The following is a 108,380-nucleotide window of genomic DNA, read 5'->3' as shown; positions in this document are numbered from 1 at the left end:
AAAGCTAGAGTCAGCATCTGCCCAGAGGAGCCCCCAAGACAAACCCAGAGACATTCCTTCAGCGGTTGTGCATTCATTCAACACTTATTAGCATCTACTGTATACTAGAGCTAAGTCTGGGCATCGGGTGGAGGAGGGCTTGTAGAAGGAGAGGACATCTAAGCGAGGGGATAAACTAGAATAGGTGATCCTTTTACTGAACATTTATTCAATGACGCCTACTCTAGACTAACAGTAGCGCTGGACATCATGGGGGATGGGGAAGAAGTCAGAGCGGTACGTGTCTCCACAGGGAAGGGAACAAACTGAGGCTGTGTGTCTGGTGGTGTTTTAATACTTTCCATAGCATGAATTCATTTAATCCACAACGAACATATGAGGTCAATATTATAATCCTCATTTTACCAAGGAGGAAACAAGCTCAGAAAGGTAGTGAGATGGACATTTCTGAAACACCATGTCAGGAGCAGAGTTTAGGACTTTGTGCTGTGAGTGCAGGGACACCTCTCTGTGGGAGGATTCAGATGGGAGATCTGTAACACCCAGAGTTTGTCAGGGTGCTCACTTCTCTGGGTTGATTTTCCCTCGTGTAAAATGGGTCAATTGATGGGTTGGGGTGAAGACAAAGTCGATGACTATTTGGTTATCTTGGGAGGAATGAGCCAAAGCTAGGGGTTCTGGTTACTACTATAACGTATAAGAGAGGTATGTGTTTACAAGAAAGTGGACATTTGGCTGTATGTGTGCATTACGAGGTACATATCTCTGTGTATGTGTGATATGCAGACCTATCAGTCTGTGCAAGAATTGAGGATGTATTGACTGTTTGTGGAGTGCATGTAAAATAGCAACCGTGTGCACCATAACAATGTGTGAGTTATACGGGGTTATGTGTGCACACGCATATGCACATTAAGGTGGTATGGATATGTACGTGTGAGTTATAAACATGGGTACAGTATTGATTATGAACATATGTCAGGGGCGTGTGTTTCAGAGTCGTTACTCACCAATGCACAACAAAGAAGAGCATTCTTGGTGCCCCTTCTGTATGCTCATTCCTGCCGGAGAAGGTGAAGACAGTGCAGAGGAACCTGACCTCTGCTTCCCGGGAGTTGAGACATTCCTGGAGGAGGGGGAAGGATCTTCATTCTTCTGTAAAATCATCTACAAAAAAAATTAATTTCTGGAAATTGAGCCACCTGGAGAAAGAGAATGACCCTGGGGGCCATGAGTCCTAGAAACCTGGGAATGGGGCCCCTGGGGAGAGGCAGTCTGGAGACAGATTCCTAAAGAGCCCGACTTCTCACTCCCAGAGGAACCAAAATGGTCTGTAGACCTGCAGCTGCTTCTGTCCCCCAGAGAGGGCACCATGGGTCCAGCACAGCTTGTTTGCTTCAGTTACTGAGCAAAAAAACTGGGGAGCACATACTTAAAAATGTTGGAAAATACCCAATTTGTGGGGAGTTCCCCATCTGGGGAGCACTGGGATGTGAAATGCCAGAGAGGGGGAAGGAATGACAAAGCAAAGGCCTGCAGATAGAACTGAAGCTTGCTGGAATGGAGGAGGGAGCAGAGATGGTGGACTGTGGGAGTCTAAGTGAAGAGGGGACTTCCCGGAGACCTTGGCCAAAGATGATCCTTGAGAGAGGGACTGGACATTCCTGGCAGAAGTCACAGCACTCCCTCACCCCCACCCCCTTGGTGTTGGGTCAGGTGATCATTTTTACAGACGAGGAAGCCAAGTTTCAGAGGTGTTGAATCACTTTCCCAAAAGTATAGTGGAAGCCCAGTTTGAACCCAGGTATTCTGACTTCAGATCTCACACCATCATGACCTTGTTTTAACAAGCCAAGTATTTAATGAATGAAGGATGTACAAATGAGTAAGTGAATGATTCAGTTGAAAATCCTGCAGGCAGAAGAGTCTCCAAATCTGCCTACTTCTTGCCATATCTTCTTCCACCTCATTTAGTCCACCATCATCACTCACTATGGTCCACAAAGCCCTGCTCCATCTAGTCCCTGATGACCTTCCTGACCCCATCTCCTGCCACAATCCCCCTCACTCATTTTGTTCCAGCCACACTGACACCTCTTTCTGGCACGTTCTTTAAAGAAAAAATATGGATCATAAAGTGAACATGACCCTTTGGGAATGAATTGGAGTTCTTGGATTCCCTCATTTGTAAAATGGAAATCATATTACCCAACGCATAGTATTGTTGTAGGGGTTGGGTACAATCAATCAACAAATGGTTATTTTTAAATGGATTGGTGTTTTCACTGTTGTCAGGATTTAATAGAAGCTTCCACAGCCCACCTCTGTCCAGACCATAAGGATCATTAGCTCATGTGGCAAGCATCATTTGACACCTACTGTTTGCATACCCTAGGATGTATCCTGCCTCTGTCTGTGGAAAGTTGTTTGGTGCAGGGGAAGATAGCTATGAGCACTCACCGTACCAGGTGGTTATCATGGTTTTTGACTGTGTCCAGATGATGGGGGAGTATAGACCTAGTGTGTATGTATAGGGGTGGGATGGGGAGATGAACACGTATCAGAGCTAGAGCTTCAGAGAATGTGTCTGTGTGGAGATCTAGGTTTGTCCATGATTGTAGGTGTGTTTTGCCTGGATGTGCATGCTCATGTCAGTTTTCCTGGGTCTCCGTGTGTGGGTGTGGTGCCTGTGTGCGTGTGTAGGTGTATGCATGTACGTGCATACATGCCTGCCCATGAGTGTTACCCTGGGCTTGTGTGTGTATAGATACCTAGATAGGTGTGTTCTCTGTACATGCCTCCATATATTTCCTTACTTTAGTGTGTGTCTATATGTATCTACGCGTCTGTGTTATTCCTGTGTGCCTCCAGGCCCCCGCCACCCAGGGTAAGGGTGTGTATCCCTCCCAAGTGTCCACCTCCGCCTGTCTGATGCTGTCTACGCCACCCCCGCACCCGCCTCTCTGCCTGGTTGAGAGTGTATGAACGTGGGAAACCGATCCCCTCGCAGAGTACTGCGTGTGACCCCCCACCCCTTGCCGTGAAGAAGTTATTTCTCTACTTTTGAGTCTCTGATTGTGCCTCCATTCCCACCCCCCAAATGCGTCCTGTGTTGAATATCAACACCGGAAACGGAATATCTGCAGAGGGTCCTAAGTGTGGGTGCAAGTGCGTGTGAAGACCAGGATGAGGCGGGGTGGGGGGCTTGCCTGACGCACCCACCCCGCCTCCACTCCCCAAATTGCGCATCCACAATCGGAGGCGGGGGGAGGGGAAACAGGATGCGGCGTGGCGCGTGCGCACTGACGCCTTCAGCACCGCGGACAGCGCCTTCGCCCCCGCCTGCCGGCGCGCGCCACCGCCGCCCCAGCGCTGAGGGCGCGCTGACGTCACTCGCCGCTCCTCCGCAAACTCCCCTTCCCGGTCGCCTTTGGTCGCGTCCGCGCCGCCGCCGGCCCAGCCGGACTGCACCACGCTGGGTGCGAGATAGGGGGGCACGGGAGCGACCATCCGCGCTGCGGCGGCGGCGACTCAGCGCTACCTCAGTCTGCGGCGGGCAGCAGAAGAGTCGCGTCGTGCCTGAGAGCGCAGCTGTGCTCCTGGGCCCCGCGCGGTCCGCCCCCGCGGCTCCTGACCAGACTGCTCCTAGGACCCCCTGCCCCGCGCCGCAGCCATGAACTACCTGCGGCGCCGCCTGTCGGACAGCAATTTCATGGCCAATCTGCCAAATGGGTACATGACAGACCTGCAGCGCCCGCAGCCGCCCCCGCCGCCGCCTGCTGCCCCCAGTCCCGGAGCCACGCCCGGCCCCGCGACCGCCACTGCTGAGAGGGCCTCTTCGGCCGCCCCCGTGGCCTCTCCGGCTGCCCCAAGCCCGGGGTCCTCGGGGGGTGGTGGCTTCTTCTCTTCGCTGTCCAACGCGGTCAAGCAGACCACTGCGGCCGCGGCCGCCACCTTCAGCGAGCAGGTGGGCGGCGGCTCTGGGGGCGCAGGCCGTGGGGGCGCCGCCGCCAGGGTTCTGCTGGTAATCGACGAGCCCCACACCGACTGGTAAGCCACTGCCACGGACGTCTCCCCGCGGTCCTGGGTCCCCAGATCCTTCCATGATGAGCAATTATCAAGCGCCGCTTGTGTGCCCTGTGCCTGGCCCCCTCGTCCAAACCCCTTTCCCTAAAATTATGCGGAGCGCTTCCTGTGTCCCCCGCCTTCGCTTCCCCCTGATCCCCACCCCCACCTCAGGACTTCTCGATCAATACTGGGAGCAGTTATCTGGCGCCTGCTGTGTGCCTCCTTCCCCAAAGCTTTAACTGCAATATATCCTGTGAGCATTCAAGAGCGTGTGCCCTGCGCTCCCCCAACCTGCGCCCCAAAGGTCTTGTCCTCTAACGGACTTTGTGAGCATTTATCAAGTACCTGTGGTGTGCCTCAGTGGGGAGCCCTTCCTTCCCCAAGGCCTTTGGCTTCCTTGAATTTTGTGAACATTCTTTGAGAGCTTGCTGTGTCTTGTCCCCCTGAATCCTTGCCCTTAGGATCTTGTGAGCATATATCCAGAATGTGCGATGTGCTGCACCCCAGCCCTCATCTCAAAAACCTTTTAAACTATTCAGTGAACATTGATTGAATGCCTGCTGTGTATCCCATACCAGCTTCTCCCCAAAAGCGTTGCCTTTAATGGATCCTATGAGCCTTTATTGCCCCAACTCCATCCTCCTCGCCAAGGTCCTATTTCTCCAAAGGATGTAGGAAGCATTTATTAAGTGCCTGATGTATGCCCCGTGCCCAAGCCCCTTTCTTAAACATATCATTTTCCTCGAATGAGGTCCATGAGCATTTTAGAACCTTCTGTGCGTGTGACTCATCTTTAGATTCGCTGCTACAAATCCTTTTCCTACACTAGATCTAGAAAGAATTTATTGAGTACCTCCCTTATCCTCTATTCTCGAGCTACTTCTTCAAAGACCTTTCCTTTGGTAGACCCGCCTAGCATTTAGCAACTGCCTGATCTGAAGGTGTGAGCCTTCTCTAAAGGCTCTTTCCTCCAATGTATTCAGCAAGCACTTATTGAGTACTAGCTGTTTACCCCACCCCAGACCCTTTACCCAATGCCTTTTCCTATAGTGGCTTCAGTCTCTATTGAGCATCTTCTGCATGACCCTTAGACCCTTAGACCCTCTCCATAAAGGCCTTTGCCTCCAATTAATACAGTGATCAGATATCTGCACTTGCTGTATGCACCATTTCAATCCCTCTTTCCAAAGACCTTTTTAAAAATCACTCCTGGAGCATTTGTGGAGCACCTGCCGTGTGCCTGATTCTGTGCCTTCTCCACAAAAGCCTTTCCTCCCAAGGACAGAGAATCAAACTTACATAAATCCTGTATCCCCATTCCCCTTCCCCCAAAGACTTTTCCTCCAGTGGATCCACCTCCTCCTTCCCCAAAGACCTTTTCTTTTAATGGATCCAGTGAGCATTTATTCATTGTCTGCCAGATGCTCGATTCTAATCACCTTTCCCCAGAGGCCTTTCCCACCAATGGCTCCTGTAAGCCTTTATGGAATGCCTTCTGTGTGCTCTATATTCGTACCTCCTCCCAAGGGTGCTTCTCTTCCAGTGGGTCCAGTAAGCCTGTAAGCAGTTTAAGAGCCTATTGTGTGTAGGGGGTAGATTCCCCTTTACCTCTAGGAGAACCTGTGCCGATCATAAGGCCTCTCTCCAGGGTTCTTTCCTTCAGTAGGTCTAGAACCCAATTTAGAAGGGTTACCCCTTTCCTACTCCCTTCAGTATCCCTAGGATTCCCTGTCCGAATCTTAAGTCTGTACCCCAGAGGGCCTTTCTTCTATTTAAGCTAGTAAACACTTATTGAGCACCTACTACGTAAGAGCCATTCTCAACTGACCCCCTCTCCAAGCTTGGAAGTACCTGCCCTTGTCTCAAGAGCGCTCTCTCCAGGGGTCTCCTTCAGCCTAAATTTACTGAGTACCAGCTCTTTACTGGTTAATTACCCCGCCCCTCAGGAGCCCTTACCCAGCAGCCTTTCTCTCTATGCAGAACCATTTATTTGTTCTACAGATAGGTATTGCATACTTTCCATGTGTAAGAGTGTAGGAGGCATTTATTAAGCACTACTATATACTCAGAAGAACCCTCCTTCAGTTCCTTTTCCTTTTAATCCTAACCACTAGCTGGATTCTCCATACCTTCTCCTCCATTCAACCCCAACAGTCTTTTGATGAGCACTTATTGTACACTACTATGAACCCCATATTCAATGCCTCTTCTCCCCCTCCTATAGCCCTAATTCTCCCTTCTACAGTCACCATCCTGCCTTTCACACTACACAATCCTACAAGCTTATAACGGGCGTCTGCTGTATTCTGACTCAGTCACACACACACACACACACACCCCCATTGAGTAGCCATCTTCCCAACTGCCCTTTTCCCACAATTAATCCAAAAAGCGTTTATCACTCTCTTACTGTGTTCTGTTCAAATGACCACATTCCCATCCCCGCAGCAGGCTCCTCCACTCTCTTCTCCCTCAATCCATAAAGCATTTATTGGACACATGTTATAATTGCTTCGCCAACACCCACTCACACAGATGCCATCTTCCTGGCTAAATTTGCTCTATTGAAGTCAACAAAGCTTAATGAGGCCCCTGCTGTATCTTGGTAACTACCGTTCTTTAGACTTCCCTTCTCCACTCCGACCTTCCAGGCAGGTTCTTTGCTGCCTTTTCCTTCGTTCCATCAAGCATTTATTAATTATCTACTGAATACTGAGAAGACCCTTCCCCTTTCCATAATCACAACTCCAGTGTTTTCCAGTTTTTCTTCTGATTTGTATAGCAAGCATTTTTTGAGCACCTGCTGAATTCTGTGAACGATTCTTCCCTTCCACCCTGGGCACCCCCAAAGCCCTCCTTTATCCCAGCAGCTGCTCCAGTCTTTTCTTCCAGTCAATCGAGCAAATATTTATTTAGTGTCTACTAGGGGTGGGGTGGGATGGACAAAGGGAGAGAGCCTGGGTACATCACGTTCAGTGTGGGAAACAGAGACCTCGGCATCACCAACTTGCAGACATTCAGAACCACGCAAGCTTTGGGGATTTCAGCTTGGACGAAAGGAGGAGTTGTGCAATTTCTGCAATGGATCGTAGACCTAAGTACAGTCTGACACCTCTCCCATCAAACCTCACCACTCCCGTTCCTTCCTGGGTCTTGAGTCCTCTGTGGTGTAAAACTGCAAACTCAGAGTTGAGATCTATCATCCCTTTTTACAGATGATTTAGTCCAGTATTTTTCAAGCCATGGGTTACCTATCGGCTTGTCACCAGCATTTCATTTTCCTCATGAAATGAAAATAGAAATATGATCAATAATAATGACAGTAAATGAAAATAGAAAATAACAGAACATATTGCACATAGTGGAATTTTTTTAGCGAAATGGTTACTCCAATAAGAAATGTAATCAATAATGTGTACCATATATTATATATAACATATACTATCTAATACATTTGTTATGTAATGGGTTTGTAGTATATAATACATATATATGTGTATATTTTTCTTCATGAAATGTAATAGAATAGGAAATATCAGGCTCCACTGCACATACAAAGATAATTATTTACTGAAACTTTCATTCCAATATATGTAATATTTATATACATTCTAGATACATCACATAATATGTGGTATATGTTATATAAGACATCATATATTATAGTTTTTGTATAGCATATTTATGTGTCTTATATAATGCATATTACATATATAGGGTGGGTTGTTATGTAAATACGCATTTAGAGGGTTATATAAACTGTGTGTTTTATTGTGGCTTCTTTCCTTAGGCTTCCCTGGAAGCAGACCCTAAGACTTTTGAGATTTGCGTGCAGATTTATCGGCTAGGGCTCTTGGGAGCAGTACCTGTTGCAAGGGAGTAGTAAGGGAAGCAGGTTTGGTGGAGGGCAAGGTTGAGCTGTGATGCAGCCACCACGACAGCCTCAGCCAGTCATCCGGGGAGCTCTAGAGCTGGGATGACCCTCCAGACTTATCCTAATTGAGTTGGAGTGGCCAGGCTTCTGTACCCCTGTATCAGTCAGTCATCGGCCACAGGCTGCCTGCTGGGAAGAGGTATAATCTTGGGGCAGGTCAGTGCCTGCTTCAGAGGGCAATTCCCAGTGAGGGACAGTCCTGTGAGCTTTCAGCAGCAGGTGTTCCCAGAAGCTAGGGGACGGATGTGACAAGAAGGAAGGGCGTGAGGATCTGGGTGGAGCACACAGTCTGCTTAGATTCACTTGCTTTTTGCATTCGAATTGGTCTTGTTTTCTGGGGGAAACTTGAAAGGGCACATTGAGTGGGACAGACTACAGCTTCCACTGCCACAGTTGATGAATGCGTCATAAATAAACGCTATGCATCATCTCCTTCCTCTGCTTTGCGGTCTAGGTTCCCCTCACCCTCAGCTGGCACCTTTCTTGGTCTCAGTGGCTTCCCTGGTGAGTGACCTACTCCCTCATCCTTGAGGGAACCCTGAGCTCTTGGTCCCCATGCTCTCCTCAGGCCGTGGTTGTTCTACTTGTCCATTTGCCATCAAAGTTGAGCAAGGAGTACCAAAAGATGCCCAAGAAGGTCACTTGGATGCCAGACATATTCCTCCCTGCCCCCATTGTCTAACAGCAGCCCTGTCTCCTCCTGATGATCAAGGTCACATGCCCTGCCAAGACATGACCCCTCTTCATGTCCGTTGGCACGCAAAACCTGAAGTGTCCAGGTAGCAGTCCAAGCTTAGAATGCAATGGGATTCTTGCTGTGTCCCCGGGTAGCAGTGTTTCCCCCTTGGAGAACCAGGACCTCTAACCTTGCAGAGCCCTGCGGGAACAAGAAGCACACATTCCAAAGTGGATCACTGGGATTGATGGTAAGCTGGGCCATTCCTCCTTTCACCTCTGAGTTCCCAGACCCATGTATTCCACCTATTAGGAACACAGCACAAACGACGGCTGTTGATTTAGGGTGGACACTGTGTTTTGGAGGACGGTGCCCCATTCTTGCACGGGTATCACCTCCACACTGGGGGCTTAGCTGTGACTATACCAAGTTGTTCCATCACTTTGTCTGGCCGGCAGCTTCCGGGTGATGTGGTATATAATGTCATCAGTTGATTCCATGGTCATGGGCTTCCTTCTGCACCTCTTTTTTGTTTGTTTGTTTCTTTCTTTGGTGGGAGGTGATTAGATTTATTTATTTATTATTATTTTTTAATGGCGGAACTGGGGCTTGAATCCAGGACCTTGTGCACGCTAAGCAGGCACTCTACCACTGAGCTATATCCCTCCACACTTTTGCACCTCTTTTGCTGTAGATTGTGTCCTTCAGTCTGATGCGATGTTAGGTGGGATCCCATACCAGTGGATCAGATATTGTGTAAGCCCTTGGACAGTGATGCCAGCTAAGGTGCTGCAGTCAGGAAAGGCAAACACATATATAGAATATCCCAGTCAAAATGAATCATTACTCTTTCCAGAGTGGAAGGGGCCTAGCGTAGTCAGCTTGCCCCAAAGGGTCTGCCTGGTCTTCTTGAGGGTTGGTGCTGGGTCAGGAATTCAACATTAGCCTCTGTTGCTGGCAGGTCGGTCATTCAGCAATGATGCTGTAGGCTCTATCTCTGTTATTCTTGCCACTTCATATGTGTGCCCATCTGCCAGCGCTGGGGTGGCTGATTCTGGAGGCTGGCTGACATCATCTGGCTGAGTCATCCTGTCTACCTGGTTGCTTAATGCCACTAACATGGTGGATGCTCTCTGGTGGGTGTTAACAGACAGTACAAAGATCTTCACTCTATTTCATCTGCATTCCCATGTGTCCACCCACATTTCTGTGTCCCAGACCTGCTTTCCCTGATCTTCCAGTAGTTTTCCTTCAAGGCCTCTGACTAATCAGCCCAGCCATTTACCGCTGCCCATCAGTGAATGTTTCTCATCTCGGGCCACTTCTCTTTCCCCACAAAACAAATGACCGGGTGCACAGCCCAGAGCTCTGCTCATGGGGAGCTCTGCCACTGCCTTTCAAGGCCACTCCAAGTGAGACTATGGCTTAGCCATTATCTGTTTTTGGCTCCCACCTGCATACCAAGCCAACCTATTTTTGGACCAAGCTTAGGCTTTTTCTTCCTTCATCCTCTGGTTATAAGGAGTCCCCTTAGTGAGCTGAGGGAGGCACAAGCACAACAGTGTGGATGACATGGGCATCTGGGCTACTTGCCCAGGCAGCTTGCTTGGTCCTGCCTGGGTTCGATCCTGGCTGCTGGGTCAGGCAGGACCCAACGCATAACGGGCACTAGGATCCATGGTCCCTTGGTGCCCTCTGGTCAAGCATTCTCTCTCTCCCTCCTTCCCTCTCTCTCTCTCTCTCTCTCTCTCTCTCTCGGCCCCATACCACACCAGGATTTGTTTCTCAAAAGCCGTGTAATTCTCTGCTGCAGATGGCATGGCCTTGCTCCAGAACCCCAGGGGCCTCCCACTCAGTTTTTCCATAAACTCCACACTGCATTTTTTTCTCCACTACTGCCACCTCTAGTGTCGCAGGCTCTGCCAGATCATATGCCCTGAATGGCAGGACTGCTTGCACTACAGTCTGGACCTGCTCAGGGCTGGCAGCCTTATGTGTCACCTGAAATATGGATCAGATCAGTAGTTCCAAGTGTGGAATATGCTCCCTCCAGAACCTGAAGAGGCCTTCTAGCTGTTGTGCTTTTATTCCTCATGGTGGGAGGTGCAAGATGCAAAGCTTTGCCCTATTATTTGGAGGGGCTGTCCTGGCATGCCTCGAACCACTGTGAATCCCTAAAAAGTGTATGAGTATGGCAGGACCCTGAGTTTTCATAGGCTTTATTTCCCACCCACTGGAGGGCATGTGTCTTATCAAGGCAAAGTGCTAACCATCTCTTGCTTATCTTGCCCAATCAATATGATGTAATTGATGTAGTAGTCCAATGTGATGTTCTCTGGATGTCCAGATGGTCCATGTCCCCTTGGGCTATCTGATGACATAGGGTGAGAAAGATAACATAGCCCTATTGCAAGACCATCAACGTATATTGTCAGTCGCATGTGAGTGTGAAATGTTTCTGATCCTCTTGTTTGATTGGAAGAGAACAGAATGCATTCACTAAATCAGTGGCCATCTGCCATACTTGAGATCTTTTCGTCTGCTCTGGCAATGACAGCATGTCCAGTACAGCAGCTTTAATCACTTGAAGCTTGGTTGAGCTTGAAGTAGTCTACAAACATTCTCCAGGATCCATCCAGCTTCTTCAGGGCCCAAACTGGTTAATTCAGTGGAGATATGGTGAGCCTAACAGTCCTGCATCTTTAGATCATTCTGAAAGGCACTAATCTCCACCATCACCCCCAGGATAGACACCACATTGTCTTTGATTTACAGTTTTGATCTGGGGAAGGGGTATAGTTTCAGAGTATCCATTTGGGTTGCCCCACTTCAATAGCCCTTATCCCACAGGCCAAAGAAATTAGTTAGAGGTTCTGAAAACCACAGATCTGTCCATTCCAATTATGTATTTGTGAGCTGAGGAAGTGGCCACTAGATGGACCTATGGATCCAGCAGCCCCACCGTGAGCAGGACCTAAGCCAGGACTTCATTTGTTATCTTACCTCAACCGTGCTTCGCAACATGACTCCTGGCCCTCTCACCGGCATACTCCTCGTGGATTTTGTAAGTTGGGTATATCCTCTGGGCTCTCCCATAGAATATGGTCAGCTGATGGGTTTTCCAGACTTAAGTAGCATGTCTACTCTCACACGTTTGCTTCTCTGAGTCCTTGGATCCTTTCCTTTTCTCCACGGTCTGCCATGGAAGTCTGGCATTTCTGCTTCACTTGGTGCGAGCATTGTTTTCCCCAAGCTTCCACAAGCCATCCAACCATGTATCAGCAACATTCCCTAGAGTCCTGGCCATGGTTTTAAGTTCTGTGTTCTGGGAGTGGGCTCCAACTTCATGCTTTGCTCCCTAAACCCGTGGTCCTTGGGATCCAGTCCCACACATGCTTTCCCAGCCCCTGCTGATATGTATTAGCCAGATTCTTCAGCTTCTGTGGTGTGTATCATCCCTTCCATTCCTTTGCAAGCTTAAAACATCTCCAGTCAGGTTGTGATAAGATTTGACCCTGGTTATTGATCTGGTTGCCTAGAGGGGGAGGAGGGTTGATTCTGAAAGGGGTACAAATTGTCTTCTAAGACACGTGCATCATTCGAGGCCTCTGCATTATCCTCAAGCAGAGGGAAGGTCTATATTCTAACAAGGAAGAGGGAGCTACTTCTGCGGATCCAGTGGGTTCAGGTGAATCTTTAAGTTCAAGGTGTTCTATGTATCTTCCCAGGTATCCCCAGCCCAAGTCTCAGGGCCCTACTCCCGTCCTATTAGGACCCTGAGCATGGCATAGGAAATGTGCCAGGCCTGAGAATTCAACCTTCTCTGAAGTTCTGCTATACTTCCAATGAAGTCCTAAGCCCGGTCTTCTCCTCTGTCCGCTCTCTGGTTGCAGGAGACTGGGGTTTCCTTAAATGCAGCCAAGGAGGACCTCTGCCTTTTACATTTTGCTTTGTATTGGTGATTACTCACCCTGAGCATGTCATATCTTTCTGTAGCTAATCAATGGTGTTTAGCGAATAGTCCCCCAGGTCTGGTCACCATTTCCCCTGTACCTCTCAAGCACCAGGGATATTGCACGAGCTGGTACATGCCCTTCCACCAGGATCTCTTTCCAGCCCACCATCAGGAGAAGTTTCTGCTGCTTCAGAACCCTCTGGGCCTGCACCATACTACTCCCACTCAGGAGAATCAACCCCACACTGCATCTTTTCCCACTGCAGACACCTCCAGTATCATCGGATTTGACAGGTCCTGTGGGGTTCAAGTGGCATCCTGCGTGCACCACAGTCCAGACAGGCTGCAGGGTGCTTAGTCTTGCTACCGCATGTCGGGGACTATCTGGGCTCCACCTTCACAAATGATGGCTCCTTATTGCCTGCTGACTGCTGAGCGGGCCAGCTCCCAGGAAGGCAGTAGAGTCTTCTTGTAGTTTGACTTCTCTGGCCCACTGTTTTAGGTTGGGTTCTCTGAAAACCGATTTTTGAGGCAGAGATTTGCCTGCACAGTCTTACTGGGGAGTGCCTTGGGGATCAGCACCTGTAAGGCAGGCAGGGTGGGGCAGAGGGAGAAGTTGATCCACAACATGGTGTGACCTTGGCCAAGGCAGTTCCCTGTGACGGAAGACAATTTCCAATGGGACACAGCTGTGATTGGTCAATGGCTGATATTTAGGGTGCATTGGCCGTGAAGAGGAGATCTGAGCAGAGCACCCCAGTATCCACTACATTTATGGTCAAATAAGCTTTAAAAAATAGTGATATAGTCTACACTCATCATCATTTTCTAAATGAAAAATGTACAAGTCTTAGAGATTCTCTTCCAGCACCTATGAGGGGACAGTGTCAGTCATGGAGTGGGAGGTGAGAGGGAAGGGAGAGAGGAGAAAATAGCTGTGCTCAGGGTCTTTGGGGTATGGCAGTGAAATCACTAGGGCCTGTTTGTGCTGTGTGTATATCAGAGACCCTGATTGTGTGCATGGAGGTGACTCAGGAGTGGCTCCTCCCCTCAGCCCCCTTTTATGAGAAACCCGATTAGGGATTAGCTTCTGTCTGTGGAGAAGTCCATCAGCTAGGAATCTTGGGCCTGGGAGAGGAGCCCAGCTGGGGACAGGCCCAAGGACAGTGACATAACAGTTCATGATGCTCCTGCCACTGTTCCTACCCTCTTCCCTCCTATGGCTTCCCCTCATCCTCAACTGCATTGCTCCCCACCCCCATCATCGCTGGCTCTGGCTTCTTCAGAACCCCCGCCAGCCTGCACCCCTCCATCTGCTCCTCTTTTTCTGATGCAGCTGCCCACTCATGGCTGCTGGGTCCCTCTCAGCACACAGCCACACATGGTGAATGTGGTCCTCCTTGGGAAAGGGCTGGAGAGCAGAGAGATGCTTCAGGCCACACAAGCAGACATAGGCACTGAGACATACCTGGGCGCACTTCATATCTACGTGTCCCCTAAGGTGCTTTGCCACTTACAAACCTCCATGCAATTTCAGACTATGTTCCAGTTTACGAAGCACTCTTCATTTTGCGCAGCTTTTCGAAAACATTTACAATAGCATTGTGACGAGCAGACCATACTTTGGGAAATGCCCTTTCTCTGTGTTTTAAGGACTTGTTTTATAGTTTGCAATGTCCTGTGGACCTTTACACACCTCCACAAGGATTACAACAGACTTCATTGTTCACAAAGAACTGTTGGGTTTTTCAACGGATTTAAATAACTATAAATCACTTTGTAGTTTCTCTAGTGGCACCAAAGGGGCAAAGGGGTCACAGGACTGGCCTGGGTTTTGTCTTCCTGAGATGTGAGCATTGATGGATGTGCTCTGCTTTTCCTCTCCAGGGCAAAATATTTCAAAGGGAAAAAGATCCATGGAGAGATTGACATTAAAGTAGAACAGGTAAGTTGGGGCAGGTGGACCTGGGGGTCAGCTGCCCAGACTGCGAGCTGAGTGGCCGTTTTTGTGTTATGTGAGTGAATCCCTGATTTTTTTTTTCCTTCCCAGGCTGAATTCTCTGATCTCAACCTCGTGGCTCACGCCAATGGTGGATTCTCTGTGGACATGGAAGTTCTTCGGAATGGGGTGAAGGTTGTGCGGTGAGTATAATGTTACCTTGGTGTTATGGGTGAGGCAAAAGGGCTCCCTTAGAGTTGAGGGAGAGTCCTCCCCTCCCCTTCCATCCTTCTGTGAGCAAGAACTTAAACACATTACAATAGCCAAGATATGGAAACAACCTAAGTATCTATCAATGGATGAATGGATAAAGAAGAAGCCACACACACACACACACACACACACACACACACTGGAATATTATTCAGCCACAAGAAAGAAGGAAATCCTGCCATTTGTGACAACATGGATGGATCTTGAGGACATTATGCTAAGTGAGATAAAACAGACAGAGAAAGAGAAATACTATATGATCTCACTTATATATTGAATCTAAAAGAGCCAAACTAATAGAAACAGAATAGAAAGGTGATTGTCAGTGGCTAGAGGGTGGAAGAATAGGGGAGATGTTTAGGATCACAGACTTGCAACTGGTAGATAAATAAGTCGTAGAGATCTAGTCCACAGTATGGTGCATATAGACAACAATATTATATCATAGTCAGCAAACCTGCTAAAAGACTGGATCTTAATTATTCCTACCATGAAAAAGAAATGATAATTATGTGACGTGATAGAGGTGCTAACTAACGCTACAGTGGCAGTCATATTATAATATATAAATGTATCAAATCAACATGTTATATACACCTTAAACAATGTTCTATGTCAATTATATTCCAATTTTTTAAAAAGGAACTTAGGCACAGGCTGCAAGGAGATAGCTTCTCTTCTGAAGAAGAGCCAAGGATCCCAGCAGAGCACAAGCCAAACTTTTCAGTTATTAATTTGACCAACATTTCTTGAGCATCTACTGCATGCCAGGTGCTGCTCTCAGCATTTTACGTTCAACAGTTATTTACTGAGCACCTATTGTGTGCCAGGAGTGTGCTGCATGCTGAGGACCCAGCAGTGAACAAAACAGACCCCCAAAAAGACCCCCCTAAAAAACCCCTCTGCTCTCATGAAGCTGACGTTCTCCTGTCGGATACACACAATAAACAAATAAAGGAGAAAATGTAAAAGTGCTCAGGAAAAAAATAGCAGCAAAGGGATGTAGGGATTGTTGGATGGTGAAGGGGCTGTGGTTTGGTTGGGGTAGACCAGTAGTGTGAGGGGCATTTGAAGAAAGACCTGAAGGAGTTGGAGGGGTGATGCATGCAGAAATCGAGGGAGGAAATGTTTCCAGCTGAGGCTGGAATTTATTCTGGGCAGCGTCCTCTGAGGACAGTAGTAGTCCGAGAGAGTGTGACCAGGAATGCTGTCAGAGCTGAATGGGTCAGCTGCAAGCTGACCTTGGTGAGGAGAGAAGCAAGTGGGAGAGGCTTAAGGGGGGTCACCAGATGAGGAAAGGGTAGAAAGGGTGCATGTGGTAGAGGGAAGAGCTTGTGCATGTGGTTGAGATGAGGAACCACTGTGCCATCTCTAGGAGCTGTGGAGATTTAGAAACTTGATCTTTATTCTAAAGGTGGTGGGGAGCTTCTGGGGGAACCCTCAACACTCCCACCCTTGCCATCCCAGGTCTCTGAAGCCAGACTTCGTGCTGATCCGCCAGCATGCCTTCAGCATGGCACGGAATGGAGACTACCGCAGTTTGGTCATTGGGCTGCAGTACGCAGGAATCCCCAGCGTTAACTCTTTGCATTCTGTCTACAATTTCTGTGACAAGCCTTGGGTGGTAAGTGACAGGAAGAATGCTAGCGGCAGAGGGAATAGCTCATGCATGCACGTGGGAGCTCGAAATCACTGTGATTTTTTGGGGAAGTGAGGAAGTTTGGAAGCTTGGAGTCCTGGCCTGGAGACTCCCTCCAGGTGAAGGACTTGCTGACCCATCTCTCCTGGCTCTCACAGTTTGCCCAGATGGTTCGACTGCACAAGAAACTGGGGACAGAGGAATTTCCTCTAATTGACCAGACCTTCTACCCCAATCACAAAGAGATGGTGAGTCTGGGGAAAGTAGAGTGGGCAGGAGGGAAAAGCATCTTGCCTACTGCAATAGTATTACCATTGGGTGTGTTACCAGTGATACTCTATCAGAGTGCAGCCAGCATGTGCATGTCAAGGGTGATGTTGCTTTGTAGTAGGGTTTATTAATACTATGAATTTACTTACGCAGTTAGAAGCATGATTTAAATCATATCATGTGGCTTTTGTCTTTTATTCTATGAATATAGTGTATTACATTAATTGATTTTCATGCAAATTGAGCCACAACTTACATTCCTGGGCCAGATCCCACTCGGTCTGACATGTAATCCTTTTTATATGCTGTGGGTTTCAGTTTGCTAATATTTTGTTGAGAATTGTGGTATCAATAATCATAAGGGATATTGGTCTGTAATTTTCTTATGATGTCTTTGTCTGGTTTTGGTATCATGGTAACAGTAGCCTCATAGAATGAGATGGGCAGTGTTCTCTCCTCTTCTATTTTTGGGAAAGAGTTAATAAAAGACTCATGTTAATTTTATTTTCAATGTTTGTAGAATTCACCTGTGAAGGCATCTGGTCCTGGATATTTCTTTGTAGAAAGTTTTTTTTTTTTCATTACTAATTCAATCTCTTCATGTATTACAGGTCTATTTAGATTTTCCGTTTCTTCCTGAGTCAATTTTGGGAGGCTTTTGAGGAATTTGTCCATCTCAACTAGGTTTTCTAATTTGTTGGCATAGAATTATTCATAATATTCTCTTATAATCCTTTTTATTTCTGTAAGGTTAGTAATTATGTCTCTTCTTTCATTCCTGATTTTAGTAATTAGTTTTGTCTTTTTAAAAATCTTAGTCTAAAGGTTTGTCAATTTTGTTGATCTTTTCAAAGAACCAACTTTTGGTTTCATTGATTTTCTCTACTGTTTTTCTATTCTCAACTTCATTTATTTCCATTCGAATCCTTATTACCTCTTTCCTTATGCTTGCTCTCGTGTTTGTTTGTTTTTGGGTTTTGTCTAATTTCTTAAGATGATTAGGTTATTGATTTGGTATCTTCTTTGTAAATATAGAGATTTACAACTATGAATTTCCCTATCAGAAGTTTTGGTATGTTGTGTCTTCATTTTCATTCATCTCAAAGTATCTTCTAATTTCCCTGGTGATTTCATGCTTGACCCATTGGTTATTTAGAAGTATATTGTTTACTTTCCACATATTTGTGAATTTCCCAAATTTCCTTCTGTTATTGGTTTCTAATTTCATTTAATTCTGGTCAGAGAACATACTTTGTATGTTTCTGTCCTTTTACGTTTATTGAGATTTGTTTTGTGGCTTAACATATAGTCTGTCTTAGAGAATATTCTGTGTACACTTGAGAAGAATGTGTTTTAGGATGGAGTGTTCTATAGATATCTGTTAGATCTAGTTGGTTTATAGTGTTGTTCAAATCTTCTCTTTCCTTGTTTATCCTCTGTCTAGTTGCTTTATCCATTATTTAAAATGAAGTATTAAAATCTCCAACTGTTATTGTTGAATTGTCTATTTATTCCCTTCTGCCTGTTTTTTGTTTCATGTATTTGGGGCTCTATTGTTAAGGTGCATATTTGTTTATTGTTGTTACATCTTTTTGATGGATTAACCCTTTTATCAGTGTAAAATGTCCTTTTTTATCTTTTGTAACAATTTTTGTTTTAAAGTCTTTTATCTGATGCTGGTATAGCCATTCCAGCTCTCTTCTGGTTAATGTTTGCATGTTAAATCTTTTTCCATTCATTTACTTTCAACTTATTTGTGTCTTTGAATCTACAGTGTGTCTCCTGTGTGCAATATATAATTTGGTGATGGTTTTCATCTGTTCTGCCTATCTGCCTTTTAATTGGTGTATTTAATTCATTTACATTTTATGTAATTACTGATAAAGTAGAATTTATTTTTGTAATTTTGCTATTTGTTTTCTCTATTTCTTACACATTTTTGTTCCTGTGTTCCTCCATTAATGCATACTTTTGTGTTAAATAGATATTTTCTAGTGTACAATTTAATTCTCTTGATGTTTCTTTTTCAATGTTTTTTTTTTTAAAACTATTTTCTTAGTAGTTTCCCTGGGGATTACAATTAACATTTTAATTTATACCACTCTCATTTGAATTAATACCAATTTAATTTCAATAGTACTAAAAAAAGTTGCCTCTTTATAGCTTTATTCCCTCACCCCTCCTTTGTGCTATTATTGTCACACAAATTACATCTTTACACATCATATGCCCATGAATATAGACATAATTATTGCTTGATGCAATTGTCTTTTAAATCAGATAGTAGGAAAAAAGTGTTACAGACAAAAATGCACTCATACTGTCTTTTATATTTATCTATGTAGCTACCTTTACAGGTGTTCTTTATTTCTTCATGTAGATTCGAGTTCCTATTTAGTATCATTTCATTTCAGCCTGAAGGACTCTCCTAGTATTTCTTGTAGGAGAAGTATGCTAGTGACAAATTATCTTAGTTTTTGTTTATCTGTGAATGTCTTAACTTCTCCATTTTTGAAATATAGTTTTGAAGGATATAGAATTCTTAGTTAACAGTCTTTTTCTTTCAGCTTTGAATATGTTGTCCCACTGCCTTCTAGCCTCCAAGGTTTCTGATGAGAAATCAGCTGTTCATCTTACTGAGGATCCTTTGTGTGTGATGAGTCACTTCCCTCTTACTACTTTCAAGATTCTCTCTTTGTCTTTGACTTTTATAAGTTTGTTTATGATGCATCTAGATTTAGATCTGTATGAGTTTATCCTACTTGAAGTTCAGTGAGCTTCTTGGATGTATAGATTAATCTTTTTCATCAAATTTGGGAGGTTTTAAGCCATTATTCTTTCAAATATTCTTTATTGCACCTTTCTCTTTCCTCTCTCCTTTTGGGACTCCCAATATGTGTGTGTTGATATGCTGGACAGTATTTCACAGGCCTCCAAGGCTCTACTCATTTTGTTTATTTTTTTTCTTTCTGTTCCTCATATTGGATAATCTCAGTTGATGTATCTTCAGATTCACTGATTCTTTCCTCTGCCAGTTCAGATGTACTATTGAGCCCCTCTAGTGATTTTTTTATTTCAGTTATTGTGTTTTCCAATTCCAGAATTTCTATTATTTTATAATTTCTCTTTATTGATCATTTCTATTTGTTAGAACACCATTATCATGCTCTCATTTAGTTGCTTAAACATGGTTTCCTTTAGTTCTTTGAAAATATTCTAACTAGCTGATTTATAGTCTGTCTATTAATTCCAGTATCTGGACTTCCTCAGAGGCAGTGTCTATTATTTTTCTGTGTTTGGGTCATACTCTGTTGTTTCTTTGCATGTCTTATAAGTTTTTGTTGAAAACTGAACATCATAAATGATACAATGTGGCAACTATGGAAATAAAATTCCCCCTCCTTCCCAGGGTTTGCTTTTGTTGTTCATTTTTTAAGGGACTTTCCTGAACTAATTGTGTAAAGTCTGTATTCTTTGTCACATATGGTCATTGAAGTCTCTGCTCTATTAGCTTCTTGGTCAGCTGATGATTAGGTATTTCTTTAAACACCTGGATCTAGTAAGTCTCTCAGCCTTTGCTGATGGTCTCTGAGGGTGTGTTAGGGCATGCCTTCAATGTTCAGGCAGACTGTTTACAACTTTGCCTTAGCCTTCACTTCCTACTTGTGCAGAGCTTTGAGGTCAGCCAGAGATCCTAGGCATGCACCCAGCCTTCTGCATATTTATGGCTTCTAGATTATTGGGAATATGACAAAATGCTTCAAAGCTTCCTATGGATATCTTATTACCCAGATTTTTCTGTTAAGTTTTTTTGTAAGCTTATTGTTTGTCTTACCTGTAATCACTGCCTCAAGTAGCTGCTGTGTTAAACAATTGCTACTGATTATTTTTGAAAAGTACCCCCAAGAGAAACTGTTCACACCAGGTGAACTCTGAGTCAGGCCAAATAGACAAGTCCTGTGAATGGAGTTTTCTAGGGAAGTGCCAAGAAGGTCAAATAAAGATAATTCTCTAGGAATAGGGGCTTTGGAGGAACTCTAACATTAATCTGCTTCCTCCATTGGCTGCTAGGCTGCTAGTTTTCATCAAGATTGCAAGGCTGCTGATTTTCAAGTCTGTTGTGGAGATGGATAGAAGAGGGTGGGAACAGGAAAAGTTCGAATGCCACAAAACGTACTGGTCTTACTGAAATTCAGCCTTTTTCTTATATAAATGCTTCCTGAAGTATTGTAAACCTTTGATCAATTTCCAGAGTTCTGACAAAGTTGATTGTGACTATTTTTGCCAAAATTCTCACTGCTTTAGTGGAGGATAGGATTTTTATAGGCCCCTACTCTGGCATTTCCTCTGATGTCACCTCAAGACATATCTTGTTCTTTTCCAATCTCAGTCCCGGGATAATGGTATTTCAAAGCCAGGATCTGGGAGGTAGATGTACCAATTGCTACTGGACTGTCCTTGCTTCTAGGTCTTCTCATTGTGCAGAGCTAGGAAATTTCATTATATATATATGAAATATATTCATATGAAAGTTTATACATCCATATATATGAAATTATATGTAATGTGTTCATATTGATACTTTCAATTCTAATTCAATACAACATAGGGTTCCTCCTAGGATTCCCCCATTCTATATTTATTTTTTTCTTCTTTAACATTGAGAACCCTAGCCTCTAGCATCAATCCTACAATACACATAAAGTATTTTTAGAATTTCAATACCCTTATCACTGTGAAAAACAAACCTAGTAAGGTATAGCTTGAGATTTGTTTGCCCTCTTTATGTCTTTAAATGATGATATACAGTCAAAGTACTATATTCAAAAGTTACTTAGTTTAGTTCATTTTGTCATTCAACATGGTTATGTTATTCATTTTATTTCATATATAATTTGTTTCCCTTTATATTAAATTTTATTTTTTTCTATCTATACAACTTAATTTTATATATTTAAATGTAATATGTTAGCATGCTTCCAAAAGTAAAAATATAAAAAGGCATACACAGATAAATTTATGAACCTACAAAAAACACACAATTTTCTAGGGAAACATAGTTTACCAAAATTGACCTCATTTGAGCTTAACAGACCAATTTCCATAAAAGAAAATAATTAAGGAAATACCCCATAAAAACTCATCAGGCCCAGATGGTTTCACAGGGGAATTCTACCAAGCTGTTAGAGACCAGTTAATCCCAATGCCACGTAAATTCTTCCAAAGAACAGAAAATGAAGAGAAACTTCTATATTATTTTTCTAAAGCAACTAGAACATTTATTACACAAAAAAGAATAGCATAGGCCATTTTAAATCATGAGTATCAATGCAAAAACTAAATGGAATATTAGCAAACAAATCCAAAACTACATTAAGAAAATAACACAGCATAACCAAGTAAGTTTCCTTCTGGAAATGCAAGGATGGTTTGTTATAGATAATGTATTAATATAATACAACTTATTAATAGATCTGAGGAGAAAGTCATATGATCATTTCAATAGATATTTTTAAAGCCTTTAACAAAATTCAGCACCTATTCTGATAAAATCATTCAAAAGTAGAAATCAACTGATGCCTTCTTAACATGATCAAATTTGTATACCTCAGTCCTAAAGTTATTGTCAACTTAATGGAATAACATTGAAAGCATTTCCACTAAGGTCAGGAACAAGGCACGGTGTCCACTCCTTTTCAACACTGTGTGTAGAGATATTAGACCAAAGCAATTAGACTAGGCAAAACAATTATAGATGTAAGAATGGGTAAAGAGGTTGTAAAAATATCTCTATCTAATTTAAAAATGATATGATATTATACTTGGAAATCCCCCAGAGAACCAATAACAAAGCTAATTCAAACAATAAAATAATTTAATAACATAGCAGAATATAAAATCAACATACAGAAATCAGTAGTTTTCATAAATACAAATAACCAGGTAGAAGAGAAAACCCTTTTTAAGGTAACTACAAAAAAGATGAAATACTTCAGGATGAATTTAACAAAGGGTGGGCAAACTTATATGAGGAAAAGTTTAAAACACTCTTGAAAGACTCAAAGTTAGACTTACACAAAAGGAAAGACTTTCCTTATTTGTGGATAGGATGAATTAACATCATAAAGATGTCAATTTCCCTTCTCAGGTCTTTACTTTCAATTTATAAATGTAGTGTGGTCTCCCAAAATATACCTATAAGCTGTTATCTAGAGCTGGACAAGTTGATAGTAAAGTTCATGTGGAAAAGCAAACATTCAAGATAAAGTCAGGCAAACCCTGAAAAGAAGAGCTATGAGGGGACTAGCCCTACCAGCCTACAAGGAATTTAATGTCTTTGCCAGCAAACACCTTAAGAAGCTTTTCTAATTTAAACAATATGATGCTGACACATGAATAGATAGCCTAACAGACTAAAGGAAGAAAAAGTCCAAATATAGATCCATGTACATAAGGAAATTTAGTATATGATAAAAGTGGCAAGTGTTTTTGACATTTAAATTCTTCATCAGTCTGAAATTGATCTTCTTTTTTTTTTTAGTACTCTTACAAACGTCTTTATTACATGTGTTCCTTAACACTTCTCAACACGTGTTACAGAATGGCTGTCGTCTTATCCATTTACTTACATAACACTGTTTTCAACATAGCAATCAAGTAGCACTCTTTCAAATGTCCTTGAAATTAGTATGTTCCTTGAAATTGATTTTCATGTATGATGTGAGATAGGTATGGATCTAGTTTCATCTTTTCCCTTATAGAGAGCCCTTTTTTCCCATCAATCTGTCATATAATAAAACTCCATGGATGTGTAGAGCAGGTTCAGGACTCTCTGTTCCAGTCCATCGGTCACTTTCTCTATGCCTTTTCCAATGCAGTACTATCTTAATAACTATATTTTCTCATTAGTTCCTGATATCTAGTAGAGCAGACGCACCTCCTGGCTGTTCTGTAGCTGTGCAGAGGCTATTTTCGTCAGGGACAGAAAGACCAGGACTTCAGAGGACAGGAAGAAGACAGAGATAGTGGTGGATAATGGTGGCAGGTAGTGACAGAAGCATTAGACTTCCCACAGGCCAGCTTACCTCCCCTATTTCCTCTTTTGTCCCTAGCCTCACAGTGCAGCATAGGGGTGGGCAGAAGCTAGGCCTGGATTTGCGGGGGCAGTCTTGCCCCACCCCATACCTTGAAGCTGGGATGGCAGAAACGTATCAGGACTCTGGCCCCACTACCCCATCTACTTCTATCCAGGTCGCTGACCACCAAGAATCCTCAGAGATGCTCAGTTTAGTGTGTCTAAAGAGTCACCAGTCAGGGGCACGTGGGAAGACTTTGTGAAGCACAGTTTGACCTCCCGTCACCCTAGCTTACGTAGCCTGGTAATCTACTGACATCACTGTGATTGTACATACCAAAAGGGTGGGGTGCTGTGGGAAGAGGGACTTCCCTTCCCTTGATACCTGCACTCCAGGTGGTTGGTGGCTCAGCAAATATTTGCAGAGGGTTGACAATGTGACAAACAGGTGGAGTCCAGCCCCAAGGCCTCTCTGATCCAGTCCCTTCTCTGGGCGCAGGATTCATGGTCCCTGTGCTAGGAGGAAAGAGAGGGTGCTTCAGGGTGAGAATCAGCAGGATAGGGATGCAGGAATCATGTGAAAGAAAGAGCGAGCAGGAGTGAGGGAGCAATTGAAGGAAGGAGCAAGGGAGATATGTCAATAGGGTGCATTTTTTCTTTTCTTTCTCCCTTTCTTTTTTTAAAAGTATTATTTTTATTGAAGTAGAATTGATTTACACTATTATATTAGTTTAAGTCGTATAACATAGTGATTCACAATTTTTATAGATTATATTCCATTTATAGTTACTGTGAAATATTGGCTATATTCCCTGTGCTGTACAATATATCCTTGTAGCTTTTGGAGAGGTTTCTTTTGAGGGGCCGATTTCACTGAGGTATAACAAGTTCAGAAGAGGGGATGTATCATAAGTGTATAGCTCACTGAATTTTCACAAAGTAGACACACGCCTGTCACCTGCCCCTAGATCAAGAAACAGAACACGAATGAGATGGGTCCCCACAGTTAGAAGTTGGTGGTCTTTGGGAGACTTGAGGGGGCTGTGAGGAGGAGGCTGATGGGCTGAGATCGATTTGTGAAGCTGAAGGAGGTGGAGCGTCCCCAGCTCACTGAGGCTGAGTAGAAGTCTGGGTTCAAGGCCAGAGGCTATTGGATGTGAAGATTGAATAGCGGATATCAGGTCACCAGGGAAAACAACCAAGTTCATGGCTTTATGTTTTCCTTCCTTTTTCTTTCTTTCTTTTCTTTTCTTTTCTTTCCTCTTTCTTTTTGGTTAATGGAGGTAGTGGGGATTGAACCTAGGACCTCATGCACGCTAAGCACATGCCCTACCACTGAGCTAGACGCCCCACCCTTTGTGTGCTTCTTGCCAGTGCTCAGGCAAACAGGAGTTCCTCCGGGGACAATGAGCAAGGTTGGAATTCAGGTATGCAGCTTTGCGGGGGTGGCAGGGAATCACCTGGAGGTGGCTGGGCAGAGCACTGCTCCACCCACTTCTCCTCATCACTTCTGCTCCCGGAAGAGAAGTGCCTCAAGGACTAAGGATGGGTGGAGGGGGTGGGCAGGGAACAGTGAAAGGGAATAGCCAAAGGTGAGGAAACAAGGGGGACTGAAGAGCAGGGAAGAAAGAAGAGAGTGAGGAGAAGGAGCAGGAGCAGGGAGAGGGCTAAGAGCCCATGGAGAAGGAGCAGGGGCAGGGAATCAAGAGAGAAAGTAGCGACCAGCAAATAGGAGCAGGGAGCAGAAAGAACAGGGAAGATCTGGAGCCATGGCATCCTTACCTATAGATATTCAGGACGCCTTCTTGAGATGTTCTTCCCTGAGCCCTTCCAAGGCTACTCCACTCACTGCAGGTTCCCCATCCCTCAAAGAGCCCAGAGGGGACAGATGCCATGCCCTGATGGTCAGTGAAGTGAGACTGAATGTTCCTTGGCTGGGACAGATGTTGATCCCCAAGTGGTCAGTCCCAAAGATGCAGGACACTGTGGGTTGGGGACAGAATTTGCTGTGGTTGGCTAAAATCTTCCAGGGCTGGGACAGAAGAAGGCCTGAGGATAAAGAGTCCATGCAAGATGGAGACAGGCTGGCTGACCTGCAATGAGGATTTTTTAGAAAAAGCTTCTCCCCAGGGATGTCACCACAACTGTTCTTAGTAGCTGTGTAGAGGGTATAACCATATTGCTCTTTATATGTGAGTACTTCCATGAACCAGACTTTCAGGACCCCTTTCAAAACCTTGATTGTCTGTGAAGGGGAAAGGGGAGAGGGACACTGTAGCATTTATGGAGTGAGGGGCTGAGGTCTTAGTATCGTGTCAGTAGCTTTTGGGTCTCAAAGACTCACCACATTCCCTCAGCCAGAGCAAGATTGAGTCTTGTATTTTGGTGGCGAGACGGGTTTGGAGAAGAGGTGAGCAGAGTGTCTTGGTGATTTGAGCTCATGATGCATCATAGTCTTAGTGAGGATCAGCCCCAGGAATTCAGCCACAAGGACTAGGGAAGGGAGAAATGTGTCAGGAGATCCCTTGGGATTCAGACAGTCAAGATTTTCCCCATCCAAGACTCCTGGAAAAAAAAAAGTTTGCAGAGCAGCTCCTATCCAGGTTCTGCCACCTCAAGGGGCTCTATTCACCGTTCTGGAACCTCACTGGGAGCCCCTGTATTGGAGGCCTCTCTGAGGTCTGCCCACACTTACCCGTGTCTGAGCTACAATAAACAGTGTGGAGGTGTGGTTGGTAGTAGCCGAGGGCTGGCCCAAGGGTGGTCACAGACAGAGCCACAAGCAAAGCAGGGGCCAGCAGGCTTCACGGCAAGGGCCTGAGGGACACAGTGACAGATGGGGGAATGGAAGCATGACCTTTCCCCAACCCAGCTCACCCCCAATTGGGAGAGGATTCAGGGAACATTTAATTAACACTCCTGTTTTCCAGGGGCTTGTGATCCAGGGAGGCCCCTGGGGTTTGATGCAGGGAAAAGACACTGAGTCTGAGATCTCTGGTACCAATGACCCCCACCTCCATCCGTCAGAGCTGTAGCTCTCCACGAAGGTTCAGCAGGAGACAAGCTCAGTGACGGATAAGCAGTCAACAACAGGGAGGTGCAGCCTAGGCATTCCTGCCCACGTGAACCCTCTATTTTACTCTTTCAAGAGATTATACCTTCAGCCTCCTATTGGAGTGGGGATTGGTAGTTGGGGAGTGTCTGGGGTCCTAACAGCTTCTTATGCAGACTTTCAACTAGTCTTTTTTAAGCTCCATCCTCAACCCCATACCCAGAGCTCTGTGTCCTAATCATTTCCTTTGATGGGAGCTCTACAGTATAACTGGGGTTGGTCCTCAGATTTCACCATCACTAGCATAGAAGGTATCCAGGGCAGAGTGGGATGTAGGTATCAGTCAGTGTTGATTAAAGAAAAAAAAAGAAAGGGCTCTTCTTATAGAAATCTACTTCTTCATCTGTCATTGGGGGTTGTGGAGAGATATTTCAACATATAGAGTAATACACTGGGAGCTGTTCCAATAGGCAGATTTTCCGAGTAGAGATATTTAAGGATAAGGAAATGTGTTAATGGGAGGTGGGGGGGGGAGTCAATCAATAAGGGCTATATGGATGGGTGGGGTTTTATGAATGGAAAGATTTTTAAATGGGCTTGTCAGTGAGGCAGCTATCTATGGTGGGTATTTCAGAATGGGAAGATTTGACACTGGGAGCATTCTGATGGGCATGTCTGAATAGGGGATGTGCCAGTGGGATGTATGAATGGAAAGATTTGTCAGTAGAGGTTGTCAATGAGAATTATGTCATAGAAAGATATTGATGAATAGAGAGATTTGTTAACTGAGTGGTCATAGGAGATATGCCAATGGATTGAGTAATTATGAAGAAAGAGATTTGTCACTGGGGTCCATCAGTGGGTGACAGATTGCTGCTGGGTATTTGTAAAGGGTAGATTTGTCATTGGAGGTCATCCATCAATGGAGCTATGTCAGTGGGATGTTTATGAATAAGGAGGTAGTTCAACAGAGGTATTTGTTAATGGGGTATTTGTGAAAGAGGGAATTTGTACCATGAAGAGAGGGGACTTTTCAAAGGAAGGATTTCCCAAGGGCTTAGAGATTTGTTGCCTGTAGTCTTGGCGGCGACAGCAGAGATTTATAAATGTGGTGATTTGTCTGGAGTGAAGACTTCTCAGAGAAGAACATTGTCACTGCAGAGATAGGTTGTCCTCAGAAGTCTTTGAAAATGTTGGGATTTTTAAGTGGGGTGATTTGCACACTGGGAAGCAGTTACAAGTTTCATAATAATAAGAAAAAATGACAAATGAGCAGATTAAATACCTGTAACATCTTTGGGGGAGATTATCAAGATCAAGAGTTAAACTCAGGTTTCCAGGGTACATCAAATGCTTGCTACTGATATTATATATTATTTTCACTGTTGTAAATTATCCTTCCTGACATTAAATATTTCCAGTATTGTAAGTAATCATGATTGATAAGCATGATCACTACTAAAGTTATACATTGAATTACATTGATCATACTACTACTAGTAAGAACTCATATTTGTAAGTACTGTGTGCCTAGCACTGTTCCAGACACGTTACATGTACGACTTCATTTAATGTTCACGTTGTCCCTATGAGCTGTGCATTCATTTTAATACCAATTTTACAGATGTGGAAACTGAGGCATAAACCTGTAATGTGGTTTCCTGCAGGACACAGAGCTAGTACATGGAAGGGGCAGGATTTGAATGCAGATGACCTGGTTCTATCTAGTCTTTATGCTCTTAACCACTAAACTACACTGCCAGTCTAGAAATGAACTCAGTTAGGAATATTACACAGGAAGTTATTATTATGAAATTTTCATGTGTTGTGACCCCCTAAAATACCCAAGGGGTGAAAATACCCATGAATCATCCTCCAACCCTAGCGCAGAGCTCAGAAGGATTCTGGGTAGGGACTGTGAGGCCCGCTTCTTAGGGAGAAGTACTGAGACCCAGGTGAGGGAAGGGCCAGCACCCAGACTACCCATTGAGCTGGACCCCACACTGCACACCCCACAGGGCCACCCCCCCCAACACATGTGCTTCCTCTCAGCCATCAGAGAATGTCTTCCAAGCAGAGAATCACATGCAGACACATGGAATGCTGGGGGAGGGGTGGGTAACTCTTACTCACCTTAACGGATTTTTTGAAGAGTCATGGGGGATGTAGTGACCCCAGGACTACAGATACCCCAGGTTGTGGCCTCATATGCTGTTCTAGACTCTGTGGAAAAGGCTGCAGCAGGGCCTGGTGATCAGCCCTGTCCATGAGGCATTGATGTCCTGATCCGGGGAACCATCTGCAGGTGGGCAGGTCTGCAGGAGAATGGCCTCCACACTGTGCTCCATCCCTCTACCACCATTTTCTTTTTCTTTTTCTTTTTTTTAATTGAGGTATAGTCAATTTACAATGTTGTGTTGATTTCTGGTATATAGCATAGTGATTCATTTATATATACACATATAGATATTTCTTTTCATATTCTTTTTCATTATAGGCCATTACAAGATATTGACCATAGTTCCCTGTGCTCTACAGTAGGACCTTGTTGCTTATACCATTTTCTACTTCACCTTCCTCCCCAGGGTTAGAAGAGCTGAGACTCCAGGAAACAGGCCCTGGGGTCAGGGAACAGTATAAAAGGGTAGGGAGCTGGTACTCGGGTGAACTTTCAGGAGCTGCCAAACTCTTACAGGCAGCTGAGCCAATAGCAGCACGGCCACCAGGGCCCAGGTCCTTCCCTTACACTTGTCCCCGTCGGCAGAGGCTGCTATTTGCCCCTTTTGGTAGACAGGGTTCAGATCGTCTCAGGGCATAACCAAGGTGTCAGTGTTGACATGGAAATCGTTGGCAGATGAGCATTGGCTACTCAAAATCCACTCATCCCCAGGACATACCTTGGGCCCTGGGGGAACCTCCCAGGAGTGTAAAAGGAAAGGGGCCTCAGAGTATCCAGGGGGCCACATTTGGTGACCCAGAATGCCCTGGAGGAGACCTGGGTTCTTATTGGTGGCACCAGTGGGTAATCTGATGGGAGGGAACTTGGGGTCCTTTCCTTCAACAAAGAAGAGTCGGGGGAAGATATAGCTCAGTGGTGGAGCACATGTCTAGCATGCATGAGGTCCTGGGTTCAATCCCCAGTACTTCCATTAAATCAATCAATCAACCTAATTACCCTCCCCCCAAAAAACCAAATAAGATATACATATAAATATATAAAGCCTTTTCTCAAGAAGATTCAGGTCAACAGGACACTTGAGTGTTCCACTGAACATTGGCACCAATCTGAAATTCCAGTTCCCAGGGGCCCCACCTGAGTCAAGACCTTTGGAGTACAAGGGGCAGGAGCCAGGGACTGGGAGGGGCCCTGGGGGGCCTGGGCCCAGCTATGGGAGCAGGAAGGCCTGAGGAAGGGAGTGTTTGGAGGGTCTCTCACTCAGGTTTTATGGGGGAACTTGAACCAGAAAAGTGGGGCTTGGGTCTAGAGGCCTCAGTTTTGGTGAACGGACAGTGTAGGAGGAGGTGTGGGGGACTCGCGGTGTGGGCTGACATACCTGGTTGGCTCGGATTTGGAACCCTATCCACACTTCACTGCTGTCAGCCTCCTTCCAAGTTGGTCAAAGGAACGAGGCAAGGAGAGGTACGGAAGGGGAGAGAAGGGCAGAGCTTGGGGATTTCCAGGTCACCCCTTCTCCCCATCCCTCCTTTCCCCCGAACAACCACTTCCAAGGAATCTCCTGCAGACCATGGATGGGGGACCAAGGCTACCCCTTCTTCCAGAGTCCCTGGCTGGGTTACGTGGTGGGGGTGCTCTGGGCCTCCAGGGGTCTCCCCTTTCACTCAAGTCAGACTCACAATACAAAACCTAAGAGTGGGGAGTGTAACACCCACAAGTTTGGATGGGGCAAGACATCCCCACTGGATGACATCTGGACAGCGCCCCAGGTGAGGAGAGCTATTTACTGATCAATAGGGCATTTGTCAGTGAGCATGTCAACTGGACGAATTGTAAACAGGAGAGCTTGCCAACGAGGTAGTGATTTGTCAGCAGTGGGGTAACTTATGAACTAGAGCGCGCCCGATGCAAACAGGAATTGCAAATTCGTCTAGTAAAACGTTTTCAAGTACTGAGTAGCGAGATGATCCAGTAAGTCGTGGTTGATAACGCAGGTTCAATTACCATTACCAATGTCGCAGGTCACTAGTGCCTATGCCAATGGAGAGAAATTATTACCGACGCCTCAAGTTTTATGTAAAATATCAAAAGCATTTTTTACCCCTCCCTTCCAGCATTGGCCCCAGGGTGCTCCCACAGGGTCACAAGGGACATGGTTTTTTTCCCAGACATCACACAGGGACACTGCCTGCTGGGTGGGAGTTCTTTATTTCATCATCTTGGAAAAAGAAAGGTGGGAGTGGGGAAGAGGGTGAACACTGTGCAGGCTTCCGCTTCCACTGGGGGCAGGATTCAGGCCATCCTGAGCCGCAAGGACTGCCAGGTGCACATCCCTGGCTCCTGTGGCAGGCAGGCAAGGTAGCGGCTCTGGAAGCCCTTGTCAGAGCCTGTGAGGAGCTGGTCGGTCCACAAGCAATGAGTGTCACTCTGCAGTTTGCAGGGGATGGATGAACAGGGAAACACCTGGAGGATGGGAGGGAGACACATCTCTGAGGACTTTGCCTCCTGCCCCGACCTCCCCTCCAGAGAACTTTCCACTCCTCAGCTTTTCACGTTGAGCTGCTGGGGAGACCTGGTGTCACCCCACCCAGGTACGGACTCAAGAACAGTCCCTACTATGGAGTGGGGGGGGGATAGTCATTGGGCTTGGCAAGGTGACAGTAATCCAGGGAAAGGATCAGTCTCCTTGAATGGTGGGGAGGGGACAGTTGGACAGGTCTCCTGGGGACCTGTCCCATAGGACAGGGAACTGCTGGCAGTAGCAGGGGACAGCTGGTAGGCAGGAAACTTAAGCATAAGAAGAAGCTGTGGGGTTCTGAGACAGTCACTGGCATCAGAGGACACTCAAGGCCATCAGGGAACAGTCTTGGAACAGTCAGAGTGGAAGAGCAGTCACAAGGGGGAGTTAGAGGGACAGGAAGCAGCCAGAAAGTCCAGGGAACAGCAAATGCCCAGGTATCAGACACAGGGCACAGGAAAAAGCAGAATGGGGGGGGGGGGCGAGTCTCGGATTTGGAAGAACAGTAAGAGAGATCAGGGACATCCCTAAGTTTGGGAAGCAGCCATAGGGACAGGGAATAGCCAGAGGGAACAAGAAACAAGCCATGATTTGGGGAAGAGCCCTAGGACTGCTCTCCGGGTGGCAGGTAGGGCCCAGGCACTCACTGTGCATTCCTCACAGCCAGCAGCGTAGGTCTTGGTGAAGCCCCTGCGCTGAGCAGAGCTCAGACTGTTCCAGGGAGCCACAAAGCTGCAGGTGGTGATGTGCAGGTGCCCGTTCCACAGTTGTCCTGGGGGAGGGGGGATTAACAGGCAGCTTCTGATTGGCTGAGCCAGGGGCAGGGTAGTGCTCAATTGGTGTCCCAGGAGCACAGATCCCACTGGACAAAGCCCCAGCCCTCTGATGGGCTGAACTTCGGAAGGTCCTCATTTCAACGGGGAGCCTCGCCTCCCTTTCAGTTGCCAGGCAGCATCTGAGGGTTGGCGTGGCACAGGGCAATGGGGCGGGGCCTCACCAGCTATGAGAAATTCCTCGCTGCGGTTCTGGGACCTGTGGAAGTATCCGCAGACGCTTTCCATGGCGGGGGTGTAGATAAACCGGATGTCGGGGGCATCCCCCAAGGCATTGAACCCTTTGAACATCTGTCAATGGATGAGGGGAAGAGCCTTTTACTGACATAATCCTCCTACTGACACATTCCTCCCTGGAGTCATATGGCATCCTGAGATTACAGCTAACTTCCTCGCCAAACCAGTGGCCAGAGGCTTTTATTTTGATGAGGAGGTAGATGTTAGGAATTGCTGGGGAAAGGGCCATAGGGGAATACCTTGGTCATCTTGATCTCATAACGCTGGTATAAGGCGGTCTGGTTGACTTCTGCAGTCCCCACGAACTTGGCCCTGATGACTGCAGGAGAGGAGGGGGAAAAACAACTCAAATGGACTGCCTGAGACAATAAAATAAAATAATCACAAGAATAATACTGGCAAAGCACACACTTAAATAGGGATCGCTGGAGGCCAGACAGCACATTAGCAATTTATACATTTGTTAATTGCCTCATCTGGATATTGAGAGCCTCCTTTTTGCCAGGCACTGCTTCAGGCCTTTTTCGTCTATTCACCATGTGTTCGTTCACTCAACTATCTTGGAGCACCTGCTCTGTGCCAGGCACTGTTCTGGATGTTAGGGACCCAACAGTGAACAAAACACAGAAACCCCTTCCCTTGTGGAACTCCCATTCTAGCTAGGAGGGGACAGACTTAACACAGGCAAAATAAGTATATGGGAGGTTAGAAGGTATTAAGTGTGATGGGGAACTTCAGAGCTGGGTAAGGGGGATCAGGAGACCAGGGGACAGGGGTTCAAGTTTTGAACAGGGTGGTCAGGAAAGGCCACCCTGAGAAGGTGACATTTAAGGCAGCCACCCATGTGGATACCTGGAGGTGGGGCGGAAGGTGTACCAGGCAGAGGAAGCAGTCAGTACAAAGGCCCTGTGGTAGGAGTAATCAAGACAGCATGAGGATGCCAGAGTGGCTGCCGCAGAGTCAGCATGAGTGGAATTGTTCTAGCGGCAGGCACCATCGTGAACCCCAATGGACTGAGAGGGAGACAAAAGCACGGAATGTGTGGGCAGGGTGGGGACACTCACCGAGGTCAGAGCTGCAGAAGGCTGTCTGCGGGTGGGGTGGCACACAGGTACAGGCCCTGCTGGGGGCTGTCAGACACAGCAGCAACAGGATGCCGGAGGCCAGGGGCACAAAGGGGGCCATGGTGGATTCTGTGGGGGTGGGGAAAAGGGTTCAGAGGCAGGCCTCCCACCCTATTTCTACCCCCTTCCCCCAGCTGCTTACGGATTTTAAGGGGGTTGGGAATTTGAGAACCCAGGGGGAGTTTAGGGGGTTAGGGGGTCGGAAGAGTTTAGGAGTTGTGGAGTTCCAGCGATTTAAGGGACTAGGGGAGTGGGGGAGTTATGGAGTTGTAGTGTTTGGGGAATAAGGGAGCTGGCGGAGTTCAGGATTTAAGGGCGTTGAAGAAATTGGGAGGTCGAGGAGTTGGGGGTGAGGAATTTGGGGTTGGGAGGAGGTTGAGAGTTTGCGAGTTGTGCATATTGAGGGCTAGAGGAGGGGGGAGTTGAGGGATGTTGAGGAATTTGGAGGAGATTAGGGGTTTAGGGAGTTTGGGTGCTTAAGGGAATGGGGTGCCTGAGGGATCTGGGCACAGAGGAAGCTTTGAGGTTTAGGGAGTTAGGGATTGGGGGAGTTTCAGAAGCTTTTGGGGTTCCGGGTGGGGGACTAGCGGGGGACAATGAGGGAATTTAGGGGAGTTGGCAGCTTGGGAAGCATCTGTGACCTCAGGGGCTCATAGGTTTGGGGGGAGCTGGGGAGAGATGTCAGGGGTTCCGAGGAGTCTGGAGTATCGGGATTAGGGGAGCAGCTCCAGTCCCCCGCCCTCCTCCCCTGGACCAGCCCAGGGTCCTGGTACCCGCCGGCCAAGCTGAGCAGCCGGGTATCTGTCAGGAAAGCTCCAGCCCAGTTCCTGGCCCTGCGGGCTGCCCAAGCCCCTGCCTACCTCTGGTGTAGCCTCTCAGGGTGCTGGGTCTGCGGTGATGGCGGCGGGGCCCGAGCAGCGGAGGATAAATGTCCACGCGAGGGGCGGGGGTGGTAGCGGTGCGGAAACCACAGGCCTCCAGGCTTCCTGGATGCATTACTCATCCGCCCACCGTCGGTGGAGGCCAAGGGGCGGGCCGAGGGCTGCCGAAAAGGAGATGCGCCCTCCTCCCCCCCACCCCCCGGGCCTCGCCCTGACCACCCCCCTCCCCCTTCTCCACGTCAGGCACCAGTCCCTGCAGGCGGTCTCAATGGAGGGCTGACAGGCAGGATTCCGCCCAGTGCAAAGCCTTAAAGTCTCCAAACTCTCCAAAGTCTAGCCAATCACCCACATCCCCCAAACTCCCAATGGCTGAAGGCTGAATTCGTTCATTCCTTCAATAAACATTTCTTGTGCCCCTACTGCCCGGGAAGGCAGAGAGCAAACAAATCCAGTAGAAGCAGTGGAGAGAGAGAGGGCAGGTGAATGGAGGAGGGATACAAGATGGGGAAACTGAGGCACGGAGCGATTAAGTGATTCATCCAAGATCACAGTTAGTAAGTGGCAGAACTGGGATTTGAACTCAGGTGGCCTGGAACCAGAGCCTGGGTCTTAACCTCTCTCAAAAAAGAAAAGAAAAGAAGAAAAGAAAAGAAACCGCACAGGGGAAGAGTCAGCAGCATATACAGAGCACCAATCATGTCCCGGGCACTCGGCATCGTTTATCTCACTTAAAACTCACGATAAGCATCTGAGATGGGTACTAATATTATTACAACTTTACAGATAAGTAAATAGGAGACGTAGAGGAATTGAACTTTTCCAGGATGATAGGACATGGCTGGGATTTGAACCTAGGCTAACTGGCACCAGGATCTTAACCCAGGCGTGGCCCAGTCCTGGCAAGCGGGAAGCGGGGAAGGTGCCGGAGCATGGGGTGGGGGGAATTGAGTAGTGGTGAAAGAGGCCAATGAGTCAGTAGAAAATTGATCCCCTCCCATCCTGCCCTGCCCCTTCCCCACCAAGCCTCCCACGCCACTGGTGGGGGGTGGGGTGAGGCAATCCCTGCCCACCAGTTTCCAGCTGCTGCCTGAATCTTCCCTGGGGTCCTGGGAAAGGGCTCTGAGGGCCGATGAACATCCTTTGAGAGTTCAGGGAAGACAGACCAATAATGATAGTGATGGATTCCGTCTCCATTACCCCCTTGCTTTTGAAGCTTGATTAACTCAGGGAGGTTAGCCCAACCACCACCGTAACAGAAACCACCACCAGCACTATGGAGTGCTTACTGGGCAGCGAGCACTGCTTGAAAATCTTAGTACTTTATCTGCCAGTCAATCCTGATTACCCCCTTGTTAATACTAGCTAACCTAGGAATTTCAGACCAATAATACTAATAGTGCCCAACACTTTTAGAGGATGGAGGCTTCCTGCGTGCCAGATATTGTGCTAAGCATTTTTCCTGAAATAACTAACGTGATCCTTATCTGTGAGTTCGAGACTATTCATGGTCTCTATCTAGAGGACGAATCCGAGACACACAGTGACCTGTCCAGGAATGAGAGTGAAGAAATGCCCCTGTTGGGGGTGGGAGGGAACCAGATAAGGGGGGGTAGGAAGCCAGGATTTTGGAGAAGCTGATTGTGAAAGTAGGGGAGTGAGAGTGAACGAGAAGGGAGGGGGCTGAGTAAGTCGGTGGCAGGCAAAGGGAGAAGTGAGGGCAGGGAAAGTCCTGCTGCAGCCCCCCGCCGACCCTGCTTCTGACGCCAGCTCTGTGACTCTGAACCCTGAGTCAGCGTGGAGTTTTGCCGATTGTCTACACGTGAGGGGTTGTGTGGATCTGGGTTAGTATGCCGGTTTTGAAACTGGTGGGGGTTTTGTGGAGGGCTGTCCGGCTGTGTGGCCATCTGGGAGCTGAATGGATGTGGGGGGCATGGGGTCCAGCTGGGTGTGCTGAGCGGACACCCACCTGACAATCGCCACAGCACACTGAGGGCTTGGGCCTGAGTGTGCCCTTTGTACAGATCAGGAAACTGAGGTCCAGAGAGGGTTAAGTGACCTGCCTGGGGTAGAACATGGCCTTAGGAAGAGGAGAGGCCACGATTCAAACCCAGGTCTCTCCAGTGGATCCCAGAGCACAGAGCTCCCAGCATGCACACAGGTGCGGGCACACACATACACATGCATACAGGGTTGTGTTCAGGCTCAGGTCCAGAGGAGACAAGGAGGGTTTATGAAAAGGGCCTAAAAACCTCGGGGCAGGGGGGTGTTTCCGTCTGTATGGTTTGTGTCTGCCTGTGCCTGAGCGTTTTGGATAGCCTGGTGTGTTTTGCATTGCTTCTGGAGTTGTGTCTGCCCCTGTAAAGCAGGTCTGGGTTGCACATGTCAATTGAGGATGTGCAGGCACCTTTGTGCCCGTGTGTGTGCCTGTGTTACGTCATGGGCCGTTACTGTCTTGTTTCCCTGGACCTCTACCTAGAGGATCCCTATAAAAACTCTGCGCCTCTCCGTGCCTCATTGTGACGCCAAGTCATTTGGGAAATGAGGAAGGTGGTGAGGGGGGTGGGATGCCGAGGGAGGGTGAGGCCCACAGGTCAATCGGTCACCCTGACCCTGCGGGCTTCCTGTGCCTGTCGGGAACTGGGAACCACGGCCGCCCCAGCAGCCCCTCCGGGAAAGCCATCTCTCTGCCCTGTCGCCCCTGTTGGCACAGCCAAGGGAGGGCATAGCCCTGCATGTGCTTCTGTGCATGATGGGGCTGGGGTCGGCCAACCAGGTCCCCTCTACCCCGCCCAGGGTCAGGGGAGACTTGAAGTATCCCCATGCCTGAATGTGTGTGAGTGTGTGTGCACATATACAACCCAGGGTGTCATCTGTAGACTTAGGAAGGTGGTGGATGTCTCTGATTGTGTGTATGCCTCTCCATTTATACATATAGCAAGGCACATTGGGTGTGCGTGTCCCTGGATATACTTTGTGTGTGCCCAGGAATGTGGCGCGAGTCTCAGTGTTGTGGGTCTCAGTGGTTCTGTGAATACCTAGGAGCGTGTGTACCGCTGTATGTGTTGTGGGTCCTTCTGTTTGCTGTGCGCATGCCTAGGAGTGCTGCATGTGTGTCTGTGAGTGTTGAACACGTGCCCAGCCCAGCTCTGTTGTGTGTGCCTGTCAGAGTTGTGTGTGCCTCTAAATTTTGTGGCTGTGCCCCTGAGCGCTGTCTGTGTATTGCCTGGGTCACCCTTCATGTTGTGTGTCCCTCTGTTATGTGGATTTGGGTGAGAGGAGAAAGGGCTGGGTGTACGTCTGTGACCAAAAGTGTTGATTGCGTGTCTATGAGTGTTGAGTGTGTGCTGCCGGGCTGGCTGGCTGACTGGCTGCCTAAGTCTCTGTGCAGCCGGAGAGCGAGGCGCACTCCGGAGCCGGTGTTCGTGGTGGGTCTTTCCATCACCTGGGTCTCCACATGCGTGGGAACCTCTGGGTTTGGCTGCGTAGATCTGAGTTCTGAGGGTATGTGTGTCTCTGAGTTATGTATGTATGTGGAGGAGGCTTACACACAAGATCTGGCTGAGGGGGTCCAGTTGCTACATGCTCGCCACCACACCCCCACGCACACACATGCACACACTCACTTCTCTATCATCTACTCACTGTAAAAACAAACTTTCCCTTTTCCGGAAAAGTCCCCCACCCTTATCCCATGCCTCTGCCCAGGAAAGCAGAGGCGGGAAGTCTGGGGCTTGGGGGTGGTGGAGGGAGGGACAGGCAGGCAGGGCTCTGGGTGCGATGCTGGGCTCAGAGGTGCTGTGTGACCCCCAGCTGCTGACTGCCTGTCTCTGACCCACCTCCTCTGGGAAATGGCTCCCAGTGTGGCTCCGCTGGATGGGCTCCCCTCAGCCCCCCACCCCACCCCTGGTGGTTGGCCCTCCAGCCCTGACCATGCACTGCCTTTCTTCCCTACCAGCTCAGCAGCACAACTTACCCTGTGGTTGTGAAGATGGGGCACGCACACTCCGGGATGGGCAAGGTAAGTCCCCCGGTGGGGTTCGTATGTGTGTCTTTGTGAATGATGCGGGCTCCTGGCATCGTGCCTTTGTAAGTTACAGACACACCTTGTTTTATTGCACTTTGCTTTATTACTCTTCAGATACTGCATTTTTTACAGATTGAAGCTTTGTGACAACCCTGCGTTATCAGATGATGGTTAGCATCTTTTAGCAATAAAGTATCTGGTGGGGGGGATTAGGTTTATTTATTTATGTTAATATTATTTTTTTAATGGAGGCACTGGGGATGGAACCCAGGACCTTGTGCATGCTAAGCATGCGCTCTATCACTGAGCTCTACCCACCTGCCCCTCAGCAATAATGTATTTTTAAATTAAGGTGTGTACATTGGGGTTTTTTTAGACATTTAGACATATTGCACACTTAACAGACTATGGTATAAACATAACTTCTATATGCCTGGAGGGAAAAAATTCTTGTGACTCGGGTTATTGCAATCTTTGCTATATCACGGTGGTTTGGAACTGAACCTACAATATCTCCAAGGTCTGCCTGTAGATGTGTGTTGTGTATTCAACGCACACCGGTAATTCTGTATGATTGTGTGTCCTGGGGTATCTATTTGTCTTTTTCCTCACATTCTTAGATTTTGTTGGCCCAGTCTTATAGCCTGCATTCAGCCGGTTTTGTGTGTCTTGCTATTTTGTTAGTGTATCCAGCATTGTGTCTGTATATACACAGGCCTCTGTGTTGAACACACACTATGTCATCTTTTACATTCAAGGGCCTCGGGGTCTTGTATGCTGTCCACCCATCTGATTTTTGTCTGTGTGCCATAGAAAGCAGACTTGTAGTTTGTATGTTGGAGCGTGTCCACACTTCTGTACACCTATGTATTGTGTGTACAACTGCTTTTGGGTCTGGGTGCCCATATGCATATACTGTCTGTACACACAATTGTCCCATCGCTTTACTAAGATATAATTCACATACCATACAACTTACCCATTTAAAGTAAACAATCCTAAAAACTGTTTTTGGTGTGTTCAGAGTTGTACACACCCAATTTGGTGTCTGTGTGCACGTGTAAACACCAGGAGACCCAGAATGAACGCATGCTTGAGTGCCTCGGGGGTGTCTACCGAAGTTCTGTGTACCCAGCTCACCTGTGTCATTTGTCCCAAGGCACCCCCTCTGACCCACTGCTGCCCCCTCCTGAGCAGGCCCTGCTCCCCGGCCCCCTCCCACAGGTCAAGGTGGACAACCAGCACGACTTCCAGGACATCGCAAGTGTCGTGGCCCTGACCAAGACGTATGCCACGGCTGAGCCCTTCATTGACGCCAAATACGATGTGCGTGTCCAGAAGATTGGGCAGAACTACAAGGCCTACATGTGAGTGGAGAGATCACAGCCTGGCGAGGGGTCCCCTGCCCTGCCTTGTGCAGCCCAGGCCCCCAGAGCCTCTCTCCTCTCCCCGCTTGTTCCCCAGGAGGACGTCGGTGTCAGGAAATTGGAAGACCAACACTGGGTCTGCGATGCTCGAGCAGATCGCCATGTCTGACAGGTGGGCGGCCTGAGCCCGGAGGTGGGGAGCGGGGCTGACTGCCCAGACTGGGCACTGACAGGCTTCCTCGCCTCGTGTCTTGGCAGGTACAAGCTGTGGGTGGACACGTGCTCAGAGATTTTTGGGGGACTGGACATCTGCGCAGTGGAAGCCTTGCATGGCAAGGACGGCAGGGATCACATCATTGAGGTGGGAGCGCCCAGGAACTGGTGGGGGCACAGAAGGAAGAGTGGGTGCAGGGCAGCAACACCCTGTAAAGTGTGACGCACACCAGGGCCCAGACAGTCCTCGGCAAGTGGCAAAACGTTTAGTATACACTGTCAAGTGCCTTGTGAACCGGGACATCCTTGGCAAATGGCAAAATACTTAGTAAACTCTAAACTGTTCCGTGAACTTGGACGTCCTTAGTGAATAGCAAAACACTTGTTAAACTACAAGGTCCTTTGTGAACTGAGACATCTTGGTGAATGGCAAAGCACTTAGTAATCGTTAAACGGGTTCTGTGAACTGACAGGTCCCTGAACAACAGCTGAATACTTTGTAAACTATAAAGAACTTTACAAAGAGTGGTAGTTGATACTAAAGCATTTTGTAAAGTACCTTAGGAAGGTACTGCTTGGTGAACAGCAAAGTGCTTTATAAAATTATATATTAAAAAAGGAGCTCTGTAAACTGGGAAGTCCTTGTTATTAAAGCAAAGCCCTTTCAAAATTCTAAAGCTCTTTGTAACCAGCAGTGCCCCCGCTAAACAGTAAAGCAATTTGTAAACTGTAAAATATCTTGACAATTGGTAAACAGTAGTGCTTTATACAGGGTAGAGCATCTTGTAAACAGTGGTGCCCTTTGCAAAGCACTCTCTAAAATCTAAACACACCAGTCCTTTGTAAGGGGCAAGGAGCTTTGCAAACTGTAAAGTACCACGTTAACCACAATTTCTTTGTAAAGGACAAAGCACCTACCAAACTATAAAGCAGGGATTGGCAAATTTTTTCTGTCGAGGCGTGCGTATTTTAGGCTCTGTGGGCCAGTCTCTGTTGGAGCAACTGAATTCTGCAGAAGCAGCCACAGACAATATGTTAAAAAAGTAAATGTGGCTATGGTCCCATGAAACTTGGTTTATGGACAGTGACATTTAAATTTCATATAATTTTCATGTGTCACAGAGTCTTTTGATTTTCTGTCAACCATTAAAAAATGTAAAACTCATCCTTAGCTCGGGGGCCATATGGAAACAGGCGCTGGGCCGAATGTGGCTGCTGGGTGCGCGTTTGCCCACCCTGCTAGTACACCGGAAGCTGTAAGGTACTGTGTAACAGACAAGCCTTCCTCACGCTGCATCATCGGTGCCTCTCAAACTGAAGCTCCTTTCCCCGGGGCAGCTGCCAGTCATGCCTTTTCCCAGCTTAAAGCACTCGGTCATCACCCCGACCCCATGCACTTCCTGCTTCTCTCCTCACTGGATCCCTTCTCCTCCCCCAGGTGGTGGGCTCCTCCATGCCACTCATCGGTGACCACCAGGATGAAGACAAGCAGCTCATCGTAGAGCTCGTGGTCAACAAGATGGCCCAGGCCCTGCCCCGGCAGCGGCAGCGGGATGCCTCTCCCGGCCGGGGCGCCCACAGCCAGGTCAGGCCCCTGGCTCTGGGCCTTGGGGGCTAGTGGCAGGCAGGCCAGCCCTTGGTCATGCTGTATCACAGACAGAGCTGATAATCAGCAGGCTAAGGGCACTGCCGCAACACACACGGGTCACGGCAATTACCAACTATTTTTTAAATTGATAAATAGCTGCTACCCTGACTTCCCTGAGTGCCTCCAGAGCTCTCCCCTGGGAATGAGTCCCCCACCCCACAACCTGACACCCCCTCAGCTCAGCCACAAATGTGGCAACACCCAGCACACAGGGAACCCGTGTCATTCTGATTGGCTGATGCTCCACTGGCTGGTAACTATTTTTAACCTCTCCTGCTCCACTCCTCTGCCGCAGACTCCGTCCCCAGGGGCCCTGCCCTTGGGCCGCCAGACCTCCCAGCAGCCCACGGGGCCCCCAGCTCAGCAACGACCCCCACCGCAGGGTAAGTGAGGGGCTGGCTTCCTGGTGCTCTCCCCTCCCAGCAGCACCCCTCCCCCAGCCTCTCACTTGCTTGCTCTCACGTGTGCACTTTCTCTCTGTCCCTCAGGCGGCCCTCCACAGCCGGGCCCAGGCCCCCAACGCCAGGGACCCCCGTTGCAGCAGCGCCCGACCCCACAGGGCCAGCAGCACCTTTCGGGCCTTGGACCCCCAGCTGGCAGCCCCCTGCCCCAGCGCCTACCAAGTCCCACATCAGCGCCCCAGCAGCCTGCGTCCCAGGCTCCGCCACTGACCCAGGGTCAAGGCCGCCAATCCCGGCCAGTGGCAGGAGGACCCGGGGCACCTCCAGCAGCCCGCCCACCAGCCTCCCCATCTCCCCAGCGCCAGGCGGGCCCCCCACAGGCTACTCGTCAGACATCGGTCTCTGGTCAGGCTCCGCCAAAGGCCTCGGGGGCTCCACCGGGTGGTCAGCAGCGCCAGGGCCCACCCCAAAAACCTCCAGGCCCCGCTGGCCCCACACGCCAGGCCAGCCAGGCGGGTCCCGTGCCCCGCACTGGGCCACCCACCACACAGCAGCCGCGACCCAGTGGCCCGGGCCCCGCTGGACGTCCCACCAAGCCACAGCTGGCCCAGAAACCCAGCCAAGACGTGCCACCACCTGCCAGCGCCGCTGCCGGGGGACCCCCGCACCCCCAGCTCAAGTAAGGGGACCCCACAGCAGCCTGCATCTTGCTGCTCACAAAAATGGGCTCCTGCATCTGCACCAGGAGGGCAGCCCCAGCCCCCAGGTGCCTCAGACCCAGGTCCTATACCCGGGTCCTGAGAGCTCTCTCTCCAGTCTGGGCCGGACCCCTCCCCTAAACTATCACTCCTCTCAGTTCACAGAGGCTCCTGCCCTCCATCCCAGAGATTCAGGGCCAGAATCCCAGAGAAACCCTCATTTCAGTTCAGAGTTCTCCCAGTAGGGCCTGGGAAAGTCCCCTCCCCCAGCCCCTCGTGGCCCACCCCAGGCGCCCTGCTGACCCTCCCTCAGTACTTTCCTGCCAAACTCATCCTCCTCCTGCCCCACCTGACTCCCCCGACCGAACCCCCAAACTCCTCCCGGCCCAATCCATAGTCCTCCTGTGTTATTTCTCTTCCCAGTCATTCCCCAAACTCTAGTCAACTAGGCTCCCTTCTGGTCCATCCCCAAATCTTTCTGGTCCACCTTAGTCTCCTCCCAAATCACACCATCCTCTCTGACTCTTCTGCTCCATTCCAGACCTCCTCCCTTAGCTCAAAAGTCCTCCCTGCCCCACCCAACTGCTTGCCTTTAGATTGCCTTGGTCCAAGTCCTGCTCCCCATTTCTGGACTCCTCACCCTTAGACCGGAAATCTCCCTGCCCATCATCACCGTTATATCGAACTCCTCCCAGTCTAGCCTAGAATTTGAAGAGAGGATTCAGCCCAGGACTCTTCCCATCAATTGCAGGCTTCTTCACCTTGGATCCTCCCAGCCTGGCCTGGGGCTCCCTACTCCTGAGAATCTGTCAGGGTCCCGGCCCATGCTGGTGGGTGGGAGGGTCACAGGCACAGCCCTAGGACCAGAGGGGCAGGGCTGGGGCCGGGCCTGGGGTAACATTGTGTTTCTCTCCCCCTCCTCCCTTCCTCTCCCCCCTTCCTCCCATGCCTCCACCTTGTTTCTCTCTAGCAAATCCCAGTCTCTGACCAATGCCTTCAACCTTCCAGAGCCAGCCCCGCCCAGGCCCAGCCTTAGCCAGGACGAGGTGAAAGCTGAGACCATCCGCAGCCTGAGGAAGTCTTTCGCCAGCCTCTTCTCCGACTGACACCCCACCCTGAGAACCCCCAAATCCCTGGGCAACCCCTGTCTGGGCCTGACTCCATTTCTCACTTTTGGAATCTCATCCCTTGAGACGCTCTCTCCTGGATCGCCAAGATCCCTCTTCTCACTCCTCAGAATGCCCACATCCCTGGGGGAACATCACTCCTGGTCCTAAATCCAGTTCTCACATTTGGAATTCCTGAGTCCTTTTAAAAGCCCACTCCCGGTCACCTCAAGACCTACTTCTCCATTTTAGAACCTCCGAATTCCTGAAGACCTCCACTCCTGGTCCCCCCAGAGTGTGTTTTCCTTCCTGGGAGCTCCCAAACACCAGGCAACTCCTCCTGGGGCCCTGAAATCCCTGGAAAACCCCACTCCTCGTCCCAGATCTCTCAAGCACACCTTGTTCCCTATCCCTTAAGAAACTCCTACCTTTGAGACCCTTTCTATAGATCTCCCATCTCTGGAGATCCACCCCTTCCAATGCCACCACCCAGCCCCACAAGGATTTCCCTTCACCCCCCGACCACCCCCATTCAACACACTGGGAGCTCCTCCCGCTGCTAGGACCCCTCAGTTCCCCAGGGACCCCTGCCCCACTTTCCTGCCTCTGACAGCTGTCTTTAAATATGCAAACTCCACCCATCCTCCCAGAATCCTTTGCACACAGAAGGCCAGTGGTCCCCTACTTCCCCACCTTTGCCGTGATGTCTGTGTCTGTGACTGACGTGGCCTCCTCTCGTGCCGTGCTTGGCATATGTGGTCCTCGTTCATCGTGCCGCCTGTGGTGATGCGTGCAGTGGCGCTGTTTGTGTGGTCCGCACCTCCCCCTGACCTCCACTCTTTGCCTGGACTCACCCTCACCCTCAGCGGCTCTGAACCCCATGAGAAGAGTCGGGAAGCAAAATAAACAAGCAAAGGCCCAGCAGAATTCTGTGCTTCTTGGTGAAGAAAGAAGGGAGTCCTTGAACGGTGGGGGAAACACAGGGGACCCCCAAATCCACATGGGGTGCTGGGGACCCCAAAATCCAGTGGAAGGCACATCAGGCACAAATTTCCAGAGAGGTTATGAGTGGAATCCCTGCCACAAATCCCAGCCATTGGAGATGGCGGAGCTCCTGAATTTAGAAGTATCCCCAAAGCCAAGAGGAAACCAAACTATGGAGGAGGCAGGGGTCTCCAGCTTTGGGGGTCCCCCAATTCCAGAAGAACTGAAAAAGTACACAGGGAACCTCTCATCTCCCAGGGCAGGGATGGGGGATCCTGAGGCAGTATCAGGGCAGAGACAGAACATTGATTGGTTGGTGGGCAGGGCTCCTTGGCGTGGCAGGCTGAGATTGGCTCCCTGGTGGCTGGGGGTGGGGCCTAAGGCACAAGGCGGGCTGCGCTGAGTAGGCAGGCAGGCAACTCATCAGCCTGGGTACGGTGCAAGGAGGGTTCGGAGGCACTCCGCTCAATCTTGGGGAGTGACCGCTGCAGCAGCTCAATCGTGGCCAGGATCTGGGGGCAGGGGTGGGTGAGGAGGGGTGTCCAGAGCCGCGTGGGCACCCCAGCACCCCCAGACCTCAGCCTAACGAGGAATCGCATACACACGTCTTACACCTTGGAGCCTTGCACACACACGGTTCACGTTCGCTCCTCAGAGGCTCCCTCCCCAGGGTGTCCAGACCTCCTCCCCGGCCCACCTGGGGGAAGAGAGGCCGCTCCTCCCGTTGGAACTTGAGGCAATCAGACAGGAGGCGCCGCATGGCCTTGGGGCAGTTGCTGGAGATTTTGCTGAGGTCCGGGGACAGATAGCCACGGCCCACCATAAAGATAATCTGTTGGGGTGGGGAGGAATGGGGTGATTGGGGCAGTCCGGGCTGGGAAGCCCAGGGAATTAGGGGTCCTGAGGGACTAGGGGGGCTCCTTTTTGGGTTATTCTGGGTATTGGGGCCCAGAGGATTGTGGGTATCTTGTAGCTCTAAGGATTCTGGGTCTCTGAGGACTTGGAAGGATTCTCTGCTTACAGAACAGAGGGATTTCAGCTTAGGGGAAGTCAAGGGTTGTAAGTGTCCAGGGCCCAGAGGGTTATGGGTCCACAGGTTTCTAGGGGGCTTAGGGACCTAGAAAGCACTGGGTCTGGGGGAAACATGAAATTTTGGGTCTGAAGGGGGCTAAAGGATTCTAGCCCTCAGGACTTTATATTTCTGTGGGGGTCTGGAGCCTAAAGTACTAGGGGTTCCAGATACCGAAGCCTGCCGGATACTGAAGGCCCAAACGGTTGTGGGCATCTGTGAGGATCCCAGAAGCACAGATGGAATGTTTCTGGGCTGCGGGGATTTGGAGTACCCAGGCTAGAGGGCCGTGCGTGTCTAGGGGTCCAGAGGGCTTCTGGGCATCTCCGGGTATGGGGGATTCAGGAGATTCTGGACTTTGAGGACCCAGATGATTGCGGATGTAGGGGAAGGAGGGAATTCTGGGTACAGGAGACCCAGGGGATTCTGGGAGTTCTCAGCCCAGAATATTTGCAGTTTCTAGGGGAAGTGTGGCATTCTCAGTCTGTGCAAAGAAGGAGGTCTGGGGTTTGAAGGCTGATGGGATCCCTTGGCCTGGGAGACGGCGGGTAAGGTGTGGGGCTCACCTGGTCACGGCTGCCAATGTGGCTGTAAGGCAGTGAGCCGGTCATGAGCTCGTAGAGCACAACCCCATAGGCGTAGACATCCGACTGGAAGCTGTAGGGGTTTGGGTCCTGCATACGGATCACCTCAGCCGCCTTCAATAAGCCAGACCGAACAGGAGGAATATGGAGGTCAGCAAACGACTGGCCCACGGAAAACTGGCCCATAGTCCCAGATCCCATCAGCCACACTGGGTATAACTCAGAGCCAGCCACACGAGGTGAAGCATGAGCGGTCCAGACCCCCACACCTGGCACTGGCATCCCTGTTCCCACTCAGCCTCCCACATCATAGCCCAGCAGCTTATGTCCCTACCTGCCCCCAGTCCAGCCTGGCCCAACTCACCATCCACAGCACCGAGCCCGAGGGCTGCTCCAAGGGCTGGGCCCCGCTCCACCGCGTCTTCACTGTGGCCAAGCCAAAGTCCCCGATCTTCACCGTGAGCCCCTCATGTAGGAAGATGTCCGCCAGGGTCAAGGACCAAAAGCCATGCTTCTTGCCCTGACTGACGCCTCCACACGAGTCATGCCTCTAATCCTGACCAGAAGACCCTCAATGTCACACGAACTAACCACAACCTTGATATGGGTGGGGAGCTCCAATTAATGCCCCCTACACTCAGCCCCCCATGACACCTGACTAGGAAGCTCCTCTGATGGTATCCATACCCGCCATGCCTGTGATCCGGACCAGAAACGCCCCATAATGTCCTCCCAAACTGCCACTCCTCAGACACTAAACTGTGAGGTGCACTGAACAGTCCAACACAAAAGAACAGCACCTGAATCAGCCCCAACTCTGACTCCTGACCAAGAGACCCCCATTAAAGGCCCCTCACCAGCCACAGCTCTGGCACCTGGCAAAGGGAACTGCCCCATGTGCCCCTCCCTGTTCACCCCCAGAGAGCCCCCCACAAGAGCCATTCCTCTAAGCCCTCATCCTGTTAGGCACCCCCCACCCTACCCCAGCCCTCAGACAGGGACAGTGAGATACTGTTAGACTTGAGATCTCGGTGGATGATGTTCTTGGCATGGAGGTAGCTGTGGGGGTAGAAGAGGTGGCAAATTATCTGGGGGCTACTGCCTCTGCCCACCCCCAGGTCCCCCAGCCTCTCCCGAGTCCCCGGGCCAGGATGCTCACTCCATGCCCTGGGCCGTCTGCCGGGCCACATCAATGAGCTGGACCATGTCGAAGCGCGTGTCGGCCACATGCAGGTGGTGGTAGAGACTGGAGCCCTCGCACCACTGTGTGATGATGGCAAATCCCGGCCGGGTCATGAAGCCCATGAACAGCAAGATGTTGACGTGCCGGGTCTTCCTGCAGGCAGGGCGGGCGGTATCAGGGCAGGGAGGGCAGATAGCAACTTTCTGAGCATCGAGAATGGCACTGTTCACTGCTGCCTTCTGTCAGCATTGCTACCCTGTCTTCCAGGAGGCTCAGGGCCCGAGTATGGCCAGATTCAATGAATCTGTGAGATCTGTTTGCTGGGCTGTGATTCCATCCTGGGGGCTTATGTCCTGAGCTTCCTCATCCAGGTCTCCCAACAAAAGCAGGAGGGAGGGAGTACCACCCTCACCCACTACTGATTAGGGGTCACACCACTGACCCTGACCTGAGCCTGTGACCATTTCACGAGATGAGAAAGTGGAAAGCCAACCTTCTCCAGTGATATGTCAACATTATACTGATAAATGCTGGATAAAAATATCAGTGACGTGAGATTATATCCTGTTAATCATGAGAGGCTTAAAGGTAACAAGCCTGGGGGGTCTGGACGCAAATGAGATCTTATGTTCCAATCCAGGCTTCCCTGGGTACTCACGTGCCATCTCAGGGAAGACACATAACCTCTCTGTGCCTCATTTTCCTCAGCTGAAAAACTGTGGTAATTATATGAGCTACCGGACAGGGATGTTGGGAGAAGTATGTGAGTAAATAACCTGTGAGGTGCATTGAACAGCCCAACACAAGCAAGTGCCCTGAAAGTGTCACAGTCCTTGTTATTATCGCTATGGGGGACCTGGTCTACCTCACACAGAAACTCAGTCCTGCGTGAACAGAACCACCCTCATTCAGAAGAAAACCTTCATCCCCTACAGAAGTATTAACTACAGTTACAATGGTAACATAAATGCAAAAGTACATCCACGATGCTCTGCAATTTTGCTCATGTCCGAGTGGATGACAGAACGAGTGAGCGTTCTTCATAGCAGTCAAGTTCTGGTTTCAATATTAACACAATGCAAATTCACAGCCGGCTCAAGTCACTGCCATTTCCCAGAGAGGAGCAGAGACTAAGAGTTTTCTGACTGTGGCATCCATTGTAAGGATGAATATTAAAAATAGCACAAGGAATTCTGATAACATTAACTCTGTATCATAATTACGCCCACTTGTCGGGGGGAAAAGCCCACACCGGCAATCCCAGGAGTGGGAGTAACTAGGGTGGCAAAAAGGAAGCCCCAGGGCTTAGCGCAAATTAATGAATATAGTATTAATGATATGTTAAGTAGAGCAGGGTAGGGTGTAGCTCAGTGGTAGAGCACCTGCTTAGCATGCAGGAGGTCCTGAGTTCAATCCCCAGTACCTCCATTAAAAAATAAACTTAATGACCTCCCCACCCCTAAAAAAGAACAATACAGAAATGCTTACTGAAAGAATTAACCAGAGCAATTAACAAAATAAAGAAATAAGCAAACCAACTACAACCATTAATCAAATAATGATTAAATTATGGTTCTGATTATAGTTAATCTGGCTCTTTAAAGTATTGTATTATTATAATTAATAACAAGAAGGCAACATGATAAACATATACTAACAGTGCAGTACAAGCTGAGGAGAAGGCAGGATGCCTTCCTGGTGATGCAGTTAACTCACATTATGCCATTATCGTTAAGTACGTTCAATAACATTCGCATTACTCTGTTAACGTAAGTACACGGGATAACACACGTGGTGGCAACACACGTGATGGCCTGTGGCCATACCCATTTCACAGCAGGCCAATGAGAAGAGCCTCATTTTGGAGGCAGAGCCATTAATTAATATCAATATTTACCCAAACAGAACTGATAACATCAACAGAGGACCTCTAGACATATCCGTTTCCCAGGGGGAAACAGACAGACAACTGACGATTCCGGTTATAACACGACACAGATACAGGTACTGTGCAGGAGGCGCCCCAGCATGGCCTTTCCCCAGAGAGGCCCCCAGGCCGTGCCTGCCACCCCCCACCCCTGTCCACACCCGCGAGCCATCTCACCTGAGCACCTGCATCTCGTTCTTGAAGGCCTGGGCCTGCTCAGCTGTGGGTTGGGCCACCTTGAGCACCTTCACGGCCACATCACCATGCCACCGCCCGCGAAACACGGTGCCAAACGAGCCCGTCCCGATCCTCTTCAGCAGCTGCACCTCACTGGGTGGCACCTCCCAGTAATAGCCCGAGTCCCGGTACCCGAGATTCTTCTGTGGGCCACACGGGTGGCATCTCAGGGGCCTGTCCACATCCTTCATCGCTCAGCCTGTGGAGCCCCCACCAAAGGTGACCCGCCCCCACCCCGTCCCAGAGCTTACCACTTTCTTCTTGTCGTCGGCCAAGGGTTTCCGTTCCCGCTGCTCTGAAGGGGACTTGGAATGTGGGGACTTCCTCCCCGAGGACACGCTGGCCGGGCCAGGGCTCCCCCGGGGAGCTCCATCGCCACCACCTCTATTACCAGCAGCTGCAGTTGTGGGGGGGATGTGAGTGGAGCCGGGTGGGGTGGGGTGGGGGGCTCAGGGCAGAGGCAGTGGGGGGCTCACCATCGGTGTTGAAACTCTGGGCAGTGAGCTGGAAGAAGAGAAGAGGGATGGGAGTCGCAGAGAGGACGTGGACAACAGGAGGCACTCTCTCCTCTGCCTGGTGCTCCCATGTCACCCCCACCCCGCCTCAACACCAACCTGGATGAGGCTGGAGTCCATGGGGGCTGTGGTGCTGACCATATGGACGTTGGGGGTGGACGTGGAGCGGATGCGCTGGAGGGGAGCGTTGGCCGGGGCAGGGAAGGGGAAGTGCTCGGGGTCGCGGTGCTGGGAGCAGGAGCTGGCGGGGGAAAGGCTGTGAAACCACTGTTGGGTGAACGAGAGAACCAGTAAAGCCGCCCCCGCCCCTGTCCTATGTGTGTGTCTAGCTCACACAGAGTAAAAGTCCGCTGTTATTACTGTTATTCATCTGTTCAGCAGACATTTACTGAGTGCCTGCTGTGTGCCAGATACCATTCGAGACAGTGGAAATAAAACGGTGGCCAAACAGATAAAGGTTCTTGCCCTCATGGGGCTGGTGGCAGTAGGGAGAGAAATAAAAGACAAAGAATATTTACTATGTCCCATGGTGACAGGTGCAATAAAGCAACATAAGGAGACAGAAAGTGTCACTGGTGGTGTCAGGAAAGGCTTCCCTGAGCAGGTGACAACTGAGCAAAGACTTAAAGCAGGCAGAGCAAGCCATGCAGATAGCGGAAGAAGAGCAATATATAATATTGTATAACTATATGTACTATTCAAATATATTATGCATTATATAATGTACAGTATGGTATCTGTATTAAAATGGCAATGCTTTAAGTATATATAATAACATTATCTATGCTACACATGCACATATGTGTAATAGATGATACATATTATATATATGATGTCACAAAAATATTCCTTAATGTTTCCTTCACTATCCCAAAATGCAATTCATAGGTAATTAACTCACATACACCCATAATTAAAAATAACATAATGCCCTAACTTTACTATTTTATATATATACTGTTTTTATTTATATTACATAAAAATGTTTGATGTTTCACATTATATGAAAATAGTATAAACGTAACACATTATACAATAGCATACGTACATATAGACATTATAAAATACGTAGACACATAAAATGCATATTATATAAACTTATGACATATTAGAGCAATAATATACTTCAACATTGAAATGCTACAGTATAATCTTAACATAAAGGAGAAGTGAAAGGGAATTTATGACAAAATAATATGTATTTCAAAATGAAAAGGCTTGAGCATGGTTATACTGGAAGAATTAACAAGGTAGTTAGATACATATATAGGTAGGTAGATATTGTAATTAATAATAAGAACTTATTATCCTGTAGCAGATCTTGTCCTAAGCATTGGACATGTCTTAACTCATTTAATCCTCACCAGAACCCTATGTCGTAAAAGTATCATTATCCCCCCTTCACAGATGAGAAAACTAAGGCCCAGAGAGATTAGGCGGTTTGCCCAAGGTCCCACAGCTTCATGCCCTAAACTCACACTTGTAGGCGCTCAATAAATGTTTGTCAAGTAAACAAATGAAAAAAGTATGGCTTGTGGTCTACAGGGGCCTCCAGATTTTCTTCTCCTGACAGCAGCCCTTTAGCTAAGGCATCCCCTACCTGGGACCCTGAGGGGTTAGCGGCTCATTCAGGGGGCGGCTCGAGGGAGTCTCATGCTGTCTGGAGCCTCCGGACAAATCCTGGACACTGTGGTAGAACCTTGAAAGCATTAAGGGTATAAAGCAAGGGAAGGTGGGTCAGCTGTCTGCGAAAGCCTTGTGGCTGGGCCTCCATCCTCCCCATCCCCCCAGCCACCCCCCCAGGCCGGGCTCACTGTTGGCGGTTGGTACTCATGTCGACACAGACTGTGGGGACCTTGGAGGAACAATGCTGGTGGAACTTGTATCCACAGGTTTGGCAGCGGAAGCCATGGAACAGAAACTTACGGCAGAAGTCACAAAATGCCAGGCTGAAGAACGTCTTCCGTACCTGCTGCCACAGAGCAGAGAAGGGTGAGGCCTGGTCAGGGACCCCCCCGCCACACCCACGGTCTGCCCCCCGTCTCTACCCTGAACTCACAAAATTGTGCATGGTCAGCGGGACGTCTTCGAGGACCTCCACGATGAGCTCCTCGCCATCCAGGGGGGCAATGGCCGTGTCCCAGGCAGTGACTGTCTTTCGCCTGCAGAAGGCGTGGAAAGGAGTGAGTGGGAGGGTGGACAGGGGCCGTGGGGAGGAAGGAAACCCCCAAAAGTCCCATCAAGCCTGCCATTCATGGGAGTAACAGATGACGTGTTTCATTCTCGTCAGGGCAACTTGGGGGACTAGTGCTCTCCTTGCCCCCATTTTACGGATGGGGAAACTGAGGCTCAGAGGGATGAAGTGACTTGACCAAAGCCACGAGGGATGATGAGTGGCAGGACAGTGTGAAGAGTCCATGCTTTTAATCACGAGCCAAGGAGCAAATGAAACAGTGTAGAAACAACTAAATCTCAGAAGTACTGAGCAAGCCCCCGACAAAGCAGCTGGTGAGGCCCTGAAATAAATAAAAAGCACTGCGTGGATAAACAAGGTCCTATTGTATAACACAGGGAACTATATTCAATTCCTTGTAATGGCCTATAATGAAAAAGAATATGAAAAGGAGTATGTATATAACTGAATCACTACGCTGTACACCAGAAATTAACACAACATTGTAAATTGACTATACTTCAATTTTTAAAAAAGCCAAAAAAAAAAATAGCAATGTGTGAATGGAATACAAAAGTTTAAGAACCCGAGAACAGAGGAATAAATGGAAGGTTAGCAAGGCCCACACAGGAGACAGAGAATGAGGAAACCGAGGAAGGAGAGAGCTGACAAGTTGATAAAACAGTGAAAGGACAAACATGAATTCTGGGAGGAGGAGACAGAGCGCGGTGAAGACTTGGGGCCCAAGAAGTACGTAAGCTGCTGACCTTCCAGGCCAACAAATGAACTAACAAAGTAATGAGACAAAAGTGGGATGGACTCACAGATTCACTGAAATAAGGGAAGATTACGAGAGACTCTACAGTAGAGTGGAGTCGAATGACTCTAAGGAGGGGAGGGAAGGCTGGGCGCCCAGTTGGGGGCCGGGGTGCCACACTTACCCCTTGATGAGCCGGTAGACCACACAGCAATCCTGATTGAGACCCCGCACCTTGAGGGCCTTGTCTAGAGAGTCGTAAACACTCATGCCATCCCGGACAGTCACCTGTGTGTGTGTGTGTGTGCGCAGATGTGAGGAGTCAGTGCCTGATGAGGTCCCCAGCCGCTCCCCTCGGCCCTCTGCAAAGGCCCCCTTCCAGTCCTTGTCACCTTTCTGATCCAAGACTTATAACCGGATCCACGCCCACCCCTCACCAGTTGTGCTCCCATCACACTCACCACCGTGCGTTGCTTGTTGGGCAGGTACACTTTGACGGTGCCCACTGCCCGGGACGGCTCGGCCCCGTTGGCAGGGGGGCCCCGCGATGGCTCCATGGAGCCTAGGACTTTGTCAAGAAGGGCTAAGGTGGGGCTGGGCAGGTGCCATGGGGCTCCTAGAAGACAGAGGAGGAATTCAGAGGCCCAATGATGATAGTCTGGAAGCAAAATGGCAGAGGACAAAAAACTCAATCTCCGGTCTCCACGTCACCCCCTGTAGCCTAATTTCCACGCAGCCCAAGGGATCTACTTCCTCCTCTCCTCAGCCCCTCCTGTTGTTTGTCTCACACTTGAGTGACGAGGTCTCGGATTCACTACATAGGGCGGGGTGGGGTGGCGGGTAGGACGGAATGAGAGGCAGCACACACTGTCCCGGAGGGCACAGGAGCACATAAGTCTCTGTGCTGGGGACTAACGGGGAAGTCGGCACGCACTGCACTGGGGCGTGTCAGGTACATAATGGACATGAACAGGCTGTCCTGGCTTTCTAAAGGAGAAGGGGGGTTATCAGATACTCTGGTGTAGGAGGAGTCACAGACAGGGTGATGGGGAACTAACAGAGGATCATCAGACACTGCCCACAGTCTGGGGGAAATGGAAATTGCACCAAACAATGTCCTTAAGGGCACTGTGGACATCCCTTAGCCCTGGGCTGTGATGATGGTAGATTCAATGATACTGTGTTAGGTGGCAAGTGGGAGTCACCAGACTGTGATGAGGAGTTCATGGAGGCTCAGCAGACACTATGCTGAGGGGGAGATGTAACAGGGGTCACTAGAGACTGGGGAGAAGAGTGGATAATGGGTGTCACCAGACATTGTCATGGGGGAAAGGAGGATAATAATGCATCACCAGGCATGGCTGAGGGGAGATAAATGGGGTTAAAGTGGGGGTGGGACGGAGGGCGTTCCAAAATTCTCCCTCACAACTAATGAAGGGGTCGCAGACATAGTACTGGTAATAATGGAAGGAGGCTGGGGAGGGTTAAAGAGGAGCAATGGGGGAATCCTCAAACATTCTCCTAGTGGGTTAGACATTGATCCAGAAAAAGGAAAGCGAGGAGTGAGCGGCGTCTTCACGTATTCCGGTTGGTGGTAAGGAAGGGTCATCAGATACCTTAGAGAAGTTAAGAGGGACTCCAGGCAGGACACACCACAACCCAAACCCCAGTCGACCCGGCCCCGCCCACCGAGAGCCTTCCAGTCTGCGCAGGCGCGCTGCCACACGCGACGGGCGAAACCATCCCCCGCAGGCTTGCACCCCTATTCCAGTCTACCCGCCCCCCCGCTGTCGGCGATGGTCTCGCCCCGGGTCAAACCACTCCTCCGGTTCCGGGCGGGGGGCACCGGGGCCCAGGCGGAGCCATCCTGGACCTGAGCTTTCGGTCCCGGCTCCGTGCCGGTGTCCGGCGGTCGCTTCAGAAACCTAGCCCTGCCGGGCCCGCCCTCACCTGTCACGCCGCTACGGCCGCCGCCGCCTCCATCTTGGGCCTGTCTTCTTGTTTCCTCGCGGAGTCCGCCTCCACCGCCCCTCGGAGTTTGGCCATTGGCTCCACGGGACTCAGCCCTCCATCCTTATTGGATTAGATTCACGCCTGTCAAGGCAGGACCGGCGGAATGTGGGTCGTGTTCCGGATTAGGAGGGGCTGCTAGGGCAAATTCGCACGTCCTGACTCGCGCAGGCGCAGTCGGGAGGAGACCTGCGTGCGAGGGGCTTTAACCCCAATCGTGCCGTGATGGAATAAAGCAGGGCTTTTGGGGGGGGGGTGCACTTGGGTCTGACTTTAGGGGTTCCTGAATCTGGGCGGGGAGTCCTTAAGCGCCCTTTTTGCTCCAGTGACCCGGCGCCCTAAGTACCCATTTGATATTGTCCTATGTCTCAGTTTCACTGTCTCTGAAATGGGTTGGAATCAGACCAAATAGCTGCAACATTTTCCAATTCTAAGAGACTGTAGCCTTTGACAACAGGGGGTCTATAGTGTGGCAGGGGCTGGGGGTCTGGCCCTGCTGTTTTGTGAGGCTTCCTTCAGGAATGGAGTTGATAAGGATTTTGAAAAACAAATCATAGATTTGTTGAAGGTGAAGAAGGGAGGGAAGTGTGGACCTGCACTAGGGCATAACGCAGGGAAGCGTGTGGACATTGTAGGGTAAACACAAAGTTTTTAAAAGTTGAATTTTCAGGGGGAGGGCATAGTTCAAGTGGTAGAGCGCATGCTTAGCATGTACAAGGTCCTGGGTTCAGTCCCCAGTACCTCCTCTAAAAATATAAATGGACCTAATTACCTCCCAATGCCTCCGCCCCCTCAAAAAAAAGGAAATCCATTTTAAAAAAAGACGATAACCATTTTTTAAAAAGTTGAATTTTCCCTGGTTTCACACATGAGAGTCTCTCCATCCTCCCTTTTCTTAGAGTATTTCCTTTAGAAAACATGTGAATTCTTTCTCCGTCCCTACTAGAGGAATGTAATTCTTTTAAAAGGCCTCCAGCCAGTTTTACAACTCAGGAATGTTGTTCTTAAGGGCCTGGGAGCCATCTCTTTGAAATGTAAACATCAACGGAGATAGCACCCTATCTCCCAAGTCCCTACGAATTCGACCTAGGCGGCTGGCTTCAACTCATCACCTGCTTGTCAAAGAGATCTGTGTTTTATTTTTCCTTTGCCTAAAGGCAAATGGCTACCCCAATGACCAGGTGAATTTGAGATTAACTGTGTGTAGCAAATGGCGATGTCAAGTTCTCTTGAGGCCAAGTTATCATCTGTCTTGAGAACATGTATGTCATGGGTTGTATCTGCCTGGCTGTAAAAAAGGATGAAGTTTTTTTCTTTCTCCGAAATCTCTTCAGTGAATTGCTTGTGAGGCACATCACGGTCTAGTCTAATGCTTATTCCATAATAAAAGTATTTCATTCTTTTCTCCCTTTGTGGAGAAGATTCACTGGGTTGGCATGAGATTTTATTTTCAATTATTTCCCGAACAGAATGAACGACCTGTTGTGTTTGAAATGACTACCTTCTCCCGTTAGAAGCCTCAGCATTCCTCTGCGATGAAATGAAACAGATCAGAGAAAGGGCATTAGGTGAAGGGGGGCTCAAAATGCTTCAGCTTGTGTTTATTGAGGGCTTTCTCTGTCTATAAGGAGAGAGACAAAAGTTCAACTTACTAGGCTGCCATATAACCTTCATTTCCCATTGCCCCTCTTCCATGCGGGTCTTAACCATTCAATGGCTAAAATTAAAAAGACTGGCAATACCACGTATTGATGAGAACGTGGAGCAACTGAAACTTTCATGCATTGCTGTTGGGAATATAAAATGTTTCATCCATTATGGAAACAGTTTGGCAGCTTCATACAAAGTTAAACATAGACATACTCTGCAATCCAGCAATCTTACCCCTAAGTATCTACTCCAAAAAATATGAAAACACATGCTCAATGGCGTGCTGGTAAATGTATACCCACCAGCTCTCTAGAGGAAAATAGCTCTAATTTGTAACGTTTGCCAACTATGGTGTAAATACTCCCATCCCGGCTTATTTCAAACTATGTACTAATATGACATCACTGAGCTAGAGTTGAGATTCGCAAAATCAGCTCCAGTGAGCCAGCCACAGCACGCTACTGCAGTATGTCCACACAAAAACTTGTAGTCAAATCTTCATATTAGCTTTGTTCATAATAGCAAAACACTGGGAACATCCCAAGTGTTCAACAACAGAATTGACAAAGAATCACAACAATGGGACCATGGAATACTGCTTAGCAAATGAAAGGGAATAAACTGCTTCATATGTCTATGAAGCTCACAGACATAAGGTTGAGTGAAAGAAACCAGACACAAAAGAGAAATACTATATTATTCCATTTGCATGAAATTCTAAGCCAGGAAATATAATCTGTAGTGAAGGAAATCAAACTCGTTGTCATCTTGGGGGAGAATGTCTGGGAAGGGCATGAAGGAACTTTTGGACGTGACTGGGCTGTTCAGTATGTATTTGTCAAAATTTACTGAACTCTATATTGAAAATGGACATATTTTATTGTATGCAAAATTTGACCTCTTATAAATTCTTATTAGAGGATTTTTTTAAAAGCTTCTCTGTTCTGAAATTGGATCCCTAGAGCAGGCACCCCTATCTTTCAGTGCAGGAGCCCTGGCGGCCACCTCAGCACCACATGGGATCAGGAACAACTCCAGTTGGAGCTTGGTGAGGGGCTCCAAAATGCTTACCAGGAGAAAGAATAATATCGTGGGCAAAGGGAGTGTATTTTGAATTTCAGTTCAGTTTTTAATCATCACATTAAAATCATCAGGAGCAGCACGTATTAAAACAAAAATTAAAACCCGAACTAGCTAATGATGGTTTTCTGACACCCCCCCGCCTCGAAATTATCCACCTAGAAGTTTAAGGAATTTTAAGTTGATTGTTGTTTTTTGTTACTGTTGGTTTTAAATTTGAGAAACGTGTCTGAAAAACATTCAAAATCTTAAGTGTTCACCGACTGCTGTTTTAAGGCTACCCATATCATAGCTGAGCAAATTGAGGTTCAAGCTGCCTTTACGGAGAGACAGCGGAGAGAGTTCCAGGAATTCAAGTTTGGTAAAAAACAAAACAACAACAACAACAACAACAAAACTGTTGAACAAGGGTTCAAGCCAGAGGCACCCTAAGGAATCTTGGATCTACCCCAGCAGTCCTACGTGTCTGAGGCTCTGCTCTGAAACACTCCCATTTCCCAAGGCCACTGCTCCCTCGCCCCTGCATCCTCCTGGAGAACGCCACCTCTGAGATCCCATCGCACTGCCTCCCTCTCAGCAACCCATTGCAGGAGAGAGAACCGCGTATACACATTTTGCACAGGGACAGATGAAGACTTAGCTGGGCGTCCCGACAGTCCTAAGTCAGCGCCCTCAACCATCAGCTCCTCTAGACCACCGCAGTGCTCTGCAAGCAGCCACTCTGAGCTCCCGACCCCTAACAGGCAGCGAGAACAGCCAATGGCAATGCAGTGTAGGGCGGGCTTTGGGATGCCACGAATATTGATAGGCTGTTCCTCACCGCCCGGGTTTAGGAGTGAAAAGAGAGCCAACTTTCAGACTCTAAGGAGCCACTATCAGACCAGTAGCTACGCACAGGAGGTGGGCTTTGGGCCTTCCTAGCCAATGGGAGGTGGTGCAGGCCTGAGACTTGCTGCAAACCAGCAACTTTTAAGTAAGTGGCAATGCAACTGTAACTATTCCGTCTAAAGCAGAGTATGGAAGTTTCCACTTCTGAATAGTCCTTGAATACGTTTTTAATATACAACCCCGGGGTCAGAAGCGTGGGAAATTTACAAGTGAACCGGCACACTAGTTGCAACATTAATTTTCCTTATTAGAAAGTCTGTTCTAACAAAATACATTGAGTGGTAATTTGAATTTTCCAAAATTCAAAATTTGTTAATTTGTGATCCAAATTGATGAAACACACTATTAAACCAACAGATTGTTTTAAATCAATTTTAAAGAGTTCTTTATATGCTATATATAATACTTCCATGTTTTCATAAAATCAGACATGCAGGTTTGTATATTTTCAATTTCCAACCCAAGGATCAGATGAGTTCAGGAAAAAAAAAAAGGACAGTTATTTCTCAGTAAAGCTGGGGTGAAAAAGAAAAAATAATCAAACCAAATAAAGTCTTGTAATTTTGTTATTAAATATTTACTCTGATGATGAAATCCTTTGGTGGGTATGTTTATTTCTTAGAAATAAAGCAAAACTCAAATATGAAAATATTTAATAGTTAAGTAAAGGGATCAATATGAACCTACAAACTGAGTAGTGGAGCCATCTTTGAGGTGCCATGAACAGTGACATACATCTCTGGCCCTCCCTGGTAGCTCCCTTGATAGGGATTGCAATTCAATGTGGTCAGCAATTAATTTTATTTTTTAATTAATTAATTAAACAAACAAAAAGCAGTTTCCCCAAAGGAAGTGATTCTGAAATGTCTGCTTTTGGTTTTGATCAGAGATGCATTTGGTAAAAAATTTCTAAGATTAGCGTATTTATTCCAAGCACTTATACACTGACCCACAGGCCCATCATAGGTGGAAAAAAAAAGTTTAATATCTGTTGGTATACTTCATACATATTCAATAAATTTTTATTCAATTTATAAAACCATCATAAATGAGATTTCAGACAAATGTACCCCAAGTAAATTTTCATTATTTCTGGATAAATGACTCACATATGGTCTTTGCTATATCATTTTTTAAAATGGAGGAACTGGGGATTGAACCCAGGACCTCATGCATGCTAAGCATGCGCTCTACCGGTGAGCTATACCCTCCCCCACTATATCAACCTTGACACATTATATGTATATTTAGTCCTTATTATATATAAAAATTCCTTGTAGTTTTTGTGCCACCCATGTAAATGTTGTGTACCATCATGTGGTATAAAAAATAAATTCTGTTGACACAACATTGTAAACTGACTATACTTCAATAAAATATATTTAAAATGATATACAATTTCTACAATTTGATATGCAAAAAATTAAAATTTTATTACTACCTTTAGAGATCTTCTGAAAAGCAAAAAAAAAAAAAAATCAATTCTGAAGTTACCCCAAATGCCTTAGGAGTTGACCATTTGTCTAGTTAGAGTGTGTGAGTTATCCCTATGTCCTGCTATGTAACTGTGTGACCTTGGACAAATTGTTTCCTCTCTCTATGTCTGTTTCTTTATCTTTAATATTTTCTTTAAAAGTACTTCCGTCATAGCGTTGTTCTAAGAGTCCGTGAACTAATCTACATCAAACTTTACACAGTGCCTAATGCCTAGTGGCTATGCAGTAATTGTTAGCTATTCCTGTTATCACTATCATCACCACTGATATTGTTAAAGTATCAAAGCAAAGATCTATGTCCCTTGGCAGAACCTGATGTACAATCCAAGTTCAAGGACGCTGTCAGGCTAACAAGAGATTAAACATCCCAAAGACTCCAATATGAAGGCTAGTTTCATTTCAGAAGGCTCAACCCCAGCATTGACAGATGTTTCAGCAATCCGGGGGGCCTGCAGGTACCCAGCTCAACTAGTGCTATGGCCTTGAGGAGCTTTGCTCCTTTCTTTCCCTTTTCCCAGATGCCCTATAAAGTTTCCCGTTATCCTAATTTTCTGGGAGGGTTTTTTTTTAAATCAAAATGAGCATCAGATTTGGGGAAATTCTTTTCTGCATCTATTTAGATAACCATATTTTTTTTTTTTACTTTGTCATTGTCATTATTGTGGTGAATCATAGTAATTGATTTTCAAATGTTAAATGAATCCTGCGTTTCTGGGGTAAATCCCAGTTGGTCATAATGTATTATCATTTTAATATATTATGGAATTTGATTTGCCAAAATTTTGTTTAGAAATTTTGCATCTATATTACTGAGGGATATTGGTCTGTAGTTTTCTTTTCTGGTAATGTCTTTGACTTTGGTATGAGGATAATACTGGCCTCATAGGATGAGTTGGGAGGTACTGCCACCTCTCCAGTTTTTTGGAAAAGTTTGTGTAGAATTGTTATTATTTCCTCCTTAATATTTAGTAGATTCATCAGTGAAGCCATGGCTTGGATTTTGTTTGTTTGTTTGGCTTTATTTTTTGGAAAACTTTAACCCTTATAAATTTATTGAAGCTTGTTTTGTGGCCCAAAATATGGTCTATATTGGTCAATGTTCTATGTGCACTTAAGAAGAATGTATTCTGCTGTTGTTGGGTAGATTAGTCTGTAAGTGTCAAGTTGGTTGGTTAGTAGTGTTGTTATAAACTGAATTGTGGTCCTCCAACATTCATATGTTGAATTCTAACCCCCAATGCGACTATATTTGGTGACAGGGCCTTTAAAGAGGTAATTAAAGTTCAATGAGGTCATAAGAGTAGGCCCTAATACAATAGGACTGGTGCCCTTATAAGAAGAGGAAAAGACACCAGGAGCACGCACACACACAGAAAAGGCCGTGTGAGGACACAGGGAGAAGATGTCCATCTGCAGGCAAGGAGAGAGGCCTCAGAAGAAACCAAACCTGCCAACACTTTGATCTTGGACTTGACTTCCAGCCCCCAGAACTGTGAGAAAGTACACTTCTGTTGTTTAAGCCACCCAGTCTTTTCTGTTATGGCAGCTTGAAGAGAACAATACAGTGTTGTTCACATCTACTTATATCCCTGTTAATTTCCTGCCTACTTGTTCTATCAGCTTTTGAAAGAAGGGTATTAAAATTTCTCTTTCTTATTGCAGTTCAATCGGTTTTTGCTTCATGTATCTTGATCCACTGTTATTAGGTGCATGAATGTTTAGGACTGTTATGTTCTCTTGATTAATTAACTAATTTACCACTATGAAATGACTTTTTCTGTGATACATTCTTTGCTCTAGAATCTACATCGTATGATATTGATACAGTCACTCTACTAGTGTTCACTAGTGTTAGCACAATGTATCTGTTCCCATTGTTCTACTTTTAGCCTATTTCTGTTTTTATATTTAAAGTGTGTTTCCTTTAGGAAGTATATAGTAGTGTCTTTCCTTTTTATCCAATCTGACAATCTGTGCGTTTTAATTTGGGTGTTTAGACCATTTAAGTTCAATGTGATTATTGATACAGTTTAGGTTTGAGTCTATCATCTTACTATTCATTTTCTGTTTGTCCCAACTGTCCTTTGTGCCCTTTTATCTCTTTTTCTACTATCTTTTGGATTGAGTATTTTTATGATGATTCCATGTTATCTCCTTTGTGGACTTATAAGTTATAATTCTTTGTTATTTAGTGGTTGCTTTAGATTTCATAGTAAACATATTTAACTTATCATAGTCTACATTCAAGTGACAATATACCACTTCATATATGGTATAAGAACTTCACAATAATATACTTCCATCTCTGCCCTCCTGGGATTTATACTATGGTTGTAACTGCTGAGATATATACTATTGTCATGCATTATAATTTTACATATGTTATACACCCCATAATACGTTATTATCTTTGTTTAAACAGGCAATTATCTTTTAAGGAGATTTAAATATTGAATATTTGAATATTTAATATTTTGAATATTTACCTATGTAGTTACCACTTCCAATGTTCTTCATTCCTTTATGTAGGTCCTGGTTTCCATATGGTATCGTTTGCCTTCTGCCTGAAGGACATGCTTTAACACTTCTTGTTCTGCAGGTCTGGTAGTGATGAATTCTTTCAGCTTTTGTATATCTGAAAGCACTTTTATTTCTGTTATTTTTCAAATTAAGGTTTTTTTTAAACTTTTAATCTTGAGATAATTGTAGATTCACACGTAGTTGTAGGAAATAACAGAGCAGGCCGTGTATCCTCTTGCAAATTTCTCCCGATGGTAACATCTTGAAAAACTGTAGTTATTATCACAACCAGGAAATCTTCTCAACTCAAGGAGTCTACTGGGCTTTATCTCATTCTCAGGCCTGAAATATCTCATTGCTCAGCCTGAAAACTGTCTCCAGGCAGTAAGCTGAGCAAGCACAGGGCTCGCCTTGTTTATTTCCCATCTCTCAGGGATCACTCTCCTTCATTGCCTAATATCCAGTGTCTTAAAAACCACTGTTTCATTTATATTGTCTGGGAGTTTTTTCTTCTTTCAGATGGGAAGTTATATCTGTTACCTGTTACTTAACCTTGGCTGAAAGCAGAAGTGCCTGCTCCTTTTCTTAAGGACTCCACACAATCCCCAAAACCAAGACCTTGGGTGCTTTTTCCAAAATAACAACATTAACTCTGGCTAAACTCTCTTTAAACGCTGCTGTTTCCCTGAAACATTTTCTCCTTTTTTCACATTGGCAGGAGAAGTTTTGCTGCAGACAGCATCCTTCCTCTTGAGAAGGCCCGTCTGTTATTCCTGGGTTTAACTCTAGGTTAGCAGTTAAATGCTTGATATAGAAATAGTCTAGGTATACAATACGTCTCAGCACAATATTTCTCTCAATCAGCTGTTTTATGGGAAACATAAATACCTTCAGGCATAGAGAGAATATTCTCTGAGCCATCTGAAAAAATTTACTAAGCTGTGGGATTCCATCCTTAGCTTTAATATTTAAAGAGATTTTACCAATATATTTACAGGGAACAAGTGCATCAAATGCATTCAGCTCGTTATTTATGGATGAGAATGAAGGCATCTTCACCATATGTTATGGAGTGAATGTTGTGTCCCCTCAAAATTCACATGCTGAGGCCCTAACCCCCTGCAGTGTGGTTCTGTTTAGACATGTGGCCTCTAAGGAAGTAATTAAGGTTAAATGAGGATATCAGGGTGGGGCCCTGATCAGATGGGTAAGTGTCCTTATAAGAAGAGACACCGAAGTGTGCTTATGAGCTTTCTCTCCCCATCTCCCTCTCTCCCCTCCTCTCTCTCTCTTTTCTCTCTTCCTCCTTCCCTCCCTTCTTCCCTCTCTTCTTTGCTCTCTCCTCCGCTTCACAAAGAAGAGGTCATGTGAGTACACAGTGAGATGGCAACTGCCTACAAGCCAAGAGAAGAGGTCTCAGAATGAAATTTACTTTGCCAGCACCTTGATCTTAGACTTCCACCCTCCAGAATTGTGAGAAATAAATTTCTGCCGTTTAAGGCATCCAGTCTGTGGTATTTTGTTATGGCAACTCCTGAAGCTTAAATACACCATATTTCTCATTCAAGGATAAGAATCTGGGAACATTTCTTTCCTCTAGATTACACAACAGTTTTCTCTGATTCATGTTCTCAACAACTAGATGAGCAAAGATGATGTTAGCAAAGGGCACGGAAGGAAAATATTTTAAATGTTTCTTATCTGTGTTCCCTTGGGAAATCACTAAAAAATAACAATTCTTGACATTCACAGATGCACACTCACTTGAAAATCCTTACAATTTTATAGATGATGTCTAATTCCAGTCTAAACATCATTCTATCTCATGGGCAGCCTTTTCCAATGCAGAAGGAAAAAGAGATGTCTAAAGGCATTAATGTAGAGTGAGGTGTCCAAAGTTGGGATCAGTCTAGGCAGAGGCTGGCAAAGATGAGACTGGAACAACTGAGGAGAATCAGACCCCCTTTCTTCCCTCTCTGCTTCTAAAGTTGGGGAGGCCGAACTTGCCAGGGACACAATGAGGGGACCTAGTCCTGCCTTTCCCAGCAGGGCCTAGCCAAGCTCTCTAAACCTGTGTCCACTCCTTTATTCCTAATCTTGCTTCTAAAACAATGTAATTTGCATTGTAATAGAATAATTTTAACTGATGCTAAAAACACACAGTACCAAAACTTTTAAGAATGCCACAGAAGAGTGGGTTTCTTTTCACCTTTTCTTGTTAAAAGTTCAGGCTTCCATGAGAAATGGTACCCCCTAATTCTGAAGACAGGGATAAATTAGGAGTTTAGGATTAATAGATACACACTACTGTATACAAAATAGATAAACAAGGACCTACTGTAGAGCACAGGGAACTATATTCAATATCTTGTAATAATCTATAATGGAAAAGAATCTGAAAAAATATGTCTATATACAGATATAGGGGTAAGTAAGGGGGTCTCTATACCATGGCTCGTACAAAATAGACTGCCCGCAAATCGACCAGTGGTTAAGCACCCAGGAAGCAACTGGCTACAAAAGCCTCTCACAAGAGTGCGCCCTCTGCTGGAGGGGTGAAGAAACCTCATCGTTACCGGCCTGGTACCGCGGCACTCCGTGAATTTAGACGTTATCACAAGTCCACTGAACTTCTGATTCGCAAACTTCCCTTCCAGCGTCTGGTGCGGGAGATTGCTCAGGACTTCAAAACAGCCTGCACTCCCAAAGGGCAGCTATTGGTGCTTTGCAGGAGGCAAGTGAGGCCTATCTGGTTGGCCTTTTTGAAGCCACCAACCTGTGTGCTATCCATGCCAAACGTGTAACAATTATGCCATAAGGCATCCAGCTAGCACGCCGCATACGGAGAACGTGCTTCAGAATCCACTATGATGGGAAACATTTCATTCTTTAAAAAAAAAAAAAATCTCTTCCTGTTATTGGTAGTTTTTAACGTTAGATTTTTTTTTTTTTCCCATTGGGTCAAAAGGTACCTAAGTATATGATTCCAAGTGGAGAAATAGGGGACAGAAATCAGGTATTGGCAGTTTTTCCATTTTCATTTGTGTGTGAATTTTTAATATAAATGCGGGGACATAAAGCATTAATGTAAGTCAAAATGTTTCAGTGAACAAGTTTCAGCAGTTCAACTTTATAACAATTATAAATAAACCTGTTAAATGTTTCTGGACAATGCCAGCATTTGGATTTTTTTTAAAACAAGTACATTTCTTATTGATGGCAACTAAATGGTGTTTGTAGCATTTTTATCATACAGTAGACTCCATCCATTCACTATACTTTTCTAACTGAGTTGTCCTACATGCAAGTACATGTTTTTAATGTTGTCTGTCTTCTGTGCTGTTCTTGTAAGTTTGCTATTAAAATAGATAAACAAGGTTATACTGTATAGCACAGGGAAATATATACAAGATCTTGTGATAGCTCATAGCGAAAAAATGTGACAATGAATATATGTATGTTCATGTATAATTGAAAAATTGTGCTCTACACTGGAATTGACACAACATTGTAAAATGACTATAATTCAATTAAAAATGTTATAAAATACATTAAACTAAAAAAATTAATAAATAAAAATTAAAAAGGAAAAAGATGCAAATATTTTAGTCATATCAAATATTTCTGTTCAGATTAATTCTTAAAATTTATGTCATGCTAAAGTATAAGAAACAAAAAAGGCTAAGATGGTAAAACCCATCTCATCCTCAATGTGAGGTTTTAATTCAGATAATATCCTTACATTTCTAGAGCACCACTTTTTTTCTTTCTTTATCTCTCTCTCTCTCTCCTTTTTTTAAATAATTAATTAGCAGATTTTCAGGTTTAATCCAAGAATCTGAATGCATTAGTATTTGCACAAACTAATAGAAATCTAAGCTGAGTTAAAGGATTTTTTTTTCCCATTTATATCTTCAAAACGTACACATTTCATAGTAGGCTGCAGCTTTGCAACTTGAGGTGTATTCTAGATATACAATATTAACTATATTATATACATAAGTTTGTTGAAATCGTATACCTTAAAGCCAAAGACTCATCCACCGGATCAAGTAGTTGCAGTGTTTGTCATTTCCTTTAAAGCCTGACAGCATCGGCAGCAAGATGGGAAGGTGGTATCGCAGGTGAGGTTCTCTAACCAGCAGGCCCTGTGATGGAGTTTGGTGTGCAGACTGTTTTTTCGGGAATGTTCTTGGTATCAGGGCACGTGGAGGGGAGGCAGAGAGGCCAGAATGGACAGGGGGACAAGTTGAGTTATTACATGCAATCCCTAGGATAGCTTTGGCTGAACACGCAGGAAAGCTCTAGAGACAGGCTGGCTCATCAGACATTTCCTGAGCTGGGCAGAGGGTAGCCAGGCCTTTATCCCCCCATATTGGTCAATGACTGGGTGTTGACCGCCCTGGGAGGGCATGGCCTTGTGCGAGGAGGCTCTCTGAGGCTGGAGGAACCCCTGAAGGGACTGATGGTTGAGGACTGTGCTCCCAGAGCTCCCGGAAGCTGGGGCCACAAGTCTTTGCTTGAAGGGGGATCTAGGTACCATATCAGAGTGTCCACCATTGGTGGATTGGTTTTTACCCCTAGCTTTATTGAGGGATAACTGACAAATAAAAATTATATATATTTAAGAGGTACAATGTGATGCTTCAACACACCTACACATTATAAAATGATTACCACAACCAAGCTATTTAACATATACATCACCTCGCATAGTTGGCATTTTTTGTAGTGAGAACATTTAAGATTTACTCTCAGCGAATTTCAAGTATATAATATATTATTAACTATAGTCACCATGCTGTTCATTAGGTGCCCAGAATTTTTCATCTCATAACTGAAGGTGTGTATCTTTTTTTTTTTAATCGGAGGTACTGGGAATTGAATCCAGGACCTTGTGCATGCTAAGCATGTGCTTTACCACTGAGCTATAACCACCCCCCGAAGGTGTGTACCTTTTGACCGACATAGGTGGGTTGATTTTAATTGACACCTAGGACAATGAGTTGTTCTAATTGAGGATTCCCACAGCAAGGACAGTGAGCTAGCATTTGTTCAGAAAGCCCTCGCTCTGGAAGGCTACTGGTGGTTGTTCTTTTATGTTATCTCTGATCAACACTTGAGGCTTTGCTAATTTGTATAATGAATATTTAAAATGTCTTTTCATTTGCAAAATTAGCACTTGTCATTAGTTTGTGGATGTTAGAAACCGGCTCCCAGTGGTCAAATTGCTGGGATTCAGGATCTGTACACCAACTGAAATATTTAGGGAAATCCCTGCGCTACCATGGATTAAGCTGCAACCAGCCTATCCTGAGGGATGGCTCAGAGGGACATGTGTTTGCACCTCTGTGTCATAGACAGTACATACCCTTAGAGTCATTAGATAACGCCAGGCTGTTTCCAATAAAGGTGCACCTGTTTACAGTTTCATCAAAATTTAAAATGCTTGACAATCTGTTGGGTGTATGGTAATTACTTATTGTGGTTTTAATTGGCCATTTCCCTATTAGTAGTAAAATAGAGCTCTTTTTCATCTGAACTTTCTCAATTACAAGTTGCCTGTACCGCCCTTATATATTGGGTTGGTCATTTTTATATCGATTTGCAAAAACTCTTTTCACATTCTAGATAAGAGAACTTTCGTAGCTCTGTACGTTACAAAGACTTTCTTCCATTCTGTGGCTTGTCTCTTTATTCCAATTACAGCATAATTTGATGAACAAGTCTCTTAATTTAATACAGTAAAATAAATCACACTTTCATTTAAGATTTGTGATTTGGAGTTTTTGTTTAAAAAGAAATTCCTTACCACCAAGTCACGATGATGTCTCCCTACCTTATCTATCAAAGGCTTTATAGTTCTGCTTTTCTTATTCAGATCTGTAATGCCCTGCTAGTTTGTGCTTAGCGGATAGTGTGACATAGAGAACCAATTTCAGGCTTTTCCAAAGGGACACACAATTGGCCCCGAGCCATTTATTGAAAAGGCCTACCTTCCCCATTGCTCTGTAATAACACCTCGTTCATAGGTCAAGGGTCCGTGGTGGACATACTGCTGCACTTTCCATTCAACTTCATTGATTTGCTTATCCATCCCTGCACTATTACCACATTGCCCTAGTTTATATCCATCTGGTGGAACAAGTCTTCCAAACTTGCATTTCTTCAAGAAAACCATCAACACAACCTAAGCCCACCTAAAGCAAGAATGCAAATACAGGCCACGTACCATATATATCAGTATTTAAAAGTTATATATCAAATTAAAAATTTAAATAAACATGTTGTCTCTTCCAATCTTTTGACAAAAAAAAAAAAAACCTTCATAATGACCAACTACAGGGTTAGTCACACTTTAAAAAATTAGTTTTAAATTGACAGAATAATTGAGCATGGAGTCCCATATGTCCATGGCCCCCTCCCCATCCTTCCTGCCACTGGTACAAGTTTCCCCTATTACTAACATCTTGCATGAATGCGGTACATTTGTTACAAATAATAAATCAATATTGATACAACATTATTAATTAAAACTCATAGTTTACATTAAGATTCACTCTTTGTATTATTCACTTTTATGGGTTTTGACAAATGCATGATATGTATCCAGCGTTACAGTATCATATTTGGTAATTTCGCCACCCTCAAAATCTCCATGTTTTACCTATTTTATCCCTTTCCTCCCTTACCCTGAACCCTGGGCAATCACTGATCTTTTATCGTCTCTATAATAGTTTTGCCTTTTCCAAAATATCACATGCTGGGAATCATACAGTATCTTTTCAGACTGGCTTCTTTCACTTAGCAATATGTGCTTAAAATTCATCTATGTCTTTTCATGGCTTAATAGCTCATTTCTTCTTATCACTGAATCATATTCTATTGTATGAATGTACCGTGGTTTGTTTGTCTCTTCATCTATAGAAGGACAATTTGATTTCTTTTCGTTTTTGCCATGTGCTTTTTGGTATGGACATAAGTTTTCAACTGAGCTGGGTAGTATGATAAGACTATGTTTAACTTTGTAAGAAACTGCCAAACTGTTCTCCAAACTGGCGCCATTTTGCATTCCCACTAGCAATGAATGAGCATTCCTGTTGATCTGCATCCTCCTCAGCATTTGATGTTGTCAGTTTGTGGATTTTAGCCATTCTAACAGGTATGTAGTTGCAGCTCACTTTTTTCTGTTTCTTTTTAAATTTATTTTTGCTCTTTGTTACTTTAATTTGCAATTCCCTAATTACACATGATGTTGAGTATCTTTTCATATGCTCATTTGTCATTTGTATATTTTCTTTGTTCTTTGTTCTGTTCATGTATTTTTCCCGCTTTTAATTGGGGTGTTTGTTTTCTTATTGTTGAGGTTTAAGAGTTATTTGTTTATTTTAGATACAAACCCTTTATCAGATATATGTTTTGTAAATATTTTCTCTGAGTTGGTGGCTTGTCTCTTTATTCCCTGAACTGTTTCTTTTGCAGAGCAGAAGTTTTTAATTTTAATGAAGCCCAACTTATCTATTTTTTCTTTCATGGACTGTGCTTTTAGTATTAGATTGAAAAACTCATTGCCAAACCTAAGGTCACTCAGGTCTTCTCCCATGTTATCTTCTAGAAGTTTTATAGTTCTGCATTTTACACTTAGGTCTAAGATCCATTTTGAGCTAATTTTTGTGAAAGGTTTAAGGACTGTGTCTAGATTCTTTTTTTTTATATTGATGTTCAATTGTTCCAGCATCATCTGTGCAAAGACTATCCTTTCTCCATTGAATTGCCTTTGCTCCTTTTTCAAAGATCAGTTGGCTGTATTTGTATAGGTTTGTTTTGGGGCTCTCTATTCTGTTCCATTGATCAATTTGTCTATGCTTTCATCAATACCAATGATCTAAATTAATGTAGCTTTATATTAAGTCTTAAAGTTTGGTCTTCTGACTTTTGTTTTTCTTCAGTATTTTGTTGGCTATTCTGGGTGTTTTGCCTCTCCATATAAACTTTAGAATCAGTTTGTCAATATCCACAAAATAACTTGTGTGGATTTTGATTAGGTGTTGAATCTATAAATCAAGTTGGGGAGAATTGACATCTTAACAATACTGAATCTTCCAATCCATGAATACCAAATATCTCTTCATCTATTTAGATCTTCTTTGATTTTTTTAATCAGAGTTTTGTAGTTCTCCTTATATACATTCTATACATACTTTGTTAGATTTATACCTAAGTACTTTTCTTGATGTAAATGTAAATAGTATTCTGTTTCTAATTTCAAATACCATTGTTCATTGCTGGTACATAGGAAAGCAATTGACTTTTACATATTAATTTTATATTCTGTGACCTTGTTTAATTGCTTATGAGTTCCAGGAGTTTTTGATTGATTCTTTAGGATTTTCTATGTAGACAATTATATCATCTGTGAATAAAGAGTTTATTTTTTCTTTCCCAATCAATATAACTTTTATTTCTTTTTCTTGTGTTATTGCATTAGTTAGGACTTCCAGTACAATGTTGAAAAGGAATGACGAGAAGGAAAATCCTTGCCTTGTTCTTGATCTTAAAGAGAAAGTTCTAGTTTCTCAGTCTTAAGTACAATGTTGTCTGTAGTTTTTGCTTTTGTTTTTGTTTTTGTTTTTGGTTTTTGTAGACCTTCTTTATCAAGTTGAGGAAGTTCCCCTCTGTTCCTATTTTGCTGAGAGCTTTTATCATGAATGGGTGTTGGGTTTCATCAAATGCTTTTTCTGCATCTAGTAATATGGTCATATGATTTTCCTCTTTAGTCTGCAGATATGATGAATTACATTAATTGATTTCCACGTGTTGATCCGGCCCTACATACCTGATATAAATCCTACTTGGTTGTGGTGTATAGTTCTTTGCTGGATTCAATTTGCTAATATTTTGTTGAAGATATTTGCATATATATGTTTATGAAAGACATTGGTCTACAGTTTTCCTTTATTGTTATGTTTTTATCTGATTTGAGTATTAGGGTAGTGATGACTATGCTGAATGAATTGGGAAGTATTCCCTCCATTTCTGTTTTCTGGAAGAGATTATAGAGAATTGGTATCATTTCTTCTTTAAATGTTTGGTAAAATTTGCCAGTGAAAACATCTGGGCCTGATGCTTTCTGTTTTGGAAGGTTATTACTTATTGATTCAATTTCTTTAATAGAAAGACCTATTCAGATTATCTCTACTTAGTATGAGTTTTGGTAGATTGTACCTTTTAAGGCATTTGTCCATTTCATTTAAGTTTCAAATTTGTAGACATAGAGTAGTTCATAACATTCCTTTATTACCCTTTTAATGTTGATGGGGTTGCTAGTGATGGTCCCTCTTTCATTTCTAATATTAGTAACTTGTATCTATTTTTTTTTTCTTGGTTAGTCTGGCTATAGGTGTATCAATTTTATTGATCTTTCCAAAGAAACAAATTTTGGTTTTGTTGATTTTCTATGTTGCTTTACTGCTTTCGATCTCATTGAATTCTTCTCTAATTTTTATTATTCTTTTTCTTCTACTTGCTTTCTGATTGCTCTTCATTCTAGGTTTTTTCTAGGTTTTTAAGCTGGAAGCTTAGATTACTGATTTTAGATATTTCTTCTTCTCTAATATATGTATTTAATGTTATAACTTCCCTCTAAGCACTGCTTTTACTGCATCCCATAGATTTTTATAAGGACGTTTTCATTTTCATTTAATTCAAAATATTTTAAAATGTCTCTTGAGAGTTCTTTTTTTTTTTGACCCACGTGTTATTTAGAAGTATGTTTTTAATCTCCAAATATTTTGAGATTTTTTTTCTAGCTATCTCCCTGTTATTGGTTTCTGTTTTAACCCATTGTAGCCTGAGAGCATATTTTATATGATTTTTGTTCTTTTAAATTTGGTCAGGTGTGCCTTGTGGTATTCTCTGAATTTTCTGGATTTGTGGTTTGGTTTATATCAATAAAATTTGGGAAATTCTCAGCCATTATTATCTCAAATATTTCTTCAGCTCCTTTTTTTTCTCCTCCTGGTATTCCCAGTACATTTATGTTACATCTTTAATAATTTTCCTAGTTATTGGATATTCTGTTCTGTTCTTCTCATTCTTTTTTTTTTCTTTTTGCATTTCAGTTTTGGAAGTTTCTATTGACATATCTTCAAGGTCCCTGATTCTTTCCTTGGTCCTGTCCAGTCTAATGATGAGTCCATCAAAGGCATTCATTTCTGTCACAGTGTTTTTGATTTCCAACAGTTCATTTTGATTCTTTCTAGAGTTTCTGTCTCTCTGCTTATACTACCCATCTGTCCTTGCATGTTGTCCACTTTTCCATTAGAGTCTTTAGCATATTATCATAGTTATTTTAAATTCTTGGTCTGACCATTCCAAACCTATGCCATATCTGAGTCTAGTTCCATTGCTTGTTTGGTGTCTTCAGAACTTTTTTTTTTTTTTTTTTTTTTTTTTGCTTTTTAGCATGCCTTGTAATCTTTTGTTAAAAGCTATACATGATATACTGGGTAATGGTAACCGAGGTGCATAGGCCTTTAGTGTGAGGTTTTATGTTGATCTGGCTAGGAGCTAAGCTGTGTTTACAGTTTGTTGTAGCTTCAGGTTTCAGAGACTTCAATTTCCTCTAATGTCCTTGTTTTATCTCCCCTGTTGTCTTTGGGTTTCCCTAGAAACTTCTTAAATGGAGACTAAGGTTTGCAGTTCTTTTAGCTTGATCTACTGTTATACAGGATCCCTGTTGATATGATGGCTCGATGTGGGAGGAGGAGAAACATTCTATACTCATATGATTAGGTCTCTATCCTTTAGTGACCCTGTGCCCCTGGCCTGTGACCTGCATAAGTGCTTCTCAGCTTCCCCTCCTTAGTTGAGATAAAAAGCCTAGCGGGAACGAAAGTCAGGTAATTTCCCTTCCTCCAAGATGGATAAGGCTCTGGCAAAGTCTTTTCCCTTGTGGGGTAGTTCTTTGCTATGGGATTGATATTCTGGGAGAATATTCTGGGATTATTTCTGAATGGTTACTTTTTCCCCTCCCCCAGCCAAACACTAAGGGGATTTTCTCCAAGCTTCATAGTGAGAACCTGAACATGTAAAAACCCATCTAAATATGGAGGCCCTCCTCCTTAGACTGGGCTTCCAAGAGTTTTTAATCCTCAAGCTGTCCACCCTCAGCCTCCAGCAATTCACTAAAGTCACCGTTTAGGCTTTCCTACTATTTATTGGCTCCAGTGATTTCTGCTTCAGGTAAACTGATCTAAATTCTCTGTATTTGTGGGTCTCTCCAGTTTTGGGGGTGGAAGTTTGTCCTGTGACTTCTGTTCTCTGATGGATCTAAGAAAAGTCATGGGTTTTTGACGTGATCAACTTTTTTCTTGTTGCGAGTACAAGAGAGACATCTTCCAGTTCTTTACAGGTTGGAGCAGCTGTAGTTTTAATATGACTGAAAGTCAGCAAAAAGTTATAGGTGACTAAATGTAATTATCATTGCCCATATGTGTTCTGTTGATCATAGCTGATACTTGGACAAATATTAAAATATGAATTCATATAAAATGTTTGTTATTACATGTACAGTCCATATAGTTTATTTTCCTTCATTTTAGCAAAAATACTAAAATGAAGATTTCATGAAATTTTGTTTGTATTGACAGTATGAACTGAAGGATTAAAAATAAAATCCAATTAAAATAAATGTACAAAATTTTATATATATTCCATCATAATATAATTTAAGTGAAATAGAAAAATAAAATGCTTTTTTTACATTTAAAATTATTTGCTTCAAAAATACTCAATATATTATGTGCCTGAAGATGTGTTACGAAGTTCAGTAGGAAGTTCAAAGCTTCCCTTTAAAGTATTTTGACCAATCGTCTTGAATCTGAATCAAACCAAGCTTTTAGATTACATGACTGTTTGCATTTGTCAAAACTCATAGAACTGTAAAGTTAAAAAGATGATGTTTACTGTGTATAAATTATACCTCAATAAATATGGCTTTAAAAAGTACTCAATATTTGGCTGCCTTTTTGCTCCCTTATCTTTGGAGACGGCCCACACTCTGCCTATGGAGTGTGTACCTACTTTTACTCTAACCTGAGCACCCAACCCCCACACCTCATGGCCTTTTTCTTGCCTCTTGAAACAGCTTACACTCTATGCACTGTGTATCTCTCTAAATAAATCTACCTTTACTCAAAAAAAGTACTCAATATTAACTGTTAAAGGGAAAATGTAAGTTATAATTGATAAATTATAAATAAAAAGCTTTAATGTGCATATAAATCTTATTTTCTAAATTTTATCCCCCATTAAAAGCAACCTGGGGAAAGGGAAACAGATGGAGTTGGAACATCTTGTTGCACAATTAAGTAAGGATGTGCTCAAACAATGATGGAGACATGTCAAAAGGACACAAAAGCCAGCTCTCAGGGGCTCCCACTGGTCAAATATGGGATTACTGGAGCATCAAAATAGATGTTCAGAGTAAAAGATTATAATCACTTTAATAAAATAAGAATCCATAAATTCGTATGGACAATAAGTATACACACACATCTCTACACACACACACACACAAACAAACAAACAAATAAATAAATAAATGTACATCCGTTTGGGCTGCTAAAACAAAATATCATAGACTGAGTGGCTTAGAAACAACAGAAATTTATCTCTCACAGTCCAGGAGACTGGAAGTCAAAGATTAGGGAGCCAGCATGGTTGGGCTCCCGTGAAATTCTTCTTCTGGGTTACGGACTGTCAACTTCTCTCTGTGTCTTCCCTCGGTGGAAGGGAAGAGGGCGGTCTCTGGGGGTCTCTTTTATTCCATGCACGAGGGCAGAGCCCTCATGACCTAATCACCTCCCAGAGACCCCACCTCCTAATACCACCACAGTGGGTTAACGTTAGGTTTTCAACATACGAATTTGGGGGGATACAAACATTCAATCTAAACTAGGTGCCTTACATTAGAAAACAATTATTAAATGTAGATAGAGTAATAGAGTTATGATAGAGTTAGAAAATCATTATTTTCAACCATTCTTGATTTAGGCAAGAATAATCAATGAATACTAAATGGGAGGGAAGGAGTTTGAATCTACAAAACATCCTATTCATCATCAAAGTTTCTCCCTACAAGATACTTATTAACTAGGGAGAGAGGAACAGTAACTTTACAATAGAGAAACCTGGCAACCATCACCTTACCTACGTGATCCAAGCTAATATCAGAACAAATCTATTGTTCCAGATTAAAAGTGACTAAGAAAAATGTGACAATTAAGTGCAACGTGTGATTCTGGATTGTATCTTGGACCAGGAAAACAACTGCTTTAAAAAGCATTATTAGGAAATTTGGCAAAGTTTGAATAAGGACTGTAGATTAGATAATATTTATATATGTTAAATGTCCTGAATTTGATAACTGAATTGGGATTTTGTAAGAGAATGCCCTTGTTACTAGCAGATACACTCTGAGATATTTGATAAAATTTTAATATGTATATTGATTCATATTATATTGAAAACAAACATAAGATTTCAAGGCAAGTTATTATTACAGGCATAACTACATCAATTTCCTGTTGCCCTAGTTCTTCCCTCTTCTGGGGCAACGCAGTAAGAGCCAGATGGACAGACCTGCAACACAGGAGTTGGGCTACAAGAGAGGAGCACCAAAATTAGGAATCTTGGAGCTTACATAAGAATAGGACAGCTGCCCACCCACTTCCCTTCTTAGAGAGAAGGAGAACCATGGCACCAGAGTCCAAGTCTTTCAGAATCCTGTGGAATGTAAATAATTGGCTCTGGGTTTCATCTCACTTTGAAAGGTAAACACATACCTTTGGGATGGTTAATTTCTCCCTCTGGTCTCCTACTATCTAATCACCTTTTAGCTTTCAATGCTTGTCTTTTAGCCAAAATTTCTTTGCTCAGAAAACCCTAATTATGCAGAAACATGAAAATATTTTCTTATAGTCCAACAGTATTCAAGGGTAAATGGAAATCATGCCTGAAATATTATATACATACATATATACATATACACACACCCATATAATTGACACACACACACACACATATATGGATAGAAAAAGAGAAGGATAAGGCAAATGAGGCAAAAAGTTAACAAATGAGGAATCTGGATGAAGGATACACAGGCGTTCTTTCTGCTATTCTTGCAAGTTTTCTGTTCAGTTTGAAATCATTGAAAAATAAACATTGAAAAATGTAAAAGAGAAAACAAATTTATGATTACCAAAGGGGAAAGGGAGAGGAGGAGAGATAAATCAGGAGTATGCGTTTCACAGATATAAACTACTACACATAAAATAGATAAGCAACAAGGATTTGCTGTATAGCACAGGGGAATTCAATATCTCATAATAACCTCTAATGGAAAATAATCTGATACATGTATATGCAACTGAATTCATTTTGCTGTACATCTGAAACTAACACAATGTTGTAAATCAATTATACTTCCATTTTTAAAAAGTAAAATAAAATGTGGTGGGTAAGGGAAGAAAGACCCCATCCTGGAATTAGAGAATGCTTACAAACCTAGGTATTCTATAAGTACGGTCCACTTCTACATATGTGGGACTTACATGTCAACAGGTTTGGCTCAAGGGTTTCCTGACCTTTCCTTTCTGGTGCCCAAAGTTCAGCAGATGACCTGGTGTTGTCTGAAAGGAGTTTGATGAGGGCACCAATCCAAGGACACTGAGGAAGCCAATGCCCAGAGGGCAGAAGCCAGAAGCCAGCTGCAGTAGGGGGGAGATGAGGTCTCCCTGGAGAATAGCTGGAGGGTGAAATCTAAAAAATAAAACAAACAAATGAATTAGCAAAACAGAAACAAACTCACAGATAGAGAGAACAAACTAGTGGTTACCAGTAGGGAAATGGAAGGGGGGAGGGTCAAGATAGGTGTAAGAGATTAAGAGATACAAACTATTACGTATAAAATAAATAAGCAACAAGGATATATTATACAGCATAGGGAAATATAGCCATTATTTTATAATAACTTTAAATGGAGTATAATCTATAAAAATATTGAATCACTATGTTGTACACCTGAAACTAATATTGTAAATCAACTATACTTCAACATAAAAAAAAAAAAAAAGAATAACAGACTCACAGACATAATAAACAAACTTATGGTTACCGGGCGGGAAAGGGGATGGGGAGAGATAAATTGGGAGTTCGAGATTTGCAAATACTAACTACTATATATAAAATAGATAAACAACAAATTTCTTCTATATAATACAGGGAACAATATTTGATATCTTGTAGTAACCTATAATGAAAAAGAATATGAAAATGAATATATGTATGTATTGTGCTGTACACCAGAAATTGACACATTGTAAACTGACTATACTTCAATTAAGAAAAAAACCAGAAACAAAAAACCAAATAGATCTTTTAAACAAAGAGTTGGAAAACTAAAGAATAAAGGGGGTTTAGCCAAGTGACTGCTGGATTTGGGAAGATTAGAGACCCTACCTAGAGGGGATAAAATAGTAAGAGTTCTAGTTTCCTGATAAGAAAGACCTTGTCATCTAGATTAGGCAGGCAACCCTTTTTTGTGTGTTTAGCGGGGGAGAGTTCAGGTGTGAAAAGTGCCTGAAAGATAAAAGAAATCTAAATATTTGTGTAATAAATGAGTAAATGATCTTTTAATTCAAAACATATGTTAATGACAGACAGTCATCAGACAGGGTTCCCTCCCCAACTGCCCCCTGCCCTGAAATTGAGATAAAAACAACAGCACATCATAGTGCAGTTTTTAAACTTTGTTTCTGGAAAAGAAACCCATGCCTTCTTCACATAAGTGGGTTGCACTGAAAGGATAAAAAGAACCAATTAGATAAAGGCTAAATGAATCCTTTTCATGCTGGTTATTTTATACTGTTCTAAAAATTCTCTTAATAAAGATTTTCAAAAGTTGCTCCAAATGGTTTGAATCTTTTTGATAAGCATTATTTACTTCCTATCTCTTTATTCTTCTATATTTTCTCATTTTAAAAATGGAATATTCAAAACAAAAGGACTACACAAACTGTAAAATCTGGGAAATAAAAGAATGTAGCAAAATCAGCCATAAACTCGTCATTAATTACCATTGTTGACCATGATGATGTATGTCTTTTTAATGCATTTTTCTCGAGTGTTTATGTTCTACGTCTGTATATCTTTCAAGTACATTTTAAATGAGAATAGGAATCTTAGGGGAATAAAAGCTGCAATATAAAATACTTGCATGGTAATTCACATAATGGGGATGGTTTCCCAAGCTGCTAGTTATTCTTAGAAACCATTTCTTCTGCCTCCTTGATTAAAAGGAAGTGCAGACACCATCTGTTGTTCACTGAACAGCTGTAACTGGAACCTGATAGCCCTGTGGGTGGAGTGTGGGAGGTAGGAGCCCTCATTCCTGATTTCCTAACTGGTGTCTGCAGTATCTTCTGTGTATGCCTGATAGAGGCTCAGAACACAGGGCCCTCTGCTGGGCTGTGTGCAAAATCCCATCCAGGGAACTTTCTGGAAGGAAACAAGCCAGGGAAAATGTAAGGAAAAAATTCTGAGAACCAGAGAGAACAACTCAGTATACATTTGATTTTGTATACAATTCAGAAACTGCTCAGAAGATACAATATTTAGATCATGAAATTAGAAAACTCATTATTCTTCTTCCTTCTTTGTTTCTTTTTGTTTGTATTCCCTTAACGGAGGCACTGGGGACCTTGTACATGCCAAGTGTGCGCTCTACCACTGAGCTATGCCCTCCCCCAGCCCCCTTTTTGTTAGCAATACCTGAGATGTATTGATGAGTTACGTTTAAAGTTAATTAACAAAATGGCGCATTTTTATTATCACTCTGAAAAGCAGAACTATGTAATTTTCAACATCCATAACTTTATTGTCTTCAGAATCTTAATTGCTTTTCTTTAAAAAAAATATTAAGCTTCATATCCACCTGTGGGTGGTGCATGACTCAGCGGTTTTCTTTTCAGAATTACTTATCTCCAGCCACTTGTTGGAGCAGAGGATGTGGCAAAGGCATTGGATTAGGTGCTTTGAAACCCTTTGATAAGAATCTCTAGGCATTATAAGTGTTAGTGTAGGCTTACTCTTTGCTCCTCCTATAACCTAGTTAGTTAAGATAACAAAAAAGAACACAAAAGAGAATACATGATAGATTTCCATATAACGAGATACTTAAACATTCATTAAAACAAAGGCACTGACTTGGAAAGATGCCTTTATTTTATTGCCAAGTGAATAAAAATAAGTTGCAGAGCAATATGCATTCACTGATCTCATTTTTTGTTAAAAAATTATGTTGGTATAAGAATAGCAAAATGTTCAGAAGCGCACACAACAATTATATTTTTAGGAATCTTAATTTATCAGTGTCTTTTTTTCCTTCCATGACATCTGAGTTGCCAATTATAAAAATATTTGCCCTTGTTTTAATTTAACACTTTCATGGTTTTCTTTTTCCTTTGGTTTTCTTTTCTTTCTTTCTTTCTTTTCTAACATTTAAAGTTTCAATCCAGATGGAATTTCCTTTTTTGTATAAGAAGACAGATATCTAGTTTTAATTTTTTCCCCAAATAACTACTAGATACTCTAGAAATATTGGAAAATTATGTTAATTTGTCAGGAAAGAGGTATATAGGGAAAATGGTAAAAACTTTTAATGAAAGAAAAAATTCAGAATCCTTTAAAAATTTGCAGTTTTACAAGCAGTGAGTTACAGAGAAAGAAAATGCCATAGAACACGTAATTAAAATAATCACTACCAGAAATAGAACCGTATCAGGACACTGCTTGAACAGAGAAAAGCCACAGCACCTGGAAATCATGATATATGCTATTTTGACATCAAAAATCTCCAAGTTGGTAGGGAACAAAAATGCTTTCATTGCCTTCATCTTCAGTTTGTAAGAGAAGAGTTGCTTGAAACAATTAATAGTATGGGCAGAGAAAATGAATAGACAGTTTTCCAAAGAAGACATGCAAATGGCTAGCAGGTACATGAAAGGGTGGAGTCAGGGTATATAGGAGTTTTTTGTTGGGAAAAAGAACCAACATGTAGTCGAACATCAAAAGATTACTACCAACCACAAAAACAGAGAACTCAATGATTTAGCACTTTTCTATATATGGGAAGATGCAAGAAGAGTCTGGGCTTATTGAAATCATTTCTTAGATACGCATCTCAACTATCTAGGGCCAGTATCTTGTTTTTCTCCATCCTGAATTCCACCCCCACCCCCCGCGGTGCACAAACGGTGGTGGCTGCAGTGCGTGGCTGATGGCTTGATGACCGGCAACATTTGTTGTTTACTGGAATGGCAGGCAATATTCTTTGTTTACTAAAATTTCAGGCAACATATTTTATGTTCGCACAATTATATCTCAATAAAGCTGTAAAATAAATAAATAAATAAAAAATATCGCCGGACAGGTTTGAATCACCATGACGATTAAACTGGGAGGAGGGTATAGCTCAGTGGTAGAGTGCAAGCTTAGCATGCATGCGGTCCTGGGTTCAATCGTGGCACTTCCATCAAAAAGATAATAATAAAAATAAAGGAAACTTATTTTAAAAAAGAATATTTCTTTCATTCTAAAAAAAAAGATTAAACTATTCTCAGACACTTTAGCTACATCTACTCGTATGATATTGAGTATACTAATTACAAATCATGTTTATATAATCCTTAATCCTTTTCTCATTAAGTAGGTTTCACAGTATTGGAAAATCTCCAGTATTGGATTAATAACCTAATGACTACCACCCCTGGTTCCTTATGAGGTTTTACTCATGAGGCTGAGCATCTTTTATATGATTATTTGCTTCTTTTGTCAATTGCCTGCTTAAATGTCTTATTTATTTTTCTGTGTAGTTGTCCATCTTTTTTCTTAATGATATTTTATATTCTGGATACTCATCCTCTGTCTATTATATATATAAAGAATATCTTTTTCTGGTCTGTGGCTTTTCTTTTCACTTTTGATGGTATGTCTAGGTGAATAGATTTTGTTTTGCTTTATTTTAATATTTGCATTTGAAACTATCTCAAGCATACAAAAAAGTTCCAAGTACAGTAAACAACCTTTTTTCTGAACCGCTTGAAAATATATTGCTAATCTGATGCTCCATCATCCCTGAATACTTCAGTGTTTTCTGCAGAGACCTTCTCCTACATAACCATAGGACAACCAGCAAAATCAGGAAATTAACATTCCTACCATCTAATCCTCAGACCCCATTCAAGTTTCACCTATTGTCCCAACAGTATTCATTGTAGCAAAAGAATCCAATGTAGGATTATGTTTAGCATTTAGTTTTCATGTCTCATTAGTATTCTTCTATCAGTGCCTCAGTCTTTCTTTGTCTTTCATAACCTTTTGAAGATTACAGGGCAGTTATTTTGTAGAACACCCCTCAATTTGGATTTGTCTAATGTTTCCTCATGATTAGATTCAGGTAATATTTCTTTGTCAGGGATAGCACAGAAGTGATGTTGTGTCCTGAGTACATCCAATCAAATGGGACATAATGTAGATTTGTCCTGTAACCAACAATATTCACTGTGATCACTTGATTAAGGTGGGTCTCCCAGGCTTCTCTACTATAAAGTTACTCTTTTCCCCTTTGTAATTAATATGTAATTTATGGAGAGGCACTTTGAAATCATGTAAATATCCTGTTCCTCATCAAATTTTCAATTTATCCATTTATTTATATCAGTATGGATTCATGATTCCCTATTTTATTCTATGAGTTACAATATGCTTTTTTCATCTACTTTTATTTAAAAATTTTTATTATACAAATTAGGATAAAGATGGAGAAAAAGGAAGTAATTAAAAAACCCAGCAAGTCTGAATATTCATTCAAATGATTACATATAATAGATGGTAATTACCCCCAGAGCATAAATAGTGACATTCTTATGAGTTAAATATTCACGTGATATGACTTTACAATATTATTTTAAGATGTCAACCTAGTATTTCTCCAACACCCTGGTGAATCAAAGTGTATCCTTCCTAGAATAGAAATAATAACAAACCCTTGAGTACTAACTATGTGTCAGTTGCTGTGCGAAGTGATTTGTACATATTTATTCATCCACACTTTACAGTGAGGAAACTGAGGCAGAGGAAGGAAGTAACTTCACCAGTACTCTAGGAGTAGTACGTGGCAAAGCCAAGATTCTAGCCCAGGCAGTGTGGCTCTCACCACCACGTGCTTGCTTGTTCTTCTTTTCTGCCTCCAGAAAATTCCCTCCTTTTTTGCCTTATTTTCACTGCCCTCTGGCTACTATTTTGTAGCCATGATCCAAACCAGAGACACATAGCCATCATCTGTGAGCTGTGCATTTTTAAAAATGAAACTTAGAGACCATTGTAGATTCATATACAATTGTAAGAAATAACACAGAGGGATCCTCTATACCCTTTATTCAGTTTCCTCTAATGGTAACACCTTCCAAAATGACAGTACAATATCACAACCAGGGAATGAACATTGATGCAATCCACAGGATCTCTCCTGTTACCCTTTTACAACCACATCCACTACGCTTTCATCCTCCATCCCTTCCTCCATGACCCTAACTCCTGACATTAATTTGTTCTCTATCTCTATCATTTTGTCATTTCAAGATTGTTACATAAGTGGAATCATACAGTATATGATTTTGGGGTTTGGCTTTTTTTCACTCAGCCCAGTTCCCTGGAGATTCATTCAAGTGGTTGTGTGTATCAACATTTTGTTCCTTTTTATTGCTGAGTAGTATTCCAGAGTGTGGATATACCACAGTTTGTTTTCCATTTACATGTTGAAGGACATCTTGAGTTGTTTCCAGGTTTTCACTATTGCTGATAAAGCTGCTATGAACATTCATGTACAGGTTTTTGTATGAACATAAGTTTTCATTTCTCTGGGATGAATGTCCAAGAGTACAAATTGTTGGGTCATATGGCAATTGCACGTTTAGTTTATAAGAAACTGCCAAACTGTTTTTCAGTATGTATGAGTAATGCAGTTTCTCCGCATACTCGCCAGCACGTGGTATTATAATTTTGTATTTAGCCATTCTGACAGATGTATAATGACAGCTCATTGTGGTTATAATTTTCACTTCCTTAATGGTTAATGATGTTGCATATATTCTCATGTGGTTATTTGCCATTGCATATCCTGTTCAGCAAAACGTTTCTTCATATTTTTGCCCATTTTCTAAAGGGATTGTTTGTTTCTTTAATGTTGAATTTTAAGAGTTCTTTAGATATTCTAGCATATTACTGGATCATGTGTTTTAATCCACTCTGCCAATTGCTTTTAATTGATGAACTTAGACCATTTATATTTGAGGTAATTATTGATATATTAGAGTTTAAGTCTGCTATTTTAATATTTGTTTTCTGCTTGTTTCCTCTGTTTCTCATTCTCTTTTCTTACCTTCCTATGGGCTACTGGAGCATGTTTTAGGACTCCATCTTGATTTATTTATAGTGTTTTGAGTATATTGATTTGTATAGATGTCTTTGAGTACTCCTCTTTCTGTAGGTTTCTTAGTGGTTGCTCTAGGTAACCAGAAGATATGTAACTTTTCTATTGGTATCAATGTTTACCACTTTGAATAAAGTGCAGAAACCTTACTTCCTTTACCCTCCCCAGTTTAAAAATATAATTGTCTTAAATATTCTCTCTATATATATTGGAGATCATATCAATATTATCTACAAGAAACTCACTTCAGATACAATGGCATAAGTAGATTGAAAATAAAAAGATGGGAAAAGATATACCATGCAAACATTAATTAAAAAAAAAAGCAGGAGTGGTTATATTCATATCAGATAAAGTAGACTTCAGAGTAAAAAAAAAAAAAAAAAACTCTTCCTAGAAACAAAGAGGGACATTGCATAATGATAAAAAGATCAACCTACCAGAAAGACATAACAATCCTACATGTGCACATACCAAACAAAAGAGCCCCAAATACATGAAACAAACAAACATAAAAGATAGGGCTGAAAGGAGAAATAGACAAATGCACTAAAAATAACTTCAACACCCCACTCTTACCAATTGATAGAACTACTATACAAAAAAAAAAATCAGCAGTGGAAGAAGTGAAAAAATAATGAACCAAAAGGAGGATGATTTTATATATATATATAGGGTCCATAATACATTCATCAATATAGCCCATATCCTGGACCATTTTTTAAAAACCTGAAGAAATTTAAACTAATTTGAATTATACAGAGTATATTCTCTAGCCATAATAGAAACAAACTAGAAATTAATAAAAGAATGAAAAAATTTCCACACTTGGAAATTAAATAACATACTCCTAGACAATCCTTGGGTCAAAAAGGAATTCTCAAAGGAAATTAAAAAAAAAACATAGAACTGAATGAAAATAAAAATACAACATATTAAAAGATATGAAATGCAGCTAAATCTGTGGTGAGAGGGAAATTTATAGCACTAAATGCTTGCCTTAAGAAAAAGAGAAAAAGTCTCAAATCAATAATCTAAGTTTCTGTCTCAAGAAGAGTGAAATATATCCAAACAGTAGGAAGGAAATGATGGTAAGAACAGAAATCAGTGACATTGAAAACAGGAAAACAATAGAAAAATCAATGAAACAAAAAGCTCTGAAAATATCAGTAAAATGGATAAACCTCTGGCAGGTGTGACAAAAGTAAAAGAAAACACAAATGACCAATATGGGGAATGAAAAGGAGTATCACTCAGTTCCTATAGACATTAAAAGGATAATAAGAAAATATTATGAACTTTACTCTCATAGATTCTATAATTTAGAAGAAACTGACCAATTCCTTGAAAACCACAAACTACAAAAGCTTATCCACGATGAAATAATCTGAGTAGTTTCATAGCCATTAAGGAAATTGAATTTGAAATTTAAAGTTCCCTAAAAAGAAATCTTGAAGTTTGTATGGAGAAATCTATCAAACATTTAAACATACCAATTTTACACAACCTGTTCCAAAAATAGAAGAGGAGGAAGCACTTCCCAGGCTCATTTTATGAGGCCAGTATTACCCTGTACCAAAAGAAGACAATGACAGTTATCCAGTTCAAGCTCCTATTGATCACCACACGACAAGCCAATAAATTGAGAGATAAGATGTTGGGGTAAGGAATAGTGACTTTATTTGGAAAGCCAGCAGACTGAGAAGATGGTGAACTAGTGAGCCAAAGAACCAGCTTCTCTGAGTTAGAGTTCAACTCCTTTTATACTAAAAGGGGAGGCATTAAAGTTCTGGTTCTGGTCAGACTCCAAGGGGAGATGTTAATTTCTTCTTCCTGCAGTCATTCACAGGTGAGCCTGGTCAGAAGGTTTCCTATGAGCTAAACAAAGGCATCTTAGATTAACGCTCATTACCTGGGAGGCAGGGTTCCCAGAGATGGGCCTTATGTATATTAAGCTTATAGGCAACATCCCTTTAGTGACTAACTTGTAGAAAAAGCAACAGAATACAAAGGTTCAAGTAAAAGAAACAGATCCAACATGGAGTCAGATTTGTTCTTCCCTATTACAACAGCACAAAAAATAAAATTACAGACCAGTGTCCCCTCAAGAGCATAGACAGAAAACCCTCAACAAAATATTAGCAAACCAAATTCAGCAACATATGAAAGTATGAGTATGCAAATTTGGTTCAACATTTGAAAATCAATTTATCCCATCATATCAGCAGAAGAAAAACCATACGATCATATCAATTGACACAGAAAAAGCAACTGACCAAATGAGAGAGAGGGATTACCTCAGGCTGATAAAGCGCGTCTACAAGAAACCTATAGCAAACATCATACTTAATGGTGAAATACTGAATTTGTAATTACCCGCTGAAGCAATTTTATGGTGGCTGCTTTAAAATCTTTGAAAGATAATTCCAACATTTGATTTATCTCAGAGCCAAATGTCTTTTCTCATCCAACTTGTGGATTTTCCTGGTTCTTGGTATGACAAGTGATTTTTTTTAATTGCAGCCAGAGTATTTTGAATATTATAATATTTAATCTTTCAGTGGTGAGCTATTACAGTGTGAGATTTCACCTTATTTTATTCAGCTAGTGGTCACCCTGTTGCTATGTGTCACTAGGAGGGTGAGATAAGTGTGTATATGCAACTTCCCACTGGGCCCTTCGGACAACGCCAGCCCAGCAAAGGTGGGGGAGCAACTACTCACACAGCCTCCACAGCCTCCCACAGGGTAGGGTGGAAACTCATCTTTCCCGTCAGTCTTCCACCACTTTCGCGGCTAAGTTAGGGCACAGACCAGCACCATCTCCTTACCTCCGTGTGGGAGTGTAAGCTGTCTGGCCTCCTGGGCCCTGCTGACATCAGAGGTGCAGGGAATGGGGAATCCTGATTAGAACTAACTGGTACTTCCCTGATTAGTCTGTGGATGCCAGGTAGGGCGGAGGCTCAGTTCACTTCCCCCTGATGAGGGGTGGGGTGAAGTATCAGCTCCCTGCTCTCCTGATGAAACGTGGGAGGGTGGCGAAGGGCTGGGTTTTCCATTGGTGTTTGATATAGGGCTGGTATTATCTGAAAGGTTTTCTGTTCTTAGGCCACCCTTTGCCCCGGCCTCTGGGTAAAGGAAACAGACCTCCCTTGTAGCTTTTGGGGTTGTTTTTTTTTTATGGTCTGTGCCTGTTGGCAGTTCCAGGTTGGAGGCTTCTGGAATCCCTTGTCCAGGATTTACGAGCAGCAATAAAGAAGCTGGGGAAATTCCTCAAGTCTTGCGGCCCCTAAGCTAACCTACCTTCTTTCCACCTTCCCGATGCTTGTTTGTTGTGTTATGTACAAGAGTTTTTAGCTGTAAGAGGGAGGGCTTGGGAGGAGGGGATACTCCATCTTGACCGGAACTGGAAGTCATTATTATTTATTTGGGGGCTCAAACTGTTACCAAGTCCACGCTCCTACTGCTCGCCACAGGACCGGACAGTAAATCAAGAGATGAGTTGTAGGGGCAAGAAACAGCGACTTAATTCAGAAAGCCAGCAGACTGAGAAGATGGCAAACTAGTGTCTCCCCTGAGTTAGCATTCAGGCTTCCTTTATACTAAAAGGGGAGGGAGTAAAGTCGAACCTTCCCTGGTTCCAGCCAGACTCCGGAGAGGAGACGTTCATTTCTTCCTGCCTGTAGTCATTCACAGGTGGGCCTAATCAGGATATTTTCTGTGAGCTAAACTAAGGCATTTCAGCTTAATACTCATTACCTGGGAGGCAGAGTTCCCAGAGATGGGCCATTATGTATAATTTCAGCTTACAGGAAATGTCCTTTCAGTGATTAACAAGCAATAGAATACAAAGCTTAAAGCAAAAGAAACAGATCTAATAGACAGTCAGATTTGTTCTTCCCTATTACAAAACTGTCCAAACTTGGCCCAGTGAGAGCTCCTTCAAGCTGCCTCCGGTAGCATTCTAACATGTCCCAGTTACTCTCTGAGCAAGTCCTTACTTTCTGGCACAAGATATTCCAAGCCCATCTTGTACTTCCCGGCTCCAGCCATAAAATAAGCCATTTCTGCAAAGAGCCCTATATCCTTTTAGCGGAGAGTGGTATTTAGAAACCACTAGCAGATACTTTCTTCATTCCTCCGGGGGTCCAACACTCAGCTCTTCCTGAATGAAGGTTTGTGAAGGACAAGGTAAGATGTGCCTCTGATCACAGTAAATGCTCCTCTTGCAGTGCCTGAGATCCCCGCCAGGCGCTCCCGTCGCCCTGGCATTGGCCGCTAAGAAGGTATGGGCTTAGCTTTAGAGGGTGAGCTTGCACTTTGCCAACTGCAGACATAGATGGAGGGTTCAGGAAAGATCTAAGGGCCGAACCAATGAATGCCTTCCTTTGCTTGGGGGGCGGGGACAGGTTACTTGACGAGCAAGGAGACGGCTCACGGGATTGGTGAGTCCCTGTTTCCTCCGGTCAGGAGCTCGCAATCTGTCAAATCACTGCCAGGTATTGGGTCCGGAGGGATCTGACTGGGAGCAGCCAAGAAACCCCGCTTCTGCCCTGGGCGCAACGTCGCCCCCTCCAGCATCTTCCTCTCTCTCGGCCCCTCTGCCATCCTTCTCTCCCAGTCTCTTGATCTCCAGCATCTCTGCCGGCTGCCTAGTCCCCTCCTTTCCAGGTCGCCTCCTGCCCGCCCGGGTTCCCCGTCCTTTCAAGACCATGGGCGTCTCTCATTGGTGTTGCCTGCGCTGTGGAGCCCGGGAGGCGCCTTCTTGACACTCGTTTCCTTGGCGACAGGGGCGGGGTTTGTGGGTCTCCGCAGGGAGCTGCGGAGACAGTGAGTTAGTCCTTACCCTCTAGTTAATAAACAGGAGAGTATTGAGGGCTTACTAACTGCCAGCCGCCATGTAGGCAGCGAGTACAAGCCCGGTCCTTTAAGACCTCGTGAAGTCTTATATAATTACCTGCATTTTCTTTCTTTCTTTTTTTTTTTAAAGCTTTATTGAGACATAATTGATATACAAAAAAATGCACATATTTAATGTAGACTGACTTTGCACATACGCATACACCAGTGATGCCATCACCACAAGGAAGATACTAAACATATCCATCACCTGTAAGAGTTTCCTTACGTTCTTTCGTGGTTTTTTTTTTCTTTTGGTAATAAGAACATTTAACATGAGATCTAGAGTCTTAATATATTTTAAAGTGTACAGTACCTTATTGTTAACTTCTATGGTATATATGGTTAACTATATATTGGTACTATGCTGTACATGAGATCTGTAGAATTCATCTCCCATAACTGGCATTTTATACCTGACAAGGAATAATTCCCCATACCCCCCTCCTCTCAGCCCCAGGCAACCACCATTCTACTCTCTGCTTCTATAACTTTGACTACTCTAGATACTTCACGTAAGTAGAGTCATGCCGGATCTGTTCTTCTGCATCTGGCTTATTACTCTTAGCATAGAGTCCTCTAGGTTCATCCAAGTTGTTGCAAATGGCAAGATTTCCTTCTTTTTAAAAACTGAATAATATTCCACTGTATACAGACACCACATTTTCTTTATCCATTCATCTGTTATGAGTGTTTGGGTTGTTTCCATATCTTGGCTATTGTGAATAATGCTGAAATGAACACAGGAGTGCAGATATCTCTATGAGATCCTGATTTCAATTCTCTTGGATATATACCCAGAAGTAGGGTTGCAGGATCATATGGTAGTTCTATTTTTAATATTTTGAGGACCCTCCATACTCTTTTCCCTAGTGGATGTGCCAATATACATTCCCACCAACAGTTTACAAGGGTTTCAATTTCTCCACAGCCTTGCTAATACTTGTCTTTTTTTTTTTTTTTTTTAGTAATAGTCATCCTGACAGGTGTGAGGTGATATCTCATTGTGGTTTTGATTTGCATTTCCCGGATGATAGTGATGTTGACCACCTTTTCATATACCATTTGTATATGTTGGTTTCCACTTGTGTGTCTTCTTTGGAGAACTATCTCTAAGTCTTTGGCCCATTTTTAAATCAAGTTATTTGGCATTTTTTTCCCAAAAATCATCTTCATTAAGATATACTTGACATGCAATAAATTGCACATATGAAAGTGTACTATTTGCTAAGTTTGATGTATATACATCAGTGACACCACCATCACAGTCAAGAGAGTGAACATATCCGCCCTTCTCACCACCAAATGTAGGTCTCCAGCTCTGATCTCCCTCCTGCTTGACCTATGGGACTGTCCCACAGATCTTTCAAGCTCAGTATATCTAGAATGACCTTGTCACTTTACAGTCCAATCTTCTCTAGCCCCCCGTCCCCCCCCCCCTCTGATCCTAAAACTCAAATAACTCTGAGATGGAAGCACTCCAAACCTGGAAGTTGAACTCTCCTTTCCCTACATTTCGTGAAACAGCAAGACTTGTGGATCTTATATCCACAAATGAATTCTGTTCTGGTCCCTCTTTTTGGTCTGTCCCTCTACAGCTTTAGTGCAAGTCCTAGGCTTCTAATCTATGCTCCCCCTTTGTCATGGACTGAAGAGTGTCCCTGCAAAATGCATGTGTTGAAGTCCTAACCCCCAGTACCTCTGAATGTGAACCTATTTGGAGACAGGGTCTTTACAGAGGTAATCAAGTTTAAATAAGGTCATTAAAGGGAAGCCCTGAGCCAATATGATGTCCTTATAAAAAGGGGAGAGTTGAACAGCATGCGGAGATAAAGCCAGAGGTTAGGGTGATGCTTCTAAAAACCAAGGAATGCCAGAGGTTGCCAGCAAACTACCAGAAGCTGGGTGAGAGGTGTGGAACAGATTCTCCCTCAGAGCCCTCAGAAGAAACCAACCCTATTGACACCTTGATCTTAGACGTCTAGCCTCTGAGACACGCAATTTCTGTCAATAAGCTGCCCAGTTTGTGGTGCTTTGTTACAGCAGCCCTAGCAAACTAATACACCTTCTATTTTAGATCCCTCTCCTAGACTCTGTCAGCACTGCAGCTGGAGGCATCAGATCTGAAGACAAACTTTGCCATGTCGTTCTTCTGCTAAAAGCCATTCAATAGCTCATCCTCATCTCCAAAAAAGTAGTCCAAACCCCTTCGAGTGTACTTCAAGGCTATTCATACTCCGGCCCCTCCCAGACCCAACTGCCCCATCTTTCAAGCCCTCCCGCTCTCCCACCTCAGCCTTGATCTGCTTTGTTACATCTTCCCCATCTAGTGCTGGTTCCTATCCCGAGGCCTTTATTCCTCTGGTCCTTTCTGCCTGTGAATTCCTCCCTGTTTTCTTCTGTTGGTTCATTCTTATTCCCTCATCCTCAGCCCTCCTGGGCTCTGGTAACTTCTTTCATGGGAAAATGCTCTGCCTCCCTGTGCCTGATGCCAACCCCTGTCTTACTACAGTGTTGAAATGATCTCCTTAGAAGCCCTGCTCTCCCACAAAGGGTGTCATCTGAAGGGTAAGGCATGTGTTGGCTTCACCTCTGTACTGTTGTGGCCCCGCAGGCACAGTTCCTGCATGATACCAAGTAGAAACTCATAAAAAGTTAATTTAACAGAACTTAAAAAAAAACAGTATAACTGAATCACTATGCTGTACACCAGAAGCTAACACAACACTTGTGAATCAACTCTACTTCATTAAAAATGCAACAACAACAACAGCAGTAGATACTCCAAAGGCAAAGTGACAAAGGGCCTGAGCAAACAAGTATTAAGGTGATTGACAGCTATTGGCAAATGCTCTTCCTCCTTGTGAAAAAAGAAATGAAAATGAACACAACCAGACAAAAGTCATTTTCAAATCTCAAAGTAGCATGAATGAGAAATGATGCTACTCAGAGCCAAAGACGGAGTAGAATGAACGCAGGTTTGGGAGGAGAAAATAACTTGCTTGGAAAGAAATGAACATTCACTTGGTAGAATAAGAAAACGTAAGGAGAGTTATGCCCTTGGTCCTAGTAATCCCTTCTCTATTACAGAGCGAAAGGGGAAAAAATGGAAACATAGGAAAATCTTTCCAGATGAAAGTGATTAGCTCTTCTTCTTTCCTGCATCATCAGTTGTTCATGTCGCAGCCTGGCCCTGGGCCACCCTGACACAGACAAACTGAGCTGTTCGTTCTCTGTGATTCTGAGAGCTGGAGGGGCAGAGCCCCAGAGCAGGCAGGGGACTGAGCCCTGGGACAGGGAGAGCTTGACGTGGGGGGGGCCAGGGCCTGGAGTTCTGGGTGACCCCTCATAGCTGGTGGGTTGGAGACAGACTATCTTGTCTGCAGGCCGTGGAAAGATCATCTAGAATGGAAGTCACATCAAATGTTACCTCAGCCTTCTCTGTTGGCAAGTGGGTCAGGGAAGATATGTGGAGTTGTTATTGGAGAGTAGGTTCTTGTCTCGTCGCAGAAAGAATTCAGAGACGAGACATGGAGGTCAAGAATATAACGTGAGGATTTCTTAAGTGGTAGGATGCTCTCAAGGGGTGAGCGGGCAGACTCAGGTGAGCAGTTGCACGGAGCTTCTTTGGCAAGCTGGTCACATACATAAAAATGAATGGGTGGAATATTCATTGGGGAGGAAGGAGTTTGGGGTCATTTCCATCCCAGCTCCACCTTCCTGAGGGGAGGAGGGATTTTTGTCCTTATTTAGTCTGGGTCGGAAGTGTCATGGCATCAGTGCATGATGGGTGCTTCTAATCTGCAAGGCTAATTTGATTGTAATGAGGGCATAATGAGCAAAAGGTTACACTTGAATGCTAGAGATTCTTGCCTTTTCCCACCTTTCTTTGTCTGCCTCCAGGACACTTGTCACCTCTGTTCATCTCTAACTATCTGCAATTCATGTTGCCACCCTGAACCAACTTCCCTGGTGAGAGCTGGGGAGGGGCCCCAAGTACCAGCCTGGCCCCAGGCTGCGGAGGCTGAGGTCACAAGAGGGTCAGGAAGGCCCAGAGCTGGTTACGATGGAGGCGCTCCTGGCAGGGATAAGGGATCACACTCGGGTCTCCTCCAAGCCATGCTGGGCTCTGAACTCTGGGCATAGCAATGCCAGCAGCTTCCAGGTAGGCAGGATCTCTTCCCCTTCCGGCCTGGGACAATCTGCTGGACTATGGGAGAAGGAAGCGACCAACTTATAGGCACTTTCCTCCTCCTGGCAGAGGCACCTGGCTTCCACAGGCGGGATGTCAGAGTGGGCAAGTGCTGACTTGGGGGCCCTAATCCCCCAGCTCCCCCAAACAAGACCTGTCTCTCCCTGGGTTATACAACCTCATGCCAGAGCTTGGCTGAATTCGAACTAGACAGGGGGTTGGGATGCTGCCAAGGTTGGGTAAGGGGCCACTGGGGTGGGAGGGTGAGGATCTGAGAACCACTCAGAGAACCATCGGAGGCCCCCATGGCAACCCTCACCCTCGGAGGGAGCCCTTGAATGACAGAAGGGTGTGTCCACTTGGCTAACTTGGTCACCTCCTCTGCTCCCTTGCTTCCAGAAGCCATTTCCAGAGCTGAAAAGAGAATGGTATCCTTCTGGAACCTTGCCATGGAGGAGGCAACCTAGCACTTATTTGACATCTACTGTATGCCAGGCACCATGCTGACTGCTTTCCTCCATCCTAATTTCAAGTTTACAAGAAGCTTACAAGGGGAATGTGTCTACCTGCTTCCCCACGCCTCTTGCCTTAATTCAAGTCTTCATCCTCTCTTGCCTGGATTCTGACTTCCATTTCCTAAACTCTTCTTTGCTTCCAGACTTTTGTGTTATTTGCCTTGAGAAAGTTAGAAGATTTCAAACTGTACTCAAACACACCAATGGCGACAAAGAACGCCAGTAAGTGACAGTCACAGTACCCAGTGTCTGGGTCAAAGGCCAAGAGGGAGCTCTTGAGAGCCAGTCAGGCCCTGTCTGCCCACACCCCCCAACTCCTTGCTGTCACTTTGACATCAGTTAAACACAGGCAGGAAACAAAGTCACTTTTAAGAATGCTGAGCTCCACCTCATTACCAAGATGTCCCTCAGGTTCTGAGGAAAAACGGAAATGGGAGAGGCCAACCTGCTCCCTGCACTTGGCCTGCTCCATCCACAGCCCCACAGTCACCCAGGTCCTGGCTGGGACGTGGGGCAGAGGAGAAGCCAGGAAGACGCTCCCCACTCAGCGGTACTGAGAAGCTGGAGAGACTGCGGGTCACTGATCAGCTGAGACTCCCAAACCAAGAGGCAGAACTTTGGGTGGTCACTAGACTCTTCCAGGGGAAGAAATCATTCCAGAAAGAATAGCAATTTGCTTCACACTTGGCTTGGGTCAAAAATTTCTGCGGAAATCCTAACAAATATCTCCTTTACCCCTCGCTTTGTCCTTTATACTCTGGTGACCGCCCACCTCGCCCAGCCCACACACACCCCCCTTCCTGCCCCTGCTCTGGGGCAGCTTTGGGCCGTGTGAATTGGACCTGGGGCCATTACATACCTGCTTCCTCTGCCAAGAGAACCCAACCCCTCTTTGTGTAACTTGGCAAATCCCTGCTCACCACTCGCAGCTTTGTTCTCACGTGACTTCCTGGGGAGTAAACTTTTCTGTTCCCCTCCTGACCAATTCTTCCCAGCTTCCCCTGGACATGTGCCCTGACTGCACTGGGCTGTAATGTCATCTTCCTTGTTCCTCCTCTAACCTCATTCTGATTTCCCATTGCATCCCCACAGCCCGGGAGCTCTCTACATACTTGGTGAATGAGTGGATAGAAGGCTAGACGGGGAAAATGTGTGTTTTGTGAAGTGTGGCTTTGTGAGCCCATGTCTAAGCTCTGAGATCTAAGCTGTGTGAATGAATCGGTGTCCAGGATGGAATCACTGGGCTCTAGTGTTTGTGGCTCTCCACTCCCGCCTCCTCCAGGCAGCCCTCCTGTTGAACTGCCTCTGCTCGGGAGGTCTGTGGGGTCCCTGGGGCGGCAGCCGGGTGGGTTCTGGAATCCACCTTCATGTCTGGCTGCTGGGAGTCATCCCCCTCCTGGAAACCCTTCCTAGGTGTCTTGGGTCAGGCCCATCTGGTCTCTGGTTTGGAACCGCAGGAGCAATAGCTTGGTCCAAGCACAAGAGGCACCCAGAGGCATGTAGGTGGGGATTCTGGGCGAGATGGGATGTTAACTGAACCCCCACCTGGGGTGACTTGACACTGGGTTTGTGGAGAGTCACTGAGGTCCCTCCTGGCCCCACGTGGATTGACTCAGCTTAGGGGCTGGACCAGGAGAAGGCCCTTGGGCCAGGAGACTGGTTTGGACTTGAGGTTATTCTGAATCCGGGAAGGAGGAATGTTGGTCCCTGGCAGCTCGGGCTGGAGAGACTGGTAAAGGGTGTGGGGAGGGGGCTGCCTCCTGTCCTCCACAAGCCCCTCCACCCGCTCCTGAACAGTTGTCCTGCCATCTTGAAGTGCCACCATTGGGCATTTCCAGGGTCCTGGACCATGGAGTTGTGACAAAGATTCTCTTCTTGACCAAACTCTGCTCATGCTCCCCTGAACTTTTCAACTAGGCCCCATCTTTTGTGTTCATCTCTGCACTGTCCAATTTTAGTAAGAATCCTTTTAAGTCAGTATAGTCAGAACACCTCATTCTCCATAGCTGATCACCCTGGATAGCTGCGTTCCTCACCCTCCACCGTTCCCCAGGTGATGTCTGATCACCATCGCTGCTCTCAGCAAGACTCCTGTTAGATGGGTTGAGCCAGAATCCCACCTTACCCCTGACATTTCCTCTTAGTAATTTTCCACCCACTGATACACTCCTCGCCCCCCCTCACCCCCACTGCTCCTTGGTGATAAATTCTCACTTGGCCATTCGGTATTCAGAATTAAATCTGGTACTATATTGAGGTCTCTTTTACCCTATTGCAACAGTCCTGATGCAATAGTCCTGAATAAAATCCGTTTTCACCATTTTAACTACTGTCCAGCTCTGGTTTTTCTTGGACAATGGCAGGTCCCCACCACAGAGACCCCAGGCCTCTGACTCTTGTGTCCCACTTCCTCTGCCCGCAGGAGGAGGCTTTGGGGGCCAGGGCTGTGCCTTCCCCGTGGACCCCCCAGGTTCGGTCCTTTACAGTACCCCATACAGGGGGCCCAGAAAGCCAGAGGCCAGGAACCGCAAAGAGGGGTCCCGGGCCCTGGCGGCCAGCGGCCACTGCTCAAGATCAGCCCCTCTCCTGCCACCGCTGCCACTGCGCCTCAGGGCCCGGACCCTGTCGCCAGCGGTCCCTGCCCGCCTGGGCTCCATCTAGGCCTGCTCTTTCCCCTGGGTCTGACGACAGCAGCTAGTTCCGCAGGGGGTTCCTCGAGTTGGGAGCCCTAAATTAGTAAGCGGACGACTGCAGAGGGACAGGGGACCAAGCGGTGAAGGAAAAGCCATGCAGAAGTAAAATGGAGGAGGCGAAGGCGGCAACGGGAAAGGACTGAGAGCAGCTGCCCATTGCAGGTGCGCGGCGTGAACGGCAGGGGGAGCCAGAGACCGCCCAAGGCCAAGGCCAAGTGCCACTGCGGCAAGGCGCCCGCCCCTTTCTCCGCAGTATGGGGGGCTGGCCTCCGCCTTCAGGCTCCGGGCCGCTCCGCCCCGATCCGCAGCCACTGCCCTGGTGACGGTCGTGCGCACTGCGGGCTCCACTCCGCGGGACCAGGGTTCTTAACGTGAGGGAGTAGCCCTCCTCCCCTCCTCTTCCTCGCCTCCCCCGCCTCCTCCATCTTCTCCTCTATATTCATCTTCCTTTGATGTCTAGATGATGCGTAGATAGAGGGGGGTGTGTGTGTGTGTGTGTGAAGTTATTTATCCAAGCATTATTTGTAAAATAGGAAACTTGAAATCACAGTTGGAGAATAAATTAAGGAATCCAAGGGTAGACAGTCTTTCTAAAAATATTCGGAAACCTTTACAAATATTGTTTAGCAAGTCCAGGTAACATCATGGGAAAATGATTTTCATGTAATAGTAAAATGAACAATGCAAGAGACACGTGTAAAAATGTTAACTATACACAGAAAAGGTATGACAACCCAAACTCCCCCTAAATATGAATAATGATTTGGTACATGTGTGATAATGCTTTTCCAGATCTTGCATATTGATAGATTATATAGAAATGCATACAGAAAGAAAATGAAGCCTTCCCTTTTTACAAATAAAGGAAGCAAGCTGCATCCGGCGCTGTGGCTGGGCAGGAGGGGGAGCCTGGGCAGGGCTGGAGTTGGACAAGAGGGCTTCTCATTGATGCCACGTCAGCTGTCCCCCACCCTCAGGCCCTTGGATCTACCCTTACCCATCTCTGCAACCTGCCATTCTCTGCTCCCCTTCCCCTGTGCCTGCCCAGGTATCCCTGCCTTATGATCCCCACCCCCAACCACATCCCCCAAACCCAAAAATCTTACTCCATAGGCTTCTTGAAATAATCTCCTGTTAATATTTCTCTGCTCAAAATATTTAAGAATCTCTCAACTGATCTGGTGAATTGAAGAAATCTCCACGCCTGGCATTGGAAGCACTCACACTTCGGCCGGGGTTTAGGGATTCTCGGTAAGTGCTTCCTGGGGGGCAGCGTTCCATTCCCCAATCCTCCTCGCCCCGCTGATGGTACTCAGCAACCCATGCCCCTGGGTCCTGGGTCCTGAGCCCTGATGGGCAATACAGAGCACCTGGATGTGTTAACAGATGCCTTTGGTGTAATGGGTGCGATTGAAGTAAAAAGACACACAGGTGATGAAAGCAGCTCTCCTGCCCCTTTCCTGTTTACCCATTCCTGTCCCTCTGTAACCTTAAAAAACCTAATTATAGGTATGAGATGACTAAACAATTGAAACTAACTCCTGACTTATGCTGTCCTGAATGCACACCATGCCTTGCCTAACCTGTTGATTCTTTTCCTAGATTAAAATAAGTAAGAATGAAGAATTAAGCAGTTAAAGGATGACTAGGTCTCTACCCCCAACAGCCCCCTTGGCCATCCTGCAGGCAGATCACGAGGGCAAGATAACATCTGAAGAGAGAGTCAGCTATCTGCACGCAATGGAGAAGGATGCAGAACCCAACCTCCTGCCTCGACAAGTCACTGAGATTCTTCCCCCCATTTTTCCCTTTAAAAACTGTATGGCCGAGCAGAATCTTCAGAGTTGGTCTCTGGACACGAGTCCACTTTCTCCCCAGATTGCTGGCTTTTCTGATTAAAGCACCTTTTCTTTCTATTGACGTTTGCCTCCCGATTATTGGCTTTTGAGTGGTGAGCAACCGAACCTGAGTTTGGGAACAGTAACAACGCCAGGTACACATCAGGTGCTTAATACATTTGTCCTTTGATAACAGCGGGGCATTGGTTCCAGGAACCCCATGGAGACTGAAATCCTCAGGTGCTCAATTCCTTTATACAAAATTGTGTAGTATTTGCATATAACCTATGCACATTCTCCCGCATACTTTACATTACCGAACACAATGTAAAAACTATGTGAATAGTTGCTAGAGCGGCAAAATCAAGTTTTGCTTTTTGGAACTTTCTGGAACTTTCTTGCCTAATATTTTCCATCTTCGTTGGAACTCACAGGCACGGAAGACAATATTCATTAAATGGCCACCAGTATTTCAAAATATCAGCAAACCTATGAGCAAGGTTTTAAAATACACGTTTAATTTCAAACTGTATAATACATCTTATAGTCACTGTCAGACACTGCCCAGGCTATATATAGCCACTAAAAGTAAATTCCATTTGAGTATATCAGGCCTAGGATGGCAGATGAAGAATTCGAATTCAGTCCTGACCCACACAGGTGCAAAAGGACAAACTTAGCATCTTCTGTCCAAATACGAAGGGGTGCTCTGTCTTCGCCCTTCTAACCCACTGGGGCAACAAAGAGTGGTCTCATGCTGTGCACAGGACCTGATTTACAGCTCTGGCTACAGTGGGGCTGAGCTGCTGGAAGAGCTGCCTTTTTGCCCGAAGCACACTGGCCTCTTGGGTCTGCGCTCCCTGGGGGATGGGGCCAAGTGGCCACAAACTAAACAGGAGAAGTGACAGTGAGAAATAGAAGCCACTCCTATTTGATTCCCCTCACTCCCCTTCTCCTCTCCTCCTACATTCTCTGCACCTGACATGTCCCTTCTCTTCCAGTTTGTCACTGTGACTGGAATAAATGGAAGGATGAGTCAGGACCTGGCTGTGCCCGAGGAGCCGGAAGGGTGGGGCTGGGTCTCTGGCTCCAACACTTCCTCTTACAAATTCGACCCCTGCCTTCAGCTGCTAGACAAGTGGCTGGGAGGAGGTGACCAAGTGGCCAAGAATCAACACTGGTAATTTTTTTCTCTTCCCCTCAACTTTCTTTGGCTGATATTTCTGTCCAGTGTCCCAGGCTGACCTGACACTCAGCCCCACTGTCCCAGCCTCCACCAGAACCTCCGTCCCCTACATGTCAAATTCTGATCCAGAATATTATTAGGATGTGAAATATATGTATCTCAACATCAAGAACACATGGTGTAAAGCCACAATATTTGGTTGAGTGCATAAAGGAGTGGGAAAAAAAACCCAAAGAGAAGTATTCATTTCGTTTAGAAATAAATTAAATTACTAACTTGCCTTTTATAATACACTCTTCTGTAACATTTTTTTAAAGTGTGTGTATGTAGATACCAGAAAAAAATAAATGAAAAGCTGATTTAAAAAAAAAAACATGGTGTTTCTCTGATAGTCAAAGTTAAGATTGAAATGGCATTTTTGAGGCTCATCTGTTTAAAAGAAGGAAACTAACATCCATCTGATCATTGTCATGTCCCTTTCCATCCCCATTTCTTATCATTTTTAATATAATCTAGGGTTTATGGTTCATACAATTATCAATATACTCTATAATAATTTTACATAATAATCTTTTTATTATATTTTTATTTTTAATTGAAGTATAGTTGCTTTACAATGTTGTGTTAGCTTCTGGTGTACAGCATCATGATTCAGTTATACATATATATCCTTTTTCATAGTCTTTATCATTATAGGTTATTAAAAATTATTGAATATAGTTCCCTGTGCTAAACAGTAGGACCTTGTTGTTTATTTTATAATATAATAGTTCTTTTGATCATATTTTGACATTTGGTTTTATAACAGGATTTAGAATTTTATAAACCATGATTATGTCTAATCTGCTTCAGGCCTCACTGCCAGGCCCTGCCAGGACTTGCACTGTTCAGTAGAAATATTTTGCAAGCCACATAAATAAATTTTCCTGTAGCCATTTTATAAAAAGTAAAAGGAAACAAGTGAAATTAATTTTAAGAATACGTTTCGCTTAGCCCAGTATATCCTAAATTACATTGTTTCAGCATGGAAACAATCTGAAATTATTAATGAGATATTATACATTCCTTTTTCATACAAAATCATTGAAATCCCACCTGTATTTTACACGTCTCAATCCCTGTGGCTAGTGGCTACAGTATGGGACAGAGAAAGTCTAGGAATTCTCCATTCTTTTACAGGCAGGATGAGGAATCTTGCATTAACTTAATTTAAAGATGAAACACCGGCATATCATTTTCAATGATGTCATCTTAGAGAATAAGTGTGTCTAGTCATAGAGCCAAAATCATCACAGTTTTTCTTTCATACAGTGTGTTGAAAGAGAGAGCATAGCAGGTGTTTATGAACTATGTCAACTATATCCAATTATTTCATCACTCATCTTAACAACAGTGACCATTTATTAAGCACTCACCTCATGCCAGCTCATGTGTGTTTTATGAGCCTTCTGGAAGCACACTGTTGAGAACATGGGGCTCTGAAGCTTTCAATATCACAGAATGTTTTCAGAGCTGAAAGGCTCTCCAAGATCACTCAGTGCCAAGTCCTTCATTTTACAGGCTGAGAAAAGAGAAGTCACAAATGACCGGTCCAGGGCACACAGGAGAGGGACCGACATGAAGAAACCAAATCTTCTTAGTGTCCACCAGGGCTTCTTACACTGCTCTAGCCAACTACAAGATGTCAAATATAGGGAAGGAAATAGCATGTGTGGTTGATATTTGTTGCAACACAGCTGGATACTGGTAAATATCCTGATTTAAGATTAAAATCTTTTTCATTAAGAATCAGTGTCCTTCTGCTACTGTATAGCATAGGGAACTATATTCAACATCTTTTAATAACCTATAAAGGAAAAGAATCTATAAAAGAAAAGAAAAATAATAGATACAGATATAGATGTATACCTGAATCATTTTGCTGTACACCTGAAACTAACACAACATTGTAAATCAATAAATACTTCAAATTTTTTTTAATGATTTAAAAAAAAGAACCTGGGGCTCTTGAGGCAAAATACCCATGGATTAATTTTGATTCAATCATTTACTGATGATGTAACTTTAAGTAAAGGCATGGACCACTCTAAACCTGCCTTGTCACCTGTAATATGGAGACAATAATAATGCCCATTGCGTGGTCATTGGGAGGATTGAATGAGGTAATTCTTATCAAGCCCTCACCCCATTGCCGGGCTCAGGCAGCCCCTCAGTGCATGGTCACCTGCTGCTACAGTACCCTACTCAGTCCTCATGACAATCCTTTCAGGTAGGTGTCAATACTTCAATTTGAGAGGTGAGGAAACTAGGATTAGGTAGCTTTTCTGAGGTTATAGGGGCTGTAAGACAATGAAATTGGTTTTTAAACCTCTATTACTCTCACCCAGAATCCAGGATTATAACTCCCATGATACGCCCCCCGTCTCCATTCTCATCGTGAGCTACATACGCTGAGGAATTGGTTACATATGATTTGAGATCCATTTACTACAAGGCTTCTTACTAGGTTTTAATTAAAAAGCTGAAGATAAGTAAGTAATTGTGGGTTCTGTTCGTCATGGGTTTTGTCCAGCAAAAGTTCCACCGCAGAAGAACGAAATTACTCAAGACTTTATCAGGTCACGAGAGTGAGAGGGAGCTGGAGACTGACTACCCAAGCTCCTGAAAAGCTCTTGTATTTATTGAGAAGAGTCAAACAAAGAGTCAAAGTGAAATAACGTCATAGGAATGAGTAAGGGGCATGGTGTACGTGCAGGGATGCAGGTCAACAGTTTCAGTTTGTGAAAAACAGAAACATTATAATCTTAATTTATATTTAGCGAGAAGGTTACAATATTGATAGTACACATGGTTATTTTAAGCCTCAAACAATCATGAGCAAGGTTACAGTGTTCCGAATAATTGACAATGAAAACCCAGGCCACCACAGAGGCTCCATACTATGATCAGAAATCGTCTAAGCACGCGAAGCAGCCCAGCTGTTCCCAGCTAAGGGCTAAGCCACAGTTTTCTGTGAGCAAGGGCAGCCTGCACCGTCCGCCTACGCCTGATGAGCGAAGCACGTCCTGCCGGTTAGGGCAGGGGACGAGTTATGGTTTTCCATAAGCACAAGCAGCCCTGAATCTATGACCTCGAACTAAGCAAAGCGACCAAAGCATGTCTCTGCTTTTTACGGCAAGGAGACAGTTTGTAGCAGTTTTCTGCTAGCAAAGCAGCTTCAAGGCAACTGAGGTAAATTCCATAGATAAGGTGGTGACTGGTATTGAGAGTTTATTTTTTTATGCTCTTAGACATTTTGCTTTGAAATAGCAGTATAATGACAAATATAGAAAGCATTGGTTTTGATTATACATTTCTTATGTGTTTACATAAAGATGAGAATATGATTTGGTAAAGCAATCATTACAATATCAAAGTTTGTTAACCCAAGTTTGTGCTCCCACAAGTAATGGCAGAAACTTTGGGGGAGCAAAGGACTCTGGAAATTAAATAGAACAATTAGAAGTCATTTTTATTGGCAGGACTTTGGGATACATTTTTTGAAAATGTGAATGGCTGTATAACTTCTTCTGTTCATAAATGGATGTCAATTGTTTATGAGAGTAAACAGAACAGCATAAGGCATTTTAAAAAGGCATTCGTATTCTCATTACCCTGAGAAAATCCCCAGACTTTTAAAATATATATAAATATACATGTATATATAGTATTATGCATATTCACATATATATACATATATATATGTAGACTGACAACAGAGAAACAGACCAATAGAGAGAGTACATGTAAAGATGGAACTGGAGAAATAGTGTGTGTATATGTGTGTAAATATTTACAATATCCGGACCAGCTGGAGATGCCCTCCTGTGTGTCATGGTCGGTCCTTCCCTGACTTGACCGGGTTTGGAGTTAGCCTAGGGTGGGCAGCCCATGGGAAGGGGGGACAGCAGGGCTGGGAGATGCACTGCAGAGACCATCGGGAGGGACCGAGCTAGTCTGGGGAGCAAGTGTCACCTGAGATCCCCACATGCACTTGCTGTCTGAGGACATCAGGTCCCTGTGGTGTGACCTGTGTTTCTTTCCAAGTTACTGGCAGGCAGCCCTTGGCTCTATTGGTCTCTCTCCCCTCCCTGCTACAAGCCATTGGCTAGTCCTTTAGGGATCCAGGTTTTCAGACCCAGGGTCCTGCACACTTTTTGTGGCTTCCCTACCCCTGCCCATACTTTTGCCATTTTCTTAGCCCCCTTGAGGACTAAAAAAAAGTCTAGTATTAGTTTGAGGGTGCTATCTGTGTTCTGCCAGGACCCTGACTGGCAGGATAGAAATAGCCTAAAAGTATTCTTATTACTCACATTCCTTTCTCAGGTGCATTCCACATATCTATCTTAGTATATTATGTTGTCATGACGCAACTGGTTTTTTCAGGTTCTACATTTACTACTGCACTATTTAACATCTGTGTCCTGAAAGTGTGCCCTGGGTCAATAACATCTACTGTCCCGAGGTACTCCGGAGAGTACCACCCTAGTGGCCTTAGTCTTGGAGGAAATACCCAAGTCCTGGCATGTGAGAGCAGTTGGCATGAGTAGAGGGACTTTTGCTCGGACATCTCATAGCAGAACCACAGGATTATGGCCTCCTGTGTTCAGACTAGCTTTAGGCCAACAGTTGTGAATGTCATCATGAAAATGAGGTGATGTCATGATCTTCCACGTTTTAATTGGCATCTCTCTACCAGCCATCGCGAGATTTGTAGTTTCAGCCCTTTCCCTTTTTTCTCAGCTTCAGTCTCCTTGCTATTGTTATTTGAATATTTCGCTGCTTTTACAGCAACGTTAACCTCATCTAAGTACTAGGATGTAAGCCCCAGAGGGCAGGGTCTTCATTTTGTTTGTTTGTTTGTTATTTTATTCCTATACGGTCAACACTATATGGTAGTTGCTCAATTAAATTCATTGGATTTTGAAAAAATAAACATTTTGTTCCTTTTATCTGAACAGTATTACAGCATGTTGCTTTAACATAACTTACTTCAACAAAACCGTATATACAGGGTTTTCTATATTTAGGGGTCTATTGTGAATGATATTTTCATTAAATTTTAAACATACAGTTTTTAGTGATACTGAGTAACTCTTAAAGGAAAAATTCTGAGACATGAGGCTAACATGCTAAATGCCATGAACATTGGTGTGGTAAATGATAAGTATCGTCAAACTGCTTTCCAATAGGGACTTTAAAGACACCATAGCAATGCTAGACTAAAACACAAGTGATTTTAAAAATATGTTTTAAAGATTTCCTTACAAATATAATCAACACACAATCTCCTTTGCTTCCTTTTCTTTGTCTTTTTTTTCCAGCAGAAGGCTGGCTTGTCAAGCATTTGGGATGTCAGAGTAGGTGTCCAGCTACTCTGGAACCTAACAATAGACTAAAGACATAACATTGAAGTTGCATATTCATACTTAGATACTTAAGAGGCAGGAGAAGACCTTTCCAAAGTGAATTTTAGACAGTTCATTCTTGAACATATAGATAACTTGCATCTCAGAGATTTGAGAAAGCTCATTAACACTACTATGAAACTTATGGGTAGCAGGGAATAATTGCAAAAAATGCGCAACCTCTTGTTACAAACTGCAACCGTGCTAGCAGTTTGTACCGTATAAGGATCCAAAAGAGAACTCCAGTATGTCTTCTCTTTAGACTGACTAGCTAAGCCAGGAGATTGAAATGTATCTACATTATATTGATAAGGAAAACAAAACAAAAATTTTCAATACCCAAGGCCATTGGCCAATATTAGAATCACAAAAAGAGACACAAGGCATTATCATGTGTGTGTGGATAAATATAAGTAAAAATGCACAGCATCTGCTATGAAATACTCTTATCAAAATATCACACCTGAATCTGATCAAGCCTCTAATACTTGTTTATAAGAAATCTGGGGGCCAGAGGTATATATTGTAGGACACAATGGAGTTGCAGTGAGCTAAATCCAGAATGTGAAATTCTCAGACAAGTGATGAGGATGCTTCAACAAATGAAATACAAGAATTAAAAAAAGGATGGGGGGGTGTTATTGATGAAAAGATACTTACGAATCATATCAACCAAATGCAGTGCGGACAACATTAGATTCTCATTTGAGTAATCTAGTTGTAAATAAGACACTTATGAGGCAATCTGGGAAATTTGAATATTGATAATATTAAAGGTTTTTTGGTAAATTTTTAAGTGTGATAATGGTATTGTGGTTATGTTATTAAAGAAAGAGTCTTTATGCTTTAAAGATATATAATATAGTATTTATCTATAATATGATATGGTGTCTGAGACTTACTTTTGAATATTCCACTGGGGGAGCTGAAGTACAGATAAAACAAATTTAGTTGTATGTTGATAATTGTTGAAGCTGGGTGATAGATACGTGAGGGTCAATTTACTAGTATTTTTCTTTTATATAGGATTGAAAATCTCTATAATAAAAATACATTATTTATTTATTAATAAAATAACAAACATGTTTAAAAGTAGTTTTCAAGATAATGCATAATACTGGAGATTTTTGTCATAATGTTGGGTGTTTTGCCAAAACCGTAAGCTGGGAATATATGTGCAAAAAACATCAAAAGTGATAGAGGCTGGGAGAGGGAAGGGTACAGCTCAGTGGTAGAGCACGTGCTTAGCATGCAGAAGGTCATGTGTTCAATCCCCAGTACTTCCATTTAAAACAAACAAACAAACAAACAAACCTAATTACCTCTCCACGCTGGAAAAAAAAAGAAAATAGCTTTAAAAAAAGAGAAAAAAAACTGATAGAGGCTGAGAGGTTGCATTATAAATGGTCTTTTCTGTATTTTAATTGTTTGCAATGATTGGATATTACTTTTTATCATTAGAAATATTAAAATAAGTAAATTAAGATATATTTCCAAGGATATTTAATGCAGGCCTTTGAAATGGTAAATAGGGGGGAAATTCAATAAGGGAATGATTCAATAAATTATGATACAGACTTGTGTCATAATGGAATAGTATGCAGCCATTTAAAAGGATAGATCTTGATGAATTTCCCTGCTGTGTATGTAACAAACCCACAGCCAACATCATACTCAAAGGTAAAAAGGTTGAAAGATTTTCCTCTAAGATCAGGAGCAAGACAGAGGTGCCCACTCTGACCACTCCTATTCAATATAGTACTGGAAGTCCTAGACTGAGCAATCAGGCAAGAATAGAAATAAAAGGCATCGAAATCAGAAAAGAAGAAGTAAAATTGTCTCTTTTCAGATGATATGATGTTATATACAGAAAATCCTCAACATGCCACCAAAAAACCCACTAGATCAACACATTCAGTAAAGTTGCAAGATATAAAATCAATATACAGAAAACAGTTGCATTTATATACATTAATAACAAAACATCTGACAAAGAAAGAAGACAACCCATTTACAATACCATCAGAAACAATAAAATACTTTGGAATAAATTTAACCAAGAAGGTAAAAATCTGTACACTGAAAACTACAAGACTTTGGTGAGAGAAACTGAGGAAGACATAAACAAATGGAAAGGCGTCCTGTGTTCACAGAATGAAAGAATTAATATTGTTAAAATGTCCATATTACCCAAAGCCATGTAAAGATTCAATGCAATTCCTATCAAAATTCCAATGGCATTTTTCACAGAAATAGGAAAAACAATCCTAAAAGTTGTATGGAGACACAAAAGACCCTGAATAGCAAAGCAATTCTGAGAAAGAAGAACAAAGCTGGCGGCATCAAACTTCCTGACTTCACATTATACTACAGAGCTATAGTAATCAAAGCAGTGTGGTACTAGCATAAAACTAAACACAGAGACCACTGAAACACAACAAAGGGCCTAGAAATCATCTCCCACATGTACACTCAACTAATACTTGACAAGAGAGCCAAGAACATCCAAAGGACAAATAAATGATGAAAGAATGAAATTGGACCCCTATCTTACACCACTCACAAAAATAAACTCAAAATGGATTAAAGACTGAAACGTAAGACCCCAAACCATAAAATTTTTCAAAGAAAACAGCTCCTTGACTTTGGTCTTGGCAGTTATTTCCTGGATATGACAGCAAAAGCACAAGCAACAAAAGCAAAAGTAAATAAGTGGGACTCCATCAAACTAAAAAGCTTCTGTATAGCAAAGGAAACCATCAACTAAATGAGAAGGCAACCTATGGAATGGGAGGAAATATTTGCAAATTATATATATGATAAGAGGTTGATATCCAAAATATATAGAGAACACATAAAACTCAATAGCAAGACAATA

General features: G+C 44.2%; 3 protein-coding genes, 1 long non-coding RNA gene and 1 pseudogene across 9 annotated transcripts; 3 read left to right on the top strand and 2 right to left on the bottom strand.

The window, feature by feature from the left end:
- Positions 1 to 3,544: 3,544 nt before the first annotated feature.
- SYN1 (synapsin I) lies at positions 3,545 to 45,031 on the top strand. 2 transcript variants are annotated; one of them, XM_032475602.1, is made up of 13 exons: positions 3,545 to 4,050; positions 14,521 to 14,578; positions 14,684 to 14,775; positions 16,313 to 16,469; positions 16,643 to 16,732; positions 38,606 to 38,668; positions 39,899 to 40,041; positions 40,139 to 40,213; positions 40,300 to 40,402; positions 41,693 to 41,839; positions 42,198 to 42,285; positions 42,391 to 42,982; positions 44,010 to 45,031. In XM_032475602.1, exons 1-13 carry the CDS (start codon positions 3,674 to 3,676, stop codon positions 44,035 to 44,037), a joined length of 2,013 nt encoding a protein of 670 aa, XP_032331493.1. In that variant the 5' UTR covers positions 3,545 to 3,673; the 3' UTR covers positions 44,038 to 45,031. The 2 variants fall into 2 exon arrangements, with proteins under 2 accessions (XP_032331493.1, XP_032331492.1); XM_032475601.1 differs by having other exon boundaries at positions 3,549 to 4,050; positions 43,972 to 45,031.
- TIMP1 (TIMP metallopeptidase inhibitor 1) lies at positions 31,247 to 34,802 on the bottom strand. Its single transcript, XM_032475610.1, has 6 exons — positions 34,630 to 34,802; positions 33,710 to 33,838; positions 32,885 to 32,964; positions 32,573 to 32,699; positions 32,223 to 32,347; positions 31,247 to 31,520 (listed from the first exon to the last, which is right to left on the bottom strand). Exons 1-6 carry the CDS (start codon positions 34,763 to 34,765, stop codon positions 31,350 to 31,352), a joined length of 768 nt encoding a protein of 255 aa, XP_032331501.1. The 5' UTR covers positions 34,766 to 34,802; the 3' UTR covers positions 31,247 to 31,349.
- Positions 45,023 to 55,632, bottom strand: ARAF (A-Raf proto-oncogene, serine/threonine kinase). Of its 4 annotated transcripts, none has more exons than XM_032475603.1 (16): positions 55,487 to 55,632; positions 53,998 to 54,152; positions 53,721 to 53,824; positions 52,666 to 52,768; positions 52,421 to 52,575; positions 52,207 to 52,305; positions 50,706 to 50,862; positions 50,568 to 50,595; positions 50,343 to 50,488; positions 50,032 to 50,234; positions 47,904 to 48,080; positions 47,757 to 47,803; positions 47,109 to 47,227; positions 46,727 to 46,858; positions 45,789 to 45,923; positions 45,023 to 45,603 (listed from the first exon to the last, which is right to left on the bottom strand). In XM_032475603.1, exons 2-16 carry the CDS (start codon positions 54,091 to 54,093, stop codon positions 45,469 to 45,471), a joined length of 1,836 nt encoding a protein of 611 aa, XP_032331494.1. In that variant the 5' UTR covers positions 54,094 to 54,152; positions 55,487 to 55,632; the 3' UTR covers positions 45,023 to 45,468. The 4 variants fall into 4 exon arrangements, with proteins under 4 accessions (XP_032331494.1, XP_032331496.1, XP_032331495.1 ...); XM_032475605.1 differs by having other exon boundaries at positions 50,706 to 50,847; XM_032475604.1 differs by having other exon boundaries at positions 53,998 to 54,194; positions 55,487 to 55,594.
- A 9,920-nt stretch (positions 55,633 to 65,552) lies between these two features.
- On the top strand, positions 65,553 to 66,073 carry LOC102506514 (annotated as a pseudogene).
- A 31,218-nt stretch (positions 66,074 to 97,291) lies between these two features.
- Positions 97,292 to 98,931, top strand: LOC116662175. 2 transcript variants are annotated; one of them, XR_004318180.1, is made up of 3 exons: positions 97,292 to 97,402; positions 98,195 to 98,282; positions 98,634 to 98,931. It is a non-coding gene; the product is annotated as an uncharacterized LOC116662175 (long non-coding RNA). The 2 variants fall into 2 exon arrangements; XR_004318181.1 differs by lacking the exon at positions 97,292 to 97,402 and adding an exon at positions 97,772 to 98,079.
- Positions 98,932 to 108,380: the final 9,449 nt, after the last annotated feature.

The sequence above is a fragment of the Camelus ferus genome, chromosome X (genome assembly GCF_009834535.1).
Source record: "Camelus ferus isolate YT-003-E chromosome X, BCGSAC_Cfer_1.0, whole genome shotgun sequence".
NCBI lineage: Eukaryota > Metazoa > Chordata > Mammalia > Artiodactyla > Camelidae > Camelus > Camelus ferus.
The sequence above is the reverse complement of the archived record's forward strand: the minus strand, read 5'-3'. Positions and strand labels throughout refer to the sequence as shown.

What these genes read in the sequence shown, in the direction of transcription:
- SYN1 (XM_032475601.1), top strand. Translation starts at nt 3,674, where the DNA reads ATGAACTACCTGCGGCGCCGCCTGTCGGACAGCAATTTCATGGCCAAT. An exon ending in AATGGGGTGAAGGTTGTGCG is followed by an intron (nt 14,776 to 16,312) that starts GTGAGTATAATG and finishes TTGCCATCCCAG; the next exon opens with GTCTCTGAAGCCAGACTTCG. An exon ending in ACCCCAATCACAAAGAGATG is followed by an intron (nt 16,733 to 38,605) that starts GTGAGTCTGGGG and finishes CTTCCCTACCAG; the next exon opens with CTCAGCAGCACAACTTACCC.
- TIMP1 (XM_032475610.1), bottom strand. Translation starts at nt 34,765, where the DNA reads ATGCATCCAGGAAGCCTGGAGGCCTGTGGTTTCCGCACCGCTACCACC. An exon ending in CCTGAGAGGCTACACCAGAG is followed by an intron (nt 33,839 to 34,629) that starts GTAGGCAGGGGC and finishes CCACCCCCACAG; the next exon opens with AATCCACCATGGCCCCCTTT. An exon ending in CTTCTGCAGCTCTGACCTCG is followed by an intron (nt 32,965 to 33,709) that starts GTGAGTGTCCCC and finishes CCTCTCCTGCAG; the next exon opens with TCATCAGGGCCAAGTTCGTG.
- ARAF (XM_032475603.1), bottom strand. Translation starts at nt 54,093, where the DNA reads ATGGAGCCATCGCGGGGCCCCCCTGCCAACGGGGCCGAGCCGTCCCGG. An exon ending in ATGAGTACCAACCGCCAACA is followed by an intron (nt 52,306 to 52,420) that starts GTGAGCCCGGCC and finishes AATGCTTTCAAG; the next exon opens with GTTCTACCACAGTGTCCAGG. An exon ending in CTAACCCCTCAGGGTCCCAG is followed by an intron (nt 50,863 to 52,206) that starts GTAGGGGATGCC and finishes GTGGTTTCACAG; the next exon opens with CCTTTCCCCCGCCAGCTCCT.